The 144179-nt window shown below is 42.6% G+C and overlaps 1 protein-coding gene across 1 annotated transcript; it reads left to right on the top strand.

Moving 5' to 3' along the window:
- The first annotated feature begins 37469 nt into the window (after positions 1-37469).
- EDNRA (endothelin receptor type A) lies at positions 37470-102058 on the top strand. The gene is made up of 8 exons (XM_044300418.1): positions 37470-37647; positions 42464-42907; positions 78397-78524; positions 83136-83334; positions 90230-90382; positions 94646-94779; positions 97225-97333; positions 101595-102058. The coding sequence occupies exons 2-8, from the start codon at positions 42524-42526 to the stop codon at positions 101730-101732; spliced, it is 1245 nt and encodes a 414-aa protein (XP_044156353.1). The 5' UTR covers positions 37470-37647; positions 42464-42523; the 3' UTR covers positions 101733-102058.
- Positions 102059-144179: the final 42121 nt, after the last annotated feature.

Here is a 144179-nt window from a genome sequence, read left to right as displayed (position 1 = left end):
CCCCCTCCCAGAACAGCAAGACATCATCAATGAAGCGGCCCCAATAGCTAATATACTTAGTGTAGGGTTCCATATTTTCAGAAAAGACAATATTGTGCTCCCACCACCCCAAGAAAAGGTTCGCGAAGGTTGGGGCACAAGGCGTGCCCATCGCGGTCCCGTGAATTTGGTGAAAAAAAGTTCCATTACATAAGAAATAATTATGTGTGAGGACAAACATTAATAATCGTATTACAAAATCATTATGTTTGTGAAATGACGTACTTTTCGTGTACAGAAAAGATTTAACCGCCTCAATACCTAGGTTGTGCTCAATATTAGTGTATAAGGCCTCGACATCGAGGCTTGCTAAGAACGTGGATTTAGATAATGTGATATTAGCTATTTTGGATAATACATCATTTGTGTCCTTAATGTAGGATGGTAATTCAGTCACAAAGGGCCTCAAAATGGTGTCAACATACTCACTAGCAGGTTGGGTCAATGCATCATTCCCCGAGACAATGGGTCTCCCTGGAATTGGGACCCTATTTTTATGCACTTTAGGAAGTGCATAAAAAGTGGCGATGGTTGGATGTTTATTATATAGGAAAGTGAATTCCTCCTTGGAAATTAATTGGTTATCTCGTGCCTCTTTAAGGATAACATGCAGTTCAGTGAGGTAGGTATTTGTTGGATTGGCATCTAAAGTTTCATAGATTTTTTTGTCACTTAGTAATTTTTCAACCATCAGATCATATTCATTCCTATCTTGCACCACTATATTTCCCCCCTTGTCGCTTGACTTGATTACAATTTTGTCATCTTTTTTTAAAGATTCCAAAGCAAAAACCTCCTCACTGTTCAAATTACTTTCTCCACCAAATTTGTGCAGTTTAATAGTCCTGATTTCATCAGTGACTAGATCCACAAATGTTTCGATATTTTTATATTGGGAAAAAGGTGGTGTCCACCTGGAGCGAGGCTTCAAATTTGTCAAGGGGGGTTCTACAGTGGTGCACAAACCCTCACTTTCTGCATGCAGGCTCTCTAACGTCAGTAAAGCCTTCTGTTCCTGTTGAATTAATTTATGTGAATCCTGTGTCAGGCTTAGATGTTGTTTATGAAGTGCAAGTTTGCGTGCGAAAAGGTTAATGTCCTTTACCCAGGTGAATTTATCACATTGAGGTACTGGTGTGAAGGTCAAACCTCTACTCAGGACCTCAATTTGTAATTGAGATAAGATCTTACAGGATAGATTAATAACCTGTGTGGTTTTAGGTCTAGCACCAGGTATCATGTTTATGGATATATCTGGAGGACATGGGGGGTTGACACCATGTTGCATATCAGTCATAGTTAAATCACTGAGTGTGACCCTCCTTTCTATCATTTCATCGAAAAACCCCATTTCTCCCTGTCTTTTGCTTGTGCCCCTGCCTGACCTAAAAAAAGGGGGGCAATGGGAGCAGTAATAGATGAACTCGTGGGGAATTGGTTTCCAGCTAATAATGTGGGAGGTCCACTCATTCTGGATTCCACACTCAGTGATTGCTCCATACCCGTCATCATGGTTGTCATCCCACCTGTCACTGGATTTACAAAAGGGGTCTTCTTCACCCCAGTTAAAGACATATGACCATCCACTAAAGCTGATGAAAATAAGGATGGCCCAGAATCGCCAGGGGGGCGACCACTTGGCATTGGTGTTTGACATTCACTCTGAGATGTTGCTTTTTTTGAATTCCGGTTTCTATTGTATCTGATTTTTCTTTTTGTACCCGTATTGGGACCCGTCTGACTTGCTGTTTCTGCTCCTGATGTTTCTGACTCTGAATAATCAGTATATCTGGTTTTTCTAGCTGGAGGATTCCTTTGTTTTTTCCAGGAATACACACGATCTGACTCAAAGTCTATTTTATCTCGTATATATTTACGGTGTTTTCTCTCTTTAATCTCAGATTTGAAGTTTTCTAAATTATTTTGTAATTTTATTTCTTGATTTTTAAAGTCAGTTTGTTGACTAAAACTGAGTATTTCTTTAACTTCCTGAGTAAGTTGATCAGATACACGCTCCAGATATCGTTTTTCGTATTCAACCATATATTGCATCAATCTAAGGGAGTTTTCAGTCATAACCCGGTCCCACCCCCTGACAAATTCTGGGTCATCAGTGTGATTATTTGGTCTGAGGGGGTTCCTGAGACCCCTATATACTAGTCCCTGAGTTATATAAGTTTCCAGACTCACTATCTCCCACCATGAACGAAAGTACTGTTTATAGGTTACACTAAGGTTCCTAAAGCCACTATTGATATCAATGGTGTTCAGCGGGATAGATTGCTTGGAAAATACTTGACCTGCCTCAATCAAAAGCGCCTCCTTATCAAGCCCTTGCATAAGGAATCCTGCCATTTATAGGATAAATAGTGGATACAATTTCCTTTAAATAGGCCACAAAGCAAGGGTAGTTTACACCCAATCAATAGGATACACAAAAATGGGCCCTAGTGAGACCCTCGGGATTATGTCCTGAAATAAACCACTGGTCAAAAGACCAAAGAAAGTCCCTATAGGGGTCTACTAATTTGGAAAATAAAAGCCAAATACTTTATTTAGTTCATTTAAAAGGGGGGAATTACTACCCCACAAAACCACACGTTTTAAAAATACCAGGTGGCAGAGCAAATTTATGTACGGAATTGTTTCTCTCTCATTTAATTTGAGAACATATATATGTGCAAGTGGGTGGTTGGTGACAGTATACCACAGTTTGATATACCCTATTGCTTTGTGTCCTGGAACCTGGGCCCAGGTTCTGGACACTACTGCGCTAGTTGTCTCTACACTGGCACCTAGTAACCGCCGCACTAGTTCGTCACACACAGAACTATAGCCCTACTAGGGTTTTAGTTCAGTCGGCAGCAAATGTGTAAACCCTAGTAGGGCTATAGTTCTGTGTGTGACGAACTAGTGCGGCGGTTACTAGGTGCCAGTGTAGAGACAACTAGCGCAGTAGTGTCCAGAACCTGGGCCCAGGTTCCAGGACACAAAGCAATAGGGTATATCAAACTGTGGTATACTGTCACCAACCACCCACTTGCACATATATATGTTCTCAAATTAAATGAGAGAGAAACAATTCCGTACATAAATTTGCTCTGCCACCTGGTATTTTTAAAACGTGTGGTTTTGTGGGGTAGTAATTCCCCCCTTTTAAATGAACTAAATAAAGTATTTGGCTTTTATTTTCCAAATTAGTAGACCCCTATAGGGACTTTCTTTGGTCTTTTGACCAGTGGTTTATTTCAGGACATAATCCCGAGGGTCTCACTAGGGCCCATTTTTGTGTATCCTTACTGCAAAAACTGCACTACTATACACGCTTTAGTGAATGCATTTTACTGAAAAAATGACAGTATTATATCCATTTTTTTAAAGTATAGTATTACTTCAAGATACTGTTTAGTTACAACAAAAGCATTTTACTACAAAAACTGCATTATGATTCCCGTGTTTGTGAATGTATTGTGTTACTTTGAGATATCGTTTGGTTACAGCAAAAGCTTTTTACTGCAAAAACTGCATTACTATACCTGTGTTAGTGAATGTGTTGCAATACTTCAAGATACTTTTTAGTAACAGCAAAAGCCTTGTATTACAAAAACTGCATTACTACAGTCAGGTCCATAAATATTGGGACATTGACACAATTCTAGAATTTTTGGCTCTATATACCACCACAATGGATTTGAAATAAAAACGAACAAGATGTGCTTTAACTGCAGACTGTCAGCTTTAATTTGAGGGTATTTACATCTAAATCAGGTGAACGGTGTAGGAATTACAACAGTTTTTATATGTGCCTCTAACTTTTTAAGGGACCAAAAGTAATGGGACAATTGGCTTCTCAGCTGTTCCATGGCTAGGTGTGTGCTATTCCCTCATTATCCCAATGAGCAGATAAAAGGTCCAGAATTAATTTCAAGTGTGCTATTTGTAGTTGGAATCTGTTGCTGTCAACTCTCAAGATGAGATCCAAAGAGCTGTCACTATCAGTGAAGCAAGCCATCATTAGGCTGAAAAAAACAAAACAAACCCATCAGAGAGATAGCAAAAACATTAGGCGTAGCCAAAACAACTGTTTGGAACATTCTTAAAAAGAAGGGACGCATCGGTGAGCTCAGCAACACCAAAAGACCCGGAAGACCACGGAAAACAACTGTGGTGGATGATCGAAGAATTCTTTCCCTAGTGAAGAAAACACCCTTCACAACAGTTGGCCAGATCAAGAACACTCTCCAGGAGGTAGGTGTATGTGTGTCAAAGTCAACAATCAAGTGAAGAATTGACCAGAGTGAATACAGAGAGTTCACCACAAGATGTAAACCATTGGTGAGCCTCAAAAACAGGAAGGCCAGATTAGAGTTTGCCAAACGACATCTAAAAAAGCCTTTACAGTCCTGGAACAACATCCTATGGACAGATGAGACCAAGATCAACTTGTATCAGAGTGATGGGAAGAGAAGAGTATAGAGAAGGAAAGGAACTGCTCATGATCTTACGCATACCACCTCATCAGTGAAACATGGTGGTGTTAGTGTCATAGCTTGGACATGTATGGCTGCCAATGGAACTAGTTCTCTTGTGTTTATTGATGATGTGACTGTTGACTGATATTATCTGCTCATATTTAGCCAAATGGTCAGAACTCATTGGACGGTGCTTCACAGTGCAGATGGACAATGACCCAAAGCATACTGCAAAAGCAACCAAAAATTTTTTTTACGGGAAAGGAGTAGGATGTTATGCAATGGCCAAGTCAATCACCTGACCTGAATCCGATTGAGCATGCATTTCACTTTCTGAAGACAAAACTGAAGGGAAAATGCCCCAAGAACAAGCAGGAACTGAAGGCAGTTGCAGTAGAGGCTTGGCAGCTGCATCACCAGGGCTGAAACCCAGCGTCTGGTGATGTCTATGCGTTCCAGACTTCAGGCTGTAATTGACTGCAAAGGATTTGCAACTAGGGATGAGCGAACTCGAACTGTATAGTTCGGGTTCGTACCGAATTTTGGGGTGTCCGTGACACGGACCCGAACCCGGACATTTTCGTAAAAGTCCGGGTTCGGGTTCGGTGTTCGTCGCTTTCTTCGCGCTTTTGTGACGCTTTCTTGGCGCTTTTTGAAAGGCTGCAAAGCAGCCAATCAACAAGCGTCATACTACTTGCCCCAAGAGGCCATCACAGCCATGCCTACTATTGGCATGGCTGTGATTGGCCAGAGCACCATGTGACCCAGCCTCTATTTAAGCTGGAGTCACATAGCGCCGCCCGTCACTCTGCTCTGATTAGCGTAGGGAGAGGTTGCGGCTGCGACAGTAGGGCGAGATTAGGCAGATTAACTCCTCCAAAGGACTTGATTAACTGATCGATCTGCAGCTGTGGATCATTGAGCTGCTGATCCTCAATTGCTCACTGTTTTTAGGCTGCACAGACCGTTTGTCAGTCTCATTTTTCTGGGGTGATCGGCGGCCATTTTGTGTCTTGTGGTGCGCCAGCACAAGCTGCGACCAAGTGCATTTAACCCTCAATGGTGTGGTTGTTTTTTGGCTAAAGCCTACATCAGGGTGAAGCTGTCACACCAAGTGCATTTATCCAGCAATAGTCTGTTCATTTTTTGGCCATATACAAAATCAGGGGCAAGCTGCGCCTGTCACCAAGTGCATTTAACCCTCAATGGTGTGGTTGTTTTTTGGCTAAAGCCTACATCAGGGTGAAGCTGTCACACCAAGTGCATTTAACCAGCAATAGTCTGTTTATTTTTTGGCCATATACTACATCAGGGGCAAGCTGCGCCCGTCACCAAGTGCATTTAACCCTCAGTAGTGTGGTTGGTCAAGCTGTGACACCAAGTGCATTTAACCAGCAATAGTCTGTTCATTTTTTGGCCATATACAAAATCAGGGGCAAGCTGCGCCTGTCACCAAGTGCATTTAACCCTCAATGGTGTGGTTGTTTTTTGGCTAAAGCCTACATCAGGGTGAAGCTGTCACACCAAGTGCATTTAACCAGCAATAGTCTGTTTATTTTTTGGCCATATCCCAGTCTAATTCTGTCACTAAATCCATACCGGTCACCCAGCGCCTAAATACTAGGCCTCAAATTTATATCCAGCTAAATCTGTCCCTAGTGCTGTAGCTGGGCGAGTTATTTAGTGTCCGTTCAAGCACATTTCTTGTTCTGGGTTGAAATACAATTCCCAATTTAGCAATTTCATAATTTAGTGGTTCCTGCTATATCAGAGCTATTTGAAATCTATCCCAAAAAGGGTATATAATATTGAAGGTGCACATTGGGTCATTCAGAATAACTTCACACACACCCGCTACTGTGTATTTCCAAGTCTAATTCTGTCACTAAACCCATACCTGTCACCCAGCGCCTAAATACTAGGCCTCAAATTTAAATCCCTCTAAATCTCTCGTTACCCACCGCTGTACTGTTGTTGCTGGGCAAGATATTTAGTGTCCGTCAAAGCACATTTTTTGTTCTGGGTTGAAGTACAATTCCCAATTTAGCAATTTCATAATTTAGTGGTTTCTGCTATATCAGAGCTATTTGAAATCTATCCCTAAAAGGGTATATAATATTGAAGGTGCACATAGGGTCATTCAGAATAACTTCACACACACGCTTCTGTGCATTTCCAAGTCTAATTCTGTCACTAAACCCATACCTGTCACCCAGCGCCTAAATACTAGGCCTCAAATTTAAATCCCTCTAAATCTCTCGTTACCCACCGCTGTACTGTTGTTGCTGGGCAAGATATTTAGTGTCCGTCAAAGCACATTTTTTGTTCTGGGTTGAAGTACAATTCCCAATTTAGCAATTTCATAATTTAGTGGTTTCTGCTATATCAGAGCTATTTGAAATCTATCCCTAAAAGGGTATATAATATTGAAGGTGCACATAGGGTCATTCAGAATAACTTCACACACACGCTTCTGTGCATTTCCAAGTCTAATTCTGTCACTAAATCCATACCGGTGACCCAGCGCCTAAATACTAGGCCTCAAATTTAAATCCCTCTAAATCTCTCGTTACCCACCGCTGTACTGTTGTTGCTGGGCAAGATATTTAGTGTCCGTCAAAGCACATTTTTTGTTCTGGGTTGAAGTACAATTCCCAATTTAGCAATTTCATAATTTAGTGGTTTCTGCTATATCAGAGCTATTTGAAATCTATCCCTAAAAGGGTATATAATATTGAAGGTGCACATTGGGTCATTCAGAATAACTTCACACACACCCGCTACTGTGTATTTCCAAGTCTAATTCTGTCACTAAACCCATACCTGTCACCCAGCGCCTAAATACTAGGCCTCAAATTTAAATCCCTCTAAATCTCTCGTTACCCACCGCTGTACTGTTGTTGCTGGGCAAGATATTTAGTGTCCGTCAAAGCACATTTTTTGTTCTGGGTTGAAGTACAATTCCCAATTTAGCAATTTCATAATTTAGTGGTTTCTGCTATATCAGAGCTATTTGAAATCTATCCCTAAAAGGGTATATAATATTGAAGGTGCACATAGGGTCATTCAGAATAACTTCACACACACGCTTCTGTGCATTTCCAAGTCTAATTCTGTCACTAAATCCATACCGGTGAGCCAGCGCCTAAATACTAGGCCTCAAATTTAAATCCCTCTAAATCTCTCGTTACCCACCGCTGTACTGTTGTTGCTGGGCAAGATATTTAGTGTCCGTCAAAGCACATTTTTTGTTCTGGGTTGAAGTACAATTCCCAATTTAGCAATTTCATAATTTAGTGGTTTCTGCTATATCAGAGCTATTTGAAATCTATCCCTAAAAGGGTATATAATATTGAAGGTGCACATTGGGTCATTCAGAATAACTTCACACACACCCGCTACTGTGTATTTCCAAGTCTAATTCTGTCACTAAACCCATACCTGTCACCCAGCGCCTAAATACTAGGCCTCAAATTTAAATCCCTCTAAATCTCTCGTTACCCACCGCTGTACTGTTGTTGCTGGGCAAGATATTTAGTGTCCGTCAAAGCACATTTTTTGTTCTGGGTTGAAGTACAATTCCCAATTTAGCAATTTCATAATTTAGTGGTTTCTGCTATATCAGAGCTATTTGAAATCTATCCCTAAAAGGGTATATAATATTGAAGGTGCACATAGGGTCATTCAGAATAACTTCACACACACGCTTCTGTGCATTTCCAAGTCTAATTCTGTCACTAAATCCATACCGGTCACCCAGCGCCTAAATACTAGGCCTCAAATTTATATCCCGCTGAATTTGAATACAATACATTGGGCCAAATAATATATTTGTTGTTGTGGTGAACCATAACAATGAGAAAAACATCTAGTAAGGGACGCGGACGTGGACATGGTCGTGGTGGTGTTAGTGGACCCTCTGGTGCTGGGAGAGGACGTGGCCGTTCTGCCACATCCACACGTCCTAGTGTACCAACTACCTCAGGTCCCAGTAGCCGCCAGAATTTACAGCGATATATGGTGGGGCCCAATGCCGTTCTAAGGATGGTAAGGCCTGAGCAGGTACAGGCATTAGTCAATTGGGTGGCCGACAGTGGATCCAGCACGTTCACATTATCTCCCACCCAGTCTTCTGCAGAAAGCGCACAGATGGCGCCTGAAAACCAACCCCATCAGTCTGTCACATCACCCCCATGCATACCAGGGAAACTGTCTCAGCCTCAAGTTATGCAGCAGTCTCTTATGCTGTTTGAAGACTCCGCTGGCAGGGTTTCCCAAGGGCATCCACCTAGCCCTTCCCCAGCGGTGAAAGACATAGAATGCACTGACGCACAACCACTTATGTTTCCTGATGATGAGGACATGGGAATACCACCTCAGCATGTCTCTGATGATGACGAAACACAGGTGCCAACTGCTGCGTCTTTCTGCAGTGTGCAGACTGAACAGGAGGTCAGGGATCAAGACTGGGTGGAAGACGATGCAGGGGACGATGAGGTCCTAGACCCCACATGGAATGAAGGTCGTGCCACTGACTTTCACAGTTCGGAGGAAGAGGCAGTGGTGAGACCGAGCCAACAGCGTAGCAAAAGAGGGAGCAGTGGGCAAAAGCAGAACACCCGCCGCCAAGAGACTCCGCCTGCTACTGACCGCCGCCATCTGGGACCGAGCACCCCAAAGGCAGCTTCAAGGAGTTCCCTGGCATGGCACTTCTTCAAACAATGTGCTGACGACAAGACCCGAGTGGTTTGCACGCTGTGCCATCAGAGCCTGAAGCGAGGCATTAACGTTCTGAACCTGAGCACAACCTGCATGACCAGGCACCTGCATGCAAAGCATGAACTGCAGTGGAGTAAACACCTTAAAACCAAGGAAGTCACTCAGGCTCCCCCTGCTACCTCTTCTGCTGCTGCCGCCTCGGCCTATTCTGCTGCTGCCGCCTCGGCCTCTTCCTCCGCCTCTGGAGGAACGTTGGCACCTGCCGCCCAGCAAACAGGGGATGTACCACCAACACCACCACCACCACCTCCGTCACCAAGCGTCTCAACCATGTCACACGCCAGCGTTCAGCTCTCCATCTCACAAACATTTGATAGAAAGCGTAAATTCCCACCTAGCCACCCTCGATCCCTGGCCCTGAATGCCAGCATTTCTAAACTACTGGCCTATGAAATGCTGTCATTTAGGCTGGTGGACACAGACAGCTTCAAACAGCTCATGTCGCTTGCTGTCCCACAGTATGTTGTTCCCAGCCGGCACTACTTCTCCAAGAGAGCCGTGCCTTCCCTGCACAACCAAGTATCCGATAAAATCAAGTGTGCACTGCGCAACGCCATCTGTGGCAAGGTCCACCTAACCACAGATACGTGGACCAGTAAGCACGGCCAGGGACGCTATATCTCCCTAACTGCACACTGGGTAAATGTAGTGGCAGCTGGGCCCCAGGCGGAGAGCTGTTTGGCGCACGTCCTTCCGCCGCCAAGGATCGCAGGGCAACATTCTTTGCCTCCTGTTGCCACCTCCTCCTTCTCGGCTTCCTCCTCCTCTTCTTCCACCTGCTCATCCAGTCAGCCACACACCTTCACCACCAACTTCAGCACAGCCCGGGGTAAACGTCAGCAGGCCATTCTGAAACTCATATGTTTGGGGGACAGGCCCCACACCGCACAGGAGTTGTGGCGGGGTATAGAACAACAGACCGACGAGTGGTTGCTGCCGGTGAGCCTCAAGCCCGGCCTGGTGGTGTGTGATAATGGGCGAAATCTCGTTGCAGCTCTGGGACTAGCCAATTTGACGCACATCCCTTGCTTGGCGCATGTGCTGAATTTGGTGGTGCAGAAGTTCATTCACAACTACCCCGACATGTCAGAGCTGCTGCATAAAGTGCGGGCCGTCTGTTCGCGCTTCCGGCGTTCACATCCTGCCGCTGCTCGCCTGTCTGCGCTACAGCGTAACTTCGGCCTTCCCGCTCACCGCCTCATATGCGACGTGCCCACCAGGTGGAACTCCACCTTGCACATGCTGGACAGACTGTGCGAGCAGCAGCAGGCCATAGTGGAGTTTCAGCTGCAGCACGCACGGGTCAGTCGCACTACAGAACAGCACCACTTCACCACCAATGACTGGGCCTCCATGCGAGACCTGTGTGCCCTGTTGCGCTGTTTCGAGTACTCCACCAACATGGCCAGTGGCGATGACACCGTTATCAGCGTTACAATACCACTTCTATGTCTCCTTGAGAAAACACTTAGGGCGATGATGGAACAGGAGGTGGCCCAGGAGGAGGAGGAGGAGGATGAGGAAGAGGGGTCATTTTTAGCACTTTCAGGCCAGTCTCTTCGAAGTGACTCAGAGGGAGGTTTTTTGCAACAGCAGAGGCCAGGTACAAATGTGGCCAGCCAGGGCCCACTACTGGAGGACGAGGAGGACGAGGATGAGGAGGAGGTGGAGGAGGATGAGGATGAAGCATGGTCACAGCGGGGTGGCACCCAACGCAGCTCGGGTCCATCACTGGTGCGTGGCTGGGGGGAAAGGCAGGACGATGACGATACGCCTCCCACAGAGGACAGCTTGTCCTTACCCCTGGGCAGCCTGGCACACATGAGCGACTACATGCTGCAGTGCCTGCGCAACGACAGCAGAGTTGCCCACATTTTAACCTGTGCGGACTACTGGGTTGCCACCCTGCTGGATCCACGCTACAAAGACAATGTGCCCACCTTACTTCCTGCACTGGAGCGTGATAGGAAGATGCGCGAGTACAAGCGCACGTTGGTAGACGCGCTACTGAGAGCATTCCCAAATGTCACAGGGGAACAAGTGGAAGCCCAAGGCCAAGGCAGAGGAGGAGCAAGAGGTCGCCAAGGCAGCTGTGTCACGGCCAGCTCCTCTGAGGGCAGGGTTAGCATGGCAGAGATGTGGAAAACTTTTGTCAACACGCCACAGCTAACTGCACCACCACCTGATACGCAACGTGTTAGCAGGAGGCAACATTTCACTAACATGGTGGAACAGTACGTGTGCACACCCCTCCACGTACTGACTGATGGTTCGGCCCCATTCAACTTCTGGGTCTCTAAATTGTCCACGTGGCCAGAGCTAGCCTTTTATGCCTTGGAGGTGCTGGCCTGCCCGGCAGCCAGCGTTTTGTCTGAACGTGTATTCAGCACGGCAGGGGGCGTCATTACAGACGAACGCAGCCGCCTGTCTACAGCCAATGTGGACAAGCTGACGTTCATAAAAATGAACCAGGCATGGATCCCACAGGACCTGTCCGTCCCTTGTCCAGATTAGACATTAACTACCTCCCCATAACCATATATTATTGGACTCCAGGGCACTTCCTCATTCAATCCTATTTTTATTTTCATTTTACCATTATATTGCGATGCTACCCAAAGTTGAATGAACCTCTCCTCTGCCTGTGTGCTAGGCCTAAATATATGCCAATGGACTGTTGCAGTGGTGGCTGACATGAAGCCTGATTCTCTGCTATGACATGCAGACTAATTCTCTGCTGACATGAAGCCAGATTGTCTGTTACGGGACCTTTCTCCTCTGCCTGGGTTCTGGGCCTAAATTTATGAAAATTGACTCTTACAGTGGTGGGTGACGTGAAGCCTGATTCTCTGCTATGATATGAAGACTGATTCTCTGCTGACATGAAGCCAGATTGTCTGTTACGGGACCTTTCTCCTCTGCCTGGGTTCTGGGCCTAAATTTATGAAAATTGACTCTTACAGTGGTGGGTGACGTGAAGCCTGATTCTCTGCTATGATATGAAGACTGATTCTCTGCTGACATGAAGCCAGATTGTCTGTTACGGGACCTTTCTCCTCTGCCTGGGTTCTGGGCCTAAATTTATGAAAATTGACTCTTACAGTGGTGGGTGACGTGAAGCCTGATTCTCTGCTATGATATGAAGACTGATTCTCTGCTGACATGAAGCCAGATTGTCTGTTACGGGACCTTTCTCCTCTGCCTGGGTTCTGGGCCTAAATTTATGAAAATTGACTCTTACAGTGGTGGGTGACGTGAAGCCTGATTCTCTGCTATGATATGAAGACTGATTCTCTGCTGACATGAAGCCAGATTGTCTGTTACGGGACCTTTCTCCTCTGCCTGGGTTCTGGGCCTAAATTTATGAAAATTGACTCTTACAGTGGTGGGTGACGTGAAGCCTGATTCTCTGCTATGATATGAAGACTGATTCTCTGCTGACATGAAGCCAGATTGTCTGTTACGGGACCTTTCTCCTCTGCCTGGGTTCTGGGCCTAAATTTATGAAAATTGACTCTTACAGTGGTGGGTGACGTGAAGCCTGATTCTCTGCTATGATATGAAGACTGATTCTCTGCTGACATGAAGCCAGATTGTCTGTTACGGGACCTTTCTCCTCTGCCTGGGTTCTGGGCCTAAATTTATGAAAATTGACTCTTACAGTGGTGGGTGACGTGAAGCCTGATTCTCTGCTATGATATGAAGACTGATTCTCTGCTGACATGAAGCCAGATTGTCTGTTACGGGACCTTTCTCCTCTGCCTGGGTTCTGGGCCTAAATTTATGAAAATTGACTCTTACAGTGGTGGGTGACGTGAAGCCTGATTCTCTGCTATGATATGAAGACTGATTCTCTGCTGACATGAAGACAGATTCTCTGTTACGGGACCTCTCTCCTCTGCCTGTGTGTGTGCTGGGCCTAAATATATGCCAATGGACTGTTGCAGTGGTGGCTGACGTGAAGCCTCATTCTCTGCTATGACATGCAGACTAATTCTCTGCTGACATGAAGACAGATTCTCTGTTACGGGACCTCTCTCCTCTGCCTGTGTGTGTGCTGGGCCTAAATATATGCCAATGGACTGTTGCAGTGGTGGCTGACGTGAAGCCTCATTCTCTGCTATGACATGCAGACTAATTCTCTGCTGACATGAAGCCAGATTGTCTGTTACGGGACCTCTCTCCTCTGCCTGTGTGTGTGCTGGGCCTAAATATATGCCAATGGACTGTTGCAGTGGTGGCTGACGTGAAGCCTCATTCTCTGCTATGACATGCAGACTAATTCTCTGCTGACATGAAGACAGATTCTCTGTTACGGGACCTCCCTCCTCTGCCTGGGTGCTGGGCCTAAATATATGCCAATGGACTGTTGCAGTGGTGGCTGACGTGAAGCCTCATTCTCTGCTATGACATGCAGACTAATTCTCTGCTGACATGAAGACAGATTCTCTGTTACGGGACCTCTCTCCTCTGCCTGGGTGCCGGGGCCTAAATATCTGAGAATGGACTGTTCCAGTGGTGGGTGACGGGAAGCCAGATTCTCTGCTATGGAACCTCTCTCCAATTGATTTTGGTTAATTTTTATTTATTTAATTTTTATTTTAATTCATTTCCCTATCCACATTTGTTTGCAGGGGATTTACCTACATGTTGCTGCCTTTTGCAGCCCTCTAGCTCTTTCCTGGGCTGTTTTACAGCCTTTTTAGTGCCGAAAAGTTCGGGTCCCCATTGACTTCAATGGGGTTCGGGTTCGGGACGAAGTTCGGATCGGGTTCGGATCCCGAACCCGAACATTTCCGGGATGTTCGGCCGAACTTCTCGAACCCGAACATCCAGGTGTTCGCTCAACTCTATTTGCAACCAAGTATTAAAAAGTGAAAGTTTGATTTATGATTATTATTATGCCCCATTACTTTTGGTCCCTTAATAAGTGGGAGGCACATATGCAAACTGTTGTAATTCCTACACCGTTCACCTGATTTGGATGTAAATACCCTCAAATTAAAGCTGACAGTCTGCAGTTAAATCACATCTTGTTTGTTTCATTTTAATTCCATTTGATCTCCCCTCAGTCGTCTTTTTTCTAAAGTGAAGACCCTAATTTTGATAATCTTTCAGGGTACTGTAGTTGCCCCATTCCAGTTATTACTTAAGGGCTCTTTCACACTGGCGTTGTCCGGATCCGGCGTGTACTCCATTTGCCGGAAATACGCGCCGGATCCGGAAAAAACGCAAGTGAACTGAAATGCGTTCAGTGTTACTATGGCAGCAAGGACGTTATTAAAGTCCTGGTTGCCATAGTAGTAGTGGGGAGCGGGGGAGCAGCATACTTACCGTCCGTGCGGCTCCCGGGGCGCTCCAGAATGACGTCAGAGGGCCCTATGCGCATGGATGACGTGCCATGCGATCACGTCATCCATGCGCGTGGGGCACCCTGACATCACTCTGGAGCGCCCCGGGAGCCGCACGGACGGTAAGTATACTGCTTCCCCGCTCCCCACTACACTTTACCATGGCTGCCAAGACTTTAGCGTCCCGGTAGCCATTGTAACCATTCAGAAAAAGCTAAACGTCGGATCCGGCAATGCGCCGAAACAACGTTTAGCTTAAGGCTGGATCCGGATTAATGCCTTTTAACCGGTATTAATTCCGGATCCAGCCTTGCGGCAAGTGTTCAGGATTTTTGGCCGGAGCAAAAAGCGCAGCATGCTGCAGTATTTTCTCCGGCCAAAAAAACGTTCCGGTCCGGAACTGAAGACATCCTGATGCATCCTGAACGGATTTCTCTCCATTCAGAATGCATTAGGATAAAACTGATCAGGATTCTTCCGGCATAGAGCCCCGACGACGGAACTCTATGCCGGAAGAAAAGAACGCAAGTGTGAAAGAGCCCTTAGTTGCCCACCTCTGGACCCTCTCCAGCTCTGCTATGTCTGCCTTGTTCACAGGAGCCCAGAACTGTACACAGTACTCCATGTGTGGTCTGACTAATGATTTGTAACATAGTCCTACCACTTTACAAATCATTAGTCAGACCACACATGGAGTACTGTGTACAGTTCTGGGCTCCTGTGAACAAGGCAGACATAGCAGAGCTGGAGAGGGTCCAGAGGAGGGCAACTAAAGTAATAACTAGAATGGGGCAACTACAGTACCCTGAAAGATCATCAAAATTAGGGTTATTCACTTTAGAAAAAAGACGACTATGGGGAGATCTAATTACTATGTATAAATATATCAGGGGTCAGTACAGAGATCTATCCCATCATCTATTTATCCCCAGGACTGTAACTGTGACGAGGGGACATCCTCTGCGTCTGGAGGAAAGAAGGTTTGTACACAAACATAGAAGAGGATTCTTTACGGTAAGAGCAGTGAGACTATGGAACTCTCTGCCTGCGGAGGTGGTGATGGTGAGTACAATAAAGGAATTCAAGAGGGGCCAGATGTATTTCAGGAGCGTAATAATATTACAGGCTATAGCTACTAGAGATGGGTCGTTGAGCCAGGGAGTTATTCTGAATGCCTGATTGGAGTCGGGAAGGAATTTTTTATTCCCCTAAAGTGGGGAAAATTGGCTTCTACCTCACCGTTTTGTTTTTTTTGCCTTCCTCTGGGTCAACTTGCAGGATGACAGGCCGAACTGGATGGACAAATGTCTTTTTTCGGCCTTATGTACTATGTTACTATGTGGTGGTGTATAGGGCCAGAAATTTTAGAATTTTGTCGATGTCCCACTATTTATGGACCTGACTGTATATTCATGTTATTAAAAAGGATACTTGTGTTAGTGAACGTGTTTTACTCCCAAGACTGCATTATTACTATTGTACATTGATAATACCAGTGTGCAGTGTGTTTGTAGAAGGGAATAGACATTTAATTGCACCTCTGTCTTTAAATGCCCAAAAAGCGCTTGCAACTTTGCTAGTACCATTAAATAATCTGTGTAATCTGTGACTTTTCATTTATAGGCCTCATAATAAAGTGTCTGGTAAACAGAAAAGTGTAAAACAAAAGACCCATGCCTTGTCATCTGAGAGTCAGGCTATAGGTAGTAGTGCAACCAGCAGTAGCAGCACCAGCCATCCAGCCACTAGTAGTAGTAGTAGGCACAGTTCTCCTGATTGGCGCCACATTCATTTTTATGGCAAAGAGGATTAGATTGTAAACTGGATGGATCACCCCTCCTCTCAGTCACAGCAGGAAGATATTGAGGTCACCTCTGAGTCTGACACCATGTCTTGGAGCCAGGGGTCACATAATTCCTCCTGATTCTCCTCCTTGAGGACCAGACAATCCTTTCAGACGCATCATCTCTGTTTTCAATGCCCCTCCTAGTGAGGCACCTTCTTTTTTCCTAAGAAGAGGCAGCAAAACCCTATGTGCTATGACAGATACTCAAGATAATCTTCTTGATAAAGACTTTTGTTAGAAGCATCATCTACAGCATTTGAACTGCCAGGAGGAGGAGGTTCAGGGGGACGTGGGGGACCCCATGCATAACTGTGTTGGTGGTGGTGGTAGTAGTGGTACTGGTACCTGTAGTCATGGTGGTGGCAGTAGGGGCAGTTTTAGCAATGGTGGCACTTGGGGAAAACACAGAGCAGAGAATCAGAGAAGTGGCCAAGGAGCCCACTGTGACATATCACAGTCTAATAAAGGTGACAGGGATGGTGAGGACTCTGATGGTGATTGTGTGTTGGGAGCTGGATCGGGATGCTGAGGAAGAGGTTACATCAGAGGAGCAGGGTGATGACTGTGGTGCTTCTATTATAATCAGCTTAGGAACTAGCGATGCTCCTGATACTGTAGGCACAGGTTCAAAACATGCCAGACCCAAGCCAAGCTCAGCAGCTGCTAGCTCTGTGTATCTCCTGTGTGGCAGTTTTGGTCCACAAGGCCTGAACACAAAACCACTGCTATATATGCAGTGTCCCACTCAGTAATGGTCGTGGGCACTATAAACTTTTGTATGCTTATCAAATGTCTTTCTGTATTTATCTGTAATTCCTATTAACAGGCTGGTTAGGGTGTTTTTACATTAATCTCCATACTACAGAGTGCCCCGGAGGATTTAGTGCTGTCTTCCCCTTCACTGCACGCCGGGCCAGGGAGGCTCTGCTAACCATGAGTACAAACTGCTACGACCTCCATCGGCCCACCTCACGTGTTGCCCCTGCGGTCTGGTCCGCTGCATATACAAGTTCTGCAGGATTAAAATGGGCCACAGGCATTGAAACACAAACATAGGTACCAGGCCTCTATTGCAGCAAATAGGGCGAATTCACCGAGTCCTGAGGGAAAATAGAACTGGCCAGCATTCCAAATCAAAACAAGTCTGTCCTCCTTCTCCTGGTCTGCTTTTTCATCATCATCAGCGTCTTCTTCTGCTCAGATCCCTTTTCTCCTTGTCCTCCACTCCATCGTCAGACATCCATAATGGAATGTGTGTCCATGAGAAAACTATTCACAATCAGCTATTTGCTTGTGTGCAAGCTTACCTCCCACCTGGCCAAGTTGCTGGCAGTGCAGTCGCTACCGCACCATTTGGTGGATTCTGTTGCCTTTAGGAAACTGATGGAGTGTGCTCAGACCCGCTGGTAGATATCTAGCCATCATTATTTCTCCAAAAATGTCATCCCTGCTGTCACATGGCAGTGAATGTGGGCTGCTCCTTGCAATTGTTGCTATCCGGAAAGGTGCATGCCACAATGGAATAGCTGTTATGGAGTGGTGGTAGTGCAAGGAAATCGAACATCTGATCTGCCCCAGCAGAACCAGATGCCACAGTGCAGCACAAATACTGCCCCAGCAGAACCAGATGCAACAGTGCAGCACAAATACTGCCCCAGCAGAATGAGATACCACAGTGCAGCACAAAATATTGCCACCTGTGTCACAGGATGAAACTGTATCATCATCCATCAGCAATACAGATGAATTCAGTAGGGCACTTGTGGCCACTGGCCTGATACCCCCTACATTAATTAACGTTAAGCGCATCAGATCTATATGTACCTGGCTGGCAGTCAAAAGGAGGACTTGGGCGGCCCTCTGGGAAATTTCCCTTTAGGGTCTATGGTCAGTCTGCCTATGCTAGCCTACATGGTGGGCACTTACCTGCGTGTTTCAGCGACAAGGGAGCAGGGATAGGGAAGACTGCCCCCTGATTGAAAGTGGTACAGGGGTGCCATGAACTGCACATCACTCAGCTAAAGGTGTGCTAAAGACAGACCCAAAGTTGTGCCAACGAAGGTATGATGTATGAGGATAAGATAACTGCAAAAGCAAATGGCTGCAGCAAAGTGCCAGGTTGGAAGAGCTGGGGCCCCCAGAGATACAGAGAAATATTAAGTCTCCATGCTGCCAGACCAAAGAGAAGACAATGTCCCGGTCTGGTCGTCAGATGAGCTGTAAAGAGATTCATGTGCCTCCTGTCTTATTTCCTTGACATTCCAAAAGGACCTGTAAGGATGTCCAATACCACCAATAACCCTTCCCAAGTGGTCCCCTTAGACGGTGTGGCTGTGACTGTTACTGGACTCTTTAGCATACAAGATGGCAGCACTGTTCTAGGCGGGGGTAGGGGTTGTTTTCCAAAAGTGCTTTTGCCATCCCTAGAAGTAGTCACTATGTCAACCATTCAGGGCCAGTGGAGCATAAATGTCAGCGCTACCCATAGCAACTAATCTGTTTTTTAATTTTTAGCCCTGCCATTGAAAAACTATCTAGAATGTGATTACGGTATTTGCTATTGTTTCACTTTTGCAATATAATTATCCCGTTACTATATCACCTCGATACTTACATCACTATTTGTTCATTATTTCTATATTTTGTTCCAGAAAATGTGACATAGTAAATTGAGTTCTGTGAAAATACAGTTTTTCAGGGAAGAACATGGTGCAGTGTGCTTCATTATACTTTATTTTAAAAACTGTCTGACAGGCATACATTTCACATAGTTAACACCTACATTCTACTCATAGATTAAGGCATTCAGGCTTATTCCCTCACCTTTATCAGTCTAGTGCAGTGAGATAAATGTTTTTTTGCCTGATAACAAGAGACAAAATGTAATTTTGGCTCCCAATCAAGCCCTTACATTGCTGGTAACAGCTATATATAAAGCCATGGTGACAGATTAGCAAAGGCCTCTTTAGTTTTCAATGCATGAAACACGTACTCTGCTCTGTGACATAATGCACAGAACACATAACAGCAACATTTAAGGTGGATTTAGTTGCACTGATGAGCAACAGATTGTCTGGAAGGAAGCGTTCATTCCCGACAGTCGGCTGCTGTTCAGTGGAGGGCATTTCACTCGTTCATCGGGTAAACAGTAGCACATTTAGATAAGCAGACTGTTGGGAATGGGTGTTTACAGGAACATTCATTCCCGATGATCTGTTTAATTATCTGGCCCTCTAAATCCACCTTTACTCACCCCAAATGTGCATTTTCTTTCAGCCCTCTGTTCCGAAGCTTGAGGTACCAGGGACGTTTCTTGTTAGGGTGGCCACATTTGTTTAAACTATGATGCTCTCAAGATGTTTGAACGTAAATATGTCCTTCAGGAAAAGTGCTTGCACAACAACTACAAATGATCCAGATATAAAAAAGTGGAGTAATGTAATTTATACCTAAATATTTAGATAACTGAAAAATGGAAAAGTAGCATTCATTTTTACTTTTCATTTCCAATAGAAAGACTATAGAGCAGATTGGAAAAAAAAATATTAGTTCTATTATTAAAGGGGTTTTAAACATTGATGGCTTATCCTTAAAGGGGTTATGCCCTAGTTTTGTTTTTTTTGGGGGGGAGGGGGGGTTGGCAAACCCCCTGCTCCTGGGCAGACTTGCGAATGGAAGCATGTTTAGGCTAGTTGCACAGTAGCGGTAAATTCTTCCAGCAGTCTGTTCTGGCAGAAGAAAAACCTGTCAGAAGACATCATATTCGGCACGGGAGGGGCACCAGGAGGCCCCATTGACTATAATGGGACTCATCAGAGATCCGGCTTGTTTCCGACATTAGTGTCAGTATTCAGACGGAGAAATACCACTGTTTACAGGCCAGATCCCCGCTGAGCCCCATTATAGTCAATGGGCTTCAGCAGAGTCAAGTAGTATTTGGTAATGCCAGATACAATGTCTTCTGGCAGGCTGTTCCTCTGCCAGAACAGCCTGCCAGAAGAATTTACCACTAGTGTAAAACTAACTAGCCTTGCTCCCTGGCCTCGGATACTTTGCCCCCAGCAAATGGATGTAAACTTCTGGTGGTGATACCCCTGCAGCCAATCACTGACTGCAGAGTTCACTTTCTCCCCTTGCGTCATGACGAATGGTCAAGTGATGCAAGGGAAGTAGGGGTGTCAAACCAGAAGTTTACATCTATGGAGTCGGGAGACAGCACTGGTAAGCAGGTAAGTATGCTTCCCTTTGCAGGTCTGCCCAGGAGAAAGTGGTTGCCAAACCCCCCCCAAAGATGCAGAACTACTTTAAGGTCCCCAACCACGTAAGTGTATTGTTGGCCGAAGCCGCTAAGAACTGCAAGTTTGGCTGACAGTCTAATGTGAGTGGGGAGCTCTCGACTCTCATCATTTGTTGGGGGAGAGAAGAATCATGTGAAATTAATATTTTCGCCTGATCCTTTTGTTCTCTTAGGAGATAAGCCACCTCCAAAAATGTATGGCAGAGGCTTTCTTTCCTATCCCCATGGAATGTACATACATGATTGGCCATGCAGAATGCATAAGTGTATGGGGTAGGGAGTTGGGAGAGATAGCTGTCAGCCAAAGGGTCGTTCAGCCAACAGCTATTGAATGTGTATTAGGGCCTTAGGATGAGTTTGTTTCCAGCTACAGTTGCTTAGCATGTAAATGAGGTTAAAGGGGTTGTCCCACAAAAAATATTTTACAGCTTTCTAACCAGTAAATCGATCTAAATACTTATGTAATTGCATATAATTAAAAATGTATTATAGCTACTGAGTTATTCACTGAAATCTGTCTGTATAGTGTCACCTGCTGTTTAGTCTTTTTCTAAATTCTCAGTCCTGCTCACTGAGACGGAATCACATGCTCAGTTCTATCCTTCGACTGCCACCAGCTGGAGCAGAAAGAACACACCCCTGAGAAAGGATAGGCCACCTTAGCTGTCTGCTTGATATAAATGTAGCAGAGCAATGAATGAGGAGATCTCTGGATCCATGTGAGGTACAGGGCTGGTTCTAGCTTGTTAGAAAGAGGTTATCATGTACTATATAATGTATGATTTTCAAAGGATAACCCCTTGAAGCTGCAATACCTGGCACAGTGGCATATATGGATGAGTCTCTGCGCATGGAAACAGTGGAGAGTTCATTGCCCTCCAGCGAGCACTTTTCCTCCTATAATTGGGGTGGGTCCTCAATTATTTATGGATTGTGTGAAGGATAGGTCACCAGTATTTAGTCCTAAAAAAAAAAACTAAACCTATGACCACTATTGGCACACTAATTAAAAAAAATCTTATATATCTGTCCTGGACTCTGAGATGCTACAAACATACTGCTTTATCAGATGTACTCATGATTGGATGGCCTACAGGAGCACTGGAGGATCCTCTGGGGGGACCCCCTGACACTGTCACATGACCGCCTGCCTATTGCCCATACACAGTGCTGAGAGTGCATAGCTATTTGGTTATAATGCCGGGGCCCTGATGTGATGATGCTTATGTGTGTACTGTATACGATATCTCTGTATAGAAAGAGGGAGTGAGGGACGGAGCACAGGCAGAGCTAGCCGGGCTCGGACAGTACTCATTTTCTTGTGTGTGTGAGACAGTTGGAGTCACACACACACTGACAGCGCACTAATCTGCTGCCTGCAGGCTTCAGACATTCCAGAAAGTGGTTCAAGACTAACCCTGGTTGGCTGAGCATCAGCCAATCATTGCTAGGCTTTCTTTCTCCTCCAGGACGTCATGCTGTCAGCTTGGCACATAGGCCAGAGGTGAATGTGACTGGAGGGCTCTGCAGCATATCAGAGGAGCTCAGCCTCAAGAGGACATGCTGGTACTGGCCCACTGGGGAGCCGGTGAAATCCCCGGTGGGCCCCTTGCCTGTCTGCCTATACTAGTCAGCAGCAACCCCAGCTGCCTGCTGACAAGCGCTGTTGTAATAAACAGCACAGCATTTACCATAGGCACAGTGTGTATGTAGCAAGCAGCCAGATGATCTGGACTGTCATCCAGCTGCTTGTCCTCTTGTATAGTTGGCACAGTGCCCCGGAGCCGATCTTACTCAACTGTGGGCCCCGCCTCCTGACCTCTGTTCTCACTACGTGCATCCGTCATCCAGCTGACACTGTACGTAGAGAGAGCTCTCCTGCCACCCGCCCATGTTCCAGAGGCTGAGTGGAGCGCGGGAGTTCAGTGTGGGAGAATGTGTTGACAGGGCAGGAGAAGAGAAGCAGGAGGCTGTGTGTCCAGCCAGGCCAGTCCCCAAGTCCCTTAAGTAGATACGTATTTACTGATTTTAAAAAAATGCTCATGTTTTTACTGTTCCCCATTCTGAAAATGTCCCAGCATGCCCTGTCAGATGCAGACCTTAAAGGGAACCTGTCACTGGGATTTTGGGTATAGAGCTGAGGACATGAGTTGCTAGATGGCCGCTAGCACATCCGCAATACCCAGTCCCCATAGCTCTGTGTGCTTTTATTGTGTATAAAAACCGACTTGATACATATGCAAATTAACCTGAGATGAGTCAGAGCTTAAAAATATGACTCTTCTCTGGTTACACAAGTAAGATATGATTCCTTTATGTTAATTTGCATATGTTTCAAATCAGGTTTTTTACACAATAAAAGCACACAGAGCTATGGGGACTGGGTATTGTGGATGTGCTAGCAGCCACCTAGCAGCCCATGTCCTCAGCTCTATTCCCAAAATCCCAGTGACAGGTTCCCTTTAAGGACCTGCTGAGAGTTTTCCTCACTGCAAAATGCCATACTCCTAGGCCTATTCACACCATGTATACCATGATAGAAACTGCTGTGGCTTCTGCTGCTATATGCGCTGCATTGAATGGAGCTAAGCCATGAAAGGACACTGCATCAAAAGTGGACATGTCTGTTCTTGGGACAGTTAGGGGTTTAACCCCTTCAGGACAGGGCCATTTTCTGTTTTCTCATTCTTTTTTTTACTCCCAGCCCTCCCAGAGCTGTATGACAGCTTGTTTTTTGCGGCATAAGTTGGACTTTTTAACGGCACCATTTACGGTTGTATACAATGTAGTGGGAAATGGGAACATTTTTTTAAATGGCATAGAATTATTTTTTAAAAAAGAGTTTTGTTTTCACAGCACTTTCTATGCAGTAAAACTGACATTTATTTTCATTCTCTGGGTCAGTATGATTACATCTATACCACATATGCTTAGATTTAATACTGAAAAAAAACTTTGAAAAAAATATTTTTTTCTTTGCATTGCCATGTTGGCACCAATAACCTTTTTGTTTTTATGTCTATGGAGCTGTGTTAGGGCTAATTTTTTGCCAGACAATCTAGCTTTTATTGATACCATGTTGGAGTATGTACCCCTGTTTGCTCACTTTTTATTCAATTTCTCTTAACCTTTTTAAAAAAAAATACTTTTTAATAATTCCCCTAGGGAACATGAACAAGAAATTATTAGATTGCTTCTGACATAGACTCCAATTCATTAACATTGGAGTCTATCAGAGTTTAAGGCAGGGTCTTCTTGGGAACATAGCTGCTGCATCCTCGGATCATTCAGAAGAACCGAGCACCATCTGGGTACCCCGATCCTCACTAGGTTTTTGAGCTCCCAGATGTTGTAGTCACATTTGACCATGGCATCTGAGGAGTTAATGTTATTTTATCTGAGGAGTTAAGGTTATTAGCCCTTGGTGTCTGCTGTTTAAAACAGCAAGCACTTAGCGGCTATAGCACCTGCTGCGCTCGCGAGTGTGCGCCATCTTTAAATATCCAACTCACAATATATATTTAAAGGGTTTTTCTGAGATATTATAACTGATGACCTATCCTGTGGATAGGTCATCAGTATCTGATCGGTGGGGGTCTTACACCCGGAATCTCTGCCAATCAGCTGTTTGAGATGGCACCAGTGCTCCTGTGAGTGATGTGTCCTTCTCCGTGCTTTTTCTAGGCCATGTGACGTCACGTTCATTGGTTACATGGCCTAGACGCAGCTGAGCCCCATAGAAGTGAATGGGGCTGAGCATGATACAATGTACAGCGCTCTGCTTGGTGAGCTGTGAGGAGGCCGTGGCGCTACTGCAATCACTTCAATAAACGTATCCTTTTGAATTCGCCAGTAAACATTTCCTTCACTTTGGATATTGTTTAGGCTGGCTGGGGGACTGGGTGGTTCATCTAGGCCAGTGGTTGGCAAAGTGCGGCTCGCAAGCCACAATCGGCTCCTTAGAACCTTCAATGCGGCTCTTTGATGCGGGCTGGCGGGTGGGCGGCCACGCAGCCATATCGCACTGCTCAAGCTGCTTGCAAAATGTCCGTCATGCGCCTCCTGCCCCGTCTGTCTGCTCCTTCCACTTTATGAATGAAGCAGGCAGGCGGGGCAGGAGGCGCATGACGGAGGGTGAGATGTCACGCTGCGCACAGCAGCAGAAGGGCGGGCAGCGGCGCTCTAGTTCGGCTGCCCACTGCCGGCCATGTGAAGAGTGGTGGAGTGGTGAAGAGGCCGCCGCTCAGGAGACTTGGAGCGAAATGTCCTGCAGTAGAAAGGTAGGAGCTGCCCCGGGTGTGTGCACAGCGCCGGGCACTGCACCGGCCCCGCCGCAAGTGTCCTTGCCTCCTTCCTTCCCCCCACTAATACATTACTTTACTTACTAGAAGGCACTTATGGGGGATATCTGTGGAGGGCGCTTATGGGGGATATCTGTGGAGGGCACTTATGGGGGATATCTGTGGAGGGCGCTTATGGGGGATATCTGTGGAGGGCACTTATGGGGGATATCTGTGGATGACGAACTTATGGGGGATATCTGTGGATGACGCACTTATGGGGGATATCTGTGGATGACGCACTTATGGGGGATATCTGTGGAGGGCACATATATAGCATATTATGCTATATATGTGTCATCCACAGATATCCCCCATAAGTGCCCTCCACAGATATCCCCCATAAGTGCGTCATCCACAGATATCCCCCATAAGTGCCCTCCACTGATATCCCCCATAAGTGCCCTCCACAGATATCCCGCATAAGTGCGTCATCCACAGATATCCCCCATAAGTGCGTCATCCACAGATATCCCCCATAAGTGCGTCATCCACAGATATCCTCCATAAGTGTGTCATCCACAGATATCCCCCATAAGTGCGTCATCAACAGATATCCCCCATAAGTGCGTCATCCACAGATATCCCCCATAAGTGCGTCAGTCACAGATATCCCCCATAAGTGCGTCATCCACAGATATCCCCCATAAGTGCGTCATCCACAGATATCCCCCATAAGTGCGTCATCCACAGATATCCCCCATAAGTGCATCATCCACAGATATCCCCCATAAGTGCCCCGAGCCTGTCTTCAGTTATCTCCAGCAGACTGTGCCTCTCTGGTCCAGCCTGCTGGTCAATGTTTGAATAGCATTGCTATTGAAATGTAATGCATTATAGAGATAATGCATTACATTTTAAAAGCAATCAAAATACTTCATATTATAGTCCCCTTGTGGGACTATTAAGTAGTAAAAAAAAATAGAAAAAAAATACACATTTATTACATTTAAAAAAAATCCATAAAATAAAAAAAGATGCTTTTTTTCATTGAAAATACGCTTTTCAATGAAAAAAATTGCAAAAAGAAAATATCCCCCATATGTTTGGTATTGCCGCATCCGTAATGACCCAGACTACATAAATATTACATAAATTATCCCCTATGGTGAACGCCATAAAAATAAAATGAAAAGAAAATACAGAATTTCTAATTTATTTTTAGTTTCCACCGAAAAAAACGTAGTAACAAGCGATCAAAAAGCGGCATTTACTCCAAAATGATACCAATGAAAATTACAAGTCATCCCTCAAAAATCAAGCCCTCACACAACTCCATAGAAAAAAAAAATAAGTTATGGGTCTTGTGAAGTGGCAATGCAAAATCATTTTTTGGGTTGATAAAAGGGGTTTTATTGCAAAAAAAAGTAGTTAAACGTAAAAAAAATTATAAGTATTTAGTATCACTGTAATCGTACTGACCCAGAGAATAAAGATATTATGTTATTTGTACCAAAAAATGAACGCCGTAAAATTTATAATGTAAAAATGCAGTGACAGTATTGCTATTTTTCCCCATCACCCTCCCTGAAAGAGTTAATAAAAGTTCATCAGAAAGTTATGTGTACCCCAAAATGGCGCCATTAAAAACCACAACTTGTCCCATAAAAAACAAGCCCTCATAAAGCTATATAGACTAAAAAATAAAAAAGTTATAGCTCTTGGAACGAGACCATAAAAAAAGGAAGAAAAACGCTTGGTCAGTAAGGCCCAAACAGGCTTGGACACTAAGGGGTTAAATTGATAAATCTTCCCCCTATAGTATCTGATTTCTGATGACATGATAAAACTGTCTGCCTACAGCCACCACTAGGGGGAGCTCAGTGCATAGGAATGTATATCATTTTTACTGACTGCAAAGAAATCTGTAAAAATCTATTTGCACTGGGCTCCTGCTAGGTGTGACATGCAATGTTTCTTGCTGGGGAAAAAAAGAAGGAGTTCAGCACCGGGCCCTAAAATAGTCTTATGAAGTTATGCCACTGCCCTTTGGAGATAAAAGTATTTAACATGAAGATCCAAACAGCTTCACCATTCAAGAGGGCACATTTCCAATCTCCACTTCTAATTAACCCTCTTAGTTCCATGACACATTAAGAGTCTTTGACGCACATTTCACGTCAGAGTACACCACATATTTTCTATGCATAAATGGTGTAATGTTATGGTTCTTTTATTTAAAGAGGTTGTCCAGCCTTTAGTAAGTGATGGTCTATCCCCCCTCCCCCATGGGTCGAGAACTGAAATTCAATACACCGAGTTGTTCTCTGCCCCAACATCATCTGTTATTGTGAAAGAGTCGGGAGCTCCCCATACATATTCCGGCTAGACAATCCGCCTCGTTTGTGCAGAAGCTGTGTAAAGCTACTGTATCAATTCTGAATTTTCTGCATTTTACATTAAATATTGCTACTAGCTGCATCTTTTATCATCAGAAATTATAAAAGCACTCTATAATGTGACTGCAATTTTTCATTGCCGAATTTAAAGCTGGCCATACACCTAAAGCTAGCCATATCCATTAGATTTGTTGATCAAAATTGTTGATTTCAGAAGACTGGCTGCCATATAATGTTTATGGGGGGCCTTCCAACTCTCTTTTGATGACAGATGATGAGGGAGAAAAAGACTGTACAGTTTTATGTTCTCATGGCAGATAAGCCATTGAAAGAGATTTCTAGCAATGGCTTATTCCCCTCCCCCCACTGTCACGCTGGTGTGTGGGAGGAAAACACCACACCGAGGATAGGAGGAAAAGGGATGCCAAAATAAGGCCTGAAAACTAGGGAAGGAAGATAGACACCTCCTAGAGAAAACTCTAACTCTAGTCCTGACAGACTACCAGTATGAACGGACCCCAAAGGTAAGTAAGTTCATACACCGGATACCTAGAATCCTATCTCACCCTAAAGGACCCTGGAACTAATGTCCGGACCGAGTCTACCTGTTTCTCAAAAGGGAAGGACGAACAGGAGTCTCCCTTAGGCCTAATGACAAACAACAGGGAAAGGCAACACACACATATATAAACAAAATATAAAATGGAAAGGAAAAACGTATCTTCAATGAAGATTTGGTAGCACCAGGAACTCAGCCGAGAACCAAAGACAAGTTAACAACAAGTCTAACAAAAGCTATAAACCACACAGCATAGTGGGAGAAACAACAATAAATAGAGAAGGTTAAATTACCACAATAGCAACACCTGGGGAAAAAAGGTGTGCCAAGCACCAGAAACAACACAGACTTATTTGATCCAAAAGGAAAACATGTCAGATCAAACTATGTGTTGTCATTCTCACAGGTCTCTTGCCACCTGTCGTGGGAACGTCCGTATGTCTCGGTACCTCCGTGATACCGACTGAGAAAACATTCATGCTTGGCCAAGCTATGAGTGTATGTGTGTGGGGTGGAGGTAAAATAGACAGCTGTCAACCCAAGTGTTTGTCCAATATGCTATGTAATATGTAAGGCCAGTCTACAGTAACTGTTGGGAGTACCACAGTCACTGACCGGGACATGCTCCTCCATACTAGTGGATAGCATCTCTACCCTACCCTGGAGTACAAGTACCGACATGTGCACCCAGACTACAGCAGAATGAAGAAAGGTAAACCATACCCCCGTAATAAGCTGTATGCATGCACAAGTGTCTCTACAGAATGGGACCTGTATAAGGGGGGGGGCGTGTATCATGCTGGACCTGATATATAATATTGGCATTTGGTATTTAGGCAACAATAGCGGTACTGTAGCAGTACCACAGCGATAGTATAGTTGCTAAATTAGGGTGTATAGCGCCAGTGTCATCCAGTTTTGGGGTCTGGAGCCTGTTGAGCAGAAGGTCTTGTAGATGTTCAAAGTTCCCCTTGTCTTGATGAAACCAGAAAGATACCTGAATACAGATAGGCACAAGAAAACTTAGATGGTTATTAAGCAAGTGAAATATAATCATCAAATTTGTGCCAAAATGTTTCAAATCAGGAGTCATGGTCCCAGGGCACAAAAAATGCACTTTGAAACTGAGCATACAATCTAGATATATGTTCTAGGTCTTCCATGTAAAGGAATACATTTCCAGGAGTTCATGGCAAGTCATATAAGCTGTAAACATGTTTAATTGTCTTATGTAAAATTAATAAGGTTACAATATTGATCCCACATCTAGCTAATGTGTGTTAAGTGTGTGCCTAGACTGCCCTTTCTCTTGGCTGCTTTTACCTCATGTCATTCATTGTAAGTGGTTGTCATAACTGAAATCCATTCCCTTTTCGAAAACAAGGAATAAATGTTCTGTATATTTGCTTGGTTCCAAATATCCTTATTATTTTATTATTGTCACACTAAACGCTGACTGACCTTTACACCAAATGTAATATCACAAACTTGAAGAAATGCATAACAAAATGTATCTAGTACCCATTTCTTCCATGTAAAAATCTACCTGATATCTTTGTTATAGGTGTCCCCTTATAATAGCATTTTATGACATATCTATTTCCACAATACTCCCCATAATCACTGGTTGGTGGGAGTCTGTCCGTGGGGATCAAGAGATTTTGGGTAAGTATTGTTTCTGTCCATCTGTGAATGGCAGGTAGATGGATACTAAAGATTACTATCACTCATTGGTTTCCAATATTTCCAATCATTTCAGCGAACTAGGATCTTTCATGTGTTTTTTGTATTTGCAAATGTTTTTAGTTAACTCATTCTTTCATTTGTCTCATATCAAAAGGAAGATCAGATAAAGGGAGAGGGAATAAATTCCGAAGGAAATGATAAAGGAATATTTTCCCTATTCCCCTTCTGTCAAGATGCGGTCTGCCTTTTGATCATAACAGATATGTGACAGTGTACAGGTAGATCTCCCAAATGCAAGAGTTCTTGAGTGTAAATTTGCCACTGTAATGGTTCCTATAATGAAATATTTAAAAGGTAAAATATGAAACAGATTTTTTTTTATATACTGTATATATATATATATATATATATATATATATACATATACTAAGAGAGGGATGCAAAGTAAACATCAAAGCTTCTTTTAATGGGGACAGAGGCACAGAAGAGAACCCCAGATACAGGTGCTATACATGTGAGATGTATGTAATATTTAATTGAAAATTACACATTGGTCGATTACATTTTTAAGTACAGTGGATATAAAAAGTCTACACACCCCTGTTAAAATATCAGGTTTCTGTGATGTAAAAAAATTTAACAAAGATAAATATTTTGGGGTTAATCAGAGGCACTTTAAATGATGGCAGGTGTATGCCGACTCCTATTTAACATGATTTTGAATGTGATTGCTTAATGCTAAACACAGCTACATCCCCAGTTATAAGACGGTGGGCACATCATATTATTTTTTTTGTTTTCTTTTTCTTCCCTCCACCTAAAAGATTTCAGTTTGTTTTATAATTGAGTTGTACAGTTTATAGGTCACATTAAAGGTGGAAAAAGTTCTGAAATGATTTATCTTTGTCTCTTTTTTTTAACAGGGGTGTGTAGACTTTTTATATCCACTGTATATAATTATACACCCATTACATTGGCATTATAGACTTTACATTACAGTTGCACATTTATGGCTATAGAAAACACTCTGTACCCTGACTTTCTGTAATTTCCTCTGCATATTCCTCTGAATATGTTATAAGGCCTTAACTTGCAATGGATATTTTTGTGTAAATTATAAGATTTGTGGGCTGTCATTTTTTTCATAAATATATAGCCATATCTACAGTGTTATCCTGATTCCTGAGATAACAAAATGGTTTCACCTATTTAGATATGCAAGCAGTGTATATGTTGTCCCTTTTAAAGCATAACTGTGATATCATATTTCTTAAATGTGTAGGGACCATGATTTTAATACCTGATGCAATACGCTTCACTGGAGAATTTTCTGTACTTTTACTAAAAAACAGCATCTAAAGGGTCCCCTTAGCAGCACTTTAACTGAGCGTTGCTAAGGAGAATCTGTCTCTCCTCTCCCTGCACCAGCCATTGCCTCCCCACACACAGTCATGAGAAATACTAAGTACATCCTCTGAATTCTATAATTTTACAAATCAGGACATAATAAAAAAAATATTCCATCCGTGTTAAAATTAGGTAAATACAACCTCAGATGAACAACACATGACAAATTACACCATGTCATTATTTATTTTACAAAACGTAGATCAAGAAGGAGAGGAAGCAGGAGGATAAAGGAGTCACTTGGGCCCACAACAACGAGGTTCTCTGATGCTGAACCTTATGGTCATTTTGTATAGTGTGGGTTAGTGGCCATTGAAACAGTGTTTTTTGACATGGAAATATGGTGCAGAATCCGAAAAAGCCGTATGTTTTTAATGGGAGGCAGTTGTTTACAGCCAGATCAAGAACATGTCATTTCTTGGCATAGTCACAGAGAAAAGAGGTCGCATGAATGGGAGGCTGTTTCTTTGTTTTTGCCCAGTGGTTTCTGGCCTGGAATCCAAGAAAAATTTGTTTGTCAAAATACTCTGTCTGAATAGCCCATTGAAAACTTGACTTACTGGAGCAGCCTAAGGCTTCTTTCACACGACGGAATGTGTTCCGTATGCATTCCGTTTCCGTATTTCCGTTTTTCCGTTCCGTTGAAAGATAGAACATGTCCTATATTTGGCCGCAAATCACGTTCCGTGGCTCCATTAAAGTCTATGGGTCCGCAAAAAAACGGAATGCATACGGAAATGCATCCGTATCCGTTCCGTTTTTTGCGGAACCATCTATTGAAAATGTTATGCCCAGCCCAATTTTTTATATGAAATTACTGTATACTGTATTTGCCATACGGAAAAACGGAACGGAACAACGGAACGGAAACGGAACCACAACGAAAGCAAAAAACGGAACAACGGATCCGTGTAAAACAGACTGAAATGGACATACTGTCATGTGAAAGAGGCCAAAGAGGGACCAGTCCGGTGAGATTCTACAGTACGGATGTGGAAAACATTGGCCTTTCTATCATAAAGGAGACAGTGAAGAATGATCCCAATTATCCCAATAAATTTATCCATAGTCAATAAATCGTGTAAAAGATCAGACAAAACAGAAATCTACTCAACGTTAATTTTAGTATTGCATAGACTTCTGTGTTTTTGGTTCTGTCACAAGTTTTATTGCCTTTGGATTATCAACAAGCTTTTGGTATTTTATTAGTATCATGCAATTTCATCCCTCACTGTTTTTATATATCTTGATAGGCCAGTGAGAGGTCCGAGCACTCTGACATTCAGCATACAGCAATCTTAGCATCCAGAACACCAACATGGATGTGAACCAACCACTGCCGTGGTTTCCATAATGGCGGTTTGGCATGCTTGTACTTTGTTTTGTAGGTGCAGATGAACATAGACACTCATATGCAGAAAGCATGCATTTGATCACTGTAAGACCGCTATAGCCAAATAGGGAGGGCTTACAGCTCTGGGAACAAGAGGTTAACTGGAGGTTGCCCCAGTGCAAAATCTGTAAAAAGGGCTTTCTACCTACCATGTCCCATTTATGGTTCTTCTGATGTCTCCTTATATAGCAGATGGTCTTTTAGCCACATTAGGCTTCAGGGCCTGGGTACATCTATTACCTCAGTATCCCTTATAGCCATGCCGTTGGCTCATCAGAGATCAATCAATATTAGTCATCAGAGATCAATGCATGATCAGGGAGCTAGTTGTCACATACATGTATAGACTAAAAAGGCCCAGAAAGGCTAGCACCAGTTAAAAAACTGCTTGACTAAGGCTGCTTTCACACTGTGTCATATGCACTGGTGAAGATTCCAACATATATGTCAAACATATCCATAGGTCTTCATTTAACCCAACAGAGGCTAAAAGAGTGTCCTATTGGTCTTTTGTTTTTGTTTTTGTGTTTTTTTTGCTTTGTTCTGTGCTATTCGATACAGAGATTTCCAGTAAAACAATGTATGCCCCACTCAATATAGTGGTTTTTACAATGGGAAAACTATAAGTGACAGGTTCCTTTGTATTGCTACAGTATATAGAAGCATCCATCATAGAAATACATCACAGGGATATATCGCAAGATCCTTTCAACATATACTTCTGAGAGACCCTGGAAAATGTGGCGTGAAAGCACCCCCAAGTACCAGTGGCCAAAACATGTCTGCTTTTTACGCATTTGATGAATAATATTTTAACTGGTTAAGGTCTACCTGCTGTGTATTTACAGTGGGCAGTCCAGATCTACGAAGTCTGCCCCATAGTACATGGCGTAGACTACCCGATCAAATGCTGGATCACCTGCTGCCAAAGACTATGGGGGACCCAAGAGAAAAGTCAATGAATGCTGTTTATACAAAAGAGGTAGCAGTTTTGGTAGTCATGTGACTGGTCACATGATTGTAGGGATGACAGTTCCAGAAAGATGCTGTTGGGTCTAATTAGACCAGCACAGTCCTCACACTGCCAATGGTCACTGCAACAGGGCCAATTTTCCCTGTAACATGGGCTGCTGTGCAACCTCAGTTACAGTGGAAAGTTATAGTGTAAAAAATAATAGGTCCCCCAATTGTATTTTCTAACCTTTGACGGATAGGTCATAAAAATAAAAACGTAACAATAATTAAGTGGCTACTTTCACACTAGCGTTTTTTGCAGATCCGTCATGAATCTGCAAAAATGCTTCCGTTACAATAATACAACCGCATGCATCCGTCATGAATGGATACGGTTGTATTATGTCTTCTATAGGCATGACGGATCCGTCATGAACACCATTAAAAGTCAATGGGGGACGGATGCCTTCATCAGGCAGGCAGCGTTTTGGTGTCCGCCTCCAGAGCGGAATGGAGACTGATCGGAGGCAAACTGGTGCATTCTGAGCGGATCCTTTTTCATTCAGCATGCATTAGGGCAAAACTGATCCGTTTTGGATCGCTTTTAAAAGCCCTAAACAGATCTCACAGACGGAAAGCCAAAACGCTAGTGTGAAAGTAGCCTAAAATACACAAAAAATAACGCACCCCGAAAGAAACATTCCAAGGGAATTGTCATGCCACCAGCCAAGAACCGATCATTCAAAGGAGACATGTAATATATCTAATTTTACAGCAGGCAATGACAAATGAAAATCTATTTTAGGATACTATTACAGTATTACCAGAAAAAAATCTTGGAAAAAGGCATTTTTTACTATTTTTTCAATGTGCAAGCCAGAAAATTCTAAAAAAAAGCATGCAGTCTATGTATAAAAATGATATATAAAGAAACCTGAATAAAAAATACACAGTAATCACTTTGCCAGCCCAACCAATAAAAAAAAGTTACAGCATTAAACTAATGCGGGTAGAAAACCACAAAAATTTGTCTCATCCTAAGTTGCAATGCCCTTTGATTGCTTTGTTTGCAGTCCATTTGGAGGAAAACGCAAGGTTATTTTCCTACTGTTCATCATTTATACTGTAACACATTCAATTACCACCATATGAGGACCTCTTGTGGGTGACTAGTACAAATGAGCAGAGCTGTATGCTTTCCTTGGATCTCAGCCCATGAATCCAAGTAAACAATAGTAATGTTGTTTATGTGTTTTTCATTTTTGGTAAACTTTTTTATATTATAGGTACAGAACATTCCAGGAATCCATTTTCTGCAAACCACATGCCAGATTTTAACAGTCAGTAAATCTCTTTTTCCTCAAGGCAGGGCCAGCGTTAAGGGAGGGGGGCAAACTGGGCAATTGTCCAGGGCCTCCATTGTCTAAGGGGCCCCCTCCTTCAGTGCTGCTGATCAGCTGAACATCTGAGGAAGCAAAGCTGCACTTTACAATGTAGTGTAAGGTCCCCTCCCTCACATATAAATCATTACCCTAGTGCTGACAGGACCTGCGATAATGTCAGATTCAGGAGGCGGAGCTCAGCAGAGAAGAGGGGATGAAGGACCTGCGATGACCTCACCATCATGTGACCAGAAGAGGAGGCGGAGCTCAGCAGTGCAGTAAAGAAATGAAGAAGACCAGCCATGCATGTGAGGAAGTATGGATTCAATGTAAGTGCCAGGAAAATGCTGGGAGTTGTAGTCCTCTCTTGTTATACCTCCAGTTATGTAATATCAGAGTACATTACAAGACGAGGTATGAGGAGAGGATTACAACTCCCAGCATGTCCAGTTTGTTATGTAATATCAGAGTACATTACAAGAGGAGGTATAAGAGGAGATGACTACAACTCACAGCATGTCCAGGCTATTATTATATAATATCAGGGTACATTACAACATCCTGGATATGCTGGGAGTTGCATGCCTTCTCTTATACTGTACTCTGATATCACATAATAACTGCTTGGACATGCTGGGAGTTGTAGTCCCATCCTTTTATACGTCCCCCTGTAATGTGCTCTGATATTAAATAATAGACATGCTGGGAGTTATAATCCTCTCCTGTTATACCTCCTGCAGTAATATGCTCTGAATTAGGGTCGGGACGATGGATAGGGGAGGGTGCACTCATGGCGGTCCAACTTCACAAGGCTCAGGCCGCTAGGCCTCAAGACTGTGAGGCATTAGAACAGAGGAAGAAGCTGAAATGACATCACTGCAACCTCCTGCTCTGGGTCTCGCATGATGACGTCGTCACGTGAGACCTGGAGCAGGAGTGGTAATGTAATTGGGACCGCATGCATCAGGATGCAGTAACACAAGGCACAGATAAAACTGTGGTCTGCATCGCAGACAGTGGCAGGGGAACGGGAGGGAGGCAGTTTTAAAAAAAAAAATACTAAATGTCCACACTGCTGGGGGCACCAGGGAAGGAGATCATTATATATACTTGGCACTACTGGGGAGGAATGGAGGAGCATTATATACTTACTGGCACTACGGTAGAACATTACATATATATATATATATATATATATATATACACATATATTGGCACTATGGGGGGAAGCATTATATATTGGAGCTAGTGGGGGGCACTACAGGGGGACATTAGAGCCACTGGGAGCATTATGGCTATATTATTACTACTAGAGTACTGTAGGGGCATTATTATTATTTGACGCAATATGGAGGGCATTGCTACTAATAGGGGCTATCTTGGGGAGCATTATCACTATTGCGAGCACCATTATTAATGAGGGCAGTCTGGGTGTATAGTATAGTGTTTGTGGACATGGGGGGAGTAGAACTGGCACAGTATTGGGGGTAGCTTCAAGAGGTTCTCAGTTTTTTTTCATATTGATGATCTATCCTTAGGATAGGTCATCAATATTAGATCGGTGGGAGTCTGACACCCGGCATTCCCGACGATCAGCTATTTGAGGAGACAGCGTGCGCTGTGCGCACGTGCCGTCTCCCTTCTCTCCTCCCGCTCTGCTGCTGTATGTCTATGAGACTGCACGCGCCGTCTCTTCAAACAGCAGATCTGCGGGGGGGTCGGACGTTGGATTGTGTTTTTAGCACATTATTGAAAGATGTGGGCCCCGCTTTTGATTTTGCCAAGGGCCACATTTTGTCTAAAACCAGTCCTGCCTCCAGGATAGCTCACAGTGATCACAATCTTCCTTCACAGATTTCACTGTAGAATCTACACTGCTCTTTTCATGTAAGGAAAGAGACACTTTTTATGGAGGTTGAACAGTTGCTTACTGTGTGCATGGTATTATTTGATGCACACATCTGGACTAGGGTTCTCCTTGTACTTGTCTTACACACAGACACAGTCATTTATGAAACTTAAGGTCAAACCCTTTGTTTCAGCTTGAGCCCCTCCTCTTGTCTTAGCCCCTGGCCATCAGTTCTCATGCACAAGCACGTATTTTCATTCCGTGTCTGCTCCGTTTTTTTTGTAGACCGTTTACAGAACCATTCATTTGAATGGGTCCCACCCCCCCAAAAAAAATGGAAGTTACTCCGTGTGCATTTTGTTTCCGTATGTCCGTATTTCCATTCCGCAAAAAAATAGAACATGTCCTAATATTGTCCGCATCACGGACAAGGATAGGACTGTTCTATTAGGGGCCAGATGTTCCGTTCTTCAAAATACAGAATGAACACAGATGTCATCTGTATTTTTGCGGACTGCAAAATACATACGGTCGTGTACATGAGGCCTAGGAGAAGGGAGAGGTTGTCAGGACTTGGGAGAATGAACAAAGTTCAGGAGAAAGACAGCTGGAGAGAGGAAATGGTTAAACATCTCAGTCCTTCCTCTGCCCCCAAGGCAGAGTCTTTTTGATGTATGTGCTTGAGGCTGGCAGCGGATCAACTTGCTCTGTGTTTTATGTTTCTCTGTTCTGCCTCTTTTGTCTTGAGCAGGAGGAGGAGATTCTCCATCCCACCCAGCCAAGGTCTGTGACAGGATAGCACAGATGAAGTAGTGATCTCAGACTGAGAGTTCGCTGCTTGGAGGTGCTGTGGAGAAGTTTAGCTGCTGAAGTTCTCAAGTGTAAACTTCCTCATGATCTGGGATCGCTGAAGTCACAGGATACATCTCAGACCTCCATCAGCTGCAGTTCCTGGTAATGATGATTTACTATATTTCTTACCTAACTGAATACATACATGTTATACCATGTTGAAACCTTCTCCATTCGGTGCTGAAGGGCTACAGTATGTGCTTGAGCAATAGCTCCGTTTTGCTTTCATTGCTCACTTTGATTATTAGTTGCCTGTGGTTTCATCCGAGGAAGTCATTATTATCAGGTGATCTAGCTTTAATGTTTGGTTAAGTAACAATTTAATCATCTCATAATTGCTGTAATTTAGTCAAAAAATTGATGTGGTTTTGCTGTCTCCATGTCTCGCAGATATTAGGAATGGAAGGCAAAAATGTGCATTCATTAGTTCCAACTATGAACCATTCACACTCTTTTACAAGTTCTATAAGAATAATTCTTATGAATGAACCTGTAAGTCCTGGTACACACACGGGGGAGTCGGTATGATAGAACCACTGCCACACAAGTAATACAGCACTATCATACACATTTTGATGTATGCATTTTGCAGGGTATTTAGCATTTATAGAAACAGTTCCTAGAGATGTTTTTGGGAAATGCTTCTATTGAGAAGAACATGATAAAGCATGTAAAATATGTCAACGTGCATTTTCATATTGTGGGAAAATTCCCTCTTCCCTCTAATATTTGACCATTGCCTCATATTAACTGCTCCCTTTAGGAAGGGGTTATCTAGAGAATAGTTTGGGGCAATTTGCATTATGTGTTGTTTTTGAGCTATTTTCTGCTTGTTTCTTTTCCTTTATGCATTAAAAGATACTAAGGTATGAAAAAGCATTATTACATTGTCAGTAGCTTCTTTGTTGGGGTTCAGACACATCAGGATCTTAGTAGATACCTTACTCCTGCCTGAGGCTTTTGGCACTGGTGGCCAAGTATTACCTTTTCCCCTAGGTTGTATGCTTTTGTGAGATATAAGATCTGTTCGCAATGCAGCAGTTTAGTTTGTCATGAATGAATCATTTGCCACAACCGATGATTTTACAGTCTGTAACTTTACATAGTGCAGACAAACCTACCACAGTACTTAAATCACTATGCACTTACAGTACAACTTTCAATGGCAGATTCAGATCTGTACGTTTCTCTCTATTAGGGCTCATCCACACGACCATATGTACTGTGCGGTCCGCAAAACGCGTATCCGCAAAAAATACTGATGACATCCATGCGACATCCGTATTGCATCAGTTTTTTTGTGGATCCATTGTAACAATGCCTATCCTTGTCCACAGGAATATGACATGTTCTATCTTTTTTGCTGAATTGCCATTCGGACATACGGAAACGGAATGCACATGGAGTCATTTTAGTTTTTTCTGCGGCCCATATGCAGAACCATTCACTTCAATCGGTACGCAAAAAACGGATAGGACTCAGTGCGCATTCCGTTTCCGTATGTCCGCATACTCGTTTCGCAAAAAAGATAGAATATGTCTATTTGCGGACAAGGATAGGCATAGTTACAATGGATCCACAAAAAAAAAAAAATGGATGCAATACAGATGTAACACGGGCGTCATTTGTATTTTTTGTGGATCTATGTTTTGCGGACCACAAAATACATACGATCGCATGCATGGGCCCTTATATAGTGTGTATCATTGTATGTATTGTATATTTGTTTTATTAATTATTTATGATGTATTATGTCTGGATTGTTTTGAAATGATCAACTGCTTGATGGATTGGTAGTGTTGTGAGCCCCATTGGGGACAGTGTATTGCTAATGTCTGTAAAGCGCTGCGGAATAAGTAGTGCTATATAAGTGTGTGTGTGTATATATATATATATTTATATATATATATATAAATTATTAAAGCACCATTCATTCCATAGCGTTGTACATATGAAAAGGGGTATACATACACAATACAGACAATTGCACTAAGCATGAACAAGTACACGTACAGAAGGAGAGAGGGCCCTGCCCGTGAGGGCTTACAATCTACATGGTATGGTAGAAGGACACAGTAGGTGTATAATAAATAAATAGTATAGTGCATGTGTATATACAATAAATAGTATAGTGCATGTGCATATACAGTATAGTTTGTCCTACATTGTGGTGTGACCTGTATAGTAGAGTATTGCATGGTAACATTTATATACAGCATCAATATTATAGTAAAACATAACACATCAGGATTTGAATTAATAATGGCTTGTGAGAATGACATATTTCATGGTAGCACATTGTGTTTGAGAGCAGGAGAAGAGAGTACCTGATTGTACCACATTCCATTTGTGTCCCAGACATGCTCATCCCATGGGGAGCTGCTTTCTCATACTACTTTGCTCTGGAGAGCTGCATATAAATAGCCACGTGAATACGGTTTAACCCAAAAAGAACGTGTTTCCCAGAGTCACAATCTAAATATTTAGTTTGTGCTTTACAATGCAGTCTTCAGGAGAGGGCAAAGGAGAGCAATAAAATAGCTATAACGTGTTCCCTGTGGGATCTTGCATACTAGAGCACCCTTGGTCTTTCCTGTTGTGGGATTTGGTTTAACTGTGACCCATACAGTATATAACACAAGGCAAGCTGTATGTAGACGTGTATGATTTGCAAGTGGATTATATATGAAAGATAAATATTTACATCCATTTAAATAGCTTTGCTTATAAACAGGAGTTTACTGTAACAGAAATAGAGAAAACAACTACTCTGAGTGCTGGCATTGTGGTTCCCATCATGTATTCCACAGTTCTGTAGACATGCTTTTACTCGCTTAGCCCAATATCTCCAGTGGTGGACCACACCATCTCATTCCTCTATTAAACATTTCATGGTAAAGTGATTGACCAACTGGAGTGATATGAGTGTTGTTGACTTTGCAATATGTTAGGCTGAGCTCATCATGGGTTCAAAACAAAGATGTATGTGTCTACTAAAGTTCTAAAGTCAAACATGCATAAATAAGGATATTCTAAGGACACGCTTTTTCATTTTAGGCCAACTCTTGAACTGCTATGCATATACCGAAGCAGGACCATATATTCACTGTAAAAAGATTCATGTGCAAAGCCAAACCATCCACACAGAGCTGTCTTCCAGCTCTTGACTTTGGAACTGAACTACAATGAGATTTCTCTTAAACAGTGTCAGAGCTCTCTAGCCGGACACTGCTTGCAGCAATTTTGGAGTGCTAGAAAATCCCTTTTGAGTATCTTGTGTTATGTGCTGCATCCAAATACATTTCCTTATCCCCATGGTATTAAAGTTACTAGAGAAATAAGGAAAGTTCAAACAGGGTACTTTCTGCACATGGTTAATAGTCAAATTATACATGAGTGTTGTCACTGCCTCAGAGCTGATCCCTTCATCAGTTTGTGTGACGCTCATGAATAAAGTGATTAATTGTAACCCCATAAATGTTGGGCTTCAATACACTAATTGCTCTGCACAGTCAGGTCCTTGGCGAACAGCATTTAACCTTGTGTAAAGTTCAGTGTCTTGCTGAAGTACCTTATATGACCCATCATTAGTGTTATCTAAGTGCTCTCCGACTGGGATATAACTAATGCTAATGTAAAATGTATACCAGTAATTATTATATACAACCATCAACCTTCCCTCTAAAGCAAATACTTGACATTGACATAATATATTTGTGTTCTTGTGAATTCTCTCTACAGTTTCAGTAGTAATACTGCATTTCAGGGCTATTTGTGGATACGCCAATGCCTGACATAAGACAGAGATAATGAGCCTGATGGTGAAAGGATTTCATACTACAGGCAATCATCAATCCCACAATTTCTTCCATAGAAGCTTCTATTGAACACTTTTTAGTGTCAATGTGAAACTGAAATGCATTAAACAAAATGTCAGGGAGATGTATCTTTAAATCACTATCACAGCCATACACTGTAAACAGATGTCAGAGAAATGATATGTGATTGATTGGGGTTAATCCGGTAAAGTGGTCTCAAACAGAACTAGGGCAAATCAGGGTAAGTGCGGGAATGTTCTATTTCTCATATCTTCTCACTGTTATTACAGCAAAAAGTGGATGTCTCATCACAATAACGTCTTCTCGTACAGTATGTTGTATTATGGCATATGGACATCATCAGAGAGCTCAGAACCCCTCTTTATGAGCCAGAACATGGAGTAGCATCCACAGGCCATTTGAATAGACAGGGCTTTAATATTACATTTCAGCTATATTAATCTGAAAAGGGGTTTCAAAGTGTGACAAACTTTGAGTCTGCAACTCATTATAAGATCGGATGCAGAAGTGCGCAGAGTTCCTACAGTTGTGCCACAACACAACACCATGTTCCCTCTTGAAGCATTGCCATATAATACATCATGTGGACATGCCACTTCTTTCTCATGAATTCTGTATAATTCTATGAAAACAAAACAACTGTGTCCCTCCGTGTAACATTGTAGGCACAGTATAGGCCTAAAACTGGTTATATGTGCCATACAACATGGATCTGCAATAAGGCTATGTGTATGAGCACTAAAGGACATGGTAAATGTCTCTGTATAATAAACAGTTTTTGACGACAGGAGCAGCAATGGCGATAAACTATTTGTCTGCATACACTTGTTTCAGGAATTAGCAATGTACATATTACTGATTTACATGGGAGCATGTACTATTATTTCAACAATTCAAAAGGAAATCTATAGAAAATTACTTTGTATGACTTTTCTCTATACTTTTTTTAATATATTTTATATTATGTATACAATATGTATCTAGTTTATAGTAAGGTAAACTAAACACAAATTACAGACAAAGGGTTTAGAAAACCTTGCAGCCATGTGTCTATAACAATACTGTGTTTTCTGTTCCAGGTACGAAGTAAGAGTTTCCCTACAAGTGATTCTCTGTGTGCTTGGGGACAATAAAGAGACATGGGCTCTGTTATCCTGAGAGTCATTGTGCTGCTGGCATTAACCGGACTTGCTATCAGTAATAATTATGGAGATTACATCCATAACCGGACTGAAACCTATGCTGACTTTGCTAAAAACAGGACCTTTCCTGACCGTTCAATGAGACCAAACGGTACCATTCTCCTATGCCCTGAGAGGATTAAAATCAGCTACGTCTTCAAGTACATAAACACTACCTTATCCTGTGTTATTTTCATCATTGGGATGGTTGGGAATGCAACTCTTCTGAGAATAATCTACCAGAATAAGTGCATGAGGAATGGACCAAATGCTCTGATAGCCAGCCTGGCACTTGGAGACCTTATCTACATTGTCATTGACATTCCCATTGTTGTGTTTAAGGTAAGATAATTTTTATCTTTCTCCAAGCTGCCATGTCTGCTCCTAAAGTGTCACTTAATAGAATTGGAAATTTTGCTATGCTAAATTTTTTTTGAACTGCAGAATCCCTCCTAGGTGTCAAACACAGACAATTGTCACAGTTTCTCCTTCCAGTACCAGTGTAGGACTAACCCACCAGAGGATCCTAAAGTCCTCCATACAAATTAATTTATTGTTGGCCTAACCCAAGCTGCTCCAGAAGAATCTGGCAGTGGATTTTTCATTACTGAAAACATACATTTGGCCAAAAAGAACATGTATTTTTATGGGAGAGTTGGGAGGGAGTCAGGAGCTATAACTGTCATACAAATCATTGTTCAGGGGACAGATAGCTCTTCTGATTCCCTTCTGTTTAACGAGTATGGCTACCTTAAGGTCTAGCAGATCAGACCTTGGAATCATTAACAAGAATATCCTATGTAAGGGATCGATGTCTCTCAGGGGGTCGCAATCATAGACTTCTTCACTGGACAACAGGATTTAATGTCCAAACGGGTGCTTTATTTCGGCACTTCAGCACCTACACAAACATAAACATCAAATAAACACCTGACCATCTAGGCACTTCCTAATACACAGTAGTTTTCCCTGACTCGCCTCTAAGCACAGCTTGTAAACAGGGTCTCAGGCTCCAAACCTTAGCAGGTCTGCTCATCAGACACAAGTCCAGACAGGGAAGAGATCAGGCTTCACATAGCCTCATGGCCCCTCAGCCCTCCTGGCTGAGAAAACCCAGAGCCTCTGTTTCCAAGTTTTCTCTTCACTGACTGACATCCAGAGGGTTGGTTTTATCCCTCTTTGATTACAGCAGGCCTTACCTGCGATCACCTCCAGCAAAAGACAGCACCCGTACTGGAAGGGTGGGGACTGGCAGATCCCACTACCAAACCTATTCACCAGTCCCAATAAAATCCAGCCCAGAACAAAATGTAAACAACTATCTCTCAGCAAACTACTCTTTTTTGAAACCCCTGTAGCTTTCTGGATTTTGTTTATCTCACCCAGCTGAGGTATCTAGGTGGGATATACACACCTTCCAGCACTTATACTGTACACATCACCACACCTACTAAACCATATTGCAATGATGACAACAATTATTTAAAAGTGGACATGCATCTGTCCTGTGTACACAGAGGTTGAGCCTCAGAATTATTTCCTATAACAGGCAAAGGGACTTCAGTCCAATCCTATCTTGTTCTGTCTTGTTACTGTTAACAGTCTTATTTTAACTGGTATTCATCACCTGATCACTGCAGATCCCATGTGATCATTGAGGAAGGTGCATCTGGCATTGTAGTGTTACATGGCAGCCATTCAAATGAACAAATGGTCACATAATTCACAGTAGAAGCCACTCTGACAGAGTAGCTGAACAGGGCACCCCTTCTATATGATGTCAGTATGCTTTAATAGGGCATATTGAAATAGGTTGTCTTCATGGGATAATCCTTTTACACAAGAAGTGTCCTGTGGCACTTACAAATGCCCCCAACAGTAACATAAACCAAGCCTAAACTCAAGTTAATCTACTTTCAACTGCCAATTTGAATGAAGGGAAAACTAGACGGAACCCTTCAATGGTCTTTAAATGGGTTGTTCCAAGATTTTAATTTATTTAAATTTACAGAATAGCTGATAAATGTCTGATAAGTGCGGGTACATCCACTGGGATATTCACCTTTTCAATTCTCAATGGAACTGCTGGAGATTAGCCAATAGCTGGCTAATAGCCTTGAATAGAACAATTGGCATTGTACTCATATGGTGAGGGCATAGGACTCATGTCCTTGTATCAGGGGGGCACCTAGCAATCAGACCTCAACGTAGAGAGTCAGACACCAAACCCTTATCCTGTAGATAGTGCATAAGTCTACATTTGAGGACAACACATTTTTTACTGCTCTGCTGAAAAGTAGTACTACTAGACTGCCCCCTTTTATATTACATATGTTAGTTTTTCTTACTAAGTTTTTTTTACTGTGAAGTTAAATTTATAATTCAATGGTGAAGTGATTTGTTTCATTGCCTACATTCACCGTATTTTTTGCCCTATAAGACGCACCTAGGTTTTTGAGGAGGAAAATAAGAAAAAAAAATATTTGAACCAAAAGGTGTGCTATTGGTGGGTTTTGAACTAATAGTGGTCTGTGGATGACACTATTATGGGGAATCTGCGTATTACACTGTTATGGAGGGGATCTGTGGATGACGCACTGTTATGGGGGATCTGTGGATGACGCACTGTTATGGGGATCTGTGGATGACGCACTGTTATGGGGGATCTGTGGATGGCACTGTTATGGGGGGGATCTGTGGATGACACTGTTATGGGGGGGATCTGTGGATGACACTGTTATGGAGGGGATCTGTGGATGACACATATATAGCATCTTATGCTATATATGTGTCATCCACAGATCCCCCCCCCCCCCCCTATAACACTGTCCTTGAGTAAATAGTGACCCCCCCAATACAGGGGGTGGAGGCCGGCAACTTGTGTTGGAATCTCGGCCGGACCCGGTGCAGTCACTGTTCTCTATTACACCGGCCCCGCTCACAGCAATATTTGTTAAGTGAAGTCATGGGTAAAGCTTTGTTAAGGTATAGCAATCATCTGCAGCAGTAACGCACGTAGTACTCCTTATGAAACTCCTGTAACATCACTTACTTCGGGGAGGAGCATGCACATAAGGAAGTGAGTGACCGGCCAGCCTGCCTGCTGCAGGAGTTTCGTAGTGAGTACTATGTGCGCTACTGCTGCAGAGGATTGCTTTACCTTTACAAAGCTTTACCCATGACTTCACTTAATAAATACTGCTGTGAGCGGGGCCCAGTGTAATAGAGAGTGTAAAAGCGGGCCCCGCTGCGATTCCAACACAAGTTGCTGGACTCCAGCCCCTCCTCCCTCCTCGCTGATACATCGCAGGCCGCGCTGTGCAGCATCGCGGCTGGCGATGTATCAGTGCAAAGTAAAAATGGCAGCATTTGCCCCATAAGACGCACTGTCATCTATCCCCCCTCCCCCCCACACATAAACTTTTGGTGCCTCTCATAGGGCGAAAAATACGGTCCATAGACTAGCACTTCAGATTAAGTGTCATTTATTGTCATATGTTTAAAGGTACACTTTCATTTTAGTGTTGTAACTTATGTTAGAACCTTTTTATCAACAGTAAGTTCAGAAAGTCTTCTGATCCTTTCACTTTTTCACATGTTATGTTGCAGCTTTGTGCGAAAATAAAAATAAAAAGGTTTTCCCCATCAATCTGTACTCAATGCCCCTTAATTTAAAAAAAGAAAAACGCATTTTAGAAATGTTTGCAAATTTATCAAAAAGAAAAAAAGGACTCTGACTGTGAGAAACAATATTCTCTGATGTCATGAAACCAAGATTTAACTTTTTGGCCTCAGTTCTAAGCATCATGTTTGGAGGAAACCAGGCACTGAACAATACCATGCCTACAATATAGCATAGTGGTGGTAACATGGTCTGTGGGGTTGTTTTTCAGCAGCTGGGACAGGGTAACTGGTCAGAGTTTAGAGAAAGCCGAATGGAGCAAAGTACAGATATATTCTTAATGAAAACCTGATCCAGAGTGCTCTCGACCTCAAACTGGGCCAAAGGTTTACTTTTAAACAAGACAGTGACCTTAAGCACACAGAGACAACAACACATGAGTGGCTTAGGGAAAACTCTGAGTGTCCATGAGTGTACCAGCGAGAGCCCTGACTTTAAACAAATCGAACATCTCTGGAGACACCTGAAATTACTGTCCACTGATGGTCCCCATCCAACTTGAGAAAATCTGAAGAGAAGAATGGCACAAAATCTGCAAATCCAGGTGTGCAAACCTTGTGGCATCAAACCCAAGAAGAATGGAGGCTGTAATCACTGCCAAAGGGGCTTCAACTATTGATTTATGTCAATGCAAGATTTAACTTTTAACTTTTCAATAAATTTGCACTTTGTCATTATGGGGTATTGAGTGCAGATTGATGCGGAATAATATGAAAAAAGTGAAAGGGTCGGAAAACTTTCCGAATGCACTGTATATTTCTCTGCTTTTATGTAACGTCTAATAAATAAAAATGCTGATAAAAATCATCTTTGACTCTCATGAGGGCAAAAAGTGGAACAGATACAATCTACTATGACTGCTAAAGGCAAACAGTATCTGTGGATCTCATAGAAATAAAAGTGCTAGCTTTGTTTTGTCTCCAAAATTGGAGAGATCCTTAAGATTACCTAAAGATGAGGTGAAGGTGCAGCCATCTGTTGAAGTACGATCTTGCACAGGAAAGAAGAAATAATCATTTTTTTCTAAAAGGTTATTACACACAAAAAAGAGTGGTGATTTTCATGAATTCCTATAGACACTGCTATACCTCCGGAGCAGAGAAATACGCTTAAAGTGGTTCTCATCTGTTATAGAGAAATGGTCTAGTAAAGGCTGCGGATTATTTTTTTGGTGGAGGTAAAGATGATGAAGGGATTATGTGACTTAAATCAATGTGTATACCTTTCAGTTGTAATTAGTTTCAATTATAAGTCATTTCTCTTTGTACAGCTCAGCAGTATAACAACAATAATGACAGTGATAGGCTAAGTGGAAGAGAACATACATTAAGTTTACATTCCTGACTGCAGCAGAATGGGAGCAGTAGTATTAAATACGTCATTCACGTACAGTCCCATCTCTCTTTCTGTAAGAGTGCAATCAGATTGTTTATAGCAATCATGGTGTTGGCCACAGCAATATCAGTTCACCTCTGAGTATATGACAACACATCATGTCAGTATAAGAGGTCCGGGAGGTCACATCTGTATGAGGTTAACATTCACCTAACATATGGAGATGATTTTCACAGGGCATCAGCTGAAATGTCAGACTCAGATTTATTACAACCACTCATCTTCAGGAACGTTCTCTATTTTGCTAATGTTTAGCAACATATATTTATGATAATTTCTAATATCTAAACTATGTTGTTGCCAACAGTGAATCCCTTGCCTACCTTAGTGAGTTCATGTATCTACAGTATATGATTATTGAAAGTTATGGAAGGGAAAGCCTTCACAGGTTGATGTTATATCATCTAGACACATTCAGTTAGAATCCAGTCAACACAAAGAGCATATGTGTATCACAATCAAAGGATACTTTACGTCAGTTCTTACTTTATTAGACCATTAGAATGTTTGAAAGGTAAAGCATTATTATAACAATTATTATTATAACAATTGTAAAAGGGTATTACAAGACAATTGACCAAAGTTTTATGGTTTCTTTCATTAGTTCTCCATCTCCAAGGCAATGCATAAGCCAAACCATGAAATGGTGGTCTTGCACAGTGTCCGGCTATGCCAGATATGGGAACTCTGGTAGCCTGCTCCTCTGCTGGAACTACCAGAGTTACCTGCCGCCAATGTGAACTTATCCTTACACAATGAACTGTACATGTACATACATCTAACTTGTATACATTAGTACACCCACACCCCGCATTCATAATGTATTATACTAAACTTCATGGAGCAGACAACGGGTATTTCAGTCAATTAAGATCAACACAAAATGCTATAAAAGTATTAGTAATAAGATGCTTTACAGTAGGTTTTCAATATATAAAGCCAGTTACAAAATAGGATATGCTCCAAATATTCAGCACTCGGAGGCTGGTCTTGTTTTGAACGCAGTTGGAAAACATAACTGAATGCTTAGCCATGAGTAGTCCAACGTACATATAGTGTGATTTGATTGGTACTGAATGGAAGCAGCAATCATAAAAAAAATATAGTTAACATGTTAAAACTATAATTCATCTTTCTTCATAGGGTACTAGGTAATGGATTAAATGTGTGGACCATTTACCAGAATCCCTAGAAAAAGCTGTGAGCCACTATGATAATTTCACATAGGTTCACATTGTTGCTTTTTAGCCACAGGGATTGTTTTCATTAGTTTCCAACCCTAGTCATTGACAGAGGGCCCATTTGATTGAGGAAGTTCTCTTGAACTCGTTACAAGTGGTAGGTCAGATATCATTACTAGCAAACTTGAAGATCACATTCTATGGCATGTTACATACAATGCAGGACCTGTTGTTTAATTTTCAACAAGACTACACGACTCTTTGTCCAGTGACATCTAGTCAGCAGTCTTTTCTGATTCATCTCATTCTCATTCTCACACTGAATTTCAGATTTTTATTCTAGTTCCAGAAATTAAACATAAAGATACCTTAAAAGGTTATTACAGCTTTTTATACGTTTTTAAACTTCCTACATGGATAGAAGCCACGTGTGCCAGTGCCCCTGGTCACGTGACCCCCTGTCCATGGCAGCAGTTTAAAAGTAAGGACCAAAAGCAAAGTGAAGGGAGTGGTCTGAAGGAGGTAGAACTGAGCAACAGGGAGTAGGTAGTTATGCTTGACTCCACAGATCCAGCAGGGAGGGGGAAGAATTTTAAAACTTTTAAAAAGCTGGAATAACACTCAAAGCTCATCAATCATGGAACTTTTTTTGCCCTGATAGAAAACGATTCAAGCATACATTAATTGTATGCTTAAAATAATGCAAATAAGTATTTTTATCCAAAATGTAGATTTCTGGTAAATTGGCTTACTAAATTGTTCCATGGGCAGTTTAAGACAACATTTATCTGAGCGGTCAAAGTACTTGCAGGTTTTCAGAAATTATTTCTACTGTATAGTAAGCCTATATATCACCAACCCTCTGCTGAAAATGAAGTTCTGTTTGTAATCAACACGTGAGAGGCCCCAACTGCTGGATCTCAAAAGATGTGACTTTTTTATTACGTATGAAAGTCACTTTTTGTAAACCTGGAGAAAAATATGCACTGATCAGCCAAAACATTGTGCAGAGCCCCTTCATGCTGCTAACAGAGCTTTTATCCAACCAGATATGGACTCCACAAGACCCGTGGTATCTAGCATCAAGATGTTAGCAGCAGATCTTTGAATTCCTATAAATTGTAAAATGGAGCATCCATGAATTTGACTTGTTTTTGTAGCACATGCCACAGATCCTCAATCGGATTGAGATCTGGAGAATTTGAAGTCAACGTCAACAATTTCAATACTTTAACATGTATGTGAAGATTCTTGTTTATCACAGTCATGGTATATCAGTAGTAATAAGTTATAGCACCTGGACTTGTATTAACCTCTTCAGCATTGTGTGCTGCAGTAGCTATTTTGTTAGATAGCCCTTGCTCCCAGGATGCATCAGTGAACCCTGGGCACCCATGATCCTGGTTTGGTTTACTGGTCATCAAATCTTGGACCTATGGCTGACTGGTCTACAATGGCTTTAAGTTGGGCAGCACTGTCCAAATAGAAAACATAAAAATAGGGTAGAATATATGATAATATTATCTATTCTATATGTAAGGAGGGAGTGTACCCAGTATTAATCTAAATCTTACCAGAGGTGTAACTTGAAGCTTCTTCACACCACTTTTTAAATCCTTGGTGCACAAGTCCCTGCCCATGGTGACTCTTTGACCACCAAATATTTTGCGAAAAGAGGTTACATCCTCTTTATAAATTTTAAATCATGAAATCATTATGCATGGGTCAATGCATAAAGAGTGATTGGCATGCCACTTATCAAGCTTATACAAAGCTTTCAATTAGTGTCTATGGACAGAAGAACATCATACTTAGGCAATGTTCACATAGGCCAAGACCCAACAACCCAAAAGTTCCCATCAGGTTGGTATGCTGACATATTCCTTTCTTCTTAAAATATCTAAAATACTATACAGTGAGCTACCTATTTTTTTAGCATTGGGGCCTATGGGCAATATATGCCACTATACAGCACCATGCATTGGAACCTTCCTTTTGGATGTGTAACAGGGAATATATCTGATGTACACTTCTGATGGAAAGCTCCGATATGATGTGAACAGAAAATTAGACTGCACGCTCAACTGTGAGAAATATTAGGTCTGTATTAGGTTTTTAGTAACAGGATCTAAATTAAAATTTTCCCACCCCCTGACAGCAAACAAATATCTTAATATTAGAAAGATAGTTAAACTAATGTCTCGCTCATAACACTAGGGGAGATTTGAGATCTGCACACCCTAACTGGTGGGTGCTCGTAGAGGACATGCGTCAATTGATTCCTAGGAGAAATCCACGGCACACCATATGTTCTTCATCAATTAGTGTTTTTAATGCATAGTAATTTTTACATCATTTTTGTTCCATCCAGAGTAAATATTAAAGCAATACAATTGGCTTAGCAGTACAACCCCAACGTTTCGGTCGGTGTCTACCTTTATCAAGGGATCTGTGGCTTTAAGATTTTCCTAATGCGCTCTGGAGGTCTGAAATTACTATGCATTAAAAAATCTCTCCTAACACTCTGATAGCAAGGGATCCCTCTGCCATGCCCCTACGCTCAGATGGGTAGAGCTGACAGAATTGGCTAAGAAAAGATGCCATCCAAAGAGAAATTCTTCACTCTACAACTGCATATGCAAAGAGGTCGCAAAGACAGACAAACCCCTTATACATCAATGAAACCTTTGAAAATAAAAGAACTATTGTCTGGACTATGAGTGAGTGGGCATTACTCACAATTTGCAAAGATAAAATGACTTTCCTGTATTGAATATATGTATTATGTGTCCATTACATAGTTGACATATTCGGCTAAAGTTTATCTGTGTGAGTACTAGTATGTATTCTCATGTTTGATCTGTGAAAACTTCTATTAACTATCTTGTGACTCAAAATACCATGCCATAGGACTGTGACACCAAGACCTATGAGAATGAGACACTTTTGTTGAGACTTTGTTAACCCAATTTCCCTACTGTATTAACAGTGAATAACATATGTCCACGAGGGAGAGAGAAATCACAGACCTTTTAAATTGACCATTATCTCACATTTCAATGTGTAATTTTAGGTATGATAATAGTAAAACGCACTACTTTGGCTTTGTTAAAGGGAACCTGTCATCAACTTTATTCTGACCTCACTGAGGACAACATAAAATAGTGACAGAAATGCAGATTTCAGCGGTGTGTCACTCATGAGCTAAAAGTAAGTGGTTGCTAAGAACCAGCATCACAATCATTGCAGCCTGGGCCTTGAAAAGAGTCAAATCTACATGAGAAGAGTCCTGGTTCTTCACAATCTCCTGCTCTCCTGCCCACCTGCTGATGATTGGCAGTTCTCTCCTAGAGAGAAAGAGAGAAAACCAGGTATTAGACTGTCAGTCATCAGCAGGTGGGCAGGGAGAGCAGGAATTCATGAATAACCATGACTCTTCTCAGGTGGCCATGACTCTTTTCCAGGCCTAGTCTGCAATGATTTTGATGTTGGTTCTCGGCAACCACTTACTTTTAAGTTATAAATGACAGACCGCTGAAATCAATTCACCTGTCTCTAATTTATTCTGCCAGTAGTATGGGCAGCATAAAGTTGATGACAGATTCCTTTAGGGCATGTATTGTAGAAAGTGATAATACACTCAGATAACCTAAAAAATTAGCATGGAAAATCTGTGGCCACCGCTAATGGTCTTTTCCAAAAGCTTTCTTCTAACTAAAAAGTATGCATGCTCTCTTTAGGATCACATTGGTTTCCTCCTAAGTTATTCACATTAGCCAGAAAATTGATTCTGGCTAACCGACTTTCCATTTAATTGATCGTGTATATATAAGGTATGGGAGTACGGAAATTATACTCGGGGAGAAATTAGAAAAATTGATGTTATTCATAAACCACTACAATGGATGGATAGAAGGATAGGAGTAGATATATTTACATTTCTTTATTTTATTTCTCTTTTTTTTCGTCATGATTTGATACAATAGAAGATAGATTAAATACATTTGTCCCCAATAAAGGGCTCTTTCACACCTGCGTTATTGTCTTCCGGCATAGAGTTCCGTCGTCTGGGCTCTATGCCGGAAGAATCCTGATCAGGATTATCGTAATGCATTCTGAATGGAGTGAAATCCGTTCAGGATGCATCAGGATGTCTTCAGTTCCGGAACTGAACTTTTTTTGGCCGGAGAAAATACCGCAGCATGCTGCGCTTTTTGCTCCGGCCAAAAAAACTGAAGACTTGCTGCAAGGCCGGATCCGGAATGAATGCCCATTGAAAGGCATTGATCCGGATCCGGCCTTAAGCTAAACGTCGTTTCGGCGCATTGCCGGATCCGACGTTTAGCTTTTTCTCAATGGTTACCATGGCTGCCGGGACGCTAAAGTCCTGGCAGCCATGGTAAAGTGTAGCGGGGAGCGGGGGAGCAGCATACTTACCGTCCGTGCGACTCCCGGGGCGCTCCCGAGTGACGTCAGGGCGCCCCAGGCGCATGGATGACGTGATCGCATGGCACGTCATCCATGCGCATGGGGCGCTCTGACGTCATTCTGGAGCGCCCCGGGAGCCGCACGGACTGTAAGTATACTGCTCCCCCGCTCCCCGCTCCTACTATGGCAACCAGGACTTTAATAGCGTCCTGGCTGCCATAGTAACACTGAAAGCATTTTGAAGACGGATCTGTCTTCAAATGCTTTCAGTACACTTGCGTTTTTCCGGATCCGGCGTGTAATACCGGCAAGTGGAGTACACGCCGGATCCGGACAACGCAAGTGTGAAAGAGGCCATACAATGGCCTCAGGATACAATATTTTTAACTTAAGATGGCCCAGGAAAGACCCTTTTAAGTTGAAACAAAACTCAACATAAATGGTCTCAGGCTCAGGTCCAACCAATCGACATGGCCATTTGTCTATTACAGCAACTGTATTCATTGTCTAGTAGAGCCTCTTTACAGTACAATGCAGTACTACAGGCTGTACTGCCTTTGCATGTTTGCATTATTTTTTCTGCCACATTGGCCCATATTTGCCATTGTATGTGCTACAAAAATATGTCTACAAAATGGTACAGTCTGGCATGTCTAGGGTTTTTACACATTTTCCTGACATGCACGATAAGGAAGGGAGCTTAATGGGGAAGAGTGGAGCCTAAGATGCGCCATTCGCATCAAAATTGCACCACAATTCTGGCATAGAATTATGTCTCAAAGTAAGCCGACTAATTAAGTCTGAGAAAAGTCTCTATCCCTGCACCACATGTATGGTCCAGCAGGTCTAGATAGACTGTTTATTTTTAGGCCATCTATACTATTAGTAAATCTGGGCCATTGTGTGTACTTTACAGGACCCTGGAGAAACTATTGTCCTCATCAAATAAAGTGATTTCCTGCTTCCAGCATCTATTCTTACCCATTATGTAAGGACTTGCTCTTTTTGTCTTGGTCATCTGCTTATTTTCCTTAAATCTTATTTATTTTTTTATTTTCGGATTACATTTTGGGGCTTTGGAACCTGTTATCAGTTCCATAGGGTTATGGATTCAAGTTACGATGTGTTCAACATGTAATGGTTGTACTGGAACCAATTAATATTGTAACTTGAGGGACCACAATAGATAGATGGATGGATAGATAGATAGATAGATAGATAGATAGATAGATAATTCTATCTATCTATTGTATATACTTTTAATGTTTTATATATAACAGCTTACCATCTTTTCTTGCTCCTCTATTAGCATTTAAACTCAGAATACTCAGTACAACTACTGTGTTCAGGCACAACAACCTGTCATCAGTGGGCAAAGCTTCTAAAATAGCTCCCTGTGCAAAATCAGCTAGTTCTATATACAGGAAAACCAATGAAATATCTCACAATCTGAGTATAGCTGTCTCGTCTTTTCTCCCTTACTTGCACATACCAGTCTTAATAAGAAGTATGCAGAAGTAAGATGCCCCAAATTTCCTAAGAGGCCTGCACTAATTCCAGTAAAAAATGTTGTAATTCTTCTGGCAGCCCATGTGGCACAAAAGCAAATCTACATGTACACAGCAACACGCTGGTATACATTTGCAATGGAATTTATGCCAGTCATTGGTGTGAATTATAGTAAATCTGTTGGGCCATGGAAGGTCATGTTCCTCCTGGTAGGCCACTGGTCCTCACACAGAGCACTCTTCTACAATACATGCATACTGCCTGTATCTTACTAATTGTTTGACTGACCAGCTCTGGTCTATGTCCTGACTTATAACATGATTTGCATATGTTATGAGACCTCACATTTGAATTTGTACCATTTCAAGATCTCAGGCATACTCATATTAAAGGTAGCAGACACCTTCCATCTTTCTCTTTCTCCTCTCTCCTTCTTATGCCTTTTTTTTCTCCATAAGTTAATTGTTGTCAATTAATATTAGCTCAATTGTCAAATGTGATAGATGTTTAATTCTTACAAGATACTTCACAGCTTTACATACTTGTCTAATCAATCAAATACTCAATTTTTGATAATAATGACAATACTGTATCGCCGCTTACTTAATCGTATAACCTATTTTCTTGTTATAAAACCGTTAATAAACACATCATTTTAAATAATTTTTAGATATTTTAAAGAAAGAAAAGCCACAGGAGCAGTATACAGTTGAAAAATGCCAAATGCATTGCATGCAGAAATTAATGATCTTCTTAAAGTGTAACTGCCATTCTATTTTTTTATTTTTGTAATGTATAGGGGCAGTGATGCTGACCATTTTTGTAATATACTTTAATTACTGAAATAATACATTTCTCTTAGAAAAATAGCTTTCAAGTGGCCCATTTTGAGCCTTAGCAACGCTCCTCTGTCTTCTGTTTACATAACTGTGGAGACTTGCTTAACATTGACTGTGTTATGTAAACAGAAGACAGAGGAGCGTTAGGCTCAAAATGGGACACTTTAGAGCTATTTTTCTAATAGAAATGTATGATTTTAGTAATTAAAGTATATTACAAAAAAGGTCAGTATCACTGCCCCTACACATTACACAAATAAAAATAGAATGTCAGTTACACTTTGAGGAAAAAATCTACAGAAAACACTCCACTTCTACCTACTTCAAAGACCTAGCTATAAAGCTCCTAATTACACTGAGCAAAAATATAAACGCAACACTTTTGGTTTTGCTCCCATTTTGCATGAACTGAACTCAAAGATCTGAACCATTTTCTACATACACAAAAGACCCATTACACTCAAATATTGTCTAATCAGCACCTTGATATGCCACACCTGTGAGGTGGGATAGATTATCTCGGCAAAGGAGAAGTGCTCACTAAGGCCTCATGCACACAACAGTTGTTTTTTGCGTCGGCAAATTGTGCGTCTGTTAAAAAAAACGGATGCGCCATCCGTTTTTTTTTTTGGAGGATCCATTTTTTTCCACAGATCCCTTGTAATAAATGCCTATCCTTGTCCGCAAATGTGAAAAAAGTAGGAAAATGCACTATTTTTTTTTTTTTGCTGAAGGGAAACACGGACAATGGACGCGAAACACAAACGGATGAACTATCAGCATTTTTTTGCTGACCCATTGAAATAAATGAGTCCCAATCCTATCCGCAGAAAAAACGGAACGGAGGCCAAGAAAAACAAAAACGTTGTGTGTATGAGGCCTTACACGGATTTAGACAGATTTGTGAATAATATTTGAGAGTAATGGGTCTTTTGTGTGTGTAGAAAATGTTTCAGATCTTTGAGTTCAGCTCATGCAAAATGGGAGCAAAACCAAAAGTGTTGCGTTTATATTTTTGTTCAGTGTATAAAGCCTTTACTTTTTGATAAAATGTTTTGTTTTCCATCATAAAATTAAAGATAAAAAAGTTTTATTAGTATCTGGAAATGACATTACTTAGTGACTGACATACCTATATTACTCAACAAAGAAAGTTGAGAAGTTAGAAATCATATTTTATGTGCACATTTAGACCATACAACCAGGGATATGAAACGTCTTATTTATTAATTACTTCGAAAATTCCTCCATAAGCGTGAGTAGACTGTTCTAGTAAAAGTCTTTGTATGGGCTGTCTTTTATCTTGGTTGAGACATCATGTATACATATATTGAAATGCCCACTCTTCCCCATTCTTCTTTCATCATCTCAGTGGCAGAGGTTATTGTGACTTCAGATTTCCTCTCTGACGCTTTTAACTATGACATGGAAGCGTAAGCAGTTCCTTCAGTTGGCGGTGTAGGGCTAGGCTATGCAGAGTATTGTGCATACTTGTAAAATACACAAACTTCTTTCTTCATGTGGCTGTGCAAAAACAAATATAGCTATCCTGAGAGTTTTCATCATGTATACATTGCATGTATATATCCATCTGATGCAGAGTTTTATCCTGACTAATCTTTCTTTAAGTATTTACTTAACGAAATATTAGCCCCAGACATCAGCTCGGGGCACTCTGCAGTCCCATGTTGTGATAACAGGATCACTCACGAAGCCCCTTTACAACAAGCAGGATCATTCTTGTGTGATAACTGTTAATTCTGTATTAAACACAAGAACAATTACCTTTTGGGCTGAAGACGTATTTGGCAGAACAAATGACCTCATGTCTATTGCTGTGAAATGAATAGTTATGATATGCAGACAAGTGTCATACATTCCTAATGGGGATACTTGCAGGAACTGAACTTTGATGAATCCCAGCCACTGCCTTTAAACATGGCTTATTTATAACATATTTGTACAGTAACATGATATTACCAGCTTTTTATTGTGCTCTTAGAGAATGGGGGGAGGGGCTTTTCCTATTAACCCCTAAATGATAACTTATTATAATGTACAATATCAGGACACTGTTAGAAGTCCTGTGACAAATATGTATGATAAGCGTCTTTTCCTACAATTGACTTGATCAGTAGAATAGAGGTCCAAAGCCTTCTGTTTCTCCTCACTGACTGCAGTGAGGAAAACCTTGGAAGTGGCAACAGTCAAGCTGCTGCATTCAAAGTCTATGAGATTGAAGGAGACAAGTATAGCATTAAGATGTTTCCAAGAGCCTAATATATATGGAAAGGAGCAACAGGATGCTGCTCCATTGGGCAATGGTGGAGTTCAGAACCCTTGTTCTAGTGATCAAGGTGATCTCAGCAGTGGTGCCCCTGGTGATTAGACATGTGTGACTTATGCTGTGGATAGGTGCTAAATGTCAAATTGGGTAAAACACCCTTAATTTTAAATAAGGCATTGCTGGCCAGAGAGGAGTACCACCTGTGCAGTCACTGAGGGTACATAGGTTGTCACTAGAGATGAGCGAAAAATTTGATTGGCTGCTGCACATGTAAGAACATGGAGCAAAGAACTCTGGAAACGAGGGATCACCCACAATGCCATGCATGCAGCCATTCAGCAGCCAGCCAGCCCTGTGATGTCTAGCTTAAATTGCACACTGACTAATGCAGCAGAGGCCCCGATGGAGGGTATTGCCAAAAATGTGTGTTTTTTAAAACCCAGAAAATTATTGAAATATTTCAAGCTTGTTTGTAACAATCACAGATGCAGCAATATTAAGTACTTTGCTCAAAAAGGGTGTTTTTTTTTACTAAGAGAATATGACAGCAGTATATAACGCTTGAATTTCACACTGACAGATGCAGGAAGGGCTGAAAATTTTGTGTTTTTTGCCCAAAAAGGGTGTTTTTTAAAACCCAGAAAATTATTGAAGTATTGCAAGCTCCTATTTCACACTGACAAATGCTGCAAAGGCACCAGATGTAGGATATTGCCAAAAATGGGTGTTATTTTTAAACCCAGATTATTATTGCAGTATTTCAAGCTTGGATTTGACTGTCACAAAAGCACATATGCAGTGCTGGTGCACTGAGCTTGCATAAAATGGCCGCCGCCGCCCACCTAACTAACAGACGTATAAAAGTTATTTTTCTCTGTCACTGGGCTCAGGGCAGAGTAAAAAGATTGTGCACTGCACTCACACAACTAAATCTATGTAGATAGCTGAGTTAACAAGCACTTCTGATTAAAGATTCTTTCCTATTCCTACTCCCTCACGGCAGCAGCATCCTATCCCTACACTAAGCACAGCAGAGTGACGTGCACCGCTACGTGACTCCAGCTTATATAGAGGCTGGGTCACATGCTGCACTGGCCAATCACAGCCATGCCATTAGTAGTAGTAGTAGTAGCCGTTCAGCGGTGCAGTTAGTAGCCGTTCAGCGGTGCAGTTATATATTCGAAGGCCTTTTTTGGGGTGTATTAGTGAAAAAAGGGCTTATTAGCCGTTGTGTAGTGGCCTGACACTTAAGGGGTCAAAGGGGTTGTCTCACCAGGATCACCACTATTCCTTTGACTCAGGCGACCCTAATGCCTCTGCTTTAGGTGCACCCCCATAAATGCCCCAGCTGCAGATGCCCCCACTCTAAATGCACCGCTAATATTGCCCCTTCTCCAGTTACGCCTGCTCCAGGATCCCCACTATTACACTGCCTCAGGTGACCCTAATGCCTCTGTTTCAGTTATGACCTTCCATTTGTGCCCTTTGCTCACGTTGCTCCTCTAGCACCTTTGCTTGGTCTTTGTTAAAGGTTATGACCTGCATAGGGGGTTGAACTTATGACTGAAAAATTCTGCACAGTGCGTCACATTCTCCAGAATTGAAACGTATGGTTTACATAGCGATATTCCGTATTTACAGGCATCACTGCTGCCATGAAATACTGGTGGTGGAGTGGTGGAGGATTTAAAGGGGTTGTCCAGGTTTTCAAGTTATCCTCTCCACACCATAGGGCATAACTATATGATTAGTGGGGTTCGATTGTGCAACCCCCACTGGATCCCAGGAACGGGTCCCGTTCACCCTTTTTTATGGTGGGGCAGGCCACACATACGCCCTGCTGCTCCATTTATTCTCTTTGAGACCACTGGAAATAGCCAGCGCTGTACTCTGCCACCTCCAGTGACTCCATAGAGAATGGATGGAGAGGCAGGGCATATGCTTGACCTATCACTCAATCAAGAAGGTGGATCAGTGGGGGCTCCAGCGTTCAGACCCCCACGGATCACTTAGTTATCCCCAATCCTCTGGATAGAGGATAACTAGAAAAGTGGACACAGGTCCTTTAACAGGTGAGCATTTTTATTTTAGTTTGACACATATTGTGGGCCAGATTTTTAATTTAAATCTTAGTTTTATTTTTTAAACTCAAAGAAAACCTTTAAGGATAGGGAATGTGAAAACTGTCCAACAGCTATGACAAGACAGGTGATAAGTGTCTGATTGATAGGGGTCTGACTGCTGGGACCCCCATGATCAAGAGAACGTGGTCTTAAGACCCTTGTGTACATAGATTGGTGGTAATGTAATTGAATGTCTCAGGACACCTTTTTTCATTATCAGTGGGTGTTCCAGCAGTCAGACCCCCACCAATCTGATATTTATCACCTATCCTGTAGATAAGCAATAGGTCATTATGGTAGGATAACCCTTTTAATTATAATGTAGATTATGTGCAATCTGAGGAGGTTAAGATTTGGTCAATTTCATGCCAGACATATTTATGCTTCAAGGGGTTAAAGGGTTGGCTCACTTCAGTAAATGGCATTTATCATGCAGTTAATACAAGGCACTTAATAATGTATTGTGATTGTCCATATTGCCTCCTTTCCATCACATTATACACAGCACATATCCGTGGTTATTGCTACCATGTAATCCAGCAGTAGTGGACATGCTTGCACACTATAGGGAAAGGCTGGAAGTGTTCATCAGCCAACACCTTTACCTATAGTGTGCAAGCACGGCCACCGCTGCTGGATTGCAGAGTGGTCAAAACCATGGAAACGGGCTGTGTATAATGTGATGGAAAAGAGTCAATATAGACAATAACAATACATTAGCAAGTACCTTGTATTAACTTTCTCTACATGATAAATGCCAATTGCTGAAATGAGGCAACCCCTTTAACCCCTTTAAGTGTTCTACACTTAATGGGGTTAGGCATAAATGTCTTGGTGTGTGCATTGCGTGTTTCCTATGTGTGATTGGTGTGTGCTATATACTGTATGTTCTATGTATCAGTGGTGTATGTGCAGTATGTGATATATGCAACAGTGGCATGTGATCCATGTATAAGTTTCTTGTGTGCCACATCTGTCCAATGAGTGATATGAGTGCAGGATATTCATATATGTTTACATTTTGCTGTGAATGTCTGCCATCATACTTTATCTTTAATATTTCTGTTATCACTGTAAGTGCTCATTAACACGACCGTTGGATGCTTTGCAGTCCGCAAATTGCGGGTTCCGCAAAACATGGATACCGGGTATGTGCATTCCACATTATGCGGAACAGAACAGCCGGCCTCTAATAGAACGGTCCTATCCTTGTCTGTAATGTTGACAATAATAGGACATGTTCTATCATTTTGCAGAACAGCCATGTGGACATACAGACACGGAATGCACACTGAGTAATTTTTTTATTAATTTTTTGCGGCCCCATTGAAGTGAAGTGAACGGTACAGACATGGAAAAAAAATTGTGTGCAGGAGTGTGCAGGAGCCCTAAGGTGGGCCCCCAGAATCAGTTACACTAAGTACCCCAGTCCGACACTGTTTCAGTGGTGCAGTTATATGTTCTAAAGCCTTTTTTGGCGTGTATAAGTGGGAAAAAAAATAAGGGCTTTTTTGCCATTCGGCGGTGCAGTTATATGTTCTAAAGCCTTTTTTGGGGTGTATTAGTGCACAAAATAGGGCTTATTAGCCGTTGTCTGGTGAAGTGAGAAAATTACAGCCTTTTTTGGTGTGTATTAGTGGAAAAAAATAAGGAATTGTTTGCCGTTCAGCGGTGCAGCTATGTGTTCTAAAGCATTTGTTGGGGTGTATTAGTGGAAGAAAAATGGGTTATTGGCCGTTGTGTGGTGAAGTGAGGAAATTACAGTCTTTTTTGGGGTGTATTAATTTATTTTTTATTAATTTTTTTGATCTAACAGTATGTCAGACAGAGAAGTGCCAGGCCCTGCACAGGGAGGCCTAAATGTTTCTGGAGCAGGCACAGGTCGCAGCAGAGTAAGGGGGTGCGTGGCAACAGGGGTCACTTCGAGAGGCCTGAGCTCTCGGTGTCATCTAGCGGTGGTGTCTTGACCAGCAAACCAGCGGTTCTTGAATGGTTAACTCTGTCATCCACTTCGTCCCAAGTGACATCAGACACCCCCAGCCAAAAGTTGGTGCGTTCGTCAGACACAACCCTAAGTTGGCATGGACCGGAAGTAGGCCCTATGCCCTCACCTGTCCTCAACCTGGCTCTGTCCTTTTCTGTTCACTCAGCCAGAGAAGTATTATATGCTGTGGTCTCAGTTCCACTATACAGCAAGGATGAGCTATTAGAGCACAGCCAGAAGCTACTGCCCAGCCAAGATCTGGAGGAGACATCCACCACTTCCTCCGGTAGGCGGGCAAGTAGTGATGAGGAGCGTGGCATGGGAGCTGGTGTTGAGAGCGGTCAGGCTCCTGGCTCAGAGACCATTAAGGAGGACATCAGTGACGTGCAGACAGTACTCGATGATGATGATGTAGCTGATCACAATTGGGTGCCGGGTGATGAAGGGGCTTCATCATCATCGGGAGAAGAGGGTTGCCGTTTGGGCGTGAGGCAGCGGCGGAGCCAGCAAGTCGGTAGCATGGCCGGGAGTCAGCAGGGTGGCAGCTGTGAGAGGTCGGGAGCCAAACTTGCCCAGGGTAGACCACCCGCTTCACAGGAGCCTTCCTGCCCAAAAAACAGTGGTGTAGGGGTTCACAGAGGCAGCAGCAGTAGCAGTCAGTCAGTGCTGAGTGTTGGGGGTAAAATCACCTACTCTGCAGTCTGGCAGTTTTTTGTTAAGCTGCCGGAGGAGGTGAACATGGTAATTTGCCGAATCTGTGGGCAGAAGGTAAAGCATGGCCAGGGTGCCAATATTGCCACCATGGCCCTGCATCAACATATGCATCAGTCACCATAAAGTGGCCTGGGAAAAACGTGGCTCCAATGTGGTGGTCCAGCCTGCCACAGTAACCGCTGCATCACCCAGTGGCACGCACCCGACTTCAGTGTGAACCTGTAACTACAGTCAAGGAAAATAAATGTCCTTTATGGCCCACTGGGTAAATGTGGTTCCTGCCCAGCCAAACCAGCAACTTGGCCAGGTGACGCTTCCGTCTCCACGTTCTCACACCGTTGGTCCTGCGACAATGTCTGCCTTTGCCTCCTCATCCTCCACCGTGTCCTCAGCCTCCACTGCAGGGACAATTCACAGTGCCCCAACAGCATGCCACATGTGCAGGGCACGGCGGTGTCACGCTGTTCTGCACCTAGTTTGTCTGGGCGAATGGAGTCACACAGGGGAGAAACTGCTCTGCGTCCTTCATCAAGAAATTGAATCCTGGCTTTCTCCGCGACAACTCAAAATCAGAACCATGGTGACCGACAACGGGAAGAACATTGTGTCGGTGCTGCATCAAGGAGGGATGAGCCATGCGTTCAATCTGGTTTTCAAGCGTTTCCTGAAGTCTTCCACCCATCTGCAAGACATCCTAAAAATGGCTAGGAAACTTTGCATGCCCTTCGTACACCGCAAAGCACATCCTCCTTGAGCTGCAGTGGCAGAATGGCATCCCGCAACACAGGCTGATATGCAACGTTTCCACTCATTGGAATTCTGCCCTCCAAATATTGGATCGACTATACGAACAGAGGAAGGCCATAAACGATTTCTTGATGATACAGGCTGACAGAAGTACTCCCCTGTGTTACTTTGATGTTAGCCAGTGGCAGCTCATGCATGACACCTGCTGTTTACTAGTGCCCTTTGAGGAGGCCACTTTATTTGTCAGTCGCCAGGACTACGGGATGAACGATAACATTCCACTGATTCATGTCCTGGAAAAGATGCTGGCAAATCTGGCTAGGTCAGGGGACTGGAGGCGTGGTGCCTACATCTCACAGCCACATGAGCCCTGTGGGGGCTGAACTGGGGGAGGAGGAGGAGAAGGAGGATGAGGACATTGGAGCACAAGCAATGTGAAGTGAAATGCATGGTTTTTCTACACAGGTGACAGGAGAGGAGAAGCAGCCGGAGGAGTAAGAGGGAGATGAGGAAGAGGAGGCAGAGGGCCCAGACACACCATGGCCGTATGCAGTAGAGATGGAGGCAGAGAGTCCCTCTGAGTCACTTGTGCAAATGGCCCGATGCACGCTCACTTGTTTGCGTAGTTACTACCGAATTGTCACCATTCGGCAAAGGGATGACTACTGGCTCTCCACCATGTTAGCCATGTTAGACCCTCGCTACCGCACCACACCGGTCTCTATGTAATTGTGCCCCTCTGTGGTCTCCTCATGCTGCTGCTGCCACTTCCACACTCTGTCATTGTACCACTCTGTGGCCTCCTCATGCTGCTGCTGTCACCTCCACACTGTTACTTTGCCACTCTGTGGCCTCCTCATGCTGCTGCTGCACCCACCTCCACACTATGTCACCTTGCCAGTCTGTGGCTTCCTCATGCTGCTGCTGCCACCTCCACACTCTGTCGTTGTGCCACTCCTTGGTCTCCTCATGCTGCTGCCACCTCCACCCTATGTCACCTTGCCACTTTGTGGTCTCCTCATGCTGCTACAAACTCTCAACTCTGTCTCTGGGCCACTCTGTGGTCTCTTCATGCTGCTGCCACCTCCACACTCTGTCATTGTGCCACTCTTTAGGCTCCTCGTGCTGCTGCTGCTGCTGCCACCACCTCCACATTATGTCACCTTTCCAGTTTGTGGCCTCCTCATGCTGCTACTGAAACCTGCCACCTCACATTAAAGATCAGACTACTGGGCAGCCAAACTGGAATTGTGGCCAGAACTGGCCGAGTTTGCCCTGGAAAAGTTTTCCTGCCTGGCCAGTAGTGTGGCATCAGAGCTGGTGTTTAGTTCGGCAGGGGCCATAGTTGCCCCAAAAAGAACTTGCCTGTCCACGCAAAAATGGAGAAACTGACCTTTGTCAAGATGACTCAGGCGTGGATCAGCCAGGATTTCCACCCACCAATCATCCATGCTGTCTCACCTAAACCTTGACAAAAGAGACCGGTTTCTTCTGACTACCTGCCTCAGCTACTATTCTGATGCTGCCACCCGCCTGATGCCACACATCTGATGCGAAGTGCTCCTTCTTACACCCACCATCGTTAGCGGGTACTGTTATTGCCATCCACCTCCCCACTCTGTCACCAGGTCACTCTGTGGTTTCCTGATGCTGCTGCCACCTTACCACTCAGATCTCCTGATGCTGCTGTTGTCATCTCCACACTCTGTCATTGTGCCACTCTGTGGTCTCCTCATGCTACTGCTGCTACCTCCACACTCTGTCATTGTGCCACTCTGTGGCATCCTAATGCTGCTGCCACCGCCACACTCTGTTATTTTGCCACTCTGTGGCCTTCTCATGCTGCTGCTGCCACCTCCACACTCTGTCGTTGTGCCACTATGTGGTCTCCTAATGCTGCTGCCACCTCCACACTATCTCACCTTGCCACTCTGTGGTCTCCTCATACTGCTGCTAACTCAATACTATGTCACTGGGCCACTCTGTGGCCTCCTCATGCTGCTGCTAACTCAACACTGTATCATTGGGCCACTCTGTGGCCTCCTTATGCTGCTGCCACCTCCACACTATGTCACCTTGCCAGTCTGTGGCCTCCTCATGCTGCTGGTACCTGAACATCATGTCATTGGGCCACTCTGTGGAATTGTCAAGCTTTTCTCCCATCTTCCGCACTCCATCACAGGGCCACTATTTTGCCTTTATGGCCTGGTTGACATCATCATTTATTTGACCCTTCTCCTGATCTGTCAGAAGGAAGGAAACATGAGCCACACAACAGATCCTGTCTGTGTAGCAGCTGTAAGGCCTGTATGTTCCCATCAGAATTGGCTTATGATTTGGTAGCCAAAACCAGGAGTGGGTACAAAACACAGAAGACATGCAAATATTCCATTCACGTGTCATCTCTGTTTTGGATCCACTCCTGTTTAATTTGGCTTTAGCAATACTGGTGGATTACTGACCAAATGCTGACCGAGTGAAGGCGGATGCTCAACAGACAGGATTCGTTTTTGGGGGGTTATTGTTCTGACAGATCAGAGGAAGGGCAAAATAATCAGTGATGTCAGCACAAACTTACTGCTGACACCCTCTCCACTCTGTCGGGGGGCTCTACCTGTATAAACGTTTAATAGAACAGGTTCTGTGAAACATCTATGTGGAATCAGCTGACGACGGTGTAAACGCTACAGTAGGATCTTGGGCCTCTGCACGGTTCTTTATACCTGGCACTAACATCGACCTGTAAGAGTTCACACTTGAGTTACTTTGTCAGTCATGTGCGTGTCATACTGACTCACAGTATTGTTTCACTACTACAGCAGACTCCCTATGCGTGTTACTGCAAGGCACAGTGTTCTACACCACTATACATGTTCTTTGCAGCCAGGAAATAGCTGGCTATTAACGCGATTCACCGCAAATAAATTCAAATCGAATCTTTTCGGAAAATTCAGCAAACCGGCCGAATCTAATTTTTTAGAAATTTGTTCATCTCTAGTTGTCACTACTGATGGATGGCCACTGACCTTGATGGCCAGGACACCCCATGCTTCTGTAGTTTTTGGACTGAACAGTGTTGCATCATTACTTTACTTGGGTGCTATATGATTCTAATATAGAAAGTACTACACAGGTCTCCAAAAAAGTCTAATACTTGTGAAGACTTTTCATGGAAACGAAAAATCTAACAAATGGGACTCATAAACAGACAAAGTAACATCCATTTTCATCAGTTTTCATAAATTGTTTTCTTATCTTGTGTTCTGAGTTGAAAACAGATATAATGGATGTGATAATGTTGTTGTCATTTGTAACCTTTACATGCACATCACATACTCGAAGTCAAGAAAGACGTAGTTTCTCACATCTTTACAATTTTAGTCTGACTAAAAGAAGTTTTCGGATATCATCCAAGTATTTGACTTTTCCTGAAATGATGACCTTGTCCGGATATACTGCATATATGGGAATGGAATTACATTTCTTTTTAACTCTATATTCTCATGATTTTGAGTCAAAGACACATGCTTGGTAGTTGCTGATAATGAGATGATCATATTGTCATTGTTCAGCAAGCAACACAGTAATGGTGACCCTCAGGGGCAGACTGGCCATAGACCCTACAGGGAAATTTCCCAGTGGGCCGATGCCCAAGGGGCCACCCAAACTCTCCGATCTGCCGCTGGGAGCATCATGTACTTATGTGCCTGGCCAGTGGCTGCAGGTCTCCCTCCTGAATTCAACTGTATCTCTGTCATCAGGATACTGTGGCAATTAACGGCAGCCCATGGCAGCATGCTTAGAGTAGGGCTGGCTTGGTGCTGTGGCTGGCATCTCACCTTCTAAGCCCCTGGCTCCAAATCCAGATAATTGGAGAAGGACAGAACATGGAAACTATTGATAGCCACTACAGAGGGACAGCTATAGTTCAGCCAAGAGAACACTGTCAAATCTATACAAGCATGGGAAAGTACAGTGACCACAGGCTGCTCACTGTGATAACTAGAGATGAGCAAAGCTTAGAAAAATTTGATTCGGCATGAATCGTTATAAATCGGGTATACCAAGGCTACTCTGCCTTGTGGTATGCCCACACAGCGGCCATGCTGCAGATGGGTTTTATGACCAAACTGTGGTGAAGAACCTTGTGGAGAAATTAGCCCACAGCTGCCTTTCAGTTAATAATGAAGACCATAATGTATAGTCCTTCTTCATTGTTAATGGCCGCGTAGCACCTTGAATGCACCTTTAAAAAGGGGCTGGTGCTGGTATAGGGTTTGGCTGGTTAGGTGGGACAATCTGCATATTATTGCTGTTCTTGCCTGCAAATACTGCAGATTATTTGACAGTAAACACAGACTATTAATCGGCTCTGGCATACCCACTTCTCCAACCCCAGCACTCTCCTTCCCTACAGGTGGGAGAACTTCTTCTGCCTTCTGCTTTTCCTACTTTTCCACGTGATCTAATATCGATGACAATATGTAATCAGGAACATCCAGCTCCTCCTCTCTGCATCTTGCTTTGAAGGATGATTTGGAAGAAGTAAAGCCAGCAAAAGATTAGGATGGCCATACTTAAGACCTGCCCCCCCCCCCCCCCCCCAAGAGGTGCAGAATGGATGGTTTTGGTTGGCCCGCTGGCAGTGGAATAATAAAGGCTTCCATCTTATTGGTATTGAATTACATATCTTAGTTTAAGGCTGATGTAGAAATAAGTAAATGTAGGAATAAATAAATAAAACTGACGCAACATAAGTCTCCCTGCACTCTCCCTCTCCAATATTCTTCTATTAATCATTAGTTGGATTAGTTGCCGAATTCCACTTCCAATGCTCCGCTTCGATCCAAACTAGTGATAACCACTTTTATCATGTTTTCCCATTTGTTGGCAACACAATAATATAGCATTTTTCCATAAAAAAAATTGCCCCATGCCACAAAATCCAACACAATTTTTTGTTGTTTCATAGATAAAAATCCAACTACAAAAAAGGAGTAATAGAAGAAAGAACCCATTCTACTATCTTCTTAGAGAACATTGAAATAATAGAAGGACCTTATGGTCGTAGCTTTAGAGCTATCTATGACCATAAAAATAAAAAAAATAGGCTCCAACTTTGGCTGTGTTGCAGTTACCTACGGTAGTTCTCAGAGAAAGAGAAATTAGATTGTGAACCCAACTAAATACAAAGACTGGTATGAGTGATGTCAAACTTTGTACAACATAGCATAATATTTTTGTGGCATATATAAAAATGCATCCACAGAATTTAATGGGATTTTCAATAAACAACATTTATCAACTCTCAACTTCACAGATGATAAATGGATGCTCAGTTGGGGCCAAACCACATGGACCCCCTCAATCACTAGAACTGGGTTTCCAAGGCCCCGTTCCAGAAAAGTCTGAATACAGCAGTAGCCACATATATGCGCTACAACTCCATTTACAGTCTATGGGGCTTATGAGGATAGCTCAGCGCTGTACTTGGCTATCTCCATCAGTCCCATAGAGACCGAATGGAGAGGCAGCTTGCATGCTTATCCACCACTTTAAACTCTTTTATTCACTGATTTAAACTCTTATATCGAATGCCAAATATAATGGTCCTTAAGAGCTCAATAATAAGAAAGTGTCTTATATTTCTTCAGCACATTCCAAGTTGAAGAAGATTGTTTCATTATCAGCATTATCAAAAATACACAATAGATTTGGCAATTATGCCAAAAGTAGAAGCTGTTCAAAAAGTGGTAAAATCCATCTCTACTGTCATATGTTATACTTATATACACAATGGTGTTGTGACAACCAAAAGTGAAGTATTTGCCATCACAGAATATATTTGTACAGCGTGAATGTAATACATTTTTACTCTCTCTAGACTATGATGTATGAGTCTAATGAATTTACAAAGTAGTCTTTTGTGTGCTCTACAAGAGTAGCAGAGCTTGTTGATGAAGTGAGTGCTCCAGGGCGTAGGTGAAGACCCTCAGTTAAGTAGGTTAAAAGGTTGATGGGAAAGACCCTTATATTATGGCCTCACTAAACATCTTCCAAAGTTACAGATCATTCATGGGAATCACGTCTACAAATGTGTATGTGACTTGCCAAAAAAATCCATAAAGCATTAGAAACAAGGCTATGAACGACTCCATAAAGACTGCCATTGTAATTAATGTAAGAATAAATATTAATACTGTACGCTCCACATATTTTGAAAGTCTTTTCCCAAGAATAATCATTTTATGCATTTGTAAACCATCACTGAAATGTTTACTGAAGAAGTCATTTGTGTATGTGGCTCCGATCATGTTTTCCAATGTCACTGAACTGACATAGCGGTTTGTCTGTAATATGGTTTCCGCTTTGTTGATTTCTAAAAACAAGTCTTATTTATACTTTTAAAAAAAATCTGAGGACACACGTCTCCCCTGCTGCGACTCTGCTCTCTGTAATCGATGTGTGTGTGTATACCTTGGAGCATTCCATGGGGCCAGAGCTGCTGCCCAGATGTCTATGCTTTTCCAACAAAGAGCGACCAAGATTTCTGAATTTTGATAAAAGGACCAAGGAGCAAACATTCCAAAGAAAACATACAAATATGTGCAATTTACAGCCCATTCTTTTTTCATGTGCACAAATGGTTGTATGATTATAACGGCTGGATTAAAGGAAGATTTTTGGAGCTTTGGTTGACTTGTGATTTAAGTATTCCTGAAATTTAATTTATTTGCTATTTTTACATAGAAAAAATAGTGTTCGTGATTTGCATCAGTCCCTGCCACTTTCCCATCTCAGCCTAACAGTATCATACTAAGGCCTCATGCACACGACCGTGGTGTGTTTTGCGGTCCGCAAATCGCGGATCCGCAAAACACAAATGGTATTTGCAGAACGGCACGGACAGCCTTTAATATAAATGCCTATTCTTGTCCGTAAAGCGTGGACAAGAATAGGACATGTTATATTTTTTTAACGGGGCCACGGACGGAGCAACGGATCTTTTTCGGCCCCATTGAAGTGAATTGATGTACAGCTGTATTCTTTCTTACCTTTCCTCTTTGCCTGATATGTGAGCCAAGAGATTAACTGCTTTTTAAAAAAAAACATGATTTTGTGATATTGAGTCACAAGACATCTATCCTATATGTATCCATGTGTGCTCAACCATAGCATTTCGCAATATTGTATTGAATGAGAAGTCGTAGTCCTGAAAAGGAACCTGTCAGCTCCAAAACACCCCCCAAACTAGAGTAAGTGATGTAAAGTGCAAGTGATGCTAAATCTGGTTATGCAATTTTTATCTCTATACTCACTTGCATTCAGACACTGTGCTCCTATAAACCAGCAGTAAAATGCATTAAGAGGACTTCTAAGCTCATGCACATAATGGAGAGGATTAAAAGATGAGTCCTCTCACTGCAGTTTACTGCTGGTTTATGGGAGCACAGTGTCTGAATGCAAGTAAGTACAATAATAAAAATTATATAAACAGACTCAGCATCCCTTACACTATACACTGCTTACTCTAGTTTAGGGAGTGTTTTGGAGCTGATTCCCTTGAACTAAATTTGAACTAAGGTAAGGGTAGATACATCGATAAGTGTATTTTTGGCATTGTGACACAGTGAGGGGTTGTGTCTGCCAAGGTAAGGTATTTTCCTCCCAGCATATGCGGCTGGGCTTGTTTCTAGCCAGGTGACATCAAATACTGGACTGGAGTTTAAGTGCTGCTCCGGGTTTTGACAGCACCTGGCTATCCTTAAATAGGCAGCTGGGCTCAGCAGAGATGTCTCGGGTTTTGGGATCTGAGGCTTTGTGCCGTGCTGGAGGACTGAGAGCCACATGCTGGGGAAACAGGCACCCTAAAGCCTGCTGTGGACTACTGGAGGCAGAATTGCCAGCAAGGTGACTTGTGTTATATGAACTTTCCATTGTATGTGAATTAACACCAAGACTGCAAAGTTATGTGCTGTTTTGTGCAATTGCCTCAAGTGTGAATAAACACCAACGTTTTGAGTTAAGATCTTGTATTTTGCCTCTCTACTGCGCCCGCTTACCCTCTACCAGAGTGAAACCCCACAGCATACACAGTAATAGGCACATGGAAGAACATAAAAACTCTGTGAGGGTGTATTGCTGAGTCTGAGCCACAGTACTGAGCTTCTGGCACTGGAGATACGGGTTTAAAGCCAAACAATGACAACATGTACATGAAATTTGCATGTACATTTGTTCTCCACAGTATGGATTTCCTCTGGTTTCCAAGATCCTAAAAAAAATTAAGTTTTTTTTCCCCTTCATGTGAAATTAGTTCTAATGTGTATGTGTGAGATAGGAAAATTAGATTGTTATACCCATTGGGAACAAGGTGTGGCAGGTGCAGCAATATGAAGTGCCTTTTGCGCTGTGGCATAAGAAGAATTTTGATATCTCTGACTTTTAGTCTAACCAGACTGTCTATTACTCTGTAATTTCTCTAGAGCCGTTCTATGGAAACAGTAGGTTTAAAGAGCACACCAAATGCTTGAAATAACTTCTTTATTAACTTCAACTTTTCTTCATATAACACTGCCGCCTCCACAGCAGATAGTCCATGTGCAAAACTCGTGTTGAATAAAGTATCACAAAATGGCGGTATGCATAAGATGGTGGTTCAACTGTTCAATGTTGTCATTCAACATAAATTGGTGGATATATTTCTCTTTTGAGTATCTGTACTCTCACTTTAAGTTATTTAAGCACTTTATGATCTCTGTGAGAGGTATATCTGAGGTCTAACTAATAGTTCACTTGCTGAATTTGGTCGCAATTTGCAGTATGCAGTTAGCAGTAACTATTTGCAGATTGGTTAGAGTATGATCTGTTATGGTTTTATGCAATTTTTAATTGTAAAATGAAATTTGAATTTGGATTGTAAACTTTGTAGTTTGTAATTGTATGATTGTATGCCTCAGTTGTTAGTTGGTATGCAATTGGTGGAACTGTAAGTAAACACACATATAACTGGTTCAGTATAATCACTATATTAACAGTAGGAATATTATATAACTGTTTTAAATACCTATTTTGGCCTCTATGCTTCCATAAAACACAGCTCCTAGTGGAGTGAATGTCTATTTAGCTTCTCTCCTTTGGTGTATAATGATTCCAGCAGGGGGATTTCCCACACAAGCTGTGTGTGAGGCTGGCTGTAATTGGTCAAAACTCCTGAGCTGTGTGAGGCTGGCTGTGATTGGTCTAGACTCCTGCCCAGCAACAACAGTTTAACTCTATGCTTTCTGTTGTTTCTGCTGTGTCATTGAGCTTACCTTACATTCATATAATGAATCTTAAAGGCATATTATCTTTTCTGCTTCTGTGAACACAATATATATATATATATATATATATATATATATATATATATATATATATGCAGTACAGACCAAAAGTTTGGACAAACCTTCTCATTCAAAGAGTTTTCTTTATTTTCATGACTATGAAAATTGTAGATTCACACTGAAGGCATCAAAACTATGAATTAACACATGTGGAATTATATACATAACAAAAAAGTGTGAAACAACTGAAAATATGTCATATTCTAGGTTCTTCAAAGTAGGCACCTTTTGCTTTGATTACTGCTTTGCACACTCTTGGCATTTTCTTGATGAGCTTCAAGAGGTAGTCACCTGAAATGGTTTTCACTTCACAGGTGTGCCCTGTCAGGTTTAATAAGTGGGATTTCTTGCCTTATAAATGGGGTTGGGACCATCAGTTGCGTTGTGGAGAACTCAGGTGGATACACAGCTGATAGTCCTACTGAATAGACTGTTAGAATTTGTATTATGGCAAGAAAAAAGCAGCTAAGTAAAGAAAAACGAGTGGCCATCATTACTTTAAGAAATGAAGGTCAGTCAGTCCGAAAAATTGGGAAAACTTTGAAAGTGTCCCCAAGTGCAGTCACAAAAACCATCAAGCGCTACAAAGAAACTGGCTCACATGCGGACCGCCCCAGGAAAGAAAGACCAAGAGTCACCTCTGCTGCGGAGGAGAAGTTCATCCGAGTCACCAGCCTCAGAAATCGCAGGTTAACAGCAGCTCAGATTAGAGACCAGGTCAATGCCACACAGAGTTCTAGCAGCAGACACATCTCTAGAACAACTGTTAAGAGGAGACTGTGTGAATCAGGCCTTCATGGTAGAATATCTGCTAGGAAACCACTGCTAAGGACAGGCAACAAGCAGAAGAGACTTGTTTGGGCTAAAGAATACAAAGAATGGACATAAGACCAGTGGAAATCTGTGCTTTGGTTTGATGAGTCCAAATTTGAGATCTTTGGTTCCAACTACTGTGTCTTTGTGCGACGCAGAAAAGGTGAACGGATGGGCTCTACATGCCTGGTTCCCACCATGAAGCATGGAGGAGGAGGTGTGATGGTGTGGGGGTGCTTTGCTGGTGACACTGTTGGGGATTTATTCAAAATTGAAGGCATACTGAACCAGCATGGCTACCCCAGCATCTTGCAGCGGCATGCTATTCCATCAGGTTTGCGTTTAGTTGGACCATCATTTTATTTTTTTCAACAGGACAATGACCCCAAACACACCTCAAGGCTGTGTAAGGGCTATTTGACCATAAAGGAGAGTGATGGGGTGCTGCGCCAGATGACCTGGCCTCCACAGTCACTGGACCTGAACCCAATCGAGATGGTTTGGGGTGAGCTGGACCGCAGAGTAAAGGCAAAAGGGCCAACAAGTACTAAGCATCTCTGGGAACTCCTTCAAGACTGTTGGAAGACCATTTCAGGTGACTACCTCTTGAAGCTCATCAGAGAATGCCAAGAATGTGCAAAGCAGTAATCAAAGCAAAAGGTGGCTACTTTGAAGAACCTAGAATATGACATATTTTCTGTGGTTTCACACTTTTTTGTCATGTATATAATTCCACATGTGTTAATTCATAGTTTTGATGCCTTCAGTGTGAATCTACAATTTTCATAGTCATGAAAATATAGAAAACTTTTTGAATGAGAAGGTGTGTCCAAACTTTTGGTCTGTACTGTATATAGATATATATTAACAGTTATATGACATCCAAAACATTAAGTCACTGTAAATAACTCTGCTTTTGTCTTTCACACAAACATAGGAACTGTATTAAGCTTATTGTCAGGTCTAGCTGTATAAACACATAAGCTATATAAGCAACCTAGGACAGGTCTTAGCTGACCAGCTACGCAAGGACTGATTGATTTGAGTGATGTTCAGTGCTTTTAAATATGTTGGCACTACATGTGTAAGGAGGAGAGTAATTTAGAGTAATTTTGTCTTGAGAAGTTGATGTAGTGTGTTATGCATACTTGCCAACATTGTAATTAGTAAATTCAGAGCATGTAAGCCTCGCCCTGGGAATGACCCACAATCACCCCATACCACCCACTTATGGGCGAAGCATGCATAAACCCTACCCATTTCCTACCCATTTTCCATGTCTTTGAAAATTAGGGACAGTCCCTGCAAATTCGGGACTGTTGGCAACTGTGTGTTATGGTATACAGAGACAGCAATGAGAGTTGATTAGAAGATTGAAGAGAGACAACCCTGTGAAACAGAAAATGATAGGGATTTGATTATTAAGGTTAGGTGACAAGAGGAGAGATTGTAGCAAAGGTTCCAAAGAGCTGAGAAGGGAAATGTGAGACAGAGGGAGGGAAGTATGGTCTGAGAGATCATAGGAGGCAGTAGAGAACTGTGAGTTAGTTCACAGCTTTTAGAAAGGCTATAGAATTGTGAATACAGAGACTGGGATATTGACTCCAGAGCAAGACAGATGAATTTATAGCGACTTTAGGATTGTCATGAAGAAGACCAAAGACAAAAATGATCCCTAGATGATATATAAATTAAAGTGTCATAAGTGAATGAACACCAATGTACCTAGAGACTATAGTGAATGATCTGACAGGGATAACCTGGATAAATAATCTATAATCTCAGAGTTAAAGGGATTTTATGGAGGTTTAATATTGATAGCCCATCCTCAGGATAGGTCATCAGTATTGATTGCTGCGAGGCCAACTCCCAACACGCCTGCCAATGAGTTGCTTAAAGAGGTCACGGCAGCCCACTTGGTGGGGAGCGCTAAGGCCTCCTCACAGCATACTAAGCATACCTCTGTATATTTTATAGCAGCTGTGCTTGGTATTGTACCCCTGGTCCATTCGCTTGAATAACACTAAGCTGCAAATAGGCCATTTGGAAAAAGTCATAATACGCACCAGACCCCCAGTGATCTGATATTGGTGACCTACAGTATCCTGAGGATAGACCATTAGTATTTTACTCCTGAGAAACCCTTTTAACCTTATACTAATTATGAAATGACAGGGGTGTCCATTATCCCCGCTTATTTTTGCTATTGTAGTGGAACCTCTCGCTGCTCGGATAAGACAGGATAAGAATATAGTGGGTTTCAAATTTGGTCAGCACGAGGAAAAAAATTCTTTGTATGCGGATGATTTGATGCTGTTTGTAGGGGCCAATGACTACCTGCTTCGGTCAATTGCGACATTCGAGAGTTACGGGAAGGTGGCTGGTCTGTCCATAAATTGGAATAAATCAGCCTGTATACCTGGTAGAATTTTGCTGATTCGGATATGTTTACTCCCAATGATGATTAACCATATTTTATGGAACTCCCCAATCGAAATCCCTAAGAAATATTATAAGATAATGCAGAGTCTCCTGAGTTATTTCATTTGGAGGGGTAGAAGGCCAAGAATGAGATTACAACTGTTACAATTGCCGACTGGAGAGGGTGGTCTGGCAATCCCTGACCTACAAGCATATGCTGTGGCAGGACAGTTTAAAAACTGCTTAGACTGGAGTAAATCCCAACCTTATAATTCAGTTTGAGCTGCATATATAAAAATGTTACTTCCACTGGAATATCCCAGATATTAGAAGCTGGTATACACCTGCATCCCCAGTTTAACAAATCCCCTACTATTAAAATAATGTATAAAACAAGGCAAGCTATTAGACAACTATGGGAAAAGACAGACTATCAAGACGATACGCTGCTTTCGGGAAATTATCACTTAAAAGAACTATTAGGTATTAAAGAGAGGTTCTGGCAGACACATGGAATCAGTACTCTTGGCCAGATATGGGGAAATAGAGAAATAATGGGTTTTGAAGATCTTAAACGTAAAAATAGTCTTGTAGATAAAGATTGGTTCCATTATTTTCAACTTAGAGCGGCCCTTAAACAAGCATTGCTGGGGAAAAGAATAGTTACCTCACGCCTTCCACCAGTCAAGGTAATTTCAAAAATTATTAATGGTAGGAGGAGAATATCAAATACGGTATGTATAATATCTTGTCCAAAAAATTGAGGGAAAAACAAGGTGTAAAGATTAATATGGGAAAATGGAATGGGAAATTAGAACAGATAAATTTCGAAGGGTGGAGTAAAATATTTCAAGTAATAAACAAGACCTCCCAGAACCCAGCACATAGGCTTATTCAATTCTTTGTTGTGCATCGTTTATATTACTCCCCTGCCAAACTTATGAAATATTATAAGAACAAGGTATTTAGATGTTTAAAATGCGGGGAGATTGGAGTTGAGGATGTGCATCTACTGTGGGAGTGCCATTCTCTCCAAATTTTTTGGAATGAAGTGCTTGGTTATATTAAGGTACTTCATAAGGTGCTTATCCCCCTAACCTTTAGGGCATGTGTGCTGGGTTTGGTGGAGGACATAGGGGATTCCAGGAAATTCTTAATAATAACTAAATTGTTATTTCAGGCTAGGAGATGTATTGTAAGAAAATGGATAGAGAAAACCACGGCAACAATAAGTATGTGGCTCAGTCTGGTCAAACGTTCGCTGGCTTGTGAGAGATTACATATAGTTACAAACCCTAAAAGGTGGAGGTTTGAGAGTATGTGGGCAGAATGGCTGAAAAACTGATTAAGATGGAAGTTGGACTGGGGTGTGGGGGGAGGGGTTGGGGATGGAGAGAATAATTATAAATTGTGATGTGGTGATATACAATTTTGTAATACTGATTTTACATGTAGCTAAGATACGTATGTCCTTTTTTGGTATGTTGTAAAAGCATAAAAACAATAAAAAAAATAAAAAAAAACATTATGAAAAAAACTATGTGTATGTTCATCTGTCCAGAAAAGAATCTATTAGCCTCCTGCTTACTTAGAAATAAATGGGTGTGAGATTTGTGAGAAGAAGAACAGCCCCATGTTCACTTCATAAAATAGTAAACTGCAGAATTTTTACTTTTACAAGATCTTCAAATAAATGTGTTATTGTTATGATTGCTTTCTTCAAAAAACTGCATAAACTGAACTATATTACAAGATCATTCAATACATTTACAAACGGGTAACTGGCGGAAAATTCTGTAGGCTTCCGTTTTGTAACATGCTGAATAGGCTCTTAAGAGGAACAGTATGTGCATAATAAATGGCAGAAGTACCTTGAGGAAGCATTAGATACATCTTCTGCTATTTACTTCTCCATTATACAGTTTCTTTACTTCCTGAGACATTAGTTATTCTGAGTACCTGCTGTAAAGATACAAATGAGGCAACATAAAACATGCAGTAGGCCATCAATGTTGGTCGGTATGGTATTTTACCAATATTATACTGTACTATATGTTTCCAGTAGAAGCGTGGTTTAGTTTTTGCTCATCGTGTAATAAAACTGTAGAGTGTGTGTGTGTGTGTGTGTGTGTATATATATATATATATATATATATATATATATAGATAGATAGATAGATACAATATAATATAGCAGACTGTAGAGAATGAGACATCCTAGTATGTGTACTCAATGATTAATACAGAGAGGTTGCTCCATCATGCATCATACGATATCTGTATTTTGAATAGAATGTCCTAATGTTTGTGTTTGTTCTCCAGATTCTTGCAGAACGATGGCCCTTTGATCAGTCTCCAATTGGAGCATGTCTTTGCAAGCTGGTACCATTCATACAGAAGGCTTCTGTTGGAATCACAGTGCTCAACTTGTGCGCTCTAAGTGTAGACAGGTACGTTCACTACCTACCATTTATAACCCAGGAATGTTGTCCATCAATCAGAGAATGTTTCCTTAGTATAGAGATTCTTTCACGAAAACTACTTGGAGTCGGGAAAGTGAATAGGTGCAATAGTCTGAGTGCCAGATTTCAGTAAATTTGATATAACAATCGTGAAGCACCTGTAGATCTCAGCTAAATGAACACAGCTAGAACTAGATGACACCTTGAAATGTCATCATAAAGTAACAGTACACTGTCCAGAACCAAGGAGGTGATGGCAATATGGCTACTTAAAGGGATGCTATAGATTTAGATGTGCTTGATATCACAGACAGGAGAAGCTAACGAAGCAAGTAGGTTGTCCTGCTGTTATGGCAGCATCTCGGTAGAAATGGAAGCCAGTCCAGCTCACCAAGTCTGTAGCTTCGGTGTATCTGACCACACGTATAGGATGGTGCACACGGAATGCTTCGGCTACAGATAAAGCAAACCAAACAAAGGAAATCTAGCAGCACATCCATAAAATATTCTCCTTTATTATAATACATTAAAAGCATAGTCCTGGTTTTAGGAGCTAGATTAACCCCTTGCTTACAGGTCTCGAGAGAGCAGTTCTTTCCCACAACTTATGAAGCATGAATTCCTGGTACTTTTTGACATGGCACTATCTTCAAAGGGTGGGTTTCCCTACAATATGGCATTGGCAGAAAATTGGTTGGGACGTCCCTATTTCTTTTTAATATTTACAGGATTCTGGGTAATTCTCCGGAAACTCTTGATAGATGTCTACTTACTCCAGCTGCAGGGTGCTCTACTGAACCATAATGTGTTATTTTGTATTGCTTCTTCTGAAGAGGATTCATGATGGCTTTTTTGCTGGGGTTTCAATCGAACAAGTTTCACCAGAACATTTCCGACCATCTGTTAGCACTCAGACAACATCTTTTAACATGACTTTCAAGAGTGAACAAACATAAGAAGAGATGATTTGGCAGTGAGACATGCATAATGGCAGAGAGCAGAAATAACTGATGCCAATCTTTTAGATATTTTTGTCTGTCGGATTTAACATAATTAAATTATATTTCCATTAATCAATCAAATTGTATTATAATTGTAGCAAGAAAATATAATTACCTACTAAAATCTGTACACCCCTTAAGCTATCTCCAACTAATGGCTTTTCATATTTTCCAGCCCTATATGTTGTCATTCATAATACATAGTTTTTGGTTCTTAGTGCGTGACTAACCAGAGCACCTGCACAAAAAGCAATCTGACATAGATCAGACTTCCTATACTTCTTATAGGAAATTACGATAGTAGCCGCTCGAAATTAAGGAGGATCTTTCACCCTTTTCTTGCATTTCCCATGTAATACCAGTTCTGGAGCATCTATTCTTATGAGTCTATGTTGTGCCATTCCTTTTTTTATTTGTACTTAAAGCTTATGAATGAATTGACAGCAGTTTGCAGTAAAGGTACAGATGGGTGTTACTAGTTGGGGGGGTGTCCACTGGCAGCACTCATTGGACAGAGTGATACACACCAGCTCCTGGTAACACCCAGCAGTACCATTACTGCAGACTGCTGGGTATTTATTTGTAAACTTCTAGCAAGAATAATAAAGGAATGGTGCAACACAGAGTCATAAGAAAGGATGCTCCAGAACTGGTATTACATGGGGAATGCAAGTAGTTACTAAAACTGACATGTCAGGAGAGGGGACAGCTCCTCTCTAATGCGTAGGGGGAATGATATGTCTGCAAGATCAGACTAAAGCAAGGGTGGTTTGTCGTTTGTGACCATGAGACACTATTTTATCATTTTCATTTTCTAGACTTTACCTATTAAAAGTGAATTACAACATAAGCTGGCGAATAAGTAGACATGGATCTTAGGAGAATAATTTCTTCAATAAACAATGTTGTAAAATTAACCCTTTCTGTGTTATTTAGCTCCTTTAACATGTGCTCTCCTGGTCATGTTTTATAAATGTGGTGTATCCTGACGTACCATACCAAGCTGTAGATCAGGGATCGCCAACATGCGGCTCTCCAGCCGTTGTAAAACTACAACTTCCATCATGCCCTGCTGTAGGCTGATAGCTGTAGGCAGTGTGGGCATGCTGGGAGTTGTAGTTTTGCAACAGCTAGAGAGCCTCAGGTTGGCCATTCCTGCTGTAGATCATTTCAGCCTAAATTCCCAAAGATATCCTGCCTCAATCTGAGCTCTTCCAGAATGTCTTCCTGTCTGCACAGATTTTCTTCTACAATTCTGTCATCTCACGCAGCCTTCAAGCAAAGTAACCATGAGTCATATTGACGGTATTCACTTGGGGCACACCGCACATTAGTACAGCTGGCAGTGGCGTCCCTATTCTGTAATGCCCATGGCATATTATTGTATGGAACATGTAAATAATGTAAATGTTCCCATCTGATACATTTGTTAAGCGTTTCCCCTTATATAAGGGCCTTAATGAATGTGGTAACCACAGTTCTTGGACACTAATTAAAACCAGGAAGCAGAAGACATGAATCCAATAACACTTCTGTGATCTTCCTCTGCTTACACTGCAACACACAACATCTGCATGGAGAATGTGTATAAAAACAGCCAGATGTGGATCAGCACCAGACTGGCACATCCTACACAGCTACCAGTGACCTCACTTCTCAGAAGACCAAATAGTAAATCACCATCAAAGCCAATGGCATAATCGTCAGTAATGCGAAGCAGCAGGTACACGGCTACAAAATGCAGACTGAAGAGAACGGAGAAGAGAAATGTAAGGTCCGGAAACTCATTATTTAGCAGGCAATTATTAGTCCACCACACATTTGATGTTCATGAACCAGACAGGAGGTATAAAACAATGGGGGAGATTTATCAATACTGGTGTAAAGTAGAACTGGCTTAGCTGCCCATATCAACCAATCAGATTCCACCTTTATTTTCCAAAGGAGCTCTAAAAAAATGAAAGGTTAAAGCTGATTGGTTGCTAAGGGCAGATAAGCCAGTTTTCCTTCCACCAATTTTGATAAATTTCCCCTAATATCTGACTAGATTTTCTAGGGGTTGCCAACACAGAGAACGTTAACCTGAAGGCACATATCTCACCTATCTGAAGGCAGCATGCTATGGCAGCAGAAGGAACTGAGCAGATTGATATACAGTTCTGTAGGAAAATATGTTTTTCTGGGATTTAAAGGAGTTGTCTCATTTCAGCAAATGGCATTTATCATGTAGAGAAAGTTAATACAAGGCACTTCCTATTGTACTGTGATAGTCCATATTGCTTCCTGTGCTGGCTGGATTCATTTTTCTATCACATTAAACACTGTTAATTTAATGGGTTATGGTCACTGTTGTAATCCAGCACCAGTGCCCGCGCTGGCACACACTATAGCAAAAAGTACCAGCTTCTCTGTTGGCTGGGACCGTTGGAGCACACACAGGCACGCATGCGCAGCAGCTTCTGTGCCAGCCACCTCATTTCTGGGCTGGAGTGATGGCCGTAACCCCTGGATATGAGCAATGTCGATGGAAAAAGAAATCAAGCCAGCAAAGGAAGCAATATGGACAATCACAATACATTAGTAAGTGCATTGTATTAACTTTCTCTACATGATAAATGGCATTTGTCGAAGTGAGCACCCAACACAATGACGCGGCCTCTTCAAACATCTGATTGGCAGTGGTGCTGGGAGTTAGCTCTCGACTAATTTGCTATTGATGAGGACAGGTCATCAATATTTATGTACTGGAAAACTCATTTAATATAACATGAAATGCATTCATTGAAATCCCTCTTATTCAGGTTTTAGGGGTCCGGTAGGTGGTCTCATTTAGTGACTGACAGCCTCCCTCATATGAGTGTACATACATAGATAGCTGTCAATCACTGATTAGGACTATCCACTATAAAACTAATGGTGCAATCCCTTTGATACATAGCGCCTACAAATACTTAGCCAAAGTACATATGTATGGGTCCGCGCTAAGTTTCCACAGGCAGGCTTTCACTCACAGGAAAAACCTAGCGCGGACCCATACATATGTACTTTGGCTGATTTTCTGGAGAAGGGACTTACTCCAAATTTTGGGACTGCTGCTTCACCTCTTCCTGATATCACACAGAAATTTTCTTTGTGGCCTACGAATACTTAAAAATGGCTTCAGATTACAATATTTTATTCCTGGGCCATTGTAAATTAAATCTGTGTGATTGACTGGAAGATCCAACCAATCAGCATTGGCATTTCAGTGGAAAAATATTGAAGTGTATGCACTAATTGGCTGCCTAGTAGCGCCTCCCCATAGTACAGTGCGGTACTACTTGTTCTTGCTGGTATTTTTTAGACCAGTATTGGGTACTGGTAGCAGTAATAAATCCAGTGCATTTTACCACCTTTCACGCACCCTTTTCCTAGATACTCTTCAAATGTGTCTAGCATGGAGGAAGGATCTAATCTTCTTGATGCAAGTTAATCATTTGTCTAAATTGATTTTCACAAAAAATGCCATTAGCGTTGGGTTCCTTGCTCAACAACAATAGTAAATCTGCTCCAATGAGTTCATGTTCTAAACTGTTAACCTACATGTCTGTTTGTACAGGTACAGGGCAGTTGCATCATGGAGCCGGGTTCAAGGCAGTGGAATCCCTCTTATCACAGCGATGGAAATTATCTCCATCTGGGTTCTTTCATTCGTGCTTGCAATCCCTGAGGCTATTGGATTTGTCATGATACCATTTGAATACCGAGGAGAACAGTTTCAAACATGCATGTTCAATGCGACATCGCCATTTATGGAGGTATGTGTGCACAGTATATGATGTTCTTCTTTACATGCATTCTAACTGGTCCTGTTCTACGTGATTTACCAATTGTCATGTTTGAAGGCAATGCCATGTGTGAAGATGGCACCATGTGCAAAGTATGGGCCTGAATGTATGGGGCTGGCGGGGGTTTTCATATTCACTGATGGTCAGTTCGCAGTGTTCGCCAGCAAACACATGCGGGCTGCCATCTTGACTTATCCGTCCGGCGATGCACAGGTAAGCCCTTACCTGTGTCTGTGTCGGGAGCTGGTCTGAAATAAATGCGGTCAACGGGAGCAGGCAGTTCCGAGAACAGCCCGATGAAGGCCCCGGCGGCTGTTCTCGGAACTGCCTGCTCCCGTTGACCGCATTTGATTTCAGACTGGCTCCCGACACAGGTAAGGGCTTACCTGTGCATCGCCGGACTTGTGAGTTAAGATGGCAGCCCGCATGTGTTGGCGAACACTGCTAACTGGCCATCACTGTTCATATTTTCCAATAAAGGCAAAGCATACTTTTGAAATACAGCATGTGATGCTGCATGCTGTGCCATACCATGTGTGTTTTCTCTTACAGATTTACACATGATCCTAACAAAAAACGTCCAGCATGGGCCCATAGCAAGCTATGGATCCTGTATTTGTAGTTGCCTTTTGTCAAACAAGCAACCAATTTGTATTGCTGGCTGTTCTTCTATACAGGTCCTTCAAAAAAAATTAGCATATTGTGATAAAGTTCATTATTTTCTGTAATGTACTGATAAACATTAGACTTTCATATATTTTAGATTCATTACACACCAACTGAAGTAGTTCAAGCCTTTTATTGTTTTAATATTGATGATTTTGGCATACAGCTCATGAAAACCCAAAATTCCTATCTCAAAAAATTAGCATATTTCATCCGACCAATAAAAGAAAAGTGTTTTTAATACAAAAAAGTCAACCTTCAAATAATTATGTTCAGTTATGCACTCAATACTTGGTCGGGAATCCTTTTGCAGAAATGACTGCTTCAATGCGGCGTGGCATGGAGGCAATCAGCCTGTGGCACTGCTGAGGTGTTATGGAGGCCCAGGATGCTTTGATAGCGGCATATAACATATATGAAAGTCTAATGTTTATCAGTACATTACAGAAAATAATTAACTTTATCACAATATGCTAATTTTTTTAGAAGGACCTGTAGATAATGTGGGATTAGTGACATAGGGGATTACACATGGGGATTACATACAGAATGCAGGGTTTGTGATCTCACCAGTCCTGATCCGAAATGCAAAGGTAAGCTTTGGATTTCTCTAGATAATCCATTGGCTAATCTTTTGGATCTTGCTGGAGGCAGAGATCTAGTTCTTCCGGGATCCTGTAAAACCTACATTATTATAAAATGTACAGTGTAAAGCAGGGATGCTCAACCTGCGGCCCTCCAGCTGTTACAAAAGTACAACGCCCATCATGCCCTAATAGCTGTAGGCTGTCTAGGCATACTGGGAGTTGTAGTTTTGCAACAGCTGGAGGGCCACAAGTTGAGCATCCCTGGTGTACAGGGAACTAAAGTATATTCTAAAAAGGTGAAGTATTCTACAGTGAATCAGCGCTGTGTAATAAGGAATAAAAAGAGACAACTTGAGAAGGTGACAGATACTCGCTCACCAGGGCACATTGCACATCTTCTGATATGTACAGTACTCCTGCTGTAGGGCAAATTGCTAGATTTGATATACCGTACATATGTAATGGCCATTTTCAGAGTGCAACTTGGGTCTGTCTCTGTATCACAGTATTTCAATGTAACTAACGATAAAGTGTGATCTGAGCTTAAGGCCGTGGGAATGTGAAACAAGAGATATTCCCAGAGAAAATTATAAAAAAATAATAATAATACTGCATGTTTAATATACTGACAGAATGACATATCAATACAATAGATTGATGCACTGTATACTGTAAATGTAAGGCACTTCCTTGAAGGTTTCCAGCAATCTTCCACTACCTGCATTAATCTAGCAACAATATAACTAGAACAATGGTCTTTCAAGATCTACTAAAAAGAAGTCTTCATCTTAAGGAGCTTAATCAGGAAACACACTTCACACATTGTGAATGACAATAGTACTAATTTATAATGATTTCTTAGAACATTAAAGGCAGTTTATACTCCTTTTCTAATGTTTAATAGCATGAAAGGACAAAGCGGTAACTCAACAAAGGTAACTTTGAAATTTTTATAAGCCTTTATGTTATGTTTACTACACTGCAACTCCCATTGTAAATGAAGATTCACAAGTTATGATACATTGTTTTCTGTCCAGTGAATGTCTCATAGAGGAGATTCCACACTGCAAATAAAGGTGCACAACATATAGCAATGTTAGATAGATAGATAGATAGATAGATATGAGAGAGAGATACAGTATATGATGAATAGATAGACTGATAGATAATGAGATAGATAGATAGATGATAGATATGAGAAAGATATACAGTATATCATGAATATATATATATATATATATATATATATATATATATAGATAGATAGATATGAGAGAGATATACAGTATATGATGAATAGAAAGACTGATAGATAATGAGATAGATAGATAGATAGATAGATAGATAGATAGATAGATAGATAGATAGATAGAAGAAAAAGAGCTGTGTTCACTGAACTTGGATGTGCCGCAACTCTTTTTTTTCTTTCTAATTGGTAGATGGTTGGACACATCTTTACCGCTGGCACTCGCTTTATTCCTACACTGACAGTGCTGCCCAGATTTGGGAATATAGATAGGCAGACAGATAGTAGATGAATAGGTAGGTAGATAGACTCACTTATCACACATCCATACATCACAGTCATCTCTTGTGAAAATACACTTCAGCGGTGACCATTTTGAACATCACTGATATCTGTTATATTCGTATTTATGTACAGTACTTTGCTTTGTGAGGTTGCACCAAATTTATGAAATGGTGCACAGTAATAATATTTTTGGGCCAAGTGCAATGTGGAGTGCACTTATGTCTGTAAAAGTACACTAGGGGTTTCATGACATGGAGATGTGACTTTTTGTGATTTAAAAAAAAAAATATGCACATCATAAATAATACTTAAAGGTGTTCTAATATGAAACTTTTCACCAAATGTCGCAAAATGTGACCTAATGTCGCAAAAAATATGCACGTGGGAATCACTTGTGACTTTTTTACACCATAAAACCAATGGACCAGATTTGATCAATGAAGCCTAATGTATTTATTCTTTTTTCAAATGTTGCAATGATGTATTATGTAGTTTTAAAAAACTTTCATAGGCTATTAAAGTATAACCCCTTCCCAAAGACCAGATGGTGACACGAAACATGTGTACAGAAACGTATTTGTTTGTCTATTGTTGACACTCTGCCTTCGGGCTCTTGCACACGACCGCATGTATTTTGTGATCCGCAAAACTCGGATCCGCAAAAAATACGGATCACATCTGTGTGCATTCCGTATTTTGTGGAACGGAACAGCTGGCCCCTAATAGAAAAGTCCTATCCTTGTCCATTATGTGGACAACAATAGGACATGTTATATTTTCTAGCGAAATGGACATGAGGAAATATGAAAACAGAATGCACATGGAATAACTTCCTTTTTTTTGCCGACCCATTGAAATTAATGGCTTCGCATACAGTCTGCAAAAAAACGGAATGGACACTGAAAGAAAATACGTTTGTGTGCATGAGTCCTTATCTAGGCCTCCAGCAGTACAACAATGCTGTCCCACAGTTCAATTATATGACTTTCAATCGGACCTAGTATATACGGCAAAGCCGACAACTAAACTACAGAAAACAGAAAGTGCTCATGCACACGACAGTATTTTGCGTTCAGTATACTGGACATTTTTTGAGTTCAGTATGCGGTACATATACTGAACCATTCATTTCAATGGTTCAGCAAAAAAAAACGGGTGTCTCCGTGTGCATTCCGTTTCAGTATTTCCGTATTTCCGTACCGTGAAAAGATAGAACATGTCCTATTCTTGTCCGCAAATCATGGTGCTTGGCTTCATTCAAGTAAATGGGTCCGCAAAAAAAAACTGAACACATACGGAAATGCATCCGTATCCGTTCCGTTTTTGCGGAACCATCTATTGAAAATGTTATGCCCAGCCCAATTTTTCTATGTTATTACTGTATACTGTATATGGAATACGGAACAACGGACCAGTAAAAAACGGACCGCAAAACACTGAAAAAGCCATACGGTCGTGTGCATGAGCCCAAAGTGTAAGCCTACGGTGTCTACTATGTAAAATACTAAAATAAAAGCAATATACCTTAAATAATATGTCACTTCCTGGTGATATATTCTAAAGAATTAGATTAGAAGTAGAAGGAATAATAATGTGTATTGACCTTCCTGGCTGCATGGCATGGTGGTAGTAAAAAGATATAGGATGCCATGATGATCAAAATATTTAGCACCAATAGCATTTGCTAGTAAAAAGAAGGTAAAATATAATATATATAAATTGTTAGATACCAAAGTTTGCCTTATAAAACAAAGAGGGAAAGCAAACATTTCAAAGACAGTGGTCAAGGCGTAGTGTGACAGTGTCAGAATGACAGAAATACATATAACTATACATTTATGGTCAAGCGTTTCACTAGTTTAGCCGCCTATGCTTGCAGGGTCATATTGCGAGTTGATCATGTTCAGTGGCATCCTGCGGTAGAACAGTGCTTATCTCTCTTTGAAATCAGCATGCGAGGCCTCCAGGAGTATCGTGGTGCACAAGGAAGCCTGCTTTAAATGTACTCTTCCTGTTGAAAATTGTTAACATCTGGACCTGTGGGGAAAACAAAAGCACTTTTCTTCTTCTCAGTCGAGTCCTGATGTAAGATGAGAGGGACGCCCCGTTCAGTACCCACAGTTAATCAGTCACAGGCTCTCCACAGAGTTGTATTCCTTCAGTTAGGAAGGCAGGGAAATAAAACACATTACTCCTCATATTACATGTGACATTTACAATTCATATTAGCATAAGCGTTTTCACTTTTTATTTTCTTTACTGACTACATTTTATGTGTGCGTATAACTAGAATTTGTTTCATTAAAACAATTAATAAATGACTAGTGAAGTTGACATAGATTGATGATGGTATCGGAAGCACTTGCTGCCTTCCTGTGGTATCCAACCATCATTTTGCTGCCAAGTCCGTAAGATCAGCCTCATTATAACTACAGAATAAAGTAAGCGTGCAGTCTTTGACCTGATTCATATATGAGCTAATCATGTTAAGGTTTGGTTGTCTTTGATGATAGCCAGGGGTGCACTACCAATGAGGCCAGGTGAGGTGATCGCCTCAGGCAGCACCAGGTGGGGCAAGAGGGGGGGCAGCGGGAGAGCCATGGGCAACGAGTGCTTTCATTGTGGGGTTAGGTTAAGAAACTGGCATTGGGGGGGCGCCATTTTAGTTTTCGCCTCGGGCAACAGAAAAGCTAGGTGCACACCTGATGATAACGGTAAGAAAATAAGCCATGCACAACAGCAAGCAAAAAGATTCTAGAATTTCTAGCATGGTGGCTCAGTGGCCTTCCAGCACTGAGGCATGGGTTCACATCTGATTATGGGCAACATTTGCTTGGATTTGGTATATTCTGCATGAGTTTGCATGGGTTCCCCGGCTTCCTCTCACATGCCAAAAACATACTACTGTACTAACCTGCTGTATCCTTCTCCTATCTCTTGTAGATTGTAAGCCCTTGCGGACAGGGTCCTCTCACCTTCTGTATCAGTTTTTAACTCGTCTTGTTCATGTTTATTGTACTTGTTTTTTTAATTAATATGTATGTACACCCCTCATCATATGTACAACGCCATGGAATGAATGGTGTTTTAATAATACTACTACTGGTAGGTAATTGTCTTTCTATGAAATTGACCCTGAGATGGAGACATTGTGTTGTAAACCCCAAAGGGAACAGGGGGTGATGTATATTATGATAATTTCTTTACTGTGCTGCATGATATATTAGCACTATATAAGCAACAGAGATAAATAAACGGGGTCTTCAGTGCAGTGCAGAGCGGACAGATTTCCATTAATAAGAAGCAGTACTATTGTCACTATCTAAGACCACCCAAACATAAGCACTTTATCCAAACATGTCGAGACCCTATTTGTATATAAGCACTTTCTCCAAACATTCTTTGCCCTATTTGTGTATCTAACTTAAGAACCAAGCTATGTCAGACCAACTATAGAGAGGATGGCCGATACAGGTACCCAAGGGATAACATTTCTCAAAACCAATTTGTGAGATATACAGTAATTGCAACTTTCTGAAGTGGCTGTATACTTCAGGAGCAATTACTCAGCCTAACATTTCCATAACCATGGGCCAGATGAGTGCCAAAAATATTTAGGTTTTATATTTTTATATAACTGTTTTTAATTTTATTAAAAAGCTGTCAGAACATGTTTAATAAATGAGAACTTTACTATAAGCATGTATACTTTTTAAAAGTCAGTGGGTGATGTAACACAGTATATGTATTCACAGTATATGAACTGCTTTACTGGACCTCTGCCGCTAGATCTCAATAAAGTGTGCATTTAGCTTATTAGGAGAGCATAAGCCTAGCTCAGTGGGTTGCTGTCAGTATCAGTTACAGTATGTGTGTTCTTCATAGATTACAACCTTTATAGATCGCAAGCTTTTGCGAGCAGGGCCCTGATTCCTTTTGTTCTAATTATGTACTTGTCTGTTGCTATGTTATTTATGGCTGTTTGTACATGAACCCATGAATTGTAAAGCGCTATGTAAATAAAGATGATTATTATATTACTTTTAGGAGGTAATGTAAACCTTATTTTCTGTTTTTCTAGTTTTACAAGCATGCAAAGGATTGGTGGCTGTTTGGCTTTTACTTCTGTGTACCCCTGGCATGTACCGGAATATTTTATACCCTAATGACATGTGAGATGCTGCACCAAAGAAAAGGAAGTCTGAGGATTGCCCTTAGTGAGCATCTTAAGCAGGTAAAAGGTTGTTGCATTAATCATATTGTATGAGAGGTGATTTTCTGTAGGCACACTATGCATGAAGACAGCAAAAACATATCAATGCGAAATGTACAGTCAAGATCTGCTGTGGCTTCTTTCCTAGATCTAGGTTGTCTCCAAAGAATATTTAACAGACCACTGTCGCAGGAAAAATAAGGGGAATGTGGACAGTAACTATAGAGGGGAGGTTACCGATATGATAAGAGGGAGTGGGGACTATCCCTAAGGAAACCCTGGTCTATCCTCAGCCCAGGGACAACTCCTGAAAGTGGAGTCTCCCTGTCCCCGTGCCTGTCCTAATTTACCCTAGGTAGCCCTGTGTGGTCGGACCTATTATCGGTTCACCCCGACGCGGGTTCATCAGGGGGTATGTAAGGGTAAAATGCAGTCCAAAAACACAAGATAATTAAATATATACACTGATACCAAACAACGATACCAAAAAATTCCACTAGGCGTAGTAAAACAAGGGGGGAAAAATACATACTACCACATGTGGTTCACCATAAACAGACAGCAGGAGATACTACATGGATGGATCCCTTGTTAGTCCTGATGCCCGGGGAGAGCACTCTTTTATTTATATACATATATATATATATATATATATATATATATATATTAGAAAAAAAAGGATCATTTTTTAAGGGTCCTCTTTTCTTTAGTGAGTGATATTTTTTCGGGACACCACGTCATGTGTTCTATATCACTATATACTCTCCTTTTTTTGTTTAAAAATTATTGTTTGCCGAGGCAGATGGTTGTGGATAGCATATGGACAAGCGATGGAATAACATTAGCTCCTCCCCATGCTGAGGATGAGATCGCTGCATGTAATAGCAGCTGTCTCCTCTGCTAGCGAGCAGGCGATTTCCGGGAAGGACTGCTTTCTTCATGAAAGTCGGCTGCAGAATCGGGCTGTCTAATACAGCCTTAGCAGTGTCATAAATGGAGATGCTGCTGTACTAAGATAGCACATGGTAGCAGGCTGTATATTAAAAGTCTGTGAAGGACGACAGGTCTCATCATCAATATAACAATACGGATCCCAAACAAAAAATATACAGACGAAAATGACCCGCCCGACTAGTAATTTATGTATAGATACACCGACAATACGCAGACAATAATCCTGATAAGATTACTACTTTTATTAATTTAAACAACTGATAACAATTATTAAAAACACCCATAAAACCAACATGGACAATGTATCTTGCAGAGTTTAAAGGGAACCTGTCATCAATTTTATGCTGACCTCACTGAGGGCAACATAAAATAGTGACAGAAATGCTGATCTCAGCGGTGTGTCACTCATGAGCTAAAAGTAAGTGGTTGTTGAGAACCATCATCATAGTCATTGCAGCACAGGCCTGGAAAAGAGTCAAATCTACCTGAGAAGAGTCATGGTTATTCATTATCTCCTGCTCTCCCCATCTGCTGATGATTGGCAGTTCTCTCCTAGAGAGAAAGGGAGAAAACTAGGTATTAGACTGTCAGTCATCAGCAGGTGGCCAGGGAGAGCAGGAATTCATGAATAACCAGGACTCTTCTCAGGTGGCCGTGACTCTTTTCCAGGCCCAGCCTGCAATGATTGTGATGTTGGTTCTCGGCAACCACTTACTTTTAACTTTTATAAATGACAGACCGCTGAAATCAACTCACCTGTCTCTACTTTATTCTGCCGTTAGTATGGGCAGCATAACGTTGATGACAGGTTCCCTTTAAGACACAACAGTGTTAAAGTGGTGACCCCAGGAAGCTAGGCTTGTGGAAGCTATCAAGCTGACTCAAATTGCAGAAAATGGGAGCTAAGTAAACAGCATAGCGGAATAAGCTATACTGCTTCCATAATTCCCAAATTACAGAAACATCCTAGCTTGCTATGCTACACTATTTGCATACCTCCTATTTAGTAAAGTGTAGTTTGCTGAGACCGTTTTGTCTAGATGTTGTTCTGGGCTGGATTTCATGTGGACTGGGGGATATGTTTGGTAGTGGGATCTGCCAGTTCACACCCTTCCACTACATGTACTGTCTTTTGGCGGAGGTGATCACAGGTGAGGCCTGCTGCTGTAATCAAGGAGGAATAAAACAACCCGCTGTGTATGACTTGGAGGAAGAAAGACTGGGGAAGCCTGAGAGAGAGGGGAGCCTGGGAGGCTCTGTGTGGTCTCAGCCAGGAGGGCTGAGGGACCACGAGGCTTTGTAAAGCCTGAAGTTTGGGGAGGTCTAGCGGCGCCTACGGAGAGAGGGTCGCACGGTCAGAGTCGGGAGGACTTCTGGATCATCTCCCCCCAAGGGTGCTGGTGTGGTCACAGCCTGGAGGCTGCTGGACCGTATATGGCTGAGGAAGCTGGATCTAATCCCATGTGTGAATGGCGCTCTATAGGTAAGGTAGAGACAACAGGTGTATTAGGTAGAGCCCAGAGCAGGTGTTTATTTTCAATGTTTATGTGTGTGATGGTGCTGAAGTGCCAAAATAAAGCACCTGTAAAGTCTGTGATTGCGACCCCCTGAGAGAGAGCGATCCCTTACACCTTATACAATATTGTATACAGTGCCTTGCAAAAGTATTCACCCCTTGACTTTTTTTCGTGTTTTGTTACATTACAGCTTCAATGTTTTGTTAATCTGAATTCTATGTGATGGATCAGAACACGATAGTCTAAATTGGTGAAGTGAAATGAGAAAAATATATAAATAAAACTAATGTTTAGAAATAGAAAACAGAAAATTGGCATTTGCGCATGTATTAACCCACTTTGTTAGGAAGCCCATAAAAAGCTCTGGTACAACCAATTACCTTCAGAAGTCACATAATTAGTGAAATAATGTCCACCTGTGTGCAATATAAGTGTCACATGATCTGTCATTACATATACACACCTTTTTTGAAAGGCCCCAGAGGCTGCAACACCTAAGCAAAAGGCATCACTAACCAAACACTGCCATGAAGACCAGGGAACTCTCCAAACAAGTAAGGGACAATGTTGTTGAGAAGTACAAGTCAGGGTTAGGTTAAAAAAAATATATAAATCTTTGATGATCCCCAGGAGCACCATCAAATCTATCATAAGTTACCAAATGGAAAGAACATGGCACAACAGCAAACCTGCCAAGAGACGGCCGCCCACCAAAACTCACAGACCGGGCAAGGAGGGCATTAATCCAAGAGGCAGCACAGAGACCTAAGGTAACCCTGGAGGAGCTGCAGAGTTCCACAGCAGAGACTGGAGTATCTGTACATAGGACGACAATAAGCTGTACGCTCCATAGAGTTGGCTTTATGGCAGAGTGGCCAGAAGAAAGTCATTACTTTCAGCTAAAAACAAACGGGTTTACGAAAAGGCACGTGGGAGACTCTCAGAATGTATGGAGGAAGGTGCTCTGGTCTAATCAGACTAAAATTGAACTTTTCGGCTATCAAAGAAAACGCTTTGCGCAAACCCAACACAACACATCACCCAAAGAACACCTTCCCCACAGTGAGACATGGTGGTGGCAGCATCATGCTGTGGGGATGTTTTCAGCAGCTGGGACTGGGAAACTGGTCAGAGTTGAGAGAAAGATGGATGGTGCTAAATACAGGGATATTCTTGAGCAAAACCTGTACCACTGTGCGTGATCTGAGGCTAGGACGAAGGTTCACCTTCCAGCAGGACAATGACCCCAAACACACTGCTAAAGCAACACTTGAGTGGTTTAAGGGGAAACATGTAAATGTGTTGGAATGGCCAAGTCAAAGCCCAGATCTCAATCCAATAGAAAATCTGTGGTCAGACTTAAAGATTGCTGTTCACAAGCGCAAACCATCCAACTTGAAGGAGCCAGAGTAGTTTTACAAGGAGGAATGGGCAAAAATCCCAGTGGTAAGATGTGGCAAGCTCATAGAGACTTATCCAAAGCGACTTGGAGCTGTGATTGCTGCAAAAGGTGGCTCTACAAAGTATTGACTTTAGGGGGGTGAATAGTTATGCACATTGACTTTTTCTGTTATTTTGTCCTATTTGTTGTTTGCATCACAATAAAAAAAAAAAAAAACATCTTCAAAGTTGTGGGCATGTTCTGTAAATTGAATGATGCAAATCCTCAAACAATCCATGTTAATTCCAGGTTGTGAGGCACCAAAACACAAAAAAAGTCAAGGGGGGGGGGGGTGAATACTTTTGCAAGGCACTGTAAATCTATTGTTTGAACATAAACACTATATAACTATATAATATCTTCTTTCTACAGAGACGTGAGGTTGCAAAGACCGTTTTCTGCTTGGTTGTGATATTTGCTCTGTGTTGGTTTCCCATGCATCTGAGTAGAATAATTAAGAAAACGGTATATAATGAAAGGGATTCGGGACGGTGTGAGCTTCTCAGGTAAGACATATTGTACATATTGAATTTCTGCTTTCATCATGGTATTAATAAGATCCTCATGAACAGAAGCTTTTAACACTTTCTCAACAATTAAAAAATAATGTTCACCATAGATTAACTGAAAGACATAGCCAAATTTTGTCCTTTAGCCTTGAAACCACTACAAAGTAGTGTATCGCGTATTTCGGTTTAGTTTCATTAATTTGTCTGTGGCAATAATAGAATGTGGAAATAATGAGTTTATTAATTATTGAAATGTTATAGCTGTTTTTTTTTGTATCTTTAAAGAGCCTCTGTGAAACGATTTGTACCTATGACACTGGCTGACCTGTTACATGTGCACTTGGCAGCTGAAGGCATCTATGTTGGTCCCATGTTTATATGTGCCCGCATTTCTGAGAAAAATGAAGTTTTAATATATGCAAATGATCATCTTGGAGCAACAGGGGTGTTGCCTTTACGCCTAGAGGCGTTGCCTTTACGCCTAGAGGCTGTGCTCTCTCTGCACCTCCTGTGCACTTTGATTGACAGGGGCAGGCAGTGTAAGGGCTAACACACACAGCCATAAGTGTTTTAAATTAGAGGGGCAAAGGTTTAAAAGTAATATCAGGAAGTATTACTTTACTGAGAGAGTAGTGGATGCATGGAATAGCCTTCCTGCAGAAGTGGTAGCTGCAAATACAGTGAAGGTGTTTAAGCATGCATGGGATAGGCATAAGGCCATCCTTCATATAAGATAGGGCCAGGGGCTATCCATAGTATTCAGTATATTTGGCAGACTAGATGGGCCAAATGGCTCTTATCTGCCGACACATTTTATGTTTCTATGTTTCTATGTTTTGCAGTCCGCAATTCACAGATCCACAACACACGGATCTCGGACAAGTGGATGCCATCATTTATTTTTTAACTTCTGTATAAATGTCCTAACCTTGTCCTCAAAACAGATAAGAATAGGACATGTTCTATTTATTTTATTTTTTTGCGGGGCCACGAAACGGACGTGCAGATGCGGACCGCACACGGTGTGCAGTCTGCATCTTTTATGGCCCCATTGAAATTAATGGGTCTGTATCCCATCTGCAAAAAACGCGGATCAGATGCGGACAGAAACTACGGCCATGTGCATGAGCCCTAAACATGATCGTGTCTGCCTGGTCCTATCAATTAAAGTGCAGAGGGTGCGACAGTTGCTGAAAGAGCATAATAGTAATGACAACGCCACGTTGCTTCTAGATACTCATTTGCATACATTAAAACATAATTTTTCACAGCAATGTGGACACATATGGACATGGGACCAACACAGATGCCTTCAGCTGCCAAGCGCACATGTAACAGGTCAGCCAGGTACAAATCTGCTGACAGGTGGCCTTTAAAACTTCCATGGGGATGGTCATATTGGTGCCACACACTTCATTCTTGTATTATCTGAATAGACAGTGCAGCAGGGTGTGTGTTTTATAGCTGTTATAATGATTGGGAGTATCTAGAATTATTACGGTCTCTAGGAAGAGTGCATCTCCTACCTACCAGGTAATGACAGGGAGAATAGTGTTAATATACTGACTCCAGCAGTACAAAAGATCTGTCACTTGTCATTAAACCCCACGCCATCTAATAATAATTAGATGACTCTGATTATGTTTCTGTTTACACAGTAAATCTGAAAAGCCTTTGATACATTCCCTTTAAAATGTTTTGCAGATTACAGACTACTATTTATAAAAATAAATTAAAACAACTCCTGTTGAAGCTGTTTTATTGAACCTCTCTTATGGGCTAAAGGAAGTCATTTTCAATACTAACATTATATTAAAGGGAATTTGTCGCCAGATTTATGTTGCCCTAACAGCTACAGCGCACACCAATAAGTCCTCTTAGTCATGTGCTCCCTACTGCCGATTGACAGTTTTTTTTTCCTTCTGCAATCAGTGGCAGGAAGAGCCTGGTGCTGATGAATATGAGGACTCATTGGTATGTGCTGGAGCTGTTCAATAGTTTAATACTTTGTTCACAATTTTAGCAAAACAGCTGGGGCAATGAAAGTAAGTGACCCAATATTTTGCTAAGATGGTCTGTACCAGTTTGTGTAGACCTCAGTTAGGACACCATAAAACTGGTGATTCCCTTTTAAAGAATTATTTATATATTTCCCGAATGTATTATTTAAAGCCGCTCGAAGCTGAAGTTTTACTTCATTTAATTGAATTTTTGGAACCTTGTTGTGTTTCTGTCTCCAGCTGGAGAAGTTAGGCAGAGATAGGATGTGTCAGAGGATGATGTGGTTCATTCCAGTCTCGGAGTCTTAATTTTGTACTCCTTTGCATGGTTTCCATCAATTCATGTGTCAGATCATAGTGAGATTCTGAGGGCCAGATAATAGTTTTGTAAGTCTGTATATAACATTTATATATTAATGTGTTCACTTCCTTTCATGCCTAGTTTTCTACTCGTTATGGATTTCATCAGTATGAACTTGGCCGCGCTCAACTCATGTATAAATCCAATAGCGCTCTACTTTGTCAGCAAGAAGTTTAAAAATTGTTTTCAGGTAAGAATGTCGGTTCTTCAAACGCTATTCTGATATATAACTGTTTCCGAGAGTTCAATGCTGTTTTTACTTATGCTGTACAAATCTCTTAGGGGATGGTCTTCGACACAGGGGAAATATACCTACTAATAAAAACCAAGGCAAACTCAATTAGTAGAACATGCGGCCATGGCAATTAACCAAGACAGTCTTAAAGTGGAGACACTGCAGGAAAAGCTGGCAGTTTGTTTGCCGAGGCAACTATATGGTGCTGGAAGTCTCTCCTACAAAGCTTTACAGGCTTGGAGCTTGTCAGCTTTGCAGGAGAAGATTCCTATGTTGTTTGACTACCACAGCAAACGTAAAAGCTGTTCTGTAGGCTGTCTCTCCAGCCATGACTATTAAGCTTCTCATAGGTGATGCAGTATTAAAGGGGTTGTCTCACTTCAGTAGATGACACTCCTCATGTAGACAAAGTTACATAAGGCACTTTCTAATATATTGTGATTGCTCATATTGCCTCCTTTGCTGGCTTCATTTATTTTTCCACCACATTGTATACTGCGCATATCCAAAGATAAAAGCCAACACTGCAGTGCAGATACGAGGAGGCCGGGATGGGAGCTGTTGCTCATGTGTGTCTATGTGAGCTCCCACAGTCCCAGCTACCAAAAAGGCTGGTGTTTTTTTCTATAGTGTGCAAGCATGACCACCGCTGCTGGATTACAGGGTGGTCATAACCCCTGTATATGAGCAGTGTATAATGTGATGGAAAAATGAATCAAGTCAGCAAAGGAGGCAATAGGGATAATCACAATACATTAGTAAGTGCCTTGTATGATAAATGTCATTTGCTGAAGTGACACAACCCCTTTAACCTGTTTGGGACACATGTTGTCCCGGTACTTAAGGACACATGACGTACTGGTACGTCATGTGTATTTCCGATCACCGCCGCCCGGCGGGCAGTGATCGGAACAAGGTGCCTGCCAGGGGCTGTAGGGGGGACCCGATGGCATGGAAGGCAGCGCGATGCCTTCCTTAGGCATCTGCGCTTCCTTCCGGTGACAAGCCTGTGAGATCTGTATTACACGCTGTATTACTCATACAGCCAATGCATTCCGATACAGAAGTATTGGAATGCATTGTAAAGGATTAGACCCCCAAAAGTTGAAGTCACAAAGTGGGACAAAAAATAAAGTGAAAATAAAGTTTAAAAAAGAAAGTTTTCCCCCCAAAAAAATTAAAAGTTTCAAGTAAAAATAAATAAAAACATCATTTTCCCCAAATAAAGTTAAAACAAAAGTAGACATATTAGATATCGCCGGATCCATATTGACCGGCTCTAAAAAAATATCACATTAACTAACTCAGATGAACACATCTCACCGTCACCTCATCCTGCAAAAAATGAGCCCCTACCTGAGACAATCAGCCAAAAAATTTAAATAAATATGGCTCAGAATATGGAGACACTAAAACATCATTTTTTTGTTTTAAAAAAGCTGTTATTGTGTAAAACTTACATAAATTAAAAAAAAGTATACATATTAGGTATTGCCACGTCCGTATCGACCGGCTGTATAAAAATATCACATGACCTAACCCCTCAGATGAACACCGTAAAAAAAATACGCCTCTGTCTCAGGTTAAGTAGCGGGACGCCGCTCTGCATATGACCATCACTGACTTGCACCTTAAATTGGAGCCCAGTTGATACAATTAATAACTGAAAACTAACTGCATATACCTAGAGCATTATTTTTTGGTACCTAGAGCATTATATTTTTTGGTGCCAGATATCAGCCCAACTTTGATCTTATTGATGGACTACCATTTTTATCTTTATTCCTATTTTTATCTGTATTGCTGTTTTTATATTCCTTAATACCATCACTAATGCTGCTACTATTTAATTAGCTGTGAATAATATATTTTAGTCATATTATTAATAAATCCTATACCTACTATCATCCACTGTTCTCATTGCTATCGAGAGTGCCCCACTGTTATCCACTATTATTCTCTTCTTTCAGATTAGGTGTCATCTGTTAGTGGGTGCACCTCACGTTGTTCCCTAGTCACTCTTGTGCGTCATATCCCTTTTATTCATTGTGTAAAACTTACATAAATAAATAAAAAGTATACATATTAGGTATTGCCGTGTCCGTGACAACCTGGTCTATAAAAATACCACATGATCTAAACTTTCAGATGAATGTTGTAAATAACAAAAAATATAAACGGTGCCAAAACCTTGCCTCACAAAAAGTATAATATAGAATAACCAAAAATCATATGTATCCTAAAATAGTTCCAACAAAACTGCCACCCTATTGCGTAGTTTCTAAAATGGGGTCACTTTTTTGGAGTTTCTACTCTAGGGGTGCATCGGGGGGGTTCAAATGGGACATTGTGTCAAAAAACCAGTCCAGCAAAATCTGCCTTCCAAAAACCGTGTGGCATTCCTTTCCTTCTGCGCCCTGCCATGTGCCCGTACAGTGGTTTACGACCACATATGGGGTGTTTATGTAAACTACAGAATCAGAGCCATAAATACTGAGTTTGTTTGGCGGTTAACCCTTGCTTTGTAACTGGCAAAAAATTATTAAAATGGAAAATCTGCCAAAAAAGTGAAATTTTGAAATTGTATCTCTATTTTCCATTAATTCTTTTGGAACACCTAAAGGGTTAACAAAGTTTGTAAAAATCAGTTTTGAATACCTTGATGGGTGTAGTTTCTAGAATGGGGTCACTTTTTTGGAGTTTCTACTCTAGGGGAGCATCAGGGGGTCTTCAAATGGGACATGGTGTCAAAAAACCAGTCCAGCAAAATCTGCCTTCCAAAAACCGTGTGGCATTCCTTTCCTTCTGCGCCCTGCCGTGTGCCCTTACAGCGATTTACGACTACATATGGGGTGTTTCTGTAAACTACAGATTCAGAGCGATAAATATTGAGTTTTGTTTGGCTGTTAACTCTTGCTTTGTAAAATTATTAAAATAGAAAATCTGCCAAAAAAGTGAAATTTTGAAATTGTATCTCTATTTTCCATTAATTCTTGTGGAACACCTAAAGGGTTAACAAAGTTTGTAAAATTAGTTTTGAATACCTTGAGGGGTGTAGTTTCTAGAATGGGGTCATTTTTGGGTGGTTTCTATTATGTAAGTCTCACAAAGTGACTTCAGACCTAAACTGGTCATTGAAAAGTGGGTTTTTGAAAATTTTGGTAACATTTCAAGATTTGCTTCTAAACTTCTAAGCCTTGTAACATCCCCAAAAAATAAAATGTCATTCCCAAAATTATCCAAACATGAAGTAAACATATGGGGAATGTGAAGTAATAACTATTTGTGTAGGTATTACTATGTATTATAGAAGTAGAGAAACTGAAACTTGGAAATTTGCAATTTTTAAAAAAAAAATTGCCAAATTTGGTATTTTTTTAATAAATAAAAAAATGATAATTTTTACTCCATTTTACCAGTGTCATAAAGTATTATATGTGACGAAAAAACAATCTCAGAATGGCCTGGATAAGTCAAAGCGTTTTAAAGTTATCACCACATAAAGTGACACTGGTCAGATTTGTAAAAAATGGCCTGGTCCTTAAGGTGAAAATGAGCCCGATCCCTAAGGGGTTACGTATGAGTAGAGGTACAGTGTAAAGGGGTTGTCCAAATAAGTATTTGATCAGTGGGGGTCTGACCACTGGGGAACCCACCAGTCACTAGAATCGGGGCTTTGTTCCCTTGTTTGAATGGAACGGTGGTCACAGATGCACGCTGCAACTTCACTCAACTTTATGGAACCACCAGAGATTGCCAAGTACAAGCTCTCAGCTATCTCCAGCAGGCCCAATTAGACTTGAATGCAGCAGTGCACATGCGTGTCTACTGTTCCATTCAAATACGGAAACACAGGTCCCCATTCTAGTAATCATTGGGGGCCCCAGCAGTCAGCCATCAGCGAGATAACTATTTCCTATCCTGTAGATAGGGGATATGTTTTTATGATGGGACAACTCCTTTCATGTCCTTCCATACGGAGTTGAGAATGTTATTGAATGAATCAGGAACCATTATAACTTTGCATGTTTTTCTAAGCAAGATATTGGAGATGTAAGTTCTGAATCCAAATCCTCAATTGTAATTTTTTGCTTAGATCCTGTTTTCCATGAACCTTCAATGCAGTCACTTATGAGTCTTCTTCTGCTTCTACCATTATGTTTAGGGATTTCGAGTGTAACCTATTAACTATTATGCATATATATTTTCATTCTAGTCATGCCTATGTTGCTGTTGCCAATCAAAGACTCTCACAAGTACGTCTCCTATGAATGTCACCAGTATCCAGTGGAAAAATCATGACCAAAATTACTACATCGCTGACAGGAGCATCCACAAAGACAGCATGAACTAACCACATCCTCCGACTTCAATGGGAATCATAATCAAAATGAATGGCTTTCTTCAAAGCTAATCTTTTTTTTTTTTTTACAAACAGCAAAGAATTATATAAAAAGACAACTAGGAATCTGCCATCCAGTTTTGAAAACTAACTGGAGCACCGTTGAATCAATGCTACAAGAGCATGGTTCTTATTGACTGTAATACAGTCTTCATGTTGTTTTTCTTGATGATGTTTGCAGATGGGGACAATGTTGTCCTACAGATGGACCAAAGAAAAATCAGAAAAAGGAATTTTGGCGTCAGATGTTACAGTAACTTCTGCCATGTTACATATAGTCCAGCAGGAAAAAAATTGCATGGCTCCATATGAAATCAGAGACATATGGAGGTAGAGTAAAGGTCCACGCACTTCTATGGGTACCGTATTACAGCTGTATGAAAAACAAATCTGCAATATGGCCTTGTGCATGAGGCCTAAGAGGGAGAATCAACCAACAGTATTTCTATTGTTATTATATATAAATATAACTATAATTACTTTGTATATAACAATTTTATTTAACATTGTATCTTGAAAAAATATATTTTTTAATCTGAAAGCATAAAGGATTGTGAAATATTGTATTATACGCATGAGTCAAACTTGCATTTTTCAGGGAAGTAACGTAATAGAGAGGACACGCATTTTGTAGCACTTCATTGTACAAAACCTTACTATATAAATGTTGGTAGTGGCATTTTTCTGTGCATGACAACAAGACACATTAAATTGTGTTTATGAATGAAGTTATTCTATCTGAATATATTGTATCAAAACTTATTATCGAGATGCTGGTTTTCATGAAATGTAATTAAAGGGTATAAATGAAAAACTGAAATTCCCAAAGAAGGAGTCATTTGTACCACTTTTTGGGATACAGATATGCGAGGGTTACATAATAAACTAAAGGTGTTGACCAGGGTCACCCTTAGACTGGATGATGCCCTAAGCAGTACTTTGTAAGGATGCCCCCATGTTGTATTATACACTGCCCAAATGATACAATAATACAGAGTCCAAATAACACAAGCAGACAGTGCCCTAAGTAACACCGGAAATAATTGATCTAGGAAATGAAGCTGCATCCTATAGATGCATTTCTATAGTTTGGGCCTCAGATATGAGAATGGAGGGTGCAATCTACAGTTGTCAAGACCACCAGGAACATAATACCAAGAGATGTGCCCTGTACAAGTGCACGATTACCCACCTCTAAGAATGGCCCCTTGTTTCCTATGGCGACTAATACAAATCAGCTGGCTTTTTTTTTTATAAATGAAATATATAATCTTACTAGTTGCAATGGGAACTGAATGTACTTTTTATCTGCACTCATTTCCATGTATGGAGCCTATGTTGCCAAGTTCATCAGTTACATAGCTGTCAAAGCAGAAAAATAATTTACTACAAGAACTGGTTAGGCCATTTTATCCTTATTGCTGTTTAAGAAGAACTACATACTTCACATTTTATATACTGATCCCTGGATTTCCCTTATGTAAAACCCCAAAACCTCATTTTTATAAAGCTTGAATAGAAGAGGTCTGATGGAAATCAAATTGGTTGAGAGTTTTGCGTGAAAGAGAAAACTATAAATTTAAGCAGTTCCTCCCATATTCTCATCTTCTCCTTCCATATGTCCCAGGGAACAGCCATTTCTCCTTCCTCCTTACATTCTCCTGCCCTATCTTCAAAAGGGGACCACCCTTATAGCTGAAGAGGTTATCTGGCCTTGGAACTGACAGCCCCTCTGGCCCCAACCTGTACCCCTTAAAAAACACCATTCACCTTGGTTCCGCAGCTGCTCCATTCCCAGCCTCTTCCAGTCCCCACAGGACCAGGAAGTGGATTGATCCCATGCCCACTGTGGCCAGTAACAGGCCTCTGCGTTCACATTGACTTGAATGATACATCACCGCTGCGGTGACAAGACCATGCCACTCCCTGCTCTCGCAGGAACATAATGTGTCTGGGAACGGAGCAACACTGGGACCACAGGTGAGTGTTGGCTGCAAGTCTGCACAACCCTTTTAATCCTTTCTCTTCAGCCATCTGAACATGGAAGGGATCAGGAAGAAATTAACCCCAGTGATCTCTGAAGGTTCTACCAGCTGGTTTATTTCAGGAGCATGCAGCAAATCCTGCCAACTTAGAAACTGTTTGGTAAAGTTTTTTCTGTTTAGTTTTATCATTCATTTGTAGGTTCTGTGAAGGACGGCCATATCGGTTGTTACATCTTGTATACATTTATAAAATGTATTGTGCACAATAAATTAGAAGAAGGCACATATTTCTCAAGCTGTGCATTAGTGTTTCCATCTTGCTCTGTACTTTTTTTACTTCTTTGTACTTCTTTAAAATATTTAGAATAATTGGCACTAGTGTTGAGCGAATCGAAGTCCACAAAATGGACTTCAGTCCAAATTTTAGGATAAATTTGTTTCGCCGCAAAGCCGAATTTCCTTGTGCTTCGTTGTAGTGAATCGATTCAACCTGAAATAGTGTAAAAAAAAACATATGACATGCTTGCCGGTGTGATGACCTCATCTCGGGCCACGCAAGATTTCGCGCCAGATCTTCAAGCGAATGCCAGCCGTACCATCGAGAGCAAATGATCAGATACATTTTTTTTGTTTTTTTAAAATCTTATACTCTGTAATAATTTTGTTTATTTTTTTATTTTACACTCTGTTATTTATATCAGATGCCGCGATCATGTATGAACGTGGCATCTTAGGGGTACAATGACGAGGAGTGGCACAATCGCCGCACCCTGTCATTGCACGCACTACTTACAAAGAAATGCACTTCGTGACAAAGTACCGTAATTTATCACAAAACAATTATATATTTTTTTATTCGGCGAAGCAGCCAAATCGAATTTTCCAATAATTCGCTCATCTCTAATAGGCACATATATTATATATCATGTTATTGTGGAATATGACACATATATGATCTGGGCTGTGAGACAGGATTTCTTTAATTTAGCACATGGAGAAAAGGGGCAAGAAGTTGCTAAGGACTCTCTATGTAATTTAATTGTGAAGAAGAGGACTGAATACAAACATGGTGATGATTTTCCAACCAATGCAAAGATATGGGGCAGATTTATGAACCTCTCTAAAAGGTTCTTACCCTTATCAACCAGCTTTCATTTCGTACTCTGCTTGGGAAATGCAAGCTACCTGTGATTGGTTGCTATTTTCATAAATCTCCCCGAAGTTCTCTTACAGCCATTTGTTTTAAAGGCTTATAGACATATAGTCAGTATATAGACATATAGGGGGTCATTTAGTAATTTGCCTATTCTTGGCGTATTTCTGGCCCAGATTGTGGTGCAAAGGTTATTTGTGCTGCAATCTGCGATTTTTCCCTGCTCCCACCAGGTCTATAAAAGGGGGGGGGGGGGGGGGGGAGGATCGACAGGCTTGTCTGATTTATCATTTTGTAAGCCTGTTGGTCTAAATTTTAGCCAGCAAGGAAGCTGACATAGATTTAGACGGGTGGTGGATGCGCCAAAGTTATGTAGAGGCCGCAGATCCACAGCCAGCCCATGGGGTTATTAAGACCGGCATCTAAAACGCTTAATAAATGACCCCCATAGTCACTACTGCACACAATATCTAATAGGCTGCTTCCCCATCTTGGAGACAGCACTCTTTCGGGGTAAGTAAATGACTTGCCATGTGTTTCCCATTAAACCTGGTATATATGTAAGCTATATGAAAATATTTACCAAGGCTTTGTAGCTGAAACTTAGCAGTTGTGTCATCAAGGACGTTCTTTGAAAGTAGTCTCCAAATATCACTTCAAAGTAAAACCCCCATAAACGGTCTACCCCTTGGCTTATTAACTAGCAGGCACGTTACATTTAAAATATCCTTTGAATATTGAATTATGACTGTTTACAGTGTTGGTACATTTAGCCATGCAACACACCATTTCTAAAATCAGTCAGATCATTTCCATACACTACCACTTAGCTGAAAGAAATGCTAACAATATTTTATGACCCTTTCCAAATTGCTTTGACTCGGTACTGGGATTACATTCCTGTGTATTCGACTATTGAAATAAAGTTTTGGCATCTGATTAACCTAAATAATTTATGTGTACTTTATACAAGATAAAAGAGTGTGCAGTCTCTATCAGGGGGGCAGCTTGGTGGGATATCTATGACTGCAACTAAAGTCCTAGTCTAATGGAACCTTATATTCTTTGTGAATGCAATGTACAATAATGAAGGTTTCATAAACCTTGCCATGAACCAGCTTTACATACAGTACAGTACAGAAATCTCATACATACAGTTGCTCATACACAAAACCACTGCATGCTCTCTGATATGACTGTGAAATGTTAGGACATATGCACACAATCATATTATGTCACTGTAATATTTCACTTATGGACTTCTATTTATCTTTATATGTCTCCAATTTAATATGTAAGGTACTGAGATTCAGGGGCATACACAGACCTTATAGGGCCCCACGGCAAAGGCAATGCAAAATGCAACACCCTGTATGAACTTTGCTTAAATCAATGAACAAATATTTGACTAAAATGCAACACCCCAAATTTGTGACAAATGTATGATCTTTTTCATTAAGCAGATAACATTTTAATAAAAAATAAATAAAAAAACGCCCTTGGCCTCACACACTTTATTCTACTTCTAATTTGGTAAAAATTGAACTGGTGCTTTAAAAATATTGTGTTCTCCTGAGCATCATGATTTCTTAATAATATAAATAGACTGATAAATCTTCTGCTTCATTTATTAAAGCTGTCTGCCTCCAGCCACCACTAGGGGGAGCTCAGTGCAAAGGAGTTCATTCAGTTTCCATTGTCTGCAGTGGAAGCTGCAATTTTCTCTTTGCACTATGCTTCTCCTAGTGGTGGTTGCATGAAAATCGAGAACAAACAGAGGAGTTCATTCTTCTCCCTCGGGCCCCTTAGCAGTTGGGTAGTCTTCCTCCATCGAAGGTACACCATTGCTAAGATTTGTTTTCTTTGATTTCATAAAAATTTGGAAGCTATGACATGTTCTACTAGGCACCATAATATGAAGCTACACTTCCCTAGTAGCAGGCTTCTTTATGAGAATATATGGAACCACTATATTGGGGGCAGGGCCGGCACCACCAGTAAGGCGAATTAGGCAGTCGCCTAGGGCGCCATTTAGCAGGGGGCGCCCGTTGCGGGATAATCCAAGAGGGGTAGTCAATGTCCAATCCGGGTCGAGGCAGGCAGCGAAGGTTCAAGGTGGAAGACAGTCCAGGGGTCAGTAGCCGGGAAGGATACAAAGAAACAACAGGCAATAGAAGGATCTGCAGGGAGGCTAGGTGTTCACCATAAGGTGGAATAACTCAGCAATGAACCAGAGCTCAGGCCAGGTCTTTATAGCCAGGGAAGGTAGGAACCACCCTCCCCAGGAACCATTGGCAGGCGAGGAAGGTGGAAGGTGTGTACTGGGAATCTCCCTCAGCAAGGCTCACACCTGACAGCCGGATAATGCAGGAACTCTATGCACCCGGAAATGTGCGAGCAGCCTGTGTACTGCGCACACGCCGTGCACCCGCACCTCGGGCACCAGGTGTTCTACCGAGCTGAAGGGGAACCAGTGCCCTGCGCCGTGCCCGTGGTCCCAGAGTAGGGGTAACACCCCCTGCTTCCTGACAGAGCCCCCCACCAAGGAGCGGCCTCCGGACGCGACCCTGGGAAGGCCTCTCGGGGTGAGCCCGATGGAACGCCCGCACCTTGGCGGCCGCATGGACATTCCCCAAGGGCTCCCAGGAACGCTCCTCGGGACCGTACCCCTTCAAGTGGATGAGATACTCCAGGACCCCACGCCGGCGGCGGGAGTCCAGGATCTCCTGAACTTCATACTCATCATCGTTATTCACCTGGATGGGAGGTGGTGGAGCAGGTGCCCGGTCCGGGAACGGGTTGGCACGGTGTGGTTTCAACAAGGACACGTGGAATACCGGGTGGATTCCCAGGGAAGTAGGCAACTGGAGCTTGGCTGCAACGTTGTTGACCATACTCACGATCTCAAAGGGACCAAGGTAACGGGGTCCCAGTTTTCGGGAGGGACAGGACAGCTTGAGGTGCTGTGTGGAAAGCCACACCTTGTCCCCGTCTTTGTACCTGGGGAATTCTGTGCGTCTACGGTCTGCCTGCATCTTGTGCCGCTGCTGAGCGGCCTGGAGTTGTTGCGTTAGGGTCCGCCTCAGTTCTCGTAGGAGCCGGAGCCGTTGAGCCACTTCAGGCACTGGGACATCAAGGGGGAGATCCGGGAGAGTTGCGGGATGATAGCTATAGTTGGCATAGAATGGTGAGAGCCCGGTGGAGGAATGAAGCTGATTGTTGAAGGAAAATTCCGCGAAGGGGAGATGGCTCACCCAGTCGTCTTGTAGATGGGATGTGTAACAGCGAAGGAACTGTTCGAGGGTTTGGTTGGTCCTTTCGGTCTGCCCATTGGACTGGGGGTGATAGGCAAAAGACAGGCTACGAGTGATATGAAGGCTATGGCAAAACTGGGTCCAAAAGCGGGAGGTGAATTGTGAGCCCCGGTCTGAGACGATGGAATCAGGGAGCCCGTGCAACCGGAACACGTGTTGGAGAAACAACTCTGAGGTTTTTTGGGCCGTCGGGAGACCGGAGGTCGGAATGAAGTGGGACATCTTGGTACATCTGTCCACCACCACCATGATGGTGGTACAGGCTTGTGAAGGTGGTAAGTCCACAATGAAATCCATGGCTATGTTGCGCCATGGAAGGGTTGGCACTGGCAGAGGCTGTAATAACCCAACAGGTTTTGAGGTGGGACGTTTGTAGAGTGCACACATGGAACAAGACTCTATGAAGGAGCGTACGTCGGCTGCCAAAGAGGGCCACCAAAACTGACGTAGGATGCATTCCATGGTGTTGCGCCTACCTCGGTGGCCTGCTGTAGGGTGGTCATGGTGATGCTGTAGTACAGGCAGTCGCTGGGAGACTGGGACATAGATCCACTGTTGGTGGTAACAAAGCCCCTGCTTCATTGGCAGATGGGCTGCCTCCTCTGGAGCTGGCATGCTGGCCCGTCGGATCCTCTCGATCAAGGAGTGTTGGGTGGCTAGAAAGTATGCGGCTGGCAGGATCGGTTCCGGAGGTGCAGGATCGGCCTCGGAGGAGCACATACGGGACAAGGCATCAGCCTTGCCGTTCTTGGATCCCGGTCGATAGGTAATCTGGAGGCGAAAACGGGAGAAAAAGAGAGCCCATCTGGCTTGTCGAGGACGCAGTCGCTTGGCACTGCGGAGATATTCGAGGTTGCGATGGTCGGTGTACACCACCACAGGGTTTTCGGCTCCTTCCAGCAAATGTCTCCATTCCTCCAGGGCGTCCTTGATGGCGAGCAGCTCCCTCTCACCCACATCATAGTTGCGTTCGGCCCCGGTGAGTTTGCGGGAATAAAAGGCAACGGGATGGAGAAGCTGCTTCTCCCCTTGGACCTGGGAGAGAACAGCCCCGATAGCCCCCTCGGAGGCGTCGGTCTCCAGAAAAAACGGGCAAGAGGCGTCCGGTTGTACCAGTATAGGTGCCTGTGTCAACAGCCTCTTAAGGTGCTGGAATGCCTGTTGGACCTTCGGGGTCCATTCAAACAGGGTGTTGCTCCTGGTCAGAGCAGTGATGGGAGCGCAGATCGCTGAAAAGTTCCGAATGAATCGGCGGTAAAAATTGGCAAAACCAATGAACTGCTGCACCATCCGCCGATTGCGGGGGACAGGCCAATTCTGGACGGCCTGGATCTTCCTGGGGTCCATCTCCACTCGACCTGGGGATAGGATGTAGCCCAGGAACTCAATGGACGAGACTTCGAAGGTGCTTTTTTCAAGCTTGCCATAGAGACTGTGGGTCCGCAGACGCTGGAGCACCGATTTGACATGCCGTTCGTGTTGTGGCAGTGATCTGGAGAAGACAAGGATATCGTCCAGATATACCACAACATGGGTATCCAACAGGTCACGGAAGACGTCATTGATGAAGCACTGAAATGTGGCAGGGGCGTTACAGAGCCCGAAGGGCATGACAAGGTACTCGTAGTGCCCAAACCGTGAGCGGAATGCTGTCTTCCACTCATCCCCCTCCCTGACACGAATCAGATTGTAGGCCCCACAGAGGTCGATCTTGGTGAAGAAACGGGCATCCTTGACTCTGTCCAGCAAGTCGGGAATGAGAGGGAGTGGGTACCGGTTCTTCTTGGTGATGTCGTTCAGGGCCCGGTAATCGACACAGGGCCGGAGACCCCCATCTTTTTTCCCCACAAAGAAGATGCCGGCCCCAACTGGAGAGGTCGAGGGACGGATGAACCCCTTCGCTAGGCTCTCCTCTATGTAGTCCTTCAGGGCCCTGGTCTCGGGTTCGGACAGATTGTACAAGCGCCCGTACGGCAGTGGGGCTCCAGGGAGCAGGTCAATGGGGCAATCATAAGGCCTGTGTGGCGGCAAGGCGTCTGCTCTTTTTTTTTCAAAAACGTCTGCATAGTCCCGATATTTGTCGGGTAGTCTGTGTTCAACGGTGCCCAGAACCGTAGGAGGGCTTGGAGCCGGAGACGCAAGAACAGGAGAACCGGAGGGGGGCGTTAAGGTGATGGAGCCAGAGGTCCAGTTAATCGTGGGGTTGTGTCTCCTAAGCCAGGGGATGCCTAAAATGACTGGAAACAAGGGGGAAGGCACGATGTCCCACACGATCTTCTCGGAATGGTAAAGGCCGATGCGGAGGAACAAGGGATGTGATTCCATGGCGATAGGTCCCGTCTTTAGGGTGCTGCCATCCACCAGATGCAGCTGGGATGGGTTCTTCTTAGGGCGCAACGGGATGCCTAGTTGGGAAGCCAGATCCTTGTCCATAAAACAGCTGCTTGCGCCCGAATCAATGATGGCAGAGAGATCAATATTGTTGTTGCCCAGCTGCAGGGAAACAGCGATGGTGAGATGAAACGAGTTGTTATACATAGGTAGGTTAATGCATACCGTGGGTGTCTCCGGCCTACCTTCGGAAGGTTTGATGGGACAGTCCTTCAGGAAATGGCCCGGTTTTGCGCAGTATAAACACAGATGTAAGGTTTTTCTCCTGGTTCTCTCCACCGTGGACAGGGGACCCCGAACACGCCGTGCACCCGCACCTCGGGCACCAGGTGTTCTACCGAGCTGAAGGGGAACCCGTGCCCTGCGCCGTGCCTGTGGTCCCAGAGTAGGGGTAACACCCCCTGCTTCCTGACACAAGGGAGGGGGGGAATAATGAGAGTGACAAGGGGGGGGAGTAATGAGAGTGACAAGGGAGGGGGGTGGAATAATGAGAGCGACAAGGGAGGGGGGATAATGAGAGTGACAAGGGAGGGGGGGAATAATGAGAGTGACAAGGGAGGGGGGTGGAATAATGAGAGCGACAAGGGAGGGGGGGATAATGAGAGTGACAAGGGGGGGATAATGAGAGTGACAAGGGGGGGGAATAATGAGAGTGACAAGGGAGGGGGGATAATGAGAGTGACAAGGGAGGGGGGGGAATAATGAGAGTGACAAGGGAGGGGGGAATGAGAGTGACAAAGGAGGGAGAGGGGAGAAGAGAGTCACAAGGGGGGGGAGAGTGACAAGGGAGGGGGGAGAAGAGAGTGACAAGGGAGGGGGGTAGAATGAGAGTGACAAAGGAGGGAGGGGGGGGAGAAGAGAGTGACAAGGGAGTCCCTAGAGCCAGACCAAGAGCCAGAGACCAGATCATCTTATTGTCCTGGTGGTAAGTAGACAATGCAATGTGTTTATTATGTAATTGTTTAGTTATTAATACTACATTGGAAACAAATTTTTAGGGTCCATTCACACATCCGTGTGTGTTTTGCGGATCCACAAAACACGGACAGCGGCAATGTGCGTTCCGCATTTTGTGGACCGCACATTGCCGGCACTAAGAATATGCCTATTCTTGTCCGCTATTGCAGACAAGAATAGGACATGTTCTATTTTTTTCAGGATAGGAATTGCGGATCCGGGTCCGCAATTCCGTTCCGCAAAAAGAGACAGCTACAAGAAGCTGGATTAACCCTAAGGGAAACATAGCAGTTCTTTTAATTTAAAAGCTGAGAAAGGGGTGGAACATGATATGGGCAGATCATCTGATAAGGCGGGGGGGGGGGCGGCAAATTTTATCTTGCCTAGGGCGGCAAAAATCCTTGCACCGGCCCTGATTGGGGGGGACACATGGCTCCATAGTACAGTATGTACTTTCGATAACTCGGTGTACCACTGGATGCCAAATTCATGAAAGCTGGTGTGTAGAGTTGAGCAAACACCTGGATGTTCGGGTTCGAGAAGTTCGGCCGAACATCCCGGAAATGTTCGGGTTCGGGATCCGAACCCGATCCGAACTTCGTCCCGAACCCGAACCCCATTGAAGTCAATGGGGACCCGAACTTTTCGGCACTAAAAAGGCTGTAAAACAGCCCAGGAAAGAGCTAGAGGGCTGCAAAAGGCAGCAACATGTAGGTAAATCCCCTGCAAACAAATGTGGATAGGGAAATGAATTAAAATAAAAATTAAATAAATAAAAATTAACCAAAATCAATTGGAGAGAGGTTCCATAGCAGAGAATCTGGCTTCCCGTCACCCACCACTGGAACAGTCCATTCTCAGATATTAGGCCCCGGCACCCAGGCAGAGGAGAGAGGTCCCGTAACAGAGAATCTGTCTTCATGTCAGCAGAGAATTAGTCTGCATGTCATAGCAGAGAATGAGGCTTCACGTCAGCCACCACTGCAACAGTCCATTGGCATATATTTAGGCCCAGCACCCAGGCAGAGGAGGGAGGTCCCGTAACAGAGAATCTGTCTTCATGTCAGCAGAGAATCAGTCTGCATGTCATAGCAGAGAATGAGGCTTCACGTCAGCCACCACTGCAACAGTCCATTGGCATATATTTAGGCCCAGCACCCAGGCAGAGGAGGGAGGTCCCGTAACAGAGAATCTGTCTTCATGTCAGCAGAGAATTAGTCTGCATGTCATAGCAGAGAATGAGGCTTCACGTCAGCCACCACTGCAACAGTCCATTGGCATATATTTAGGCCTAGCACACAGGCAGAGGAGAGAGGTCCCGTAACAGAGGATCTGTCTTCATGTCAGCAGAGAATCAGTCTGCATGTCATAGCAGAGAATGAGGCTTCACGTCAGCCACCACTGCAACAGTCCATTGGCATATATTTAGGCCCAGCACACACACAGGCAGAGGAGAGAGGTCCCGTAACAGAGAATCTGGCTTCATGTCAGCAGAGAATCAGTCTGCATGTCATAGCAGAGAATGAGGCTTCACGTCAGCCACCACTGCAACAGTCCATTGGCATATATTTAGGCCCAGCACACACACAGGCAGAGGAGAGAGGTCCCGTAACAGAGAATCTGGCTTCATGTCAGCAGAGAATCAGTCTGCATGTCATAGCAGAGAATGAGGCTTCACGTCAGCCACCACTGCAACAGTCCATTGGCATATATTTAGGCCCAGCACACACACAGGCAGAGGAGAGAGGTCCCGTAACAGAGAATCTGGCTTCATGTCAGCAGAGAATCAGTCTGCATGTCATAGCAGAGAATGAGGCTTCACGTCAGCCACCACTGCAACAGTCCATTGGCATATATTTAGGCCTAGCACACAGGCAGAGCAGAGAGGTCCCGTAACAGACAATCTGGCTTCATGTCAGCAGAGAATCAGTCTGCATGTCATAGCAGAGAATGAGGCTTCACGTCACCCACCACTGCAACAGTCCATTGGCATATATTTAGGCCTAGCACACAGGCAGAGCAGAGAGGTCCCGTAACAGACGATCTGGCTTCATGTCAGCAGAGAATCAGTCTGCATGTCATAGCAGAAAATCAGGATTCACGTCACCCAGGACTGTAAGAGTCCGTTTTCATAAATTTAGGCCCAGCACCCAGGCAGAGGAGAGAGGTCCCTTAACAGACAATCTGGCTTCATGTCAGCAGAGAATCAGTCTTCATATCATAGCAGAGAATCAGGCTTCACGTCACCCACCACTGCAACAGTCCATTGGCATATATTTAGGCCTAGCACACAGGCAGAGCAGAGAGGTCCCGTAACAGACAATCTGGCTTCATGTCAGCAGAGAATCAGTCTGCATGTCATAGCAGAGAATCAGGCTTCACGTCAGCCACCACTGCAACAGTCCATTGTCATAAATTTAGGCCCAGCACCCAGGCAGAGGAGAGAGGTCCCGTAACAGACAATCTGGCTTCATGTCAGCAGAGAATTAGTCTGCATGTCATAGCAGAGAATCAGGCTTCATGTCAGCCACCACTGCAACAGTCCATTGGCATATATTTAGGCCTAGCACACAGGCAGAGGAGAGGTTCATTCAACTTTGGGTAGCCTCGCAATATAATGGTAAAATGAAAATAAAAATAGGATTGAATGAGGAAGTGCCCTGGAGTCCAATAATATATGGTTATGGGGAGGTAGTTAATGTCTAATCTGGACAAGGGACGGACAGGTCCTGTGGGATCCATGCCTGGTTCATTTTTATGAACGTCAGCTTGTCCACATTGGCTGTAGACAGGCGGCTGCGTTTGTCTGTAATGACGCCCCCTGCCGTGCTGAATACACGTTCAGACAAAACGCTGGCTGCCGGGCAGGCCAGCACCTCCAAGGCATAAAAGGCTAGCTCTGGCCACGTGGACAATTTAGAGACCCAGAAGTTGAATGGGGCCGAACCATCAGTCAGTACGTGGAGGGGTGTGCACACGTACTGTTCCACCATGTTAGTGAAATGTTGCCTCCTGCTAACACGTTGCGTATCAGGTGGTGGTGCAGTTAGCTGTGGCGTGTTGACAAAAGTTTTCCACATCTCTGCCATGCTAACCCTGCCCTCAGAGGAGCTGGCCGTGACACAGCTGCCTTGGCGACCTCTTGCTCCTCCTCTGCCTTGGCCTTGGGCTTCCACTTGTTCCCCTGTGACATTTGGGAATGCTCTCAGTAGCGCGTCTACCAACGTGCGCTTGTACTCGCGCATCTTCCTATCACGCTCCAGTGCAGGAAGTAAGGTGGGCACATTGTCTTTGTAGCGTGGATCCAGCAGGGTGGCAACCCAGTAGTCCGCACAGGTTAAAATGTGGGCAACTCTGCTGTCGTTGCGCAGGCACTGCAGCATGTAGTCGCTCATGTGTGCCAGGCTGCCCAGGGATAAGGACAAGCTGTCCTCTGTGGGAGGCGTATCGTCATCGTCCTGCCTTTCCCCCCAGCCACGCACCAGTGATGGACCCGAGCTGCGTTGGGTGCCACCCCGCTGTGACCATGCTTCATCCTCATCCTCCTCCACCTCCTCCTCATCCTCGTCCTCCTCGTCCTCCAGTAGTGGGCCCTGGCTGGCCACATTTGTACCTGGCCTCTGCTGTTGCCAAAAACCTCCCTCTGAGTCACTTCGAAGAGACTGGCCTGAAAGTGCTAAAAATGACCCCTCTTCCTCCTCCTCCTCCTCCTCCTCCTGGGCCACCTCCTCTTCCATCATCGCCCTAAGTGTTTTCTCAAGGAGACATAGAAGTGGTATTGTAACGCTGATAACGGTGTCATCGCCACTGGCCATGTTGGTGGAGTACTCGAAACAGCGCAACAGGGCACACAGGTCTCGCATGGAGGCCCAGTCATTGGTGGTGAAGTGGTGCTGTTCTGTAGTGCGACTGACCCGTGCGTGCTGCAGCTGAAACTCCACTATGGCCTGCTGCTGCTCGCACAGTCTGTCCAGCATGTGCAAGGTGGAGTTCCACCTGGTGGGCACGTCGCATATGAGGCGGTGAGCGGGAAGGCCGAAGTTACGCTGTAGCGCAGACAGGCGAGCAGCAGCAGGATGTGAACGCCGGAAGCGCGAACAGACGGCCCGCACTTTATGCAGCAGCTCTGACATGTCGGGGTAGTTGTGAATGAACTTCTGCACCACCAAATTCAGCACATGCGCCAAGCAAGGGATGTGCGTCAAATTGGCTAGTCCCAGAGCTGCAACGAGATTTCGCCCATTATCACACACCACCAGGCCGGGCTTGAGGCTCACCGGCAGCAACCACTCGTCGGTCTGTTGTTCTATACCCCGCCACAACTCCTGTGCGGTGTGGGGCCTGTCCCCCAAACATATGAGTTTCAGAATGGCCTGCTGACGTTTACCCCGGGCTGTGCTGAAGTTGGTGGTGAAGGTGTGTGGCTGACTGGATGAGCAGGTGGAAGAAGAGGAGGAGGAAGCCGAGAAGGAGGAGGTGGCAACAGGAGGCAAAGAATGTTGCCCTGCGATCCTTGGCGGCGGAAGGACGTGCGCCAAACAGCTCTCCGCCTGGGGCCCAGCTGCCACTACATTTACCCAGTGTGCAGTTAGGGAGATATAGCGTCCCTGGCCGTGCTTACTGGTCCACGTATCTGTGGTTAGGTGGACCTTGCCACAGATGGCGTTGCGCAGTGCACACTTGATTTTATCGGATACTTGGTTGTGCAGGGAAGGCACGGCTCTCTTGGAGAAGTAGTGCCGGCTGGGAACAACATACTGTGGGACAGCAAGCGACATGAGCTGTTTGAAGCTGTCTGTGTCCACCAGCCTAAATGACAGCATTTCATAGGCCAGTAGTTTAGAAATGCTGGCATTCAGGGCCAGGGATCGAGGGTGGCTAGGTGGGAATTTACGCTTTCTATCAAATGTTTGTGAGATGGAGAGCTGAACGCTGGCGTGTGACATGGTTGAGACGCTTGGTGACGGAGGTGGTGGTGGTGGTGTTGGTGGTACATCCCCTGTTTGCTGGGCGGCAGGTGCCAACGTTCCTCCAGAGGCGGAGGAAGAGGCCGAGGCGGCAGCAGCAGAATAGGCCGAGGCGGCAGCAGCAGAAGAGGTAGCAGGGGGAGCCTGAGTGACTTCCTTGGTTTTAAGGTGTTTACTCCACTGCAGTTCATGCTTTGCATGCAGGTGCCTGGTCATGCAGGTTGTGCTCAGGTTCAGAACGTTAATGCCTCGCTTCAGGCTCTGATGGCACAGCGTGCAAACCACTCGGGTCTTGTCGTCAGCACATTGTTTGAAGAAGTGCCATGCCAGGGAACTCCTTGAAGCTGCCTTTGGGGTGCTCGGTCCCAGATGGCGGCGGTCAGTAGCAGGCGGAGTCTCTTGGCGGCGGGTGTTCTGCTTTTGCCCACTGCTCCCTCTTTTGCTACGCTGTTGGCTCGGTCTCACCACTGCCTCTTCCTCCGAACTGTGAAAGTCAGTGGCACGACCTTCATTCCATGTGGGGTCTAGGACCTCATCGTCCCCTGCATCGTCTTCCACCCAGTCTTGATCCCTGACCTCCTGTTCAGTCTGCACACTGCAGAAAGACGCAGCAGTTGGCACCTGTGTTTCGTCATCATCAGAGACATGCTGAGGTGGTATTCCCATGTCCTCATCATCAGGAAACATAAGTGGTTGTGCGTCAGTGCATTCTATGTCTTTCACCGCTGGGGAAGGGCTTGGTGGATGCCCTTGGGAAACCCTGCCAGCGGAGTCTTCAAACAGCATAAGAGACTGCTGCATAACTTGAGGCTGAGACAGTTTCCCTGGTATGCATGGGGGTGATGTGACAGACTGATGGGGTTGGTTTTCAGGCGCCATCTGTGCGCTTTCTGCAGAAGACTGGGTGGGAGATAATGTGAACGTGCTGGATCCACTGTCGGCCACCCAATTGACTAATGCCTGTACCTGCTCAGGCCTTACCATCCTTAGAACGGCATTGGGCCCCACCATATATCGCTGTAAATTCTGGCGGCTACTGGGACCTGAGGTAGTTGGTACACTAGGACGTGTGGATGTGGCAGAACGGCCACGTCCTCTCCCAGCACCAGAGGGTCCACTAACACCACCACGACCATGTCCACGTCCGCGTCCCTTACTAGATGTTTTTCTCATTGTTATGGTTCACCACAACAACAAATATATTATTTGGCCCAATGTATTGTATTCAAATTCAGCGGGATATAAATTTGAGGCCTAGTATTTAGGCGCTGGGTGACCGGTATGGATTTAGTGACAGAATTAGACTTGGAAATGCACAGAAGCGTGTGTGTGAAGTTATTCTGAATGACCCTATGTGCACCTTCAATATGATCTACCCTTTTAGGGATAGATTTCAAATAGCTCTGATATAGCAGAAACGACTAAATTATGAAATTGCTAAATTGGGAATTGTATTTCAACCCAGAACAAAAAATGTGCTTTGACGGACACTAAATAACTTTCCCAGCCACAACAGGACAGCGGTAACGAGAGATTTAGCGGGATATAAATTTGAGGCCTAGTATTTAGGCGCTGGGTGACAGGTATGGGTTTAGTGACAGAATTAGATTTGGAAATGCACAGTAGCGGGTGTGTGAAGTTATTCTGAATGACCCTATGTGCACCTTGAATATTATATACCCTTTTAGGGATAGATTTCAAATAGCTCTGATATAGCAGAAACCACTAAATTATGAAATTGCTAAATTGGGAATTGTACTTCAACCCAGAACAAAAAATGTGCTTTGACGGACACTAAATAACTTTCCCAGCTACAACAGGACAGCGGTAACGAGAGATTTAGCGGGATATAAATTTGAGGCCTAGTATTTAGGCGCTGGGTGACAGGTATGGGTTTAGTGACAGAATTAGACTTGGAAATACACAGTAGCGGGTGTGTGTGAAGTTATTCTGAATGACCCTATGTGCACCTTCAATATGATCTACCCTTTTAGGGATAGATTTCAAATAGCTCTGATATAGCAGAAACCACTAAATTATGAAATTGCTAAATTGGGAATTGTATTTCAACCCAGAACAAAAAATGTGCTTTGACGGACACTAAATAACTTTCCCAGCTACAACAGGACAGCGGTAACGAGAGATTTAGCAGGATATAAATTTGAGGCCTAGTATTTAGGCGCTGGGTGACAGGTATGGGTTTAGTGACAGAATTAGACTTGAAAATACACAGTAGCGGGTGTGTGTGAAGTTATTCTGAATGACCCAATGTGCACCTTGAATATTATATACCCTTTTAGGGATAGATTTCAAATAGCTCTGATATAGCAGAAACCACTAAATTATGAAATTGCTAAATTGGGAATTGTACTTCAACCCAGAACAAAAAATGTGCTTTGACGGACACTAAATATCTTTCCAAGCAACAACAGTACAGCGGTAACGAGAGATTTAGCAGGATATAAATTTGAGGCCTAGTATTTAGGCGCTGGGTGACAGGTATGGGTTTAGTGACAGAATTAGACTTGGAAATACACAGTAGCGGGTGTGTGTGAAGTTATTCTGAATGACCCAATGTGCACCTTGAATATTATATACCCTTTTAGGGATAGATTTCAAATAGCTCTGATATAGCAGAAACCACTAAATTATGAAATTGCTAAATTGGGAATTGTACTTCAACCCAGAACAAAAAATGTGCTTTGACGGACACTAAATAACTTTCCCAGCTACAACAGGACAGCGGTAACGAGAGATTTAGCAGGATATAAATTTGAGGCCTAGTATTTAGGCGCTGGGTGACAGGTATGGGTTTAGTGACAGAATTAGACTTGAAAATACACAGTAGCGGGTGTGTGTGAAGTTATTCTGAATGACCCAATGTGCACCTTGAATATTATATACCCTTTTAGGGATAGATTTCAAATAGCTCTGATATAGCAGAAACCACTAAATTATGAAATTGCTAAATTGGGAATTGTACTTCAACCCAGAACAAAAAATGTGCTTTGACGGACACTAAATAACTTTCCCAGCTACAACAGGACAGCGGTAACGAGAGATTTAGCGGGATATAAATTTGAGGCCTAGTATTTAGGCGCTGGGTGACCGGTATGGATTTAGTGACAGAATTAGACTGGGATATGGCCAAAAAATAACCACACTATTGCTGGTTAAATGCACTTGGTGACGGGCGCAGCTTGCCCCTGATGTAGTATATGGCCAAAAAATGAACAGACTATTGCTGGTTAAATGCACTTGGTGTCACAGCTTGACCAACCACACTACTGAGGGTTAAATGCACTTGGTGACGGGCGCAGCTTGCCCCTGATGTAGTATATGGCCAAAAAATAAACAGACTATTGCTGGTTAAATGCACTTGGTGTGACAGCTTCACCCTGATGTAGGCTTTAGCCAGAAAACAACCACACCATTGAGGGTTAAATGCACTTGGTGACAGGCGCAGCTTGCCCCTGATTTTGTATATGGCCAAAAAATGAACAGACTATTGCTGGTTAAATGCACTTGGTGTGACAGCTTCACCCTGATGTAGGCTTTAGCCAAAAAACAACCACACCATTGAGGGTTAAATGCACTTGGTGACAGGCGCAGCTTGCCCCTGATTTTGTATATGGCCAAAAAATGAACAGACTATTGCTGGTTAAATGCACTTGGTGTGACAGCTTCACCCTGATGTAGGCTTTAGCCAAAAAACAACCACACCATTGAGGGTTAAATGCACTTGGTGACAGGCGCAGCTTGCCCCTGATTTTGTATATGGCCAAAAAATGAACAGACTATTGCTGGTTAAATGCACTTGGTGTGACAGCTTCACCCTGATGTAGGCTTTAGCCAAAAAACAACCACACCATTGAGGGTTAAATGCACTTGGTCGCAGCTTGTGCTGGCGCACCACAAGACACAAAATGGCCGCCGATCACCCCAGAAAAATGTGACTGACAAACGGTCTGGGCAGCCTAAAAACAGTGAGCAATTGAGGATCAGCAGCTCAATGATCCACAGCTGCAGATCGATCAGTTAATCAAGTCCTTTGGAGGAGTTAATCTGCCTAATCTCGCCCTACTGTCGCAGCCGCAACCTCTCCCTACGCTAATCAGAGCAGAGTGACGGGCGGCGCTATGTGACTCCAGCTTAAATAGAGGCTGGGTCACATGGTGCTCTGGCCAATCACAGCCATGCCAATAGTAGGCATGGCTGTGATGGCCTCTTGGGGCAAGTAGTATGACGCTTGTTGATTGGCTGCTTTGCAGCCTTTCAAAAAGCGGCAAGAAAGCGTCACAAAAGCGCGAAGAAAGCGACGAACACCGAACCCGAACCCGGACTTTTACGAAAATGTCCGGGTTCGGGTCCGTGTCACGGACACCCCAAAATTCGGTACGAACCCGAACTATACAGTTCGAGTTCGCTCATCCCTACTGGTGTGCACAAGACAGGCAACTGTTATACATGATTTCAGTTGTCCCCTTCTATACCAAGATAATGGCCAACTATTTGTTATAGTATCGTGGTGTATATAGCTTAAATTATTAAAACTCCTACAGAATACTTTTAGAAGTCTCATCATTACAAGTATCTGAACCGCGTACAATACAAATGTGAACAGTAGGAGGAAGAGTAGGTTACAGGGCAAATGCTATAATTTTCTAGAGAGTCTATTTTGTCACTTTTTGCTTTGCTTGACACGTTTCCTTCCGGTATACTATGTGCTCTGAAGCAATCTAGTTTTAAATATTTGTTTGTTATCCCATGAATTCAGTTTACAAATTTCCAGTGGATTAGTTAAAAGTACGCAAGACCAATTCTCCAAAAGAAAAACAGTGCATTTTTTACACGAGCAATTTGATAAACGACTGTGTATGTTTCCATGGATCTGTGGTCTTTTAGAGAGAATTTTGCTTCAATAATAAAATGAAACTATAGCCTGTGGTATGTTATTTTTCAGCTCTTTGTCTTATAGTAATGAGATTGTTTTTTAAACAGGATTCCAGGGTCTGCTTTGTATTAAAAAATTATGTTTGGTCTGCACAGCAATGCATAGTCTGCAGTTCAATAACCCCTTAAAGATTCACATTCTGCAAGGAAAATAGGACTTTACAAGATTCTTATGGAATACAGCACCCAAAAATGTAGTAGTTTTTGGGCTAAGTATTCACAAATCTTTACTAGTAACAGCTGATAAAATATATTGCCGATGGGTTAAACTTATTTTAAAAAGAAGAGACAGGCTTCACAACATAGAAGGCTCTATGGGAAGAGTATGGAGTACATGCCATAATTTACTCCAAGTATTCAGAGTCCAGCTGACCACTAGGTAGATGTTCCCATTCAGCTCAAGCTGCAGGAGCAATATAAAAGCACAGGTATAGTACAGTGAGGACAAACCTTGCTATATAAATTCACACAATATTTTTATAAACTTTAAAACAAATGTTTTTGTATCCCTCTTAACTTATGTATATTATTTATTATAAACGTGGACCACTGATGACAAAGGAAGTGAATGGGATAGCTTTACAGGCAGCAAGAAGTACTGAGAGACTGGCAGCTCTCCAATCTCTTGCCAATCAGATCCTAGACAAAACTTTCTAATGGAGTTTATACTGTATGTTGGCAGTTATCCAGCTAGCTGTGCTTCAGTGCAATACAACCCAGGCTATTTGATTCATAGCCAGGATATCCAATCAGGCTTCAGGAAGAGAAACACCCAAAATTCAGACGTGCATTCCTTTAATTAACTGTAAACACATAATGCACTTAGTAATGTAAGCCTTTCTTTTTCATATAGATATTAACTCCACACATAGCTAAATGTCCTGACATGTGTTGCATATTTTTAAAACACAGTGCCAATATAAAGTAAAATGATTTAGTTTCTTTGCCAATTTTAGTTAAGAAAGATATATTTGGCAATAATCTATCTATGTAAAAGTATGACTGGCTTTTAACCCCTTTCAGTAACAAGCAACTTTTCACATTAAATCCCAGGCCGATTTTTGCAAATCTCACATGCGTCACTTAATGTGCTAATAACTTTTGAACGCTTTTAATTATCCAAGCCATTCTGACATTGTTTTCTTGTGACACATTGCACTTCATAACAGTGGTAAATTCTATATATTTCACCTTTATTTATGAAATAATCCGAAATTTACCAAACGTTTTCTACATTTGAATTTCTCTACTTTAAGACAGATAGTAGAACCTCATAAAATAGTTATCAATCAGCATTCCCCATATGTCTGCTTTATGTTGGCATAATTTTGTAAATGTCATTAAATTTTTTTAGGACGTTAGAAGGCTTAGAACTTTAGAAGCAATTTTTTAAATTTTAAGCAAAATTTCCAAAACCATTTTTTAAAGCACCAATTCAGTTATAAAGTGATTTTGAAGGGCTTATGTAATGGGAACCTCCCATAAATGACCCCATTTTAGAAACTACACCCCTCAAATTATTAAAAATTGATGTTACAAACTTAAAAACAAGTTAACCCTTGAGGTGTTCCACAAGAATTAAAGGAAAATAGAGGTGAAATTTGAAAATTTCATTAGATTTTTTATGTTAATATTAATACATTTTTTCTTGCAACACAGCAAACATTAAAGGGAACCTGTCACCGGGATTTTGTGTATAGAGCTGAGGACATGGGTTACTAGATGGCCACTAGCACATCCGCAATATCCAGTCCCCATAGCTCTGTGTGCTTTTATTGTGTAAAAAAAAAACGATTTGATACATATGCAAATTAACCTGAGATGAGTCAGAGCTTGAAAATATGACTCTTCTCTGGTCACACAAGAAAGATATGACTCTCTTATGTTAATTTGCATATGTATCAAATCGTTTATTTTTACAAAATAAAAGCATAGAGAGCTATGCGGATGTGCTAGTGGCCATCTAGCAACCCATGTCCTCAGCTCTATACCCAAAATCCAGGTGACAGGTTTCCTTTAACAGTAAAATAAACCTCAATATACATTACTCTGATTCTGCAGTTTACAGAAATACCCCACATGTGGTAGTAAACTGCTGTCGGGGAACATGGCACTGGTCAGAAGGAAAGGAGCGCCATATGGTTTTTGGAGGCAGATTTTGCTAGAATGGTTTTTACGCACCATTTTGTATTTGAAGAGACCCTGACATACCTATATAGTGGAAAGCCTCAAAAAGTGACCCAATTTCGGAAACTATACCCCTCAAAGAATATATTAAGGGGTGTACTGAGCACTTTGACCCCCTAAGCGTTTTACGGAATTTGGAAACACTTGGCTATGAAAATGAAAAGTTTCATTTCTTCCAATAAAATGTTGCTTTAGCCCCAAATTTTTCATTTTCACAAGGGGTAGCAGGTGAAAAAGCACCCCAAAATTTGTTACTCATTTTCTCCTGAATATGGCAACACCCCATATGTAGTGGTAAACTGCAGATTTTGACGGATTGGTTTATGATTGCCCTTGATTTTTATTTTTTGATTGATTGTCTTACGTGGGAGTTCATTTTTTGCCGAATGAGGTGACGTTTTAATTGGTGCCATTTTGGGGTACATAAGATTTTTTGATCACTCAATATGTTTTGGCATAGTGTTTTTTTTTTTTTCATTTTTGTACAGCATTCACCTAAGGGGGCATATGATGTAATATTTTTATAGAGCAGGTTGTTACGGACACGGCGATACATAATATGTCTATCAAGTTTTACGCAGTGAAAGCATTTTTGAATAACAAAAAATCTTGTTTTTGTGCTGCCATGTTCTGAGGGCCATATTTTTCTATTTTTATGGCAATCTTAGGTAGGGTCTCATTTTTTGCAGGATGAGATGACAGTTTGATTCCTACCATTTTGGGGTACATACAACTTTTTGATCACTTGATATTACACTTTTTGTGAGGCAAGATGACAAAAAATGTCTGTTTTAGCATAGTTAAAAAAAAAATAATTTTACAACATTTACCTGAGGGTGCATATAATGTAATATTTCTATAGAGAAGGTTGTTACGGATGTGGCGATACCCAATGTGTCTATTATTTTTATTTTTGCTAAGTTTTACACACTGAAAGCATTTTTGAATAGCATAAAATCTTGTTTTTGTGTTGCCATTTTCTGAGTAGAGATGGCCTTTCGGTTCGCCCGGCGGTCATTTCGTGGCAAACTTTGCTAATTTGCAGTTCGCCGAACAGTCGAACATATGGCGATATTAGCGCCTGCCATATTCTTTTACATTGTGACCCATGACACATCCATCAGGTGGTACAGGACAGCCAATTGAGATGTTTCAGCACATGTCCATACCCCCTACCTTATAAATAAACCTGATCTGGCCGCCATTTTACATTCAGTCTTTTGCCAGTGTAGGGAGAGGTTGCTGTGTGGAGCAGGGACAGACTGTTGGGACACAAATCGCTAGCTAATAGGGCCACAAAATCCTTTTAAGGACTGGTATAGGTGTGCTATCGATAGGTGTGATATACTGAGGGGTGTAATATACTTATAATATTCTTTCTAACATAGAAAGTATATTATAGTGCAATTGTATTGTGCTGCAGTCGTGTGCGGTTCTGCTGCGATACTGCAGCCACACAGAGTGCCAAACGCTATTGGAACAAATAATTTCTACTGGTGTGATTTACTAGTTGCCCCCCCAAAAAAATGATTGAGGCAGGAGTGCTATATACCAATAATATACTTTCTATATAGTGCATTTAGGTAGTGCAGAATTTGTTTGCAGTTTTGCTGCGTTACCGCATCTACACAGAGTGAAAAACACTATTTGAAGAAATAATTTCTACTGGTGTGATTAACCAGTTTCCCCCAAAAAAACTGATTGAAGCAGGGGTGCTATATACCAATAATGTACTTTCTATATAGTGCATTTAGGTAGTGCAGCATTTATTTACAGTTTGCTGCGTTACTGCATCTACACAGAGTGAAAAACACTATTTGAAGAAATAATTTCTACTGGTGTGATTTACCAGTTGCCCCCCAAAAAAACTGATTAAGGCAGGGGTGTGATATACCTTCTTCCACAAATACTGCTCTTCTATAGGGACTTTGTCACAGGGACATTTTGAAAATGATAGGCAGAGGAAGAGGCAGGCCATTCCGCAGTGGTGGTAGGGGTCGGGCAGGTGCACCAGGCCGCAGCCTAAGTAGGAAGTTGCAGAAGGTGCGTTCAATTAGGTCAAAGGACGCACCAGACTTGGTTGAATGGCTCACTCAGCCTTCCGCTTCTGCACCATCCTCATCCTCTCTATCTGCATCCTCTTCACTCTCTGCTGTGTGCACCCCCAAAGACACCACCACCACCATATACCCTCCGCCTGAGTCACAGGAATTATTTTCCGATCCATCACATTGCTATTCTTGGCATCGGATCAGGAAGAGGAGGAAGTGACAGCCGCCACTCAGCAGTCTGACGACAGTAGACTTTGTCTACTCCAAGATCTCTAATGTTAGCGGTGGGGAAGGTGACGTAGATGATGACGTGTCTATGGACGTCATGTGGGTGCCTACAAGAGAGAAAGAGGAGAGGAGTTCAGAGGGAGAGATGGACCAGCAGATAGGGAGGAGAAGCAGGCCGAACTTACATTGCACAGGAGGGACAAACCTGACTGCTAATGTATCAGGAGCGAGCCCTCAACCATGTACGGTCACATCTGGCGCTCCCAGGACGCCAGCACATGGCTCCAAAGTGTGGGCTTTTTTTAACGTGTCCGCTGCTGACAACAGTGTGCCATCTGCAGCCTTTGCAGTCAATGCATAAGTCGCGGTAAGCCCAACACTCACCTAGGGATGACCGCCTTAAGAAGGCACCTGGCCTCCCATCCAGTGGTGTATCTTGGTTTTGTGCTGCTCTAGGCGAGACTAAACTCAGGCACGCCCCTAATATAAATTTGACCTATTCCTTCCTGTCAAGGCCAAACCCCTTCCTCTCTAAACCCTACCCCTTCCTATGTACCATCCACAGATCCCCCTCCCCTAAACAGTGCCATCCACAGATCGCCCTCCCCTAAACAGTTCAATCCACAGATCCCCCTCCCCTAAACAGTGCCATCCACAGATCCCCCTCCCCTAAACAGTGCCATCCACAGATCCCCCCTAAACAGTGACATCCACAGATCCCCCCTAAACATTTGACATCCACAGATCCTCCTCCCCTAAACAGTGCCATGCACAGATCCCCCTCCCCGATGCTCACAGGAGTACATTTATAAACTGTAATCTTTAACTTTAATCATCCCTGATCTCTTTACATGGATACCTTACTCTTAGCTCCGGTAACAGCAGGCAGTGCGGACGGCGCTCACTCACTGACGTCACGTGCCTGTGCCGCCTAGTGGGAGGATTTCCTGAAATTAATGATGCCTCACCTTATATAATAGAAGTACAGCAGTTTGTTAGCAGTAAGGATTTTGTGTGTTTGTTTAGAAAATTTGACCAATACATTAATATATTGTTTGTTTAAATTCCTCTATATACAGTACTGTGGACAGCCTGGAAGAACCGGAGGACTCTGATGTTGGTGGAGATAAAACTCTACTTGTGTTTTCTCCGGAGCCAAGTCCTGCACCCACGCCAGCTGAAGAGCCCACTCAACTGGCCATGCCAACTACAGACAGAAGGGAGTCCTCAGACATCCTTGCAGCGTCGGCCCAGGACAAGGAGGAGTGGCCGCCAGTCTTCCTCTGGTCTAGTAACTCAGGAAATAATTGATGGCCGGGTTATGGAGTTCCTAGCCCAGAGGAAGAGTGAGGGCCAAGAGGAAGCATTGCTGAGGGGTCTCGCACACTTATTGCATGGGGTACCAAGAGCAAGACACAATTTATGTGTTTTATAAATAATAAAAAAGCCTCACAAGGTACATTGCCTAGTGGCATCGCAGGTCCCAGTGGTGAAGTGGGTATAGTTCACACAGATAGATGCGTTTCTTTTTGTTGGACCGCGCTGCCTCAGGGGTCCCAGGAAATCCACATTCGAAGCCAGTCAAATAATCACGGACATGGGGAAGCAAACAGGCCAACCGAAGCCTTTTATCCACTCCCTTCCAAGCTTCTATGTGTAGCCGATGCCCAACCTAGTTATTGCCATATTCCTTTTCGCTGGACCACAGTTCCAAATCAACCAGCAGGCCATTCATCTTCTGTGGGCCCTTTGCCATCAGAGGCCCAACGACCTCAGGCACAACAGGGCGTTTCTTTTTCAAACCCCGGCCTATTCAGTCGGCAATTGTTTGAATTGTGAAAAATGTGTAGTATAACTGCAATAAGTAATTATGTTCTTTATGTTCAATTGTGGAGTACCAGATTTATGTCCATTATTTTTTTGGGTGGGCTTTGTTTGCACTAAAATTTATGATTACAAAAAACAATTTGTCGGAGTTTATTTGTCAACTTTATGAATAGTGGGTCTCCCTAAAAATTCATAACAATAAACAGCCCTCTATGCACCAATCAACCTTTTTGGTTGAGAAGAATAAATAAAGATTATAGAGTAAACACTAATGGGGGCCACTACAAATATGTGTTTGTACCTGGATCAATATAACATCATATTTTTCATTTAATAAAAAAATATTTTTAACTAAATTAAAAAGTTTAAGTCTACTATAAATAACCGACCGGTCTTTACATTATCCACCATCAACTTTGTAAGGAATAATATGTTTACCACAAACAATATGATGTTCTAAGGATCCATGTGGAAGACAACATTTACAGTTTGTGATGTTCTTGCTTATGAGACACATTATAACATTTCAAATTAGTTTAACATAATAGAGACACACACACCATAATTCAAGTAATAACAATTTATTTTTAAACATATCATAGTAGAAAACATATTCTGTACTTGAGGTATTAGAAGGATCTTGGAACCATATACCAAAAAGAATAAATATGTTTATCAAAGAGTACTTTCATAAACATATTTTTCCATTATATTTGCCTTTAATAATTTTGGGGTCCCAAAATCCTCAGCCCGCAAGCCCACATCAAGGGTCCTCATTCTCTTGCGAGTCCCTACACTCAACTACAACATAAATTCAATTAGCTATCTGACAAAATAAAAAACAACTAGCGAGCACAGAAGAAATTAAACACTGCCACGAATAGCGTCCATCTGCATGGCAAGGACCCCTCTGGGCTGAAAAAGTTGTCTGCATAGAGTTCCCGAACTGCAATGCCTGCAGTCCCTATTCGTCTATGCAGGGTCCTATCCAATCCCAAAACTGCTGACGACGGAAATTCTTACATGTCAACAGAAGAGGAAGCCTCGTGAATCCTGGTGAAGTTGTGTAGCACAACACAAGCTTGAATCACCAGGGTAGCATTCTCCGGATCCATCTGTATGGATGACAAAAACACCCTCCATTTGCTAGACAGTATTCCGAAAGCGCTCTCCACAAACCGACGTGCACGAGTCAACCAGTAGTTGAAAATACGCCTCCTGACATCCAAACCACTCTTTGGGAAGGGCCGCATAACTTGGTGAGTCAATGCAAACCCTTCATCCGCCACGATGACAAATGGAGCCGGCGGACCAGCATATCCGGGCAGTCTTATGGACTCGGGCAGGGCAAGCTGGTTGGCACAAAGCCGCTCACCCATTCTAGAAGCACTAAAGATGCGAGCATCAGCAGTGCTTCCATAGGACCCGATATCAACCATTATAAACCGGTAGTTACTGTCAGCAACAGCCATCAGCACTACCGAAAAATATTGTTTATAATTGAAGAAACGGGTCCCTGAGTATGGCGGCTTCTTCACACGGATGTGCTTGCCATCCATTGCCCCGATGCAGTTTGGAAACTGGGCCGAAATATTGAAGCCCTCATCAATCCGAACCCAATCATCCACCTTCGGCTGTGGCATCACCGTCTATCGGAGTTAATGCCAGATGACATGGCAAGTGTGACGCACAATCCGAGAAATTGTTGAGGTTCCCAAAAGAAACTCAAAATGCAGGGATGCCACAGAGTTCCCAGTTGCAAGGCATCTGTAGAGGAAAGAAAAAAAAAACTGTAAACAGCTAAAAAAAAGGAAACATACAATACATGATTCCTCTAATGCTTTATAAGACACGGGTTTCAACAATGTCCATTCATAAATAACAACATTCACAATAGGATTTGTTGTGTTTGAACAAAACACTAGTAGCAATTGGGGTTTGGCCACTACTTCCACAAGCTATGTTACCCCAACTGTGCTAACGCCATTTCCATGCAGAATGTATGGCCAAATGAAGGATGAATTAAACAGTCTGCATGATGATTTAGTTAAGCAAATCCAAAAGGAAAACCTGTTTTAAATACACGACTACCTTTGATCTTGCCATCTTAGGTCTCAGGGATTTATCAAATAAAATTACAAAAAGTCACTGATACATACATATTATGGACTAAGAAAGGTAACTTCCAAAAACATTAGCACATGTGTAAGACCAGGCATTTTTGCTAACATGGTCCTCATGCCAGAAGCAGTGCACATTACTGTTTGAACTATAAAAATACAATACTGCTTACCTCAACATGACGATGAGCCTTTCCTCCGGAGAAATGCTGCACCTCATATTGGTGTCCATAAAGTTAAGGACAGTACGTAGAGATGACAGCAAGCTATCAAATGTAGACACTGACATCCGACAGAATGAGAAGAACTTCTCTTGATGCTGGCGAAGATCTTAGTAGAGGGTATGAAAGTGTCCTTTCCGGTAGCGTTGGAAAACAATGGGATGCACCCAAAATCGCTGCCTTCTAATCGGGAGTGCTGTCCCCATCGATGAGAAATAAGCCAGTGCAGTACGACCTCTTACTCAGAGTCATCCGCCATGGTGAACCCAAGACGCAAACTGAGAAGCAAAGATTAGCAAAGCCAACAACACTCTGTACCCTGTGAAGACTACAGAAAATGGCCGCCAAGCACTCAGGTGAATAGCATTATATACCTGTATCCTGGGTGGGGATATGAAAATTATATATTTTTTTCCTTTCCTTTTAAATTGCAGATCGCGGTTAGTGGTCCGCCCCAAAAAAAAACGGAAGACACACGGAAACACAACAGAAACAAAAACGGCAACGAACAACTGATCACCAATTTGCAGAACAGAAACGGACAACGGTCGTGTGCATGAGGTCTCACAGGAAGAGAGACCTTGTGGGATTACACATCACATGTAATTATCATCCAACCATAGCCAAGACTGCGCGGAACAATTCCGCTCTTTTTTCTGGTTCTTTATTAGTTCTTTATTAGTTTCCCCTGCAATTCATACACGCAAGTTGGGATATCTAGTTTTTGTGTTTGTAACACTTTGCATGGCCCTGTTTCCTGGGTACTGCAATACAAAAAGTTATACTGTGTTTTATACATTTTTTTAACATGGGTATCTCTGGGTTAACCACCTCCCGTCCGCCCATTGAATATTAACGTCCGGGAGGTGGTTGTCTATCTCCTAATGGACGTTTTAAAATGTCCTTTCAGAGATCGCAGCTGCACGCTAATTGTGCAGCTGCTGGTCGGGTTGCCTGTTGTCAGTGACAGCAGGGGAACCCAGAGGGAAGGCTGGGACAGTGCCCAGCTGTCCCTGCCTTCTAGATCGCTGTATACAGAGCGCTCACCGAGTGCTGTGCATACAGAGAAGGAAGCTCTATGCGCTTCCTGTTCCAGCCCGGCGGTCATGTGATCGCCGGGACCGGAGAGTGCAGGAGCTGTGTGAGGTCTTTCAGAGACCTCGATCAGCCCTGCACTGAGGCTGTACAGCGCTGTATTGCGCTGTACAGCCTCTCTGGGGGGTGCATTTCTCCTGTAACTGGGGCTACTATGTCAGTAAAAAAAAAAAAAGAAAAAGTCAAGTAAATGTCCTCCAGAGGTCTTGTATGAACTTATGGGGGATGCAAAGTGTAAAATAAAAAATAAAAAAATAAAGTGTTTCACATGTAAAAAAATAATTTCCCATGTAAGAAATGTAAAAAAAAATGTAAAAATAGAAAAAATAAAATAGACATATTTGGTATTGCTGCGTCCGTGACAGTCGTCTCTATAAATATATCACATGATCGACCCAGTCCGATAAAAAAAAACTGTTTTTTTTTCAAAAATGCTATTATTGTGTAAAACTTAAATAAATAAGAGAAAGTATACATATTAGGTATCGCCACGTCCGTAATGATCTGCTCTATAAAAATGTCACTTGACCGAAACCCTCAGATGAACGCTGTAAAAATAAATAAATAAAAACTGTGCTAAAACAACTAATTTTTTGTCACCTTGCCCCATAAAGTGTTACTGAATGATCAAAAAATCATATGTACCCAAAAATAGTACCAATAAAACTGGCACCTTATCCCCTAGTTCCAAAATGGGGTCACTTCTTGGGAGTTTCTACTGTAAGGGTGCATCAGGGGGCTTCAAATGGGACATGGCATCTAAAAACCATGTGGCGCTCCTTTTCTTCTGCGCCCTGCCGTGTGCCCGTTAGCAGTTTATGACCACATGTGGAGTGTTTCTGTAAACCGCAGAATCTGGGTAATAAATATTGAGTTTTGTTTGGCTGTTAACCATCGATGTGTTAAATAAAAAATTTGATTAAAATGGAAAATCTGCCAAAAAAGTGAAATTTTAAAATTTTATCTCCATTTTCCTTTAATTCTTGTGGAACGCCTAAAGGGTTAACAAAGTTTGTAAAATCGGTTTTAAGTAACTTAAGGGGTGTAGTTTCTACAATGGGGTCATTTATGGGGGTATCCACTATGTGGGCCCCACAAAGTGATTTCAGACCCGAACTGTTCCTTAAAAAGTGGGTTTTGGCAATTTTCTTAAAAATTTTAAGAATTGCTTCTAAACGTCTAAGCCTTCTAACGTCTAAAATGACATTTCCAAAATGATGCCAACATAAAGTAGACATATGGGGAATGTTAAGTAATAAATATTTTATGAGGTATCACTTTCTGTTTTAAAAGTAGAGAAATTGAAGTTTAGAAAATTGCTAATTTTTCCAAACTTTTGGTAAATTTGGGATTTTTTCATAAATAAAGGTGAAATATATTGACTCAAATGTATGATTAGCATGAAGTACAATGTGTCACGAGAAAACAATCTCTGAATGACTTGGATAAGTAAAAGAGTTTCAAAGTTATTACCACATAAAGTTAGATATATCAGATTTGCAAAATTAGGCATGGTCAGGAAGGGGGCAAATGGCCCGGATGGGAAGTGGTTAAGGATGACACACAGCAAACATTTTTTAACTTATATGGCCAGGATTTCCATCTGGAATTCCTACCAATGAAAACTTTGGATAAGTACTGCGACTGTGATTGACAAATCAAAAAATCTCCCATTTCAGCCATGTAACCCTTTCAGCACAGTGATCAATGTTGAGTGTGGTACCAATGAAGGAAGCTGCATGTGTTCACCATCATAGTCAATCAGTAGAAATAAGTGAATCTTAAAGTTGTCCAGCCAAGAAGCTGACCACTCCTTTAGTCCAAACTTATGTCCCTGAACATAAAAAAGAAAGACTCACCTCTCCACAGTCCTGCTGCAGCTTGAACGTTATATGACAGCAGTGATGTACCATTTAAGCCTCTGTGACTGCTAAGGCCTTGGCTTGGCTGCAGCAATCATGGGACCCAGCCCCTTCCTACTCCTGCAGGGACCTGAAGTGGGCAAGAGCATTGCAGCGGCGGGACTGCATACAGGTAAGTCTTCCTTTTCTATGTTCAGGAGCTGCAGGGGCACAAGTCCAGACCAAACGGGTTGTTGGCTCCAAGGCTAGACAACCCCTTTAATGAATCATTACATGTCCATCAAGCACAGCATAACAGATGCTGCTGACAAATCCTTTATATGTCAAATGGTGGCTTTGCATGTGGTGTCATTTTATGCAACAGGCAAATATGCCACAAGCACTTCATTTAAAAACAAATAAAAATAGGAAGCAGACAAGGAAAAATAACAAGTACCTCCTCCCCAACTCCTATCTTCACCAAGGCTAGGGTGTAAGTAACGTGACAAAATTCAAAAACATTACAGTTAAGCACTATTCCATGCCATCCTTTAGGTTCAAAAAGATCAAGGAAGTTACAGATTAAAGGTTGGCCACCAAATAAAGGATTCAGCTATATTCTTAGGTATACATGACAGTGCCAGCAAGGAATTTGTATTTTATTAGCAACTGCTTTCACTCGGCTGTGGTAAAACACATATCGAATGTATTTCAAATACAAAAAACAAGCACTGCATCTGAATTAACAGAATCGAGTGTGTACTTATTAAATCAAATGAATTCATTCCAGTTATACTGTGGGAGGATGTAAAACACAAGTATATAGTATGAACTCTACAGCCTCCTGATAAGCAAACACATAAATGACTTTCCTTCCAGACATGTGTTCTTCATATTTGGAAAATATATTTAATTTGGCACACTTGCCACCCAGGAATTTAGAAGTGCAAAGTAATTAATACAAATATTTGCCTCAGATGATGCATTACCTGTGACAGGAGTATAATTCCTCCAGTACTCCAAAATGTAACTAATTACTGATCCTAAGATGAAACTTAGTCCTAACACATACAGGCCATGCAGTCTCTGGTCTTGCCCCAACACACAAAGTCCATGGGATGTGAATTCAAGTCTACCACCTGAAAAAGGGCTTTCTGGTTTGCATCAGCATCCTTTAAAATAATCATCTATGAAGGTAGATGTGGTCACATGACTATGTCCATGCAGCTGTTTCTTATTTCCTGTGATGTAATGTCAATGGGCGTGTTATAGCAGCAACAGGGGCAGTGATAAGGGAATGTCTATGTAACTAGTGGGGAGGGGGAGAAGCACATCATGGGTTTGATTGGATACAGCAACAGGAAATGCTACAGGATGTAAACATACCAGAGTAAATTGTTTAAAATGGAGGGTCGGGGTTCTTTAACACAGAGAGGGCTTTACTACTATTAAGTAGGCACAATGGGCATTTCTACAATGAAGGGGAACAGAGGGCATTACTATTACAAAGGGGCAAAGAGGGCATTACTACTATTAAGTGGGCACAATGGGCATTACTACTGTGAAAGGGGCACAGAGGGCATTACTACTACAAAGGGGCACAGAGGACATTACTACTATAAAGGAGGCACAATGGGCATTATAACTGTGAAGGGGCACAATGGGCATTACTACTATGAAGGGGGTGGGCATAACTGTTATGGGGTGCAGAGTGGGCATTACTATTGTGAAGGGGCACAATGGGCATTACGAAGGGGGCACAGATGGCATTACTACTACAAAGGGCCACAGAGGGCATTATTACTATGAAGGTAGCACAATGGGCATTACTATTATTAAGGGGGAACAATGGGCATTACTACTATGGAGGGGGCACAGAGAGCATTACTACTACAAAGGGGCACAGAGGGCATTACTACTATTAAGGGGCACAGAGGGCATTATTACTACTATTAAAGGCGTACAATGGGCATTATTACTGTGAAGGGGCACAATGGGCATTACTACTATGGAGGGGGCACAGAGAGCATTACTACTACAAAGGGGCACAGAGGGCATTACTACTATTAAGGGGCACAGAGGGCATTATTACTACTATTAAAGGCGTACAATGGGCATTATTACTGTGAAGGGGCACAATGGGCATTACTACTATGGAGGGGGCACATCGGGTATTACTACTGTGAAGGGGACACAATGAGCATTACTACTGTGAAGGGACACAGAGGGCATTATTACTATGAAGGCAACACAATGGGCATTATTACTGTGAAGGGACACAATAGGAATTACTACTATGAAGGGGAAACAATGGGCATTACTACTATGAAGGGGCACAGGGGGTATTGCTACTACAAAGTGGCACAGAGGGAATTACTACTATAAAGGGGGCACAATGGGCATTATTACTGTGAAGGGGCACAATGGGCATTATTACTGTGAAGGGGGCACAATGAGCACTGCTACTATGAAGAGGTGGGCATAACTGTTATGGGGCACAGAGTGGGCATTACTACTGTGAAGAGGGCACAATGGGCATTACTACTGTGAAGGGGGAACAATGGGTGTTACTACTATGAAGGGGGCACAGAGGGCATTACTACTATGGAGGGCGCACAGAGGGCATTACTACTACAAAGGGGCACAGGGGGCATTTTTACTATGAGGGCAGCACAATGGGCATTACTATTATGAAGGGGGCACAATGGGCATTACTACTATGAAGTTGGCACAATGGGCATTACTACTATGAAGGGGGCACAGAGATCATTACTACTATAAAGGGGCACATTGGGCATTATTACTATTTCCCAATATGTATAATATAGGGGTTGCTCACCGGCCTCACCAGGGCTCAGCCTACAGACCACTTTGCAGTAAATTTACTAATCACAAATATTAACAAATTGGCTGGCTCACTTTGTTTTGCATCAACAGATAACAATTGCACCAATATATAGTATTTTCATCAACTTTTACTAGCATATGGAAAATTACACTTTTATGTAAATCATATACATTAATTATTGAACTGTCCCTTTAAATGCGGAGCTCACGCAAACATTATAAGCAAAATTTAAAAATGTTTCAAAAACTGCAATTGTATTATGTTCAATTTTTTATGCGCATGTGATCTATCATATATTATGAATTATTTTAGTGACTTTCTAATTTCCTCTTTTCACTTGTGTTGTACTTGGCGTACTCTTTATTAAATGGTTAAATTGTGTCCATTCACAGTGTTGTATTTATTGTACGTCTTATTAAGTTGTTAGGTACTGTCCAGTTAAGATGTTAGTTGTTGTTAGCAGTCGTTAGCGATACGTACATATACACACACTTAGTTATTATACTGCACTTCAAGTGTCCAATTTCATTATCACACGCTGCGGCATGGTACTTACAGTCACCGTTGGTCTGTGTGTCCCTTTATTCGGTCACAGCTGATTAGCATATACGGTACAATAACCCCTAGAGAACGAGCACTGTACATGTACGGTGCAGCGAACATGGCATTTGCGCAAAGCGCTGTACATGTACGGTCGTGCAGTCACAGCTTGCTACTATGACACTCCAAAAGAACAGCAGCCCAAGGTTATTAGAAACAAACAGCTCAGCACGTTTCTCTGGAGGTGCCTGAGATTAAGTCTGCAAAAGTGAATCCTAAATGTTCTGTGTTAACTATGTTACAATCTTATCAAGAGGAATTGGAGACTGTATAGAGGTGTCCACAATCTTGCTGCAGAAAAGGGCATCAGAATTTGGGGTTTTGGAACCTAGATGGAAAATAACAACAAAATGAAATCTAGAGAAAAACAAAGTCCATGTAACCTGCCTGGGGTTAAACATCTTTACAGACTAAGTAGGTTCTTCCAATCTGTACATCTCAAGTCTGGAAATTTGCTCCCCTCCAACCAGTGCTTCCATTTTTCAAAATTTCATTTAATTGCCAACAACTTCTGATTACCCACATCATAGTTTAATTCCGCAGTGGAAAATTTCCAGGAGAAAAGGGCACACGGATACAACCAATTATCTTTAGTATACTCTTGTTAAAACACGAACTTCGGTTCCCACATCAGAGGCGACCAACTCAACAATGAATTGTAACTTAACATCTGGATGTCTCAATATAAGGCCTGAAGAAACTAAGGTCTTGGAAGTAGCAAATGCCACAAGGTCCTCAGGAAATCAATCGGCTGGATTGGCTCATTTCTTAGATAAAGCTGTACTTGAAATGAGTAATTAGACAGTGGGTGTGGAATCACTGTGCCAAGTAACCAGTTTGGCTTTGGGCTAAACCAAAGGGCCTTGTCCTGGAAGTTCCTTGGCATTTACTCTTTAAACCCTGTATAGGGATATCGACTTTGCTGCAGGGAACCAACCAGGCCACTAGCTCCTAAAGTAGTCCCAGTGTACTTGGCAAGAGACTCAGAGACTCCAGTGCAAAACAGCAAGAGATATCAGGTGATACTCAGAAACAGACTGAGGTCAGGGCAGGCTGCGTTTGTGCATATCCGAGAGACAAGTCAGAGGTCAGGAAAGCTGAGTTCATGTATGTCCGAGAAACTAGTCTGGAGTCAGAGCAGGTCAGAGTCGGTAGACATGCAGAAGTTTAGTACATGGCAGTGTCGCTGTAATTTAGAACAAATACCAAAGTAGGGGACTACACCTCCCTTGTCCGTGGGATTGATTAATGGTTTTCTCAGATTAACCACTTGCCTACCACCATACGACTTTCTACATCACGGCGGTAGGTTTTCATCTGTAACCGGACGTCAGGTTACATCGCGATCTGCCAGCGGCCCCTGCCACCACAGATCGCTGTGACCGCGCTGTCGATAGGCAGCTGCGGTCACAGGGAGGTGTGCCGTGGTCAGCGGGAGTGGTGTGCTTGTAATACACGCTTGTAGCACCCTGCTACAAGCGTGTATTACATTGAACTAGTTGAAAGCCTGCAGGGAGCTCTTTTTCTTATGTAAGAGCACCACCTGCTGGCTTTAAAATGAAATGTCAGCCAGAAGGCTGGGAATTAACCTCTTCCTGCTTGACTCTTTCAGAAAGGGGTTAATTCACTTTAAAAAAAGTAAATACAAACTAAATAAATAAATAAAAAATTAATAAAAAACATTTCAAAGATATAGCAATAGTTATTAGTATTAGCAATAGTAATTAGACTATGTACACACCCATACAAACATCCTGCCCCTTTTTCATTCATAAAAAATATATATTCATTATATTTATATATATTTATTTGTTTTAGCAATAGCATAGTGGAATTTGTATGTGTAAAATATACAAACATACACACATTTGTGTTTATATTTAAAATGTAGGTATTTGTTTTAGCTATATTTTGCATAGCAGGATTTTTTTTTCTGCGTAAAATACAAACACACACAAAAATGTAAAAAATAAAACTAAAAATTAAAATGTCCAAATTTCCCCAAGATGAATACCTTAGGCAAATAACATTATAAAAAAGTCACTTTGAAGGGGCTTGTAGCGTCTTGGTGCTGTACAAAAATTTTATGGCAGTACGGTGCTATAGAACCAGCAATAGAAAAATAGGCCCCCAAAATCCAAAATGCGCTCCAGTCTTTTGAAGTTTTGCGGCGGGCCCAGCCAGTAGATAAATTACATCATTATTTTCAGATTACAAGCGTACAGTAATGGTTTTAGAAATGTTTTGTTTTGAAACCTTTGATAATAGTTGGGGGGAAAAAATTGATAAGAAAGGTAAAATATATATTTTTTCATAATTTTCGGGTTTTTCCTTAATATTTTTTTTCAATATTACCGTTTATCCATCATTTAATGGCATAAAAGAGGTGCCCTGAGAACAATAATATCAACTACATGTAGGCTGTCTCAAAAATTAATCAGTTATTTGCAGTCAGATAGACGCATTGCTACAACTGAAAAACTGGCCTGGTAAGGAAGGGTGATAAACACTCCGGTAATGTGGTTAAAGAAAATATATTACTTAATTCAAAGATATATGGAAGAATTAGACAAAATGGGTGCTGCTAAACACATAAACTAAAATGCTAAAATTGCTGACGTCTTCAGTTTCTCTTTCTTTGCAGTTTGAAAAAAATCCCCAGCATTGCCTTGACTGTAAGAACATGTCGATATTGACACAGTAATCACGTACATTTATGCTTTGCCTTAAAGAAATTTAACCACCCAATCCTCAAAATGTATTTATTTTTTGATCTGTAAGCAATTACATGCAGAGTTTTGCAATTTCAACCTTGTGAAAACCGAATACAAGTAAACTGATGAATTAGAGACATTAGTAGCATGATGCAGGCCACAGCAGCAGCACAACGTGATAATAGGCAGACAGACAGCAGACAGATAGCAACAATGGCAAGATGGGGCACCGCCAGCAAGGTAAAGTGGGCAAGGTCTATACATCGGAATCAGCGGGAGGAGTGTGAAAATCGTCCTGAATCCAGGCTTAGTTCATTTTGACACAAGTGATTTTGGACTCTGGCGGAGTACAACTTGGTCTGTTTGGGTGTTACCACGCCCCCGGCAACACTGAAAACCCTCTCCGAGATGACACTGGAGGATGGGCAAGAAAGAAGGTAGACAGGGTGCTGTATCAGTTTGGGCCACTGTTCCAGTCTGCCTGCCCAGAAATCCTTGGGGTCAAGGAACTAGTTTAGGTAGGCCTGAACCTGGGCGTTGAGGAGACTGAAATGGCTGCTGCTACTGCTGCTGTGGCTTCTGCTGCTCGTAGCGGCAGGAGGGGGAACTGACTCTGCGGGGGGTGGATGGATGGGGCCTCTCTTTCAGACACGATGGCGGTAGGCATCTGCCCGTCGTAAGCTGTGGCAAGCTACATAGACAGTTTTTTTTTGGGTAGTAATGAAATTTGTCCTCCCTTTTCCCCCATTTTGTCTTGGTAGCGAGGGTCTAAAAGAATGGATGTTCAGTAATTATCAGACTGGTTCAGGTGTTGTTGCTGGTGTCACTGTTATCATCATCCTCTTTCTTCTCCAACTCTGACTCATCTTCCTCCTCCTCAAATGGCAGCACCTTTTCCCCCATGGGAGTTTCTCATTGTGGGTCTCCATCAACTATAGGGCCTCTTTTTGCATGAGGATCAGCGTCTCTTCAAAAATACATTTGAGGGGATGAGGGACAACTGCAGCATGAATGGCATGAGCTGCCACAGCCTGACCTGAAAACAACACATGCTCCCTGCTGAGGCAGTCTGGTGCATGACCAAACCATTCACGACTTTCCACTGCTCGTACAGACACTCGAGCATGTGCAATGTTGAATTCCAGCAATGCAGATTAAGCTATGTAGTTGCATACCATTCTGATGCTGCAAGTCCAGGAGAGAATGTGAGAATGGCTGAAAAGAAGGACAGTCTCCTGGACATTGCCAGCACCTTGCACAAGCTAGTGCATTTTTTTAAAGGCCAGGCCATGCAGGGAGCATGTGTTATTTGCCCCAGGTTCAGGGTGGCCAGGATGTTGTGCGCATTGTCCCCGACCACCTTGCCCAGTTACAGTCAGTGAAGTAAAAGCCAGTGGGATGTTTGCGGTTTGATGCACTTGAGAAACTGCTCGCTGGTGTAGCTACTGTCTCCCAGACTGATCAGTTCCAACATGGAGTAGCAACACTTGATTTGACATATATGATCGGAAGAATGGGTAGTGTGAATGATGCTGTTTCCTGCTGCTGTTGGGGACAGTAACGTATCCATGGAGGAGGAGGTGAAGGAGGCAGGTAAATGCCTACTGTGGGAGACAGTCCCATGATATTGTGGGAAGGGGTCAAAAGGACCTGGCCATGGTGCTGGGGTGCTGCCTCTCCACTGGCACAAAAATCATTGACCCAGTGTGAGGTAAAAGGCATGTACATGTACTGTCCCTGCCCGTAACAGCTGCTCCAGGGGTCCACTGTGGAGTGCAGCTTGATGCACAGTGAGAATCGCAAGGAGCGGCCCGCATTCTGTGCCATGTAAGCGGATACTTCCTACTGACTTTTTACTATTCTGACCCATACTCAAGATAGACCATAAGTATCAGATCGGCGGTGGTCCGACACCCGTCACCCCCTCCAATCAGTTGTTTGAAGATAAATGCGAGGACTGCCTTCTCTGCTCTGTTTACCTGCTCGCCAGAGCAGCGGCAAGCATGTAAACAGAGCAGTTAATTGGCCGGGCTGCTGGGAGTTGGACCCTCACCGATCTGATATTTATGGCCTATCCTGAGGTTAGGTCATCAATACTAAAAAGCAGACAATGCTTTTAAGACTAGGATACAGAATCTTACTAACCATCCAGATATAGAGATGCCATCTAATGAATGAATGCCTATGGGTTTCTCCAGAGGAACAGGGCTAATACCCAAATTCTTGTCCAAATCAAAATCTAAAAATAATTGCAGCAGTGCCAGAATCAACTAAGGGTACTTTCACACTTGCGGCAGGACGGATCCGACAGGCAGTTCACCATGTCGGATCCGTCCTGCGGCTATTTCGCCATGCTGCCGGACCGCCGCTCCGTCCCCATTGACTATAATGGGGACGGGGGCGGAGCTCCGGCGCAGCACGGTGGTGCATGGCGAAAGCTGCCGGACTAAGAAGTCGGACATGCAGGACTTTTTAGTCCGGCGGCTTTCACTGTGCGCGCTGGAGTCTGCAAACCACAGATGAAAAAATATGGATACTGGTCATGTGCATGCCGCACTTTCCTCGGTCCCTATTATAGAAATGGTGTTGAAATGGCATTTCACAAGTGGCATGGTACCATGCATTCAGGCGTCAGCTAATTAAGGGTTTGAATTCGGGCAATTGTTTTTATGTTGTTATTGTCACGTGCATCTTCACTTTGGTCATTTGTGGGTGTGAATTAGTGCCAATGTGCTTTGTACCTCTCCTCAGTTCAGAATAGCGTGAATTAATGTTCCTTGTTCTCGTTTGTTACCTTGCTCTAGACTAGATTTCCTGAGATGTGTGTCCTCTCCCTGGCTGTGCAACATTGATTCTGTTGGCTCTTTGCCGGTTTTGTCTGTGCATGGATTCTGTGCAGGAGCTTCTGATCCATTTGTCTGCATTGCCTCTTCCTGTTCTGTTTGTGGTCTGAATTATGTCCTAGTCCTGGTGGTCATGTTGCTGTGTCTGTTCCATGGATTTTGTCTGTGCATGTATCAATTCTGTCCCAGTTCTGCTTGCCATGTTTTTAAGTCTGTTCTACCTTGCCAAGATTCTGTATCTGGACCTACTATGTCTGAACTGTTAACTGGAGTCCTGTGCCTGTTCTGTCTTGCTATTTTTCTGCTCATGTTTATTGCTATGTTTGAACTGTGTCCTGGAGTCTGTTCCATGGATTGTGCATGTTCTCTGTATGTTTGTCCACCGTTTAGTTCTGTCCGTATTTTGCCTTGGATTCACTTGTGTTCTGCCTGGCAGTCTTTGTCTGTTTCTGTCTATGATCTTGCCTGTGATTCTGGTGCCTTACACTGTTGGTTTTGACCCAGTGTGTCAGCTGTTTACTACACCGGAACTATTGCAAGAGGTAGCAGCCAGGTGGCTCCCCTGCAATGAAGATCAGATCCCTGTATAGGAGTTAAAGGGTGAAAACCGCTTGGATAACACCCTCATGTCTAGCCCAACATCAAACCAGTTAGCTCGCACAGGGGTTCCACAACCATTGTATATAACAAATGGGTATTATCGTCAGAAAAACAGACAAGAATAGGACATTAGTGATGGACGAACATCGGCCAGGATGATTCGCGAACGCGATCACGTGAACGAGATCAAACTTCGCAAACCGCAAGTTCGCGACGGGCCCCATTCACTTTAATGTGAGACGATAAAACTTTAGGTCATATTTGCAGCCACCAAATACTTACTAGAAGTGCACAAAGCGTCCCACAAAATGGACAGTGACATACCAGAGGGCAATGGCAAAAATTCCCACTAAAAATATGTATTTTAATCAGGGGCCATTTTTATGCATCTTAAAGGAAAACTGTAAAAAATGTGTCCTGCTGGAGCCTAGAAATAATTTGTTTTAGGCAATGAGAGTACAGGCCCCAAACATTAGGCATTCACCGGACAGAAAACATCAAGTGATTATGTGGCTGGAGGTATATTAGACGGTCATTGGATATCAATTTTACTGCAGGCCATTGGAGTACAGGCCCCAAACATTAGGCATTATGTGGCTGGTGATACCTGGTATTTGATGTCTAATCATATGGAAACTCAAATGCTATAGGTTAAGTTGCATTAGAATTGTTGTCCGGGTAAAAGTATCACAGCCAGGATAATTACCCAGGAGTAACCCTATACCTTCAATGCCTCAGTGAGACTCCAGTCCAAATCAAAATGCGCAAACCTAAAGTCAGGTCACAAAACAAATCGCATTGATTCAAAAGTGTTTAATTATTATACATTGTAGCAGACCTCCCAATGGTAATGGTAACATCGAGGGTTAAAAGGTCTCTGCAATTTCTTGTGTTTAATAATGCTAAATCCTTTTAGTATGCAGGCATATAAGCATTATCTACTTATCTGTCCGGTCTTAGATGCCAACTGTTTCCAGACAAAGATGGGTGGAGGGTGCTCCCCGGCGTCCCGCGTGTAGCAGTGGCAATGAAGCAGTGTTCGCGGGTCATTTAAATAGCCGTGTAGCCCCGCCCCCATCGCACACCCACAGAAGAACGGTCATGTGACTATAGACTGCACAGCTGATATATCACATGGTAATGACGCCGCATGACGGTGAAGGGGTGTGCGATGTGGGCGGGGCTACACGGCTATTTAAATGACCCGCGAACACTGCTTCATTGCCACTGCTACACGCGGGACGCCGGGGAGCACCCTCCACCCATCTTTGTCTGGAAACAGTTGGCATCTAAGACTGGACAGATAAGTAGATAATGCTTATATGCTTGCATACTAAAAGGATTTAGCATTATTAAGTTTCCATATGATTAGACATCAAATACCAGGTATTACCCTATGTCATGCTATTAAGAGGCTAACTTGACCACACATTTGGGTCTTTGAAAGGCCTAGTTGGTTTGACCCCATATCACAGCCCATTGATTGTGTGACTAAAAGGTCGAC

This window comes from Bufo gargarizans, chromosome 1, assembly GCF_014858855.1.
Source record: "Bufo gargarizans isolate SCDJY-AF-19 chromosome 1, ASM1485885v1, whole genome shotgun sequence".
NCBI lineage: Eukaryota > Metazoa > Chordata > Amphibia > Anura > Bufonidae > Bufo > Bufo gargarizans.
This window is presented reverse-complemented; position numbering and strand designations above follow the sequence as displayed.

Excerpts from the sequence above, each read along its gene's own strand:
- EDNRA (XM_044300418.1), top strand. The coding sequence starts at position 42,524 with ATGGGCTCTGTTATCCTGAGAGTCATTGTGCTGCTGGCATTAACCGGA. Across the intron at positions 83,335-90,229 it reads CGACATCGCCATTTATGGAG|TTTTACAAGCATGCAAAGGA; the intron begins GTATGTGTGCAC and ends CTGTTTTTCTAG. Across the intron at positions 97,334-101,594 it reads AGTTTAAAAATTGTTTTCAG|TCATGCCTATGTTGCTGTTG; the intron begins GTAAGAATGTCG and ends TTTTCATTCTAG.